Source organism: Melozone crissalis, unplaced genomic scaffold, assembly GCF_028551555.1.
Source record: "Melozone crissalis strain CALT ecotype California unplaced genomic scaffold, PUWL_Pcris_2 ptg000027l_1, whole genome shotgun sequence".
In the NCBI taxonomy this organism is placed as follows: Eukaryota; Metazoa; Chordata; class Aves; order Passeriformes; family Passerellidae; genus Melozone; species Melozone crissalis.
The window spans coordinates 69,898,243-70,007,305 of NW_026535805.1; the positions used below are offsets into that span (position 1 = coordinate 69,898,243).

Genomic DNA, 109,063 nt, shown 5'->3' on the forward strand with positions numbered 1-109,063 from the left:
GATGTTGATTCAACAGAAGTCTCAAGCAATGCTTATTTTGAGATGTTATGAATATCACCAAGATTTTATGAATTTCACCAAGAAAATTATCTGAACCTTATATCTGTGAGACTGAGATGTGATGAATATGCTTGGCAATTTAAGAGTCAAGTTAGTTTTGTATTTTGAAATGGTTAATGAGCAGATACTATTACTGTTTGTTCTTGTGCAGCTATTAAAATAGCACCTGCTTCAGCAAAGAATTGGTGACTAGTTGCTTTTCCTTCATTCCGTATAGTGTTTTTCAGTAGTCCAGGGCTCTAATTACTAGAGGCTCTATGTTTTTATAATTTAGTTTTATTGTCCTTGTAATTATAATATAATGACATTAGTTGGTATAACTAGTTTACTGCTGTGAAATTGTTCTTTACTAATTGAATTAGTAACTTGACTAAAAGAATAAGGTGTGCACCTATACAGTCCTTTTTCCCTAGAGTTTACTGAAGGCGTTGAGACAAGTTAACTTATAAACATCAAAGGGAGACTACAAAAGGTGACAGAAACATAATTCTTGGAGCTGTAGATCTCTTGTATACATTGAATTAAAGACAGCAGGGTGCACTGTTTCATGTAGAGAAGATGCTCAGGTGATCAAGTGTTAAACTGATTTGTCTCAGTCTGATCGGAGATTAGCATCAGTTAAACCTTCTGTGTAAGGAGACTCTGTAATTCAGTGCCCTGGGCAAGGGACCAGCAAGTAGACATTGTCCAGCTGCTAGTTCAGCTCCTCAGTCACTCGATAGCCCTGAGCCAAGGTGGTCAGGATATAAAAAACATGTGGTGTTTACATGAGGTTCTTTAATGGAAGAGAACAATAGAATCTGTTTTGTTTGTTGTTTGTTTTTTTTTTAAATTCAGAATTCACTTGGAATGTGTGCCAGGGTATTTGGAAACTTGTGTTGGCTTTAAAATGCCTGAAGTACTCAGGTGCATCACCATTTTTTCTACGGTCCAATACGAGAAAAACATAAAAGCTGCCATACATTTGTGGAATTTGGATTTCAGAAATTACTGTTACCTATGCTACTTAGTATTACTAACACCTGTGGAGAAATCAAAGATTTCCATTTAATTGTTGCTCAGTCTGGATTCAAGCTTTGTCCTTTATGCTAAGACTAGCAGCTTGCTTATTAAAATAATTTGTATAATTTCATGCTTAAAAGGAACAGTCAACACCTTTGCCTTGCCTCTGGCCTGGTCAGAGTCTAGTTTCTGAGTCCTTAAAATAACTGTTAAGAGCCAGAAGTCCTATCTAAAACTGACTGAAAAAAAGGATGGGGAGGAGAAACAAGACTCTTATCAAATGGACCTTCTGAGGATATATATAAAAGTGTCATTCTCTTTTAGCTAGGACTGCTTTCAGCTCTGGTAGTGTAGCCCATTTGAAAGGTGTGAACCTCTCATTCAAGGCAGTAAAAGACATATGTTAACTTTACAGTACAGAGCAGCTCCATGGAACACATGTTCAGAGTATGAATAGGAGAAAAATCATGGAGCATGACTGCTTCTGAAGACAGTGTTCCTGCATCTTTGGCAATTGGCATCCTTCCTTGGCAACTGCAAGTTTTTTGACATCTTTTGAAGATACTTGTAGGATGTTTATTAATTTAGCCTCAGAATGCTCTATGAGGAACAGCTGGATATGATGTAAAGGTAAGGAAACTAGGACTATTAAATGCTGCCAAATTAAATACTTCTTTAATGTGAAAGGCCAAGATGAATAGACATTTTTTCCACTCATTTTATTTCTGAAGGAATGAATTTCCCTTTACATACAAGCACCGTGACCCCTATGTTTCCATACTAAATTTATGCACTAAGTAAACAACTTTTAATTAATTCTACTTCCATGAGGGTAAGAGATTGCTGAAGTTGCTAAAACAAATTTTCTGCCCAGATTTAGTTTGCAAACTTTTTTTTTTTTTTGGCAAAGGAATTTGCCAGCTTGATTTTTTTCCTCTTTTTAAATTTAATTTCTGAGGTAGTGCTGCCCCTGCAGGTTGTTGCAGCTTAGTAGTAAACAAGAGCTTTAGATGCAGCTTCCTGTGTTTCCCAGGGCAGTACGCACTGTTGCTGTTGTGCTGTGACGTGGCTTGCCACAGTGTGAAGCTTTCCTTTGTACTTCAAAAACTAAGTATATTTATTTTCCCATACAATTTAAAGTTTGAGAACATTCCAGGAAAAACAGAGGAAATGGACCAAGCAATCAGTACACATTACATTTAGCCTGGCAAGCCTTCATCTCCTGATGTTTCTGCACTAGGAAGACATTCACAATAACACAGCTTCGCCCACAGAATGGGAATAAACAGAAAAGCCAGTTCTTAGAAGGGATTTTAATAATCTGAATCTCAGAATCATGGCTTCCAAATGGGATCTGAGGCAGCCAGTATGAAAAGTTACATGAGGAAGGAAGATGCACTGAAATGAAGTGCCACTTGGAGAGTGTACAGTCCCAAAGCAGGAGTCATCATTTCAGTCCCTGCCCTGCTCTGAACATTTCTGTCCAGTCTAAGTTTGCTGGGGCAAGGTTGGTGGTCCCAGCCAGGGCCAAGCAGACATGTTTTTGGGGGTTTTGGACATCCTGCCCTGCAGTATGTGCGAGTAATCTATTTGTTGTAGAACAGCTTTAATGAGGAATAACAAATATCTCCCCAGAAACCCTGTAAATCTGGTAAACATGGATGTGAATGGGGTGCCTCGGTGAGAGCAGAGAGGTAAACCCATGAGCTTAAGATGTGTATCTCCACCAAAGTTTGATGCTGCATCACCTGCTGTCTTTGGGGAGCAAAAAGGAGTAATCCTTTCTCATATTTTTAAGAGGATACTGTAGGGATTTCTTACTGCAAGGAGCATTGAGGCAGCTCCTTTTTATCTACGCTGATAAGAGATTTGGTTTAGGTCTGGTATTTCACACTTCAGAGCATTAACCTGGGATGGCCAGTTAAGATATTTTATAGGGGCATCACATTTTATTAGCTCTCAGTTTCATATTTCAAGAAAAAAACCTACAAACATAACATTTTTTCTCCTTTTTCAGTAGAACCCTTTTGCTGTTGCCTCCTGACTCAGTGTTCACACAAAGAGCTGACTTGCTTTCAAGACAACTTGAGGAGCAGACATCTCAGGGTTGGGGAATACAATGCAGTGGCTTAGTGTAGAGTAAAATACACAAATGTCTTCATATAAAGGAAAACTGACAAAATGTGTGTGAAAGTGATACAGTTATTATCTGTAATAATAGGTTATTATTACAGTTATCATTAAGAGCATATCTATCAGGGGCTTTAAGGGTTTTTTACTAGCTGACTTATCCAAATGGGTATGGCCTTCCTACCCCTCACTGATTTTTTGGGGAGTAGAGGGGATATTCAAGGAAAATATTGCTCCTATTATACAAACTTCAAGAAGACCTTTGAGGTTCAGAGTACTTATCACAACTTCTGTACTTTGAATCAATGTAAAGGTCTTCAATTTCTTTTGGACAATTTGGCATCTGCCTTAAATGACAAACATGAATATAGTGGGTTAGATCTGTTCTCCCTGTAAATTTAATCATAAAAATATTTAGAAAGAAAATGCTGAGTACCCTTACACTTGCCTTGAGTACACATATTAGTAATTGACAGTGTCTAGACAGATGGTGATCTGGCACGTAAGGTCTGAGAAAAATAAACGTACAGATAGTAAATTAGTCAGACACATTTCCCAGTGGTAATATAGGGAGAAGATTGTGGGGGGCTAACACAATTGCCAGCAACTTTGTTTGAAACCTACTCCCTCTTTAAAAAGTGTGCCTTTTTAAACATTTCACATAACAGCTCCCCAAAGTCTGTAGAACCTGAAAAACTACCACAAAAAGTAGTCTAATGACAAGATGAATATTTGTCTGAGTTTGTGCAACACAGTGAATCAAGTTTTTCTTCTTTCTTCTTGAAGGACTCAGAGTCTTTTATGAAACCATAATCATATAGTGTATTGTAAGCATGTCATAACTAATGTCCACAGGAATTTTAAAAAATAACAATGAGGCACACTGTTATCAACGGGTGATCACTGAGCTGCAGTACAGCAGCATTCCTGATCATCTTGTCTTAAAATTGCAGTTCAGCTTCTCATCAACTTGAGGATGGTTTGCTATAGAAAAATTGTAACCTAAACCAAGTTTAAACTTATGGCACCTGAACAGAGAAGAGGTTACACCCCAGTTTCCAGTAAGCCTAAGTTCCCCAAAAGACCCAACAGAACCAGCCACTCTGCCCCCAGCCTGTAGCTCTGCACGGGGTGGTTGTGACCCCAGTGCAGGACCCAGCACTTGGCCTTGTTGAGCCTCAGACAATTAGCCTTGGGCCATCAATTCAGCCTGTCCAGATGCCTCTGTAGAGCCTTTTATAGAGTTCTCTAACAAAATAAATGTTAACCCGTCATCTTGTCATGCCTGACAGATTCCACCAAAAGCTTTTGAACTTGCTGACCAGTTTTGAACAGATGGACCAAAGATTCAGTTGCACCAAGTTTCCGATGATGAAAGTATGAAAGTACACAATGGGGGAAAGAGACATATTTCTGGTATCTGCATGGGAAGAAAGCCTGTTATACAACATCTATTTTCAGATTTTATTTATATAATCACAAGTTATCTTTATAATACTTTAATACAGTTCCATTACTAGAACTCGAAGAATTCACAAGGGAGAGTTTGGCAGAGGAAGCCAAGCCCAGCTTCACAATTTCTGCCATGTAAGATCAAGATTTTAGTCAAGTAGGTAAAATTTTGCATGGGCTTCTACAAGTGAAATTAATCTTCGAGAATAAATGTAGAAAACTGTAAGTCCACTCTGTGCAATGACAGGAGAGAGGGAGAAGGCTGTCTGGAGTTCAGGACACTGGCTTTCTAGTATAAAGGAGTGATCTAGCTTGGAGAAGAGTAGCTATATGTTGTTTGAGGGGGTGGCCAAGAAAAACCCACTGACAAGATAAAAAGATCTGCTTAGAAAAACTTTACGCTTCTTTCTGAATAATGAGATTTTTTTTTCTCTTACAAGAATAGGGCTCTCAAGAGACCAACTTTTTAAAAACACTGAAGCACTCCCTTGTAGGCATCCAGAAAAGAACCTTCTGAGAAAGCATTAGTTTTACAGGAAAGAGCAAACCAGACCTTTTTCGTGGGGTCAGGCAAGATCTGCTGTGTGGAGAGGCAGAACCTCACCAAGCTGCCGAGGCCACCCCAGCCTTCTGTCTGTCTTCAGAAGAACAAATAGATTGGACAACCCTTGGAAACAAAATATTTAAGCCACATCACTGATGACACAATTGCCAAAAGATGTGAAGTTTAAATCTGATTTGGAGAAGTGAAAAACACTCATCTGAGACATGCCCCCCAAGACAGTTTTGCTTCCTCACTTACTAACTGGAAACAGCAGAAAGGAGCTCAGAGTGAAAAGCTGGCCAAAGATCTTCCTCACTTGTCCTGTCCCCTAAGACATCATCTGTGCTGTAGAGAAGATCATCTCATGTTGCTCACAGAAATCAAATAATCCAATAAGGAGAGCAAAGCATGCTTGTGGCAATCACATTGCTGATGCTGCTGTCTTCAGGGCCACAAAGGCTGTGTCCTGCTGCCCCAGGGTGTCTTTCATATGCCACATTTCAGATAACTTTCTGCATACGCCCCACTGCACATGGCTAATTCAAACAAACATCTGGAGACTGCAGCTCTCCAGTATAAGAAGAGCTATGGCTGATCCCAGGTGTTACCAGAATCACAAAAAGTTTCAGTCCACTCACCATCCACTTAACAATCCCATATTTCATCAGCTTGTCTCTGAGGATGATTTAGAAGACTGTGCTGAAAGTCAGGCTAATGACAAGATAAAAAATACCCACTGCTTTCTCCTCATCCACCAAGCCAGCCCTCTCACTGTAGACTGCTCTGAGGTTGGTTAAGCACAATTTCCCTTTCATAAATGCAGGCTGACTGGCCTTAATTACTTTTTAGTCTTCCATGTGGTTTGCAAAGTAATGAAGAGGATTTTTTTCATTACCTTTGCACATTTCAAGGTGTAGCTGGGCAGTGTGTAGTTTCCCAGATCCTCCTTCTTGTTTTCCTTGAAGACAAAAGTTGCATTGATTTCTTCCAGTCTTCATACCCTCCCAATCACCATGACTTTTCAATGATTATTGAGAGTAACCTCACAATAACACCTGCCAGCTTCCTCTGTGCTCATGGGTGCATCCCATCAGGGCCCACGGACTTACATATGTTGAGCTTGTTTAAGTGTTCCCTAACCTGTTTCCCCTGCATTGATGGTGAGTCCTCCTCGTTCAGGAGATGAGCAATGCTGGGAAAGTTCACCTTGTGAATGACAAAAACCTCCTAGTGCCTGGGGACTGCAGCATCTCAGGGAGGAAGAGGATTTACACGGCATGGGGACCCAGGAGAGGCAGAGGAGGATGGGAAAATGATACAGTTCGTTTAAAAAGAAAAATTAAGGAAGTCAGCTGGTGTCAGGCTAAAATAGATGCAATCAGTAATCAAAGCAGAGCATGAATAGGAATTGAAATTGCACATCTAAACACCTAAAGAAGTTGAACCTGACTCGTGCAATCTATGCTGACTGATCCTGATTCAGTACAGAGCCTTTTCCCAGCCATGTCCCTGCTGAGATCCACCGCAGGGGTCACTTCTACATATTGCTTGCAATGAAGTAAAACACTGACTTCTGAACCATAGTTATTAAAAATCCCCAAATTAATACCCTGAGGGAAATCAGAGCAAAATTGCCAGGAATACCAGACACATAGATTACTAATTACCCCAAAGACCACAAGGAAAGAAAAGCTCTCTACAATGAATGGAGATGTATCCCCTAAAGCTTCCTCAGCTGGAGATTTTTCTAGCACCAGAAGTTTGGCAACCTTGTTTCATTTAAAAATATAGAAAATACATTTAGGACCATATTGTGGAAAATAGTCCATAGCCTCACTGTTGCAGTTTGAATTGCTGCTAGTAAAGTCCAGGGTAAAGAAGCAAAAAGGTTTTGTATAATATCCACAGAGGTTTAATTCAGCCGCGCAGTGAGATGTTCTCCTCTCTGACACACACTCCCCACCAGGGTCCTGCTCTCTCCCCCAGGAGCCTCCTGGCTGACCTTGGTCTCCAGGCAGTATCAAGGTGAGGCCCAATCAGGGAAAAGGGAGGGAGAGCCCCAGGAGCACCTACGTTCAGGCATAGGAACAGGGGAAGGAGCCAATGGGGTGTAACTTAGGAGAAGCCCCTCCAGGGCCTCCACACCTCACCAATCTTCCCAGGGGCAGGAGCTTTGTACGAGGGGTTGAAAAGAAAAATATGTCTTTGCTCAGTCTGACCTGCAATTTTTTCACATGCAAAGGCAGAGGTCCTGGGGAGAGGAAAGCCAGAAGAAACACAGTGTATGTTTCCAGGGCTGGAGAGATGTGGGTCAAATCCCTGTTTTGTTTTCTCATTTTCCCTTTGCTGTGACTGATCCAAAAACATTACCCTTTCTCAATCTGATGTTCTCAGGATAAATGCACTAATAAATTCAGGTGTGCAGTTGCTGCCTTGTAGGGAGTTCCTTGTTATAGTAGCCTCCTCGAGCTAAGTCTCATAAGGTCTTGGAGGCCTATAACACACCCAAGATAGCTCAGCTACCCTTGGAGGCATAAAAACCAGCAGGAGGGCTTCTTTTGCAGGGTTGGAAACAAAAAGGTTTATTAAAAGGCAAAATAACGAACAGAGAAAAACTGAGCCAGGTGCAGGAGATCCTTGCTCCTGGTATAACACCTTACAAAAGTAATTAGTTTCTTTGTTCTCTTCTTCTTCTTCTAGTAAATTGCCCAGGTGGGACTTTTTTGCTCCAGTCCAATTGGCTATCCTTAAGTTTGAGGTGAAGTCCTCTAGGCCTATGAGGTGGCTTTTTCACCTAATTGAGGAGAGAAAGTTCTGGGCTTCCTTCCTTTTTGAGGGGACAAAGGATAGTTTTGTCACTGTCAACAGGGGGCACAGTCCTATAGTTCCTTATCATTATGTGTCTATTTCACCTTTAAATGCTGCATGAGTCAAAATCCTCCAAACATCGAAGTTAGGTTTTTGTAAAACACAGCCTGGCTAATGTAGGACTCTGAGGAACATTGTAATTCTCTGAGGGGCTCAAAAGAGCCCTTATATATAAAAAGACTTGCTTCAGAGCAAGCACAGAGGTTGCTCCCAAAGAATTAGCCCTTAGATACTAAGCCCAGTGCTTTCAGAGCTAAGAGCTCAGGAATGTAGTATCATCATCCCTGCCATGTATGGGGATTTGTGTTAGCTTTGCCAGTAGCTACAGCCATCAGAAACAGCAATAAGCCAGAATAAACCATTTTGCCTGTGTAATCATCTACACCCTGACCTCCTTGCATCTCTGCTGGCTCCCTAATCCTTTGCTGCACATGGGCCTTGCAGAAAACCATTTTCAGCAGGAGAGAGCAAGGTCACAGGGTTACCTAGGGGTGGATCCTCACAGATCAATTGGTGTTTCTTAATGAAGTTAATCTGAATAACCTGAGTGTTCATCATATATTCTTAAGTATAGGATCAGAGGATCATGTATCCAATGCTCTTTCAGCTCTGATTCTCCCTCTCCACTATGCTCTCGTGAGACTCCACCTAGACTGGAGTGCTGCATCGAGGTCTGGGGCTCCCAACACAAGAAAAATGGACCTGTCCATCTTGGAATGAGTCCACAGGAGACCACTAAGTTGATCACAGGGCTCAAAACCCTTTTCCATGAAGACAGGCTCAGAGAGCTGAGGCTGTTCAGCCTGGAAGAGAGGAAGCTCTGGGATGACATTATAGCACCTTCCAGTACCTAGAGGGGCTCTACGTAATCTGCTCTAGTGGGAAGGTGTCCTGGCCCATGGCAGTGGGGTTTGGAGCTAAATAGTCTTTAAGGTCTCTTCCAACACAAGCCATCCTATAATTCTACTATTTTTATCACTGCCCAGCTGGGCACAGTACCTTAGAATTGGTAAAAGAGGCTTAAAGCAATGATACATATATGTTTTTATTCACATATCCCAAACTGAAAAATTAATTTCAATCCCCTTTGAAAAATTAATTTTTGTGAAGGTCAGAGATGGGGTTGGTATCTTTGTAAATAGAAATAAATTTGGTTCTATATTGACCCATCGTGCTGAATGTATCTGAAGTGGAAGGAGCTGCTGCCAGTATAGAAGTTGCTTCAAGAGCTTGGAAATGACCCTGGTTATAAATCTGGAAAGACTTTCTGTGCCTAACCTTAGAAAAATCATAAAGGTTTAGTTCCTCCTTTTTAAAAATTAATAACCTGTCCTCCTTGAGCCTGAAATGTGTTTCTGTTGGAAACAGGCTGGGTGTGATGAACGCTGCATGAACACTGCATGAATTTTGGGTCCCCCCAAACTGCAGGTCAGTCCTGCTTTTGCAGGATTACAAGCATGGAAACTGCAAGAAGGCATGGCTCTTCTAGGGCAGGGAGCTACTCAGGGGAGCTGAGATCACTGGAATAGGTTTCGTTTTGAAAACCTTTTGATTCAGACTCAAAGGCAAACCAACAAAAAGGCTCTTCCTTCTCAGGCAGGGACAAAGGTTGGTAGTAATTATCTTTTAGGGAAGTTTGATTGTAATAGACCTTTAGGAAGCCTGTGAAACTTAGTAACTGGATTCTACCCATCTTAAAAGAGTTGAAGAAATGGCTGATTTGCAGGAAAGAAAATCAGATAAGTGATAAAATCCTAACAGCTGGGATTAGAACAGAGAAGCCATGGAACAGGACTGGTTATCAAATCCCCTTTACTAGAAGTTTCTAAAAATAGAGGAAGTGTTTGGTGAGTGTAAGGGGAACTGATAGAACTTTGGTGTGGAAACAATTACCAAGGAGCCTCCCAGCCACACATCTGAAGGGCACTACTGCTCAGGGGTGATGCTGGCAGCACTGCAGTGGACTAGAGGCAAGGAATTCAGAGGAGAGACAAGGTGAGACAGAGCCAGATGGCCATGGCAGGGCCATGCCCTGTGCGGTCCCTCACCTCTGTGACTGGACTGAGGAATCCCAGCTATGGGACACCAGCCCCAGCAGCCTTGCCTGTCCCTAATCCTGCTACTCACCTCCTGAAGCACAAGTGTTCATGGCTCCTATTAATTTCTCTTTTTGTGTCTTAGAGGTTATTACAAAAGTTGATCAAAGTTTCCTTCTTTGAGTTAATGACCTGAAAAATCATAAAACATGCCAAGTTTGGAATTAGTGTGGGAGTAACTCAATGACTAAAAAAAAGTTTGGTGAGTTGACCTTCATGTATAATAGTACACTGTTATTTTGTGATCTACATTTAGATTTTTTTCCACTTAAATCACTGTGCATCCCGTTTCACAAATTCCAATAAACATTTTGAAACACTCTATAAATACAATTCATTCTTGTCTTGTAAATGTCTCTGAACTACACCCATCACTAGGAGAGTGGTTTCCCTAGCAACTAATATAAAAACTAGAGGAAAAAAAAAAAGCTAAGACTGAAACTATCTGATGTACACGTTATACACCCCATTCTGAGGTACTATGAAGTTTTTATTGCCACTTGTTCTGTAATACTGTCCTCCCAGACAATGTGTCCCCATACGTTGTACATGACATCCCTCAGCTCTTTCTTGCAGAGGTGGCAGCAGGGCTGTGTGTCAGTGCCTGCCTCTGCAGGGGAGGTTGGTGGTCCCTGGAACCCAGTCCAGAGAGCAGCAGAGGCCAGTCATGCAGCAAAGCCATGCAGATGTCAGTTATGGGAAAACATAAAGGAATCTTTGCCAAATTGTCTGAGCTGTTAAGTTCAGGCAAGAAAATTCCTATTTGGCTCCCTAGTTTTTTAAACAAATGTAGAGAACTGATGGGTCCTGCTGAAATACAGCTTATGGTAGTGGTCAGCAAAGGGGATGATGAATGGAATGGATGCTGAAGGATTCTTTACAGCCTGCAATGAAAGAAATGAAAAGTGCCTGGAAAAAGCAGCAAGGCACCTTGAATATATACATACATGAAAGTGGGTCCACCCCTGCAGGTAAGGACTTAGGGCAGTTGGTGTATTGGACACAATGTGCATATGCAGCTCAGAAGCCCAAATATATCCTGGGCTGCATCAAAAGAAATGTGGCCACAGGTGGAGGAGGAGGATTCTCCCCATCTACTCCACTCTCATGAGATCCCATATGAAGTCCTGGATCCAGCTATATACAACGTGTGTCCAAGGCTCTGCAGTGCAGGCACTTAGGTCTGAAGAGGGACTGCCTGAAGAAGCTGGAAGAGTGCAGAAGGTTGCACGTGATAGTTGTGGTCCTTGAGATCATCCATCCACACCTTCCACAGTCCCACAGGAATGAACAAGCTTGAAATGCTACCAAACCAGAATGGCAGCGAGGCAGTCTGTAAGAAGAGCTGATAGCTTTTATTAGATCCAGGAAACAGTGGGAAATAAGACTGTTAAATAAAAAGGAACAAAGACAAGCCTGCAGGAATGAAAGCCCCTTCTGGGGCTTGCAAGAGGAGCTAAAGTGAGACCTGTTGTGATAGCACTTTGACATCTGTGTTGCCAGAGGGGTGGAGAATTGGACCTATTGCCAAAGGAGGGTCGAGCAGGGCCTTTTGAACAAAGTCACCGTAATGGGTACAGGTTAAAAACCATGTCGTTGTTGCAGTAGTTGAGACAGACTTGGTGCCCTCCCCCGCCCCTGTGTCCTTCCCTTCCCCGTGGAGGCAGCGGGAGCTGTGGCTGAGGCCGTGCCCCCCTCGCCATGGGGCAGGGCCCTGCCTGAGGCGCGGCGGGAGGCGGCACACAGGGGCCGTAGGCCAGAGGGGATTCCGTCCCACAGGATCCATCTCCCAAAGGGCCCACGTCACACCTGAAGGGATCATGGCCACCCTCAGCCATGGGCAGGACGTGTTGGGTGCTGAGGTGGGCGCACTGCTGGGGAGAAAGGGCTGTGCTGGGCACGGCAGGGACACCGTTCAGCCTCTTGGCTCTGGGGGTGCCCCTGAGGGACAGGCCTCGGCTCCAGGTGGGTGCCTCTCTGGAGGCCCCATCCTCTCCAACTCTCCTCGGGAATGGAAACTGCCCAGAGCAGCTGCTCAGCGTTGGCTCCTGGGAGCTTTTGCTCAAATGTCCCCTGAAATTAGCAGGTGGCATGTGAGCATCCGGGTCGGAAAGAAGCAAAGGCAAAGGCTCCTGTGTCGGCACTGCACCTGTCAGAGACTTGGGAAAGCAAGGCATGGGTTAGTAAAACATGGTGTGGTGTAGCACCTCTCCTCTGTGAGCTGCTTGCAAAGGCACTCAACTAACACGATGGTTTGGTTTGATGGCCTTGGATGTCTCTTTGACCATCCTGTGGTTCTGTGAACACAGGTAACAAAGCAGACGGCATAGCAGAGCCTCTCCCACCACAGTGAGGGTGCCCATGGGCTGTGGGGGCAAACGAAACAGCTCCCAGCTCTTCGCTCAGCTTTTGTTTCACCAGTTTTTGCCCAAAACCTGTTTTACACTGAAAGCGTTGCTTAGACCTTTGGGTGCATTGCCAGCATATACTGAAGAAGGACCTACAAATGAAATTATGCTAATACATCTGACACCACAGATTTCTCTTTCTGTGCAGACTGGAAAAGCTAAGTATGATTTTTTTATGCTGATTGTTCTGAAGTGATCTTTTCACTACAAAAATATTCTTCAGCTTTACTAGAGTCTATTTCTAATTAATAAATTTTCCTATCTTTACATTTTTTTACCCCACAAACAGAAATTTTATTCAGGTAGGGATCAGCACACAAGAATTATTCTTCTGGGTCTTCTGTTCTGGATATTTCACAACTTCTTTAATTGCTCCAATTATTGGATTATAATTATGCAAACTTTAATTCCTTTCAGACCATTCATTTCTAATGAGTGCTTGCAGGTCTTTATAATTCTGCTTTTTCATCCATTTAATTATAGTGGTTTTGCAGACTGCTGGAGCAGCAAAGTGCCTTTCAGTTGTTCTCCACTCACCATGAGAAAAAATTCCAACAATCTGGTGTAGGACCCAACCCACCTTCAGCTACAGACCTGCCATAGATGCCATAGAGAGACCATTCTATAAATCACTTGCTCTATTTTGGGCTCATACCTTTTTCTGAAGTTCTCCTCCCTGATTTCTTGTGAGCACATTAAAACTGACTCTTTTCAGAATACGTTTTCCAGATTGAACACATTAAAACTGAATCTTTTTGGATTATATTTTTGCAGATTGAACAACATCGGTTCTGTGTGACAAATCAGACTCCTGGGTTAGTTGTACCACAGCTAGTTTGGCAAAACATGAGTATGACGGGTTACTCCCATGGAAAACCTGCTGGAGAGCCATGAACTGGAAAACCAACAAGGATAAATTGTTTAGGTCTGAGTGTAGAGTCAGAACAGCTGAAAAGCAGGCTCTACTATTATACTTTTGTGACATCTTTAGTCTGTTTCTAATCACACACAATTGAAAGTGAAAGCCTCAGGAAGATATTTGAGGAAGGGAAAGATGAAGGCACGTCTACAGGAAACTTAACCTAAGCAAGTAGGCTAACCAGCAGGCTCAGCTATAAAAGAAAGCCACGTGGCTCAGTCATATTTCCTGGGTGGAAACTATTTCAGTGTTCATGCAGACAGAACTAAACCAGTGATAGGAAAAGCATTGTTTTTGTATTTTTTAGGCAGTTAGACAGATCAGCTAGTTTTTCTTATGCTTTTGTTCCCAGGCACTTGTGTCAAAAGGTTCTGGTTTTTAGTGTCCTCCTGAGTATTTCCAGTAGAAATAGCTGCAGCTTCTACATTCACATTCTATTCAAATGGGTTTAACTTCCTGTGTGCACATTTTATCTGCTTCTTGGGTTCCCAGATCCCCTTCCTTCTCCATGTCATCCATTTAAGAAATCTGTCCCCACTCAGAGCAACTATCCTTTTTGTCTGTGGCTGAAAGGGCATGGATTATTATCTCCAATACCAGGATGGGGGAATGCACCACCCCTAATATATCAAAAGACAAACTGCATATGAATACTGGTGATGACAACCGAGTTTAACACAGCCTGTGCAGGAAAGTCACTGGGATTCCCTCCATCAGTCATGAGGCAGTCCCAAGGATCTCTGGAGATACTTTCACAAGTGTTTGCACACCCATCAGAGCAGATGTTTTAACATCAGTGCTTCACAAAGTCCTTCAAAGCACTCTTCTGCCTTCAAAGCAGGCGAACCAGGTACAGGTTATGAACCTTCCCCCTTTCTTGCAGAAACTCAAGGGGAGCAAGCAGAGGTGGAACATGCCTTCACCCTTCTCGGTAGTGCCAAGAAATAGGACAAGAGGCACTGAGCAGAAACTTATGCACAGGAAGCTCCATGTGAATGGTGATGAAACTTAGCCTGCCCTGCAGCCCTGCTTTGTTTACCAGTGTAGATGCAATCTCCTGCTGCCATCAGGTGCAAATTTCCTCTGGAGAGGAGGTGCTGGCAGTGCATGACAGCACTAAGGAGAGCAGGATGCTCAGGACAGCCCTGGTCCTCCTTGGCCTGATCATGGGCATGCAGAATGTGGAGATATAAAGCCTGCTCCCACCCAGACCCAAAGCCCAGATAGCCTCCACCATGCCTTGAACCACAGACTGCCTGACCAAAATTTCATTGACCAACATTACCTCAATCTCCTGGATTCCTTTTAGTCTTAGAGAAGATGAAGAAAAAGCTGTCTTTGCTTTTTGGATTGATCTTCTTGCTTCTGCTTCTAGTTTTGTTTCTGGACGTGGGTGGTCATGAGCTCCTTTGCACTTTAGGAAGTAATTATGGTACATTAAAGGTAGAAGCAATCTTGTTAATAATGTTAAGGGAACAGAATTTATACCACAGGCCAAAATCACATATTATGGCCTAATTTAATGCTCTGTATTTAATAGGATTTAGTTCCTGTGAGCTCAAATAATAAGCATATCCCAGACGAAGTGGGATGGGTAGGGTAGAAACCCTTTGAAATAATAAAATCAGTGCACCACATTTATTTGTAGAAGACAGTTCCCCCAACAGAGCCCCAGCTGAACCCCCTGCAGTCACTTTAATTCTTCCTACAATTTAGACATATGTATCTGAACATTAATTTTCATTAGCTTCCACAGAGAATTAATTTTATTTAGCCTGCACATAAGTGAAAGAGTGGAAAGCAGGCAAGTGGTAATGTTTCTAAACCAGGACTACAGCTTCCAGAAATAGTGCCCATTATTTAAACACTTGCATACACCGTGTTCCAGATATAAGTTACATATAATACATAGATGGCATTTTCCATAGACAGTCCCTTGGGTACAACCCTTTCTTCTTCCAAGATTCCCTCAGGATTAAGTGTAGTGTCTTGGATAAGGAGAAGACATAATATGGTACTTCTGAGGATTTGTTGGTTCCTATGCACCTGAGGCAAAACACTTCAAAATCAACAAGTTTTCACAGAAGCCTAAATAAAAAATACACTGTGCTGTAAAATCATAGTAGCATAGGCTAATTTAGGCTGGAAGAGCCCTCTAGCTCAACCTCCTGCTTAGGCAGGACTAACTTCAGAGTTAGATCAGGTTGCTTAGGACCTTGTGATATTTTCTTCTCCTTACAGTCATTTGACCTTGTCATATTCAATAACCCCTATCTGTTGGAACAAAAAAAATTTGCAAAATAAAACTTAAAATACCAGTCTTTAAAATTAACTTGCATAATGTTAAGTAATTTTATACCAACCTGGAAAAAAATGAATTGGCCTTCATGCCTCCAGAAGTTGGTGACTGGGTAACCGCCGTGGCCTCGGCAGGAAAGGAGCCGCAGTGGTCCATTGCAGTTTGGACAGCATTTCCCTGGAGCAAGGGGAGGGGGAAGCATTTTCTATGCAACACCAGTTAGATGAATCCCATGTGATACAATGGTTCATTGCTGGCAGATTGCCACTTCTGGTTTGGTGCTCAGAAATTACACTGAGAGAAACTATGTGAAAAACTTCCAAACATAAGCAAAAATCAATATAAACAAACTAATAATGGAAGGGATTTTGTTCTGTCCATTATTAAATATAACCTTCAAAAATTATTTCTATTACAATGTTATTACAGTCTTATAATTTATTGTCATGGTCAGTTTTTTTAGTTTTTCTCTTGTCAGTGTTTGGAATGTCATATGTGTTTCTAGAGAACACTGTTCTGGCCCCAGTGAGCACCTGAGTAATACCTTTCTTTAGCTAAAATGTACATCAGATCCAGAAATCAGTATGTGCTAGCTCTGCTGAGCAATCACAATTGTTTGGAATGGTCTTGTTTAAAATGTGTGTGCAGCTCATGTTCTCTGTTTGCATTGTCTGGCTCCAGTGACGTGACTGTGGGGCCTATTTTCCAGTCATCACAGTTTATGAGCAACTTCTTTCCTGCAAGACTTGCCTCCTGGGCCAGTGCAATAATGAAGCCAACACTCTGGTGGGCAGGAACAGCAGGGCAGTGCAGGAACTGCCTGCACTGTGCAGCTTTCTCAGTACCATCACTAAAGGGCCTGAGAAGGCCGGGAAGCAATCCCTAACCAGCAAAAATAGAGATTTAAAAATGTTTAGGGAAAAAAAGAAAATGAACAAGCAGATGACTACTCTCCAACAATAAGAAGTGTAAAATGCATTGTTCCAAATCAAGAGTTGCATTGGAATATAAGGAATGGCAGAAGGAAGGCTGGGTAATCCAAAGGGTATCCCATACTTTGATTTCTATGATGTGTTCATTTATGAGCTGCAATGAACTGCCATGTTCGTACTTACGCTGTTGTTTTTGCCTGGCTTTATCACATATGGCTGGTCTTAGGTAGATCTTCCTCCCATCCAAGGTAGAGCAGTTGTTACCACAAACCACCACCCCAAGGCAGGACTTTTTTAAGATGCGAGAGTTGTGGTTGTTGGTGTTTCTCATTGCCCAGCTGCTGTGGTGCCTCTGAGCATTTTTATCCTCTGAGCTATAGATATGTTTTACATAGGAATCTGGCCATTCTTGAAACCAGTCTGTCTGGCTCACATGCTGTGGAAAAAGAAAAGCAAGCCACATTTTAGGCTGAGGAAGAGAAAAGCTTGTCCAGGAGCACAGCAGAGTTGGACCTCTGCTGGGTTTCCTGTAGCCTAGGTGACTCCAGCACCCCAGCAGGTGATGCAGGTTGTCAGGAGGGAGCAGTGGAGATAAGGCAGGAAAAACACAGATCTTTGTGGCTCCCTGCAGGCCCCAGAGCATTGGGAAGGCCTGGCCAGGAGCTTGTTCTCATTCACCCAACCAACCAACCAAAAAGAAGAAAAAACACAAAAAAACCACCCCAGAACAAACACCATGCCTCAAGGACAACAGAGTAAGGAGCAATAAAAATAAAACTGGGGAAAAAACTCCAAAGACCCAAATCAAATGTGATGTGATGTGATCAAACACCATCACAAATGTGATGTGATGTACACATCACATCAGTGTACATCAGTGAGTACAGTCAATATAGTAAAATGCAGTAAGCTGTAAAGCATCTACCATACCTGATGATGATTTTGAGGGAAAAGTTCTTGTAAGGGATACAAAAGCTTAGTAGAAATTTCCTTTAAATTGCTAATCCCAGAACTGAGAGCCATGGCAGCAGTAAGAATATCAACCAAGAAAAGAAAAATTCCCATGCTCCCCTGGTAGCCACTGGATAGTGTAGGGAAGGGTGTCCATGATGCCTCTGGACTGAAGTGCAGGTGAAGGTGACCTTGGGCTGAAGGGCAGGGAAGGGGATATTCTGGAACATGGAGGCTTTGAGCAAACAGCACTGTTATAGCAGGGAGGAGGCTGGAATCCAGTAAGAAGGCAGGGCTGGGAGCTGAAAGGCAGAGCTGGATGCTGAAGGATTGCAGCAAGAGGAATCTGGCAGAAATATGCAGAGCTGAGGGACAGGGAGGTGACATTAGTGTGCAGTGTGTGTGGGCTTTCACTGGAGAGCATGGTTGAAACTTTTAGCTAAGAGAACTAGAAAAGGACAGAGGGAGGGGAAGATCACTCTTGTGTCTCTCAGCAAACCTCTGCAAACATGAAGGAAGGTTTCTCTAGGTGCTCATGAAAAGCTTTGCCTCCATATGGGAGGCAAGAGACTTGCCTCCCTGTGAGCTCTGGAGCTGGAGCCCAATGTGCAATGACACTGAACACCCACAGTAGCAAGGCAGTGGTGCGTGCTGTGCTCCCTTCTCAAAAGGCACAACCCAGGGCAAAAAGCAAGTCCTGGACAGCTCTAATTAAGTGCCCACAGGAGGAGGCACCTTTTTCCCCTCTGCTTTCTCTGCACCTAACCCACCAGTGAAAACAATGCCTTTGCAGCGTTGCTATATTTCATGCAGCAACAGTTCTTTCAATGATACATTTAAGGAGAAATGCATGGAAATGTCAATATTTTCTCAATATTTTCTAGCAAAATTCCCCCATACCTCAAGGTGACAGAATAAAGGCAATGAGTCATAGATGACTGAGAAAGCATTTAAGATCAGTGGTGGAGATGACTGGTCAGAACTAAATAAATTTCTACGACACAGGCACGTACCTGGGGAAGTTTGATGTCATTGATATCCCAACTCATCATTTCTCCATGTTGGGAAGCAGAGTCCTCCTGCTCCATAACAGAATCATCTGCACCTTTCAGCATTTTTGAATTCCTTCCCAAAGTTAGCAAGAAAGTTGCTCCTGGCTGCTTTTGAAGTTGCCTGGCTGTCAGCAGTTTCAAGCAGTTTACAACCAGGAAGCTGTTTCCTGAAGCTAAATGATAGAGAGGCTGCTCATTAAAGATAAAAATCAGTGTTCTTATGCCAGAAAAACTTGTTCCATTAAAAGTTTTGCAAGCCAGCAAGGCAGTGGAAAATATAGCTTAGAGATAGCCTGTGATGTTACAGAGACATCATTAGCAGCAAGCAAATCGTGCTTGTGGCATCTGATTTGCTTGCTCAATCTCCTCTCATGCCAGGTTTATAGCCATGTAACTCTGCTCACAGGCTCTTCATACATCTGATCCAGCCCTGGCTCTGTTCTCCCAGAGCCAAACTGACTGAACAGCTCAGCAGCTGTGGAGGGATCTTTGAGTCGCTCCTTACCTGTTACATATTTCTCACTCTGCATGTGACAAAGGTGGCAAAAGAGGGGTCTGCTCCACCCCTTCAGAAGAAATGATGCTCCACCATTTCAAATATTGCTGGTATCTCTGAGGGCTTACCAGTTGCACCAGGGAAGTATAGAAAAGGAGACTGGGTTATCTGCATTTTCCTATTTCAATGGCACACTGGAAAAAATCCCACCAACGCATGTTTGTTAAAACCAACAGGTTTTCCCTGAAATTTTTAAAAGTATGTGGCTGCATTGTGTTGGTTTTGTCTGGGGTAGAGTTCATTTTCTTCACAGTGATTTGCTCTGAACACAGTGTTGATAATGTAGAGATGTGTTTGAGTTTGATCCTCAGGGATCCCATGCATGAAAAACTTTGTTTCCTTTGCTAAGGAGAGAAAAGGTGAATCAGTTTTCTCTTTCTGGAAACTGGGAAGTTTCCGTGTTTTTAGAAAGGTCACTATAGTTATGCCAATTAAGGATTTATTAAAGACTACTGAGTAGTGAGAGAAGTAAAATCTACCTGATAGTCTAGTATACAGACTTTCAAAAGGATAATGTATTTCATTATTATTTCTAGCTCTTCATATATGTATGGCTCTCAGAAAGTGAACTGGCCTCTATGCCCTTAGTTTACTTATTTATAAAATACCTGTGATCTTACTTTCTCATGTTATATTATCACATCTAAAGGAAGACTCTGGGTTTTTGCAGAGCACTTGAGATGTTTGGCTGTGTGGTTCTCTGGCAGCATAGTCAGAGCACCATTGCCCCATGTTGAGGCTCAGACTGTGGGGGAAAAAGAAGCAAAACCTCCTCCACGGGAACAGACTCCCACAGAGGGGGCCTGGGAGTCACCACCAGACTGAGGGATCTGAACTGAGGGCTCTGTACTGGGAGGGCAACCAACAGGTTCAAATGAGATGTTAGTACAGAGGAAAAGGGAACATAATAAATCAGAAATAAAAACCTCTGTGAGAAACATTAGGTCTTCATGTATTTTCCTACTGTGCTACAATGAAATGGAGATAGTAAGATCAGGACAAACAAAATACAAGGTGCATTAGAAAACTGAGTTGAACTTGCTAAACGAATCACCCTTGACTACTGTGTGCTCTAAAACACAAATTGATTTGTTACACAATTCAAAATTACAGTCTTATTGCTTTTTAAATTACTTTTCTAAATGAGATGGCTTGGAAATTGATTTTTAATTTGCTTCATTACAGAAAATAGAATATTTCTTCTTTATGCTATATTAATAGGGCTAAAAAAATAATGAAATACTACCTTAAAGATTAACAAAAGACACAGATAATTTCATCATAATGCACACAAAAAATGAAGTTCAAGAGAATCGTACATATTTAACTACTTGCAGGCAAAGCCTTCCACTACTTATTTCTCTAGACTCTTGTGCTACAGCATTGCTACTAGTGTTGCTGTGATATGTCATGGAAGTTGAACACTAGGGAAGACAAAGTCAAAAACATAGGAAAGAAATAATATCTGAAGATCTGCTATTTAATTCTTATTTTTATATAATATCTGAGATGGGTTACAATACATTTAGAAAGATATTTAAGCCATATATTTTATAACTTAACTAGCAAGGATTTGGAAAATTTCCTCTATTTTCCTTACAAGTACTTGGTGTTGACCACTTAGGAAAAGGATTATGAATTTTTAAAATAAATTATGTATATGACCAATTTACATGAGCCTATAGGTTAAATTAATTCAATATAATCTACAAAATCTTATTTGGAAGGACAGTCTGGCAGACCATAAGCACAGATGGATTTCAGCAGTTCTTCAGCAACCATCTACAGCAAGAGACTGAGGACTGAAAAAGCCCTGGAGCTGTAAAAGGCTTCTTGCACTCAGGCTCCTGCTCTGGAGAGGGCTGTGCAAACCCTGCAGAGCAGCCCCCGAGGAAAGCAGCTGTCCCTGCAGGGGCTGCCCACAGCTGTCCAGCTGCCAGCTCTGCAGTCCTGCTGGCATGTCACCTGTCACAGGGCACTCCCCAGGTCAGGCTCCTTCCTTGCATCGTTTCACCAGCACACAAAGAGGGTTCTTTAGTCAGTGCTTCCATCAGCTCCTTTTGCTCTTTGGTGTCATCTTTCAGTGATGACAACCTTTAAGTGACGTCAGCTGCAGTCAGTGGAGCTTTACCTGGGCTGAGTGACCTGTCCCACCAACAGCCTGTGTTGCACTAGCTTCCATGGCTGCCTTTGTGCCTTGCCTCAAGTTCATGATTTTCTCTGACATTGAAAGTTTCGCCCAGCTGTGGGAGCTCTCCTGCTTCACTGCTGCTGTTTGCCTTTGCAAGCTCCCCATCCCACTTCTATTACTGCAGAGTTTCATGGTGCTGCTCCACAGGAACCAAGGAACGTGCATGTTTATACCAAGATGTTACTGATACTCCTTGAGGAATATTGCTCTAGACTGGACTGACTTTTTTTCTTTTTTTCAAATACATTCTGTAAACTTAAAAATAACAAGTTTTATCTTTCTGTTTGATAACTGTGGCAGCAGGATGAAGCAATACGATTATCTCCAGATGTGGAGTACAAACTCACTGCAAATAGACATGCCATTTATAATGAGAAAGTTTCTGCCTGTGGAAAAATGCACTCACTGGGGATGCTGTGTATTTTCAATAAGCAAGGAGACAAACTTTGTTTTCAGATTGTCCTGACATATCCTCAAGTTAGCTGCCTCTATATTCAACATCATTTGAAATGCTTATGCTATCTTCACCATTCAGTATCCAAAAGTGGAAGCTTCTCCCCTGTGATCTGGGTCTTAGAAGGAAGATGGATGTATTTTGAGACAGAAATACTTTTAAATCCTTGGTTGATTTTGTTTATACTTTGTTTCTCTTTAATTCTTTTCTCAAAACCATTATTTTAATGGCCCCTGAGATCTGTAAGAGCTGATGAGCTCATATTTTTGTTCAGTTACCATACTTCTGAATTCTGGACTGCTCTGGATAAGAAGTCAGTTGTAGGTGGTATAGTTCTCCTGGCTTTGCTGCTTCATCCACATTCAGTGAACAATTTTTAAAAAATGCTTTTTAAAACAAGTTTTGGTTTCCTACCTTTTCCAAACATCCTCTTTCTAGAGCACTGTCTCAGGTGACATAGTCTGCAGGCTTCTCTGGTTGTCACATCACGTAACACAGACATATCTACACCACAGATTGTGAACCAGACAGATTAGCACAGAGTTCATCTCAAAGCTCAAACATTGATTCATGTCTTGGCCTCCTTTTTCTTACATCACTCCTGCCCTCATGGGCTCAGGCCACTGCTCAGACACTCAGGGTGTCTCTGCCAGAGCGCTTGGGAGGTGCTGTGTGTTCCTGCCTGTGCTGCACAGACCAAGCATGGACACATGGACCATCTATTGAGGGGATATTCAAATCCTGCTCTTGGGACGGTCATTTCTTGAACAGCTCTTACTCAACTGCCTGCAACCATCTTAGTTTTTCCTCTGTGTCAATTGAACAGTCATTTGGCTGCCATATTCTCATTTTTCATTTTCTATTTTACTTTTCTGGCTATTTCCAGAAGAGAGATGCAGCTGGGGGCATGATTTTTCAGAGGCTCTGCCACATGAGGTTCATGTCCACACACTTGTACTGCATAGGGTAAACTTTTTGCCAGGCCTCTCAGTCCGTCTTCTTGAGGAAACTGATATCCATCCACATCTGAGTTAGCTTCCAAGCTGTGTTCTTGGCTGAGAGCCTGGTAGTTTAATAACTTACTATTGAACAGAATAGTATCAATACTCTGTTAATATTTTTTTTTCTTTTTCTCCAGGACAGTGTTTTACTATCAAATTCTAGGAATGTGTCTTTTTCTGCCATGTGAAGAACATAGTTCCAAGTGAAAGGTTTGAGGCCTGAGCTCATTTTAATCATTGTTTGTAATGCTTGAGTATATAAAAATACATATTTCACTTTATTTCTTGATATCTCGTTATTAAAGCTGTGGTCTATAATTCCTTGGCAGCGAAGTCTAGGTTTTTATTTACTTTATTCACCTCTTTAATTTTTCTGTATTAACATATCAGACACTCTGCAAAATGTGTGATGCTCTAGACATCATATTACCTTACTGGGGTAAAATTAATGATAGCTGTTCCACAGATGCAAAATCACCAGGGCAATATATCAGAATTCATGTTTTGATGCTGCAAAAAATGTAGGTCTGGGTAAAATTTTGGGTTAACTTGTTCATCTTTCTGACCAGATAAACTATCTGTCCTCTTTTGTGGAGTTTGTTTGTTTGTTTTTGTGAGGTTTTTTTCACTAAGATCATAAATTCACATGCTTTAGCTGGAATAGCTGGTTTCTATGGATCTAAAATTTTAGTTGGAATGCTTTTTGCAGGTCATGTTTAAAAATTACAATGTCTTAGTGACAGTATTATGATGCAATTTAAAAATTACCTTAGTTTATGGACATTCTGCTTTCTTATTTTGCTAGTTTCAAAGAATAAGGCATTCAGTCCTTTTGTCTCTTTATCTGATATTCCATTTCTTATCTTGCCTTTGCATCTGGTATAAATACATTTAATTTTGCAGTTCTGCCTGGCATGAACATCACGTGCATGCAAAAATCTCATTTCATGGATTGACACTCACTTACTGAATGCAGTGCTTTTCCTTACAATTCTGTGATTTTCCCTTTTGTGATTTAAAGAATGTGTAATTGCTAAATGAGTTGTCTTTCACGTCCCTCTGCTTCAGAACAGGAATGTGATATGTCACTGTGATTGCTGTTTTCCTTGTTCCCACTCTGTTGCTGCAATATGGATTCTAATTTTGAGTTGTTGGAGCTGACTAATTTCTGATATCTCTGACAGCATGCTCTGCTTTTCTCCATGGTCAAGTGGTGGAGTATCACAGCTACCAAATCCATCCTCAGCTGCAGGTAATTCCAAAATAAATTCCTATCAGTTAACCATGCCCTAGCTTCAAACAACCAGATTCTGGTATAATCAGCTGCTGTGGAGATCCTGTGTTTGTTCCTCTTTCTACTGACCATGTTATCTCACAGATTCAACTGTTCAGGCAGAACTGTAAAAGTTTAACTAATTTGGTCTGCCATACCTTCAAGAATGAGAGGAGCTTTTCCACAGCCTGAGCACTGGAAGGCGCACTGTGTGGGGAAACTGAGTTTTGTTCTGGTCACTTGCTTTGCAACAGAGCACAGCTTTCTTTACTCCCGAGAAATCACAACCACTCTTCCTATCGGGCTGGGCTCAGTGTGCAGCAGGCTGGTGGAAATGTTAACAGAGACACAAGATCAGATCTTTTACAATTTGAGGAGTGCCAGATTACACTTGATTATCTATTTGGTTCCAGGTCCCCTCTCTGTTGGCTTTAGGAAAAAAGAATCCTAGCTATAGGCCTAGGTTTGCCAGTCTGGTGTAGCTTCCTGACATTGTCACACCCTGAAATTTCTCAGCTCCCTCCATGCCATTGGTCTCATCTGCTGCAACCCAATACCCTCTATTCAAAAATTTTCCAAGCTCCTCCAACATCCTCCATTCAAAAATTTTCTTCTTGGCCTTCATGGCAGTCCCCAGCAACTATTTCTGTAGATCCTTCACAAAATTGTAAAGGCCAGCTGCACTTCTGCCTTATGGAAACTGGTAACAAGCCAAATCCAGACAGATCTGTCCACTCACATGGGCAGTCCATGCTTGTACTGATCAGGTAATAATTATTGCATCTTTCTTTGTCAATATTATGGCCAGCATGCCCTTTTCTCATTTGGTGCTTATCTATCACACTAGTGCACATCTAAACTATTTCTTTCTCGAGATTGGCTTAAGAAAAATCTGTCTTATAGGTTTTGCCTGTCTCTGCTATTGTATCTCCTCCAGGAGAAAGAACACAACTGAGTTTCTCAGGCTCGTGGGCTGGTCTGACACCTACAATATCCCTGTGGGTGGGACTTCACCCCCACATTTGCCTGTGCACTCTCCCTGTATTTTCTACTGGTTCTATCTGTGGTAGCCACATTGCAGACCTCGTTTCACTGGCAGCATGGATTTATATTAGGATACCTGTAACTCCAGTAATACAATCCAATGGCACAAGACAACACCTTTTTCTCTGAAAATACAATAGACTCTCTACTGCAGCTAAGGTCCTCACATGCTAACAGATTCATTTCCTAGAAGCGATGACAGCAGCATTGTTCCCCATGTCATGTTCCTTTCCTCACTTTCTTCCTCCATTCACGCTCACCTATTCCCCACCTATCTGGAGAGTGCACAGTAAAGTGCACTACGATGATCTACAATACCTACACATTTTCCAAGTAGTTTTTTTTTAGTATAGAATAGTAGGCAGCAAAATTAGTAGCCCAGGATGCCTGGTTTGTTCTTTAGCTCTGAGGCTGACCTCTGCTCTTCCCTTGACTGAATCATGTTTGCAGAATGACTGACTGACTTGTCAGGTACTCCTGCAACCTGATCCCCCACTCCACCAAGAGTGGGTATGCCTCCATAAAGCAAGGTAGCTGGTCAGGCACTGGGAGCTGTGCAGCTGCATTACCAGGCTGCTCTGCCGAGGCTACTCAGCTCTGCTGGCTCTAGTTTGTACAGCCTTGCTGTAAAAGCCTAACCACATGAGTGGCATGGTATTGCAGGTTGTTCTGAGACTGCTCCAAAGAAACCACTGCCCTGTCAGGAGATGGACTGTGCATTTGGAACTAGATCCAGTACAGTTTTCAGCAGATCTAATAACAAGGAGCAGCAATGTTCAGGTAATCTGATGACACACTCCAGTGACTGCCTACGTATCTGCTGTCGTGCTGTGGCACAAACTGCAGCAGGAGTCTGTAGGCACCACTGGGTTTCCTTACACCTCCTGTTCCTCTCAGCACAGAAGGACAAGCCTGGCTTTCCTTTTCTCTTCATTCTGCTAGTCCATTTGTCCTTCGTGAAGAAGAAGGCAAGCAGCTTCTTCTGCACTGCACTAAACTGAAGTCTCTGGACTCGGATCTGTCACAGCAGCGAGGGAGGGCACTGTGCAATGTGGTGCTGGTGCCACAGACCAGGGACCTTGTTACTGGCATCAGCATGGGAAAGCAGAGACCAAGGACAGAAATTACAGCACAGTGTCCATTAACCAGAAGCAAGTTGTCATTGACTGTCCTGAAAACCCAGACCTTGTTTTCGTGGGGCCACCAGAAACAGGAAGGCAACAAATGAGAGGCAGCAGCAGACAGGGAACTTGTGTGTTTGGGCAGAGTCCTGCAGGGACAACCACAACCTGTGGCAGGAACTCCTACTTATTTTATGGTGTTATTTGTGCATCTTAACCTTATGGAAACAATGCACCCCTGGTGCTGTACCACTCACTTCAAAGCACTGAGAACGGAATAATTTTACTGCAGTTTTCTGAATTACCTTTTTGCTTGCTGCCTTTTAGCTCCTTCCTTCTCTGGGGATCATCTAATTTTGTGGCAAAAAGTGCATGTTTTTAATTGTTGTTGATAAATAAGTGAAAATTGCTTTTTACACCCTTTCCAATTACCTTCAAAGATGCTAAACAGAAGTTCTTGCAAAGTGAGAAAGACAAAGAAAGTTGGAATGTTCTTGTCCATTCCTTCCACAGTGTGTGCATGACTCCACCTTGACAAAGGAGCAAATTGGTCTGGAAAGGTCCATATGAAGAACTGCAACTTGAAAAGAGCTGCTGAAATAGTGTCCTAGTGCTCTAACTGGCAGCAGTTTTCATGCCTTCTTCAAAAGCTCACTGCCTGCACCCTGCTCAGAAACAAATTTCCACTATTCCCTCCTCATCTGGTGAGCTTTCTCTCCTTTCCACATATATTGACTACAGTTTAGTCCTCTGGCTTTGCAAATGATGACTTCCATTCATAGCTGTTGTTTAATTTTGCTGTTTAATTTTCTCTTCCTCATTTAAAATGTAAAATATTTGAACTATGGAAGTTGTAAGGAAGTACAAACAAGAGATGCTCTTATAAATGACCTTGGAGATAAAAATGGTATCTTCTACCTTTGCTGCATATTGTGCATATTTGGGTACACAGAATTACTATTATCTCTTGATTCCTTAAGGGATCCCTTAAGTCAAATCACAGAAATGAATCCCTAGAAGATTCTGTACAGGAAACTAGAGAAAAGCAACATCAACAAAAGGGGCAATACTGGCTACTGGCATTAAGACTTGGTCATGCAGCTTTTCTTGAGGCACATGTGGAAAAGTGAGGATTGAGTACCACTTTTATGAGTGACCATCCCAGAGGTGGAGATTGCTGCTGACAGCAATAGCTGAACTCACTAGGGCTTTTTTTTTTTTTTTTAAGCCATAAAATTCACTTATCTATATACAAAGAATTTTTGCAAAGGGACTTTTCAGCCATGACTATAGCAACAATTACAACATCTATTAGTCATGTAACAGCAGAAAGAAAAAGTAGAAACATGAAACTACTTGGAATGCAAAGTTTAAGCTGCTTCTTTCACTCCTATTCAACAAACTGTTCAAAAGAAAAAAATCCCCTTGAATTAGTCATCTTACTCAGAACAAACAACTTCTTAGGGAAAATCATTAAAAAATTGGCTGGATTTGTGATAAACATCTACTGTTAATATCATACCCCCATGTAATGAAACACAGAGAGAAAACAGAGGACAAGATGGGAAAGGGCTTTGTGCAGGTCCAGGATGCACAATGCCTTTACACATTGCTCTCATCCATTTTCTGTCCCTGTCTTTGACAAACTGTGGAAATAATTCACAAAGTGAAGAGACTTCCAGCCACCTTCAAACCCTGCTTTGGTTGAACAGCCCCCAAGTATCCCCAGGTGAAAGGCTGTGGGGCAGTCAGCTGTGTCAGTTTTCCAGCATTCGTTTCCTGCCTCTGGCTCTTCATTGGTATGAAACCAGAGCTTTGCTGTAGTCTACAGGCAGCAGAAGACTTGGCCTGACTTTCAGGATGTTGAGAAATCAGCAGTTTCTACAGAGATGGAACAGAGAACCATCACCACTCTGCTCCAGCATAACTCCAGGAATCACTGTGTCACCCGAGCTGCTCAAAGGGCATGTTCCCATTTGAATTGTGTGGGAACTTGAGCAACCATTCCTAAGCACAGGTTTGAAAGGGACATGTATAAGGTGCTGAAATTGTTCTCTGGACAGACACTGTCTGTTTGTCCTGGATGTTACTAGCTCCTGTTTCATGTGCTGTGCCTTCATATTTAGCACAGTTGCATGAAATTTAAAAAATGTTCCAGAATTGTAAAGTTGGGAGTAACAAACTTCAAAAGTCACCTGAACCTACTGCTTGTCTGAATTGCTTCCTTCTGCTCCAAGCTGTGTGCAGTTTGCACCCAAATTGTGCTTTAGTTTTGCCTTAGGGTGGTTTTAAAATTTTTATTTTGTTAGAAGAAAGTGCTCTGTAGTGACCTTAATAAGTAAGAGATGGACACCTATGTTACAAAAGGTCTCAAAAATCACTTTGGGAAGCTAACACTACACAGCCAAAAGATCTCTTATCATCTTCAGCGGTAACTGAATACCAGCCCTAAAATGAGTGGAAAATCTCAGGAACAACTTGCCAGCTATTTTCAGAGCACTGAAATGAGCTGTGCATGCTGAGATCATTAACAAGACCAAGAAAAAATGTATTCAGTGCAGTTTCCCATCTATTAGATTATTCTTCCTCTCCAGCAGTCTCCAGAGAAAGCCTCTGGCTGCTTCTTAAGGTCACTGAATCATTTCGCTGCAATAAATGCTCGGGCTAGCTGGAAACGCTGGCGGGGCTGCCCGTGCTCGGCGCTGCCGTGTCAGTGAACCGCGGCCCGCCCGTGTCAGTGTCAGTGTCAGTGTCAGTGTCAGTGTCAGTGTCAGTGTCAGTGTCAGTGTCAGTGAGTCACGGCCCGCCCGGCTCACGGGTGAGCGCGCACCGCGCCCTGCCCGCCCTCGCCGGCTTCTCTTCTCCTTCTCCTTCTCCTTCTCCTTCTCCTTCTCCTTCTCCTTCTCCTTCTCCTCCTCCTCCTTCATGTGCTTTTACTTTCCTAACAGTATCGAGCTGATTGAGATCTGTGTCTTTTACTGTCTGTGGACGAAATGAGAACACAGACCATAAAGGGGGGGGGGGGGGGGGGGAAATAAGCAAAACCCCACAAAACATGATTTGGGCTCCCTAATCTTGGGAGCCTTTGCCTTTGCCACGTGTAGGCAATTAGAGGAAGGAGTCAGCGATGTTGCTGGGGGCTCTGGCAGAGCAGGAGAACAAAGCGTCCCAGGGCAGGAACAAAGCTGCCTTCCGAACCACTGATAGCCTGGAGCCAGCGAGCACTGACAGTCAGGACACTGAGGCGTGCCAGGGTAAGGGTGGCTGACATGCATGCTTTAGCACTCCGTGTAATCAGTAACAGAGGGAATTGTAGGTGCCGTCAGCCGCCATTCTGTCACAGAGAACAGCACCATCTCCCAGATGCAATCCAAGAGAACACTGATTGAAGAAGGCCAATGTATCTTTGATAAATGTCTTTATTTCTGTCAGTAGGGGACAGAAGGCTGTTCCCTTGGTGAAACAAATTCCAAAAAACATCACCTTGGCGATATTTTCTCTCCTTATCCCCAAATGCGCAACACATTTCTCTTCCAGCTTTGCTCTTTTATCTTTATAACTTTCCTTTCTTTAAGGCTTGTTCTTCTATTTGACTGAATCCTTGCAGGAGAGAGGAATAAATAGGCACCACTGCTTACTAATGGGTAGCTCAGCAGTGCTGGTTACAAACCAGGCTCTCTCAGTCACTCTGAGTTCATCTATGCAAAGTTCACGTGCTACAAAGCTGTCACCAGCCTTCCCCTCCTGTTCAGGCATGCTTGGTTTGGGCTGAGTCCAAGGCATTGTGTTTCCACTTTTTCAGAGTAGTGATTATATCACAGTTGCTTCCCCCTGTAAAATAAATCTCAGATGTCTGTCTCTGTCTCTCTGCACAGACACAATCACAGAATAATTTGGGATAAAAGGTCCCTCTGGAGAGCACCCACCTCACAGCAAAGCTAATTTCAAAGTTATAGTAGGATGCTCAGGGCCTGATCCATTGAACATCTCCAAGGATGGAGATTAGCCTCCCTGGAAAGCCTGTGCCAGTCTTTGCTCTCATTGTGAAAGATTTTTTTTTTTCATACATTTAATCATAATTTCCTTTGCTGCAACTTATGCATTTGTCCTTCCATTGCACTTATTTGTCCTTTTCTGGCCCTGCCAAGAAGACTCTGCCCATCCTCCTCCCTGGTCCACTTCTTGGTCCCCTCCTTCTCTCTTGGTCCTCTTCTGGCCCTGCCAGGAAGACTCTGCACATCCTCCTCCTTATAACCCTCAGGCAGCTGAGAACAGCAGTGAGGTTTCCCCCTCTTTACTCTGCAGCTCCCTGAATCTCAGTGCTCTCTGGCAGACAGAGGACCCAGAAACACAGGTGCTTTGCCAATAGGCATCCTCAAAAAGTGAGGACAACAGAAGTCTTCAGACATCTTAGGTATAGACAAGCCACTTCGAAATATCTCATTTTGCATAAAAGTCCAGTGGAGTTGGTTAAAAAGGTCATCCTTACTGAACATTGGTGGGCAGGATACACAGCCTCACTCAAAAGTTAAACCTGGGATGCTTCCTTTACATATTCAGTTCTTATACTCCTAAAGACCCAGTCAGGATTTGATCTGGGATCTTCAAGTTTCAAAGGACAAAAGAGTGAAGTCAGAGTGTCCTCTAGTTTTGCATCTTGCAGGCTTCTTCATTTCTCCACCAGATTATTTTTAGAACTTGTTCAGTCTCCTTATGACCTCGTTTCTTCATGTTATACCTTAAATGATTAATGTGTAACCTTTCCCTTGAGAGGATCCTGCATCTCAATAGTCAGAAAAGTTTATTACAATTCTGCAACAAAAGTTCACTTCTGGTCCAATCATAAATATGTTTCTGATCATTATTCTGAGAAGAAGTTGCTCCATGGAAGTGAATTGCTATTTCAGCAGCTGCTGGACAAGGCTTGCTTTTATAGATGGCTGCTTTAGTATGACAAATATCAAGCAGACTTCTGGACACTGAAGGCTGTGTGTTCCCTTTCAAGTTATGTTTCAGTGCTGCTTGTGGAGAGTATTTTTTGTGTTGTGTTTGTCTATAAATCACTTTGACAGAAATGGAGTAATGTATTTTTTCCATAAGGAAAAAAAAAACCATGATATTTTCAACAAAATAACTGAAAAATACCGTCTGAAATAAAAAGCAAGGAAATGTTACCTTAGGGCCTCAGTGACACCTGGTGTTCAGGCAATGGATGTGATATTCCCTGGGGGAGGTTTCCCAGGGAAGTTGTCACTAGGAGCAGCTGAAGGGACAGTATGCTACTGGAGGAGCTTCAGCGAGGAGACAGACTGAAAACTCACTCCCAGATGCTGGCCATCCTCACTTCCTCACTTCCTCAGGGGATAATCCAGCCCAGCCATAGTGCAGGGGATGGGCCCAGGAAGATCAGATCAGAGGGAATGAGGGGAGGAGGAAGCCCAGTAACCATTTTCTTACCTCTTCCACTGCTCCCATACTGCACTGTATTTTGATTTTCCTGCTGGATTGGTCTCAGCTTTTGCTGAGCTCCCATTGCCCAGGACAGAGGCCAAGTGCCAGGAGAGAGGTGTTCCCACACAACCCACAAAGCTGCACTGCTCAAGGCATCAAGGGTTAACATGGCCACAAAGATCTGTGGCACTTATTTCAACACCGGTATTGGGATGCTATTCATGCCTCTCTGATGTCAACCTATTTCTCCCTCTACAGGTGCTTTAAATGATTCTGCTTAGCAAGAGCCATCAAGTCTGGAGAAAAGGCTTATGAAATGCAGAGGAGCTCCTGCTCAACAAAACACGACCAGGTAGCCTAGTGCAGAAGATGCTTGCAGCAAACAGCAACATCCCCATGTGTGTGGAAGTGCAGCCCCAGGTTTCTGTGCAGAGAGGAGGAGGCTCAGTGGGGTGGCAGCAGACCCAGCGATCGTCAGACCCACACTGAGGTCACAGAAGCCAATCCATGCCTGGATGGGGACCTGGTCTTCTGAGGTAAGGCCAAAAGAAGAAAGGAGTAAAGACAGGAACACATTTCTTAATGCTGCTTGAGGGAAACTTACCTCTGTATCAAGCTGAGCTGTGGCTGCTCTGCAGAGAGCAGGGATGGTTTTGGGTGTTCCTCAAACACCTACTGCTGAGAGAGACAGTAACTGCAGCCAGTCAGAAAACTGATCTGGTGTCACATTCTCATCTCTGCACAATCTCCCTTGCCTTGCTGAAAATGAGAGCAATTCAGTTCATATTCTCCAGTTTCTCTTCCTGTCCCTCTTCTTCTCAAAACTGCCATGAGGGCATTCTTCTTTCTTGCCTGCTAGAGCCTCTCTCCCCATTAGCTTTCTTTCCTACCATTTTGTGTGTTTTCTGCTTGCTGTATATGTTTTCCTTTGGACTGTTTCCTCATTTTTCCCAAACTAGCCTTCTGTTACTGAGGTGTCAGAGCAGGGAGGATGCTGTCTTCTGTAACGCAGAGGAGCTGCCGTCCTAGCACCAGCCTTCATGGTCTTCTTACAAGGCCAGACATTTTGGGGTTTGCTGGCCTAAATTTGTCTACTCTAAAGCATGGTGAATACTGAGTGCTCTTAAATAACTACCAGTCACTTGTATGTGCAGGACAGCTGATGATGTATTATGTTAATAACAATTACAGGCTAAGCTTTAATGAGAAAATACATTTGATTTGAGATTTGGCCTGAGTTTAATGAATTTGTTCTTTTTTTTTCTTTCCTGCTTAAATGCATAAATTGACCTCTACCTATAAAATGCTCTGAAATATTCCTGGGTATGAGGATGCATGGATCAGTATTCTGATAATTCAAAACAAAACAGTTCCTGCTTTTCCGTGAAAGCCAAAGTTCCCAAGGTTATTTGTGCAATCAAGGTCAGGTGCATTATAAAAGCCATTATGTAGGATATGCTTGCTTTTAATCTCCTCTCCCTTTATGATCCCTATTTCCACAATAGGAAATGCTCTTGATTACAAAGTCTTTGCAAGAGTGAAATGAAAGACAACCCAGTGGTTTATTCTTGTATGTGATATTCAAAAGCAATCTGATAATCCGTACTACTACCAGGAACTACTGTGCAGATGTTTCCAATACAGGTCAGGAGCTCTGTTTATCTAACACCTCTCTGCCCAGTCCTCCTTTTTAAGAAGGGGCTAAACATGATCTTCAAAGAACACACTACAGTGCAATCGCCAGGGAAAAGTCTCTGCCTGTGAAATCTCTATCTCTATATACAGATACTGATCTGCCATCCTTGCCTGTGCTAAATGCTGGCCTATTTGTCACTGGTGTCAGCTACATCTTGCTATGAAATTCTCCTGGTTTAGAGTGCAGGAGCAGCATTGTGTCCCCGGCTGTCCCCTCTCAGGTGCTGCCAGGAGAGGGCATCGGCTCACAGCGCATCCCCGGGGTGCGCAACCCCCCCCGCCCTTCTGGCCCGGGATGCTCCCGTACTCACCCGGCCCCGCCGCCTCCTCCTCCACTCCCCCTCTCAGCCAGCCAGGCTGAAATCAGCCCTGGGTTTATTTAACCAGTCCTGACTATTGGAGGATTAGGTTTAAAAACCCAGTGCTTACTTACACCATTCTTGAACCTCCTTAAAATCATCTGCCTAAGAGACAAAACACCTCTGCAGATGCTGTTTAGATCGACTCTCTCCAATTTTGAGGCCAGAAGGCAAAACTGAACATAGTTGTGTTTGGGTTTTTTGTTTGTTAGTTTAGTTTTAGTATTATCCTTGCAAGGTGAGGTGAATGGGGTTTGGTTGTGAGCAGCTGGGGGTGGGTATTTGTCTACTTAGTTTTGGGACGTTTTTTACTTTTACTTCAAAAAGTAAAATCTCACATTGACTATAATTTTTTTTCCAAGTGCTCTGGATGGATGGAGCCAGGTAGCTGGCCCCATAGTTTTGGAGGTTTCTGAAACCTTGTATGTTGCTCCTTTCTGAGCAGGAGAGAGTTAGTTGTTAATTATTCCTACTTTCCTATGTCGCAAGGAAACTTTTGGCAAATACTGCATATTGCAAAAATACCAGGAAACCAAGCAGAACATCCACCACCAAACTGCCTGGTCTGGTTTCATGAGTTCCCATTCATTTAAAAATCTACTTGTACAGCTTTATACAGTAGGACTGGGCAGCAATTCTTCACATCTACTTAGCATGGAAACCAGAGTCAGATGTAAAGACTACTTCTTACCTTATTATTAAAACTCCTGAGAACATAAGAGTCTTTTTCATGATGATTTGAAAAAATCTGTGCAAACAATTTTAAAAGGAAGCACAGCTGATAATAGTTAGATTATAATAGTTATGCCATCTATATGCATGGGATGCATTTCCTGGTCTTTCTCACAAACTCATCACTATTCTACTGAGCAGAAGTGCATTTGCATCAAAGATGTCTCAAGTCCCTAACAGCCCAGCACACCAAGAGCTGGTCTCACACTCCTTTCCAACCCCAAGTGCTGTGGGAAACAAAGCAACTTAATAAATTAACAGAAGATCTTTCAGAGAGGCAATCCTTTCTAAATATACAGAAAGGTGTTAGACTTAGAAAGGCACTGAAGCATTGAGATGCCATTGATTTTAAAGGAAGAAAGGCATTTAAATAACTACAAAGCTACAGATTAATTTTTTAAATTTTATTTTCATAAAGCTCTTACTTCTGGTAGGTGAGCTGAGATTCTGATTTCCTACAACAGCTGGTAAAATTGAATTAGCATTTAGTAAACATTTGGCCTCCAGCAGCAGACAGAACAGCTGATAAAGACATGCTTCCTGCTTGCTAAATGGGATGACACACCATATGTCTAATCAATTACACAAATAGCACAATACCTTGCTTCAGTATGTGTGAAAAAAATTTCACTTCATTTCCCTGTAAGTATTTTTACCAAGTAGTTTATCACCACATAAAATTACCTCTGGTGCTGGCTGATCCTGGTGGAAATGCTGTGAATATCCACTTAGGCAAGTCTCAGGCAGTAAAAGTGCAATGGTGCCCCAGGGGTTGTGCATTCCCCATTACACCAGCGCAGGAGCAGCAAATGCACAGGAGTAAACAACTCTGTGGGATTGCATTTTTATGGCAACACATTCAGTTAACTTGAAGTCTCACCTGCTCCCAAATGAAATGTGACAATGAGTATGGTTTTGCATTTTTTCTTGTCACATGGACCATCCCTGTTTGAGCTGGAGCTCCAGCTGCCTCTGAAGGGTGTGAGGCAACAACTCCTCTCATGAGGGAATTAAGGATCTTCTGAACACAGGCTTCCTTCACACAGTGTGCCACTGCAGTACCTTCCATTAGCACACAGGTGGTTCCTACACTGCCTTTAAAAACTTTCCAAGAATTATGGGACAGATTCCTGGAAAATTTGTTGCTTTAATATGTGTTAGATCTGGGGAAAAAAAAAAGAAAAAATTTTAAAAACCCAAAACAAACAAACACACAAAACCCCACAAAACAAAAAACCCAAATAAACTACCAAAAAAAACCCAAAATAACAAAAAAAAAAAACCAAAACCAAAGCAGCTGGTTCACTCCAGGGAGCATATCTTCCCAGACTACAAGTCTGCCAGCTGTACCACGATGGCCTTCAGGTGTTCTGGTGCCTGGTACATCGTGGCCTTTGGCAGATCTTTCTTCTGATCAAGGAAGCTGCCTTCTGCCTGACTGCTGATTTGTAAGAGAACAAAGTGTCCATGTGGCGTGGAGTGACCTTGGCCACCTGCCACACACCCACCCAGCTGCTCTCTCCCCATCCTCAACAGGACTGGGGGTGGAAATAAGATGAAAAGGTTGAGGTTTGAGATAAAGACAGGAAGGTTACTCAGCAATAATTGTCATGGCCCAAATGGATTCTGGGAAAAATAATTTATTTCCAGTTAAAATAGAACTGAATGTGAGACACAAAGACAAAAACTAAAACACTTACTCCTTAGCCCCTTCTTCCAAGGCTGTTTCACTCCTTCATTCCCACCTCCTCTACCTCCTCCATGCTCCAAGTGCTGTGGGGCTGGTTCTGATCAGTCCATAGCAGCTCCTCTCTCCTCCTTCCTACTCATGTTCCAGTGTGGGCCTTTCCCATGTGCTGAAGTCCCTGAGGCAAAACTTGCAGCATGGACTCTCCACAGGCTGCTGTTCCTTCAGGGCGCTCCACCTGCTCCACCATGGGCTGCACTGTGGGTACCTGCTGTGCCATAGGCTTCTCCACAGGCTGCAGGGCAATCTGCTCCAGCAACACCTCCTCCCCCACCTTGCTGTCTGCAGGGCTGTTTCTCACCCTTTTGTCATCACCTCTCTCTCTGTTTTGCCCTTAGATATACTTTCACAGAGGTACCAACAGCTGCTTTTTGCCAGAATGCAGAGCAGCACACCAGGGGTCCCATGCCTGGTTTTACCAGCTTTAGAAGTGGTCACTGACCCATCCTCAAGCAATCCCCCAGACCTCCACACTACTCTTATGGGAAAATTGCTCCAGAGCCATATTTCACCAAAAAAAAGCACTCACCCTATTTCTAGCCTAGGAAGACTCTTGGGTAGCTTATACCAATTTGATTTGTGTCATACCCTTAAAATAGCTCATTTTCCTTCACAAAAATTTGAATCTACTGATGTGATACGTGTGTTGGCTGAGGTTACATGCCTTCTCAACACTGTTCTTGTTAAACATCTGTTTTGCAGAACTTCTCCATTTCTTTGCCCATCCCAGTACCTCTTCTGTACAGCAGATCTTTTAAAATCAGTTTTCTTGAGAGCTGATGTATTCATCAAAAGGAAGTCCTGCTAGAGCCTCATCCTCCCATGCTAGCACTTTACTCCTACTGAAAATGGACCAATTAGCAAATAAGAGATTTTTTCTTTTTTTTCCCCCCCCACAGTTGCAGCTTTAAGTTGTTGAAGAGATGATTTGAAATATATCTTCCTTCTCTTCAGTCGTGTCCAACTAGAACTCCCATGGAAACAGCTGTTACTGGTGCCTAAGGGGGATTTACAGTAATTCCATTCCTTACTCCAGTCAGCAAGGTAGTTGCTGTAGGAGATGTAATCTTTCCTGGCACTGATAGTACTTTCTGATGTTGTCATCTCCAAACACTGTTGCAAATAGTCCTGGTTTTTACAGCAGGGTTTCTCCTAAAACATTATTAATGGGCTCTGTTCTGGCTGAAAGCATTGAGACAAAGCATCTGCTCATCAGTGCGACCTTGCTCGTCCATGGATCCTGTTGCTGGTCACCACACCCTCTAGTTTACATAATAATTTCCATGATTAAAAATACTACCTATTCCAGAGGGATGGAAGATACATTTTCTTTGTCTACACAGTATTTTTTTAATTAAAATCCAATATGGGTCAATCAGATGTGATTACTTCCAGAAAAGCACTGTTACATTTTTTCCCATTTTCTTTTTACTTCCTGTTACTCGTTCTTCACATTTATTCTGAAATCAGACTATCAAGTCTGCCATCTACCAGAGACTTTTTACATTCCTCCTATAGAAAACATAGTATCTATATTATATATCATTGATACACAAGACATGTGAGTCTCTCCACATCCCGGTTTGACTGATTTAAACATAATACACTTTTCCCCTCCTTTCTGTTGGAGATAATTTTAATACCTTTGACATAAAAACGAATGCCTCTGCTACTGTCATGTCATGGGAGGCCCTGGGAACTCCAGGTTCCCCTGCTCGTACAAATGCATTCTACTGAAACTGAGAAACATATGGACCTTGTTTTGTATATCCATCTATTTAAAGTAAATGAATTAAAAATCAAAAATGGAACAAAAGTTTGCTCTATAAATCAGTTTGTGAAACATCCTGATCATCACAACTAATCACTTTTGCTGGTGCAGGAATTCTTGGCAAGAGGATGACAGTGACAATGTAAGTTAATCCTCTTTACCACGACAACTTGGAGCATCATTTCTCTAACAGATCTCTACTGTATTTCATCATTCCCTGCATTGCCTCAAAGGGATTCCCTGCAGAACCCACACAGCTCAAGTAATTTGGCCTCTGATTTTATTTATACTTCTCTTTGGCATCCATCTTAATTTTACATCTCTTTTTTTGAATAAATGTATATGTTTTAGCACATATTCCAGTCTCATACAAGGAACACATTTTATCAACTTAAACACAAGACAGCTACCAAATATCAAAGGCAGAGGCAACCCCCAGAACAGCTCTCTATGAGGTTTGTGGCTGTAAGTCCTATCATAAGCTCCAACGCTTAGTATCTCTCTTGCATCAAGTAAAATACATGGTCAACCACAAAGATTTCCGTAACTGTTCTCTGCTTCTCCTCTTCCTGCCAAGCTAAGAATCTCAGTTCCTGAGTGATCCCAGTCCCACAGGTGGCTTGCACATCCAGAACACAGCACTCAGTGTCAATAGTAGGATCACCACAAAAAAGCTGCTTTCTGGCATTTGAGCTTATCTATCCCACTCACAGCTGAACAAAAGCTTAACATTTCATCACTGAGGCTGTAGAGCCTGAGTGCAGGGAGGGATTGGGTCAGCTCATGAACTGCACAAGATCTCAACCCAATGGTTTGTAGCTTGGTCATTCTCTCTGCAAATAACTGAAGTGTGTCCTTCTCCTCAGCCACCTTTACATGAAACCTCTCCATCCTGTTGGCAGCAGTTCATCTCTTTTCAGCTCTCCTGCCTTACAACACAAGAAGTCCTTTCTGAGGACTCTCTCATGGTCCCAGGCACCAATCCCAGCTATTAGGAAAACTGCAAGTGATCAGGAATTGAGGCAACCCAAAGGCTGTTACTTGCCCCAGGTCAGATGATGCACTGGAAGCTGAGCCAGGTGGGCCAACCCAAGGCTCGTGCTTGGGTCCATCAATTACGGCAAGATGATGTCTGATCTAAGCCATCCAGCTCTCACTTTTCAGTTGCTGCTGAGACTGTAGAAGAGCATCCAGGAGCCACAGTTTTTGCCACACAGGTGTAGACACTGCTGGTGTTCCCAAGGTCACACATCTCCTGCCAGTTCCGGACAAAGTCACTGGGTTTTGTCACCACGTGCCATTAACCTTGAAGGTGAGGTTGGCAGCAGAGCCCCATCTCTGCTGGCTCACACAGGGAGCCCAGGTTGGTGCTTCTGCCTTTCAGGTAACTTCCTGGAGATTTGGCCTAACAGCCAAAGAACTGCATCTTACTGAGCCTTGCTTAGAAACACAACAGTTTCATAGTTGAATTGGCATGTGAAGGAGAGGAACCTGTCTTAGTAACTACCTCAGGCACTCAGAGAAGCCTCCCAGAGGAGACCAACAGAGCATGAAGCCTCTGAGCCTTTCACACAATGTGTAAACCCACTTCACTGGTCTATGTTTTTTGTTTGAAGAGCTTGCAAGGGAGAAGACAACCAGCCATGTAAGTAGCTCTCTTTTACCAAGTCCATCACCAGGCTATCTGGGGTTGTTGCAATGTTAAACACTGAAATCAGAGAGAGTTCTAAAACAACCACCTAGGGGCAAAGGGAGCTAAAAAGAAATTGCAAAGATGCTGTCATTCTGGAGAGAGGTATTATCCCCATTCTACAGACAGGACAGCTGAGGCAGGAAGCCCCTCTCAGTCACACTAAGCTTTGCTCCTGGCACTCATCATCTCAGGCTATTGGGGCTGCTCTGCATTCAGTGAGTCAGTAATCCCAGCGGGAGTGAAATCCATCACACAGGCCAGTATTTCTACAGCCAGGCAAGGGAATTGTGTTCCCTGTAACTGCCAAAGGTTTCTGTAAAGATTGTGTTGCCAAATCTCTGGTACACTAAATGTCCCTGAATATCTGCAGCTGTTCTTCCATCATGGCTCCTCCTTGGCCTGACACAGGATGGGGCAATGCATTGAATCTGTAGAGACCCACAGAATTCAGGCAGAGATCATCAAAAGTGTTTTAATGATTAAACCATGTCAAACATTAACAATGAAGTATATTCAGATGAGCCAAGAGTTTATTTCTAGCACATTTAGACAGCCTATTTTGAACATTATAGCTGCTGTACTGAGCTATGTAAAGACTCTGCAAACCAGTACCTAGAAATGAAGACACACGCACAAGCTTTGATAATGTAAACATAACAGACACTGTCTCCTTCAAAACGAGGAATGAAAACCCACAAGGCTAGTAAGAGAACTTATTAATTCCTTAAGAGATGTGCAAAAATTTTTAAAAAGATTTAAAAACAATTAAATGTGTTAAAACTGGCATTTATATAAATATCAAAAAACCAAATAGTTAAACTTGAGCAATGACCAGCAGAATGTCTTGCACAATTCAATTTTTCAGAGCTTAATGGACTCCATCATGGAAGATACCAGAATACCAGCAACAGATATTGGCCCTGCAACTGACTCCTCATATGGGCAAGACAGGATTTTACAAGAAGGAGTCACTTTAACCAGCACTCAAACCAAACCCTTAGATAACAAGCCAAAACATTACCAGTGATATACACAACTCACATTACAGAAACAGACATTTCCAGCACATTTCAGTAACATTTAAAAAACATTAGCTATGACTTTAACTGTTTAAACTTGCTTATTTGGGAAAAAAAAAATCTTTGTGTTAGGCACATTTTGAAAGTGAATGCTACATGAAGAACAGTTCAGATACCAACTTACACACAGACAATTCCATCAGAAAAGCATCCTTCTGGCTCCACTTTTAAATATACTTTTGGATATGTCACGGACTTAAAACAGGAGCTCCTAAAATATGGATATGGCTATGGTAATAACACTTGCAACTGCCAGTTTCATATTAAAAACCACTCTTCATTTAGCATTTAAGAATTCTCAGAAATAAGAAAGAAAAAAAAAAAAAAAGTAAAAAGAATAGATGGGTCCACCCTGTATATGCTCTAAACTTTAGAGACAATATTTAAATCTTACTCGACTGTGTAAGCGCCAATTACTTTTATGTTAGTGATGTACTTCAAATAAAAAAATAACATCTATTAAAAAGGTAAAATAACTTTTCCATCTGTTTTGTGACTGCTGAGTCAATTAAAGCCAAATATACAAAACTAAATGCGCCATTTCCAATTTCACTGCATCGAGTAAGAGATACGTAGCATCGTGTATCACACACAGAACAGTAAAATGATCAATGGATTCTTCTAAGTGACTTTGATAAAAAGTCAATCAACTGAAAAGTTGAAACATACCCTAATTTTTAAACCAGTAATAAGCTTTGGGCCCTGCTTTTTAATTTAAGGCATGTGTGTTTATCTACTGAAACCAGCATCATACAAATTACCTCTACAATCACATGCATGATCTATAGTTAAAAAATGGAGGTTTAGATTACAGTGTTTTCAAATTGTGAATCATAATTCAGCACCTATCATATTGACTAGTAAGGCAACAGCAGTGTTGGATAATATGATAATACTCCCTTCCATAGTCTATAGCAGGGTGAGTGACAGCCCAGAATTATTTTTAAACTTTAACCTACTTTAATGTTCTGTATACAGTTTCTAGGGTGTTTGCACTGGTTAAGTCCTACATAAATCACACTATTCTAGGCAGGAATAGTTACAGTAGCCATTAGAGTATTAGTGCACAACTCTCATTGTGCTTACAATCAGATGATTTTGTTGTTGGGGTTATCAAAATGGTTTTTCAGTTTGGTCTTCAATCCTTCCTTTGTTTCCTTTGTTTCACATTGTTCTCAAGGGAAGAAAAGCTGTTTGTGTACCCGTTTGCAATGGCCGTGGAGCCATTCTGATACTCTTTCCTCCTCGAGGATGCCTTCTTGTTGTAAGTCTAAAATACATGGAAAGACACATGGTTTTGTTTAATTGGATATAAATAACCACTTTTTCACAGTAATTCTAGAAACACAAAAGTAAACTTGCATTCATCATTTCTAAAGACCTTGTGCCGGTGGAAAGAGTCTAAGAAGCTCAACCACTTTTTGTGTATGAGACTACACTACGCCTTTCATTCATCACAGTGAGAGGAGTAGTTCACTTGAAAAGAAAAAGGCTTGGCAGTATGATGGCAGTGTTATACTAATAGTAAATCAGAAACAAGGGAAGCAATTTTATGAGCAGACTATGGAATAAGAATATACTCAAAATGACATGTGAGGAAGGAGGTTTGAGGCACTGCAGGTGACAGTACCTTGAACAAAGCCAGAACAAGAGATAGGTAAACAATAAAAGCGAGGGAAGTTCAGAGATAGAAATGTGATGGGAATTTCCACTGGCTAAGACAAGAATCAAAAACTAACAGGACTGGGGACTGTTTAAAAAATTATAGACAGTAAAATATACATTTTTTTTTTCAAAAGAGCTCAGCTGCCTGACAAAAGCAGATTTCCCCAAATCTCTGTGTGAAAGAAATTTAAACAATTAAAAGTTAAAATATGAGCAAAATTGACAAAGAAAATCAAGTAACATCTGGAATATACTATAATGCTTAATTAGCATGTTCATATGCAGCAAGTGATAGAAATCATGGGACTGATTTGAAGAAGTACCAGAAGAACAGACAGAGAAGCCTGCTGGTTTTTTCCCCCCATGAATCATTCTCACAGGAGCCAAAATGCCCAAATCTCTCAAATGACATTTGAAACATATAACAGAGTTTGCTTGTTTGGGGGCAGCAGGCTGTTGGTTTGATTTTCTGCAGACAGAAGTACATGATTTTCTGTAGACAGTAGTTGCACATCTTTGTAAAGAGCCCAGTTATGAACTGCTCAGAATAACACACACCAAGTCTGGATCTGTTCAAACATGAAATCAGATTTGTAGAAACACAATTAAACACACTTATTTTCTGTATGAAAATACAAAAAAAGTGCCTGTAGAAGTGAACAAAATCCGTATTTCTGCATGTTGTGAGTTTAGGAAGTTTCCCTGGATAAAAACCAAGCATCTCCCCTTGTAAAAGCAGAAATGAACAATTCCTTCGGGTGCTTCACAGGTTCACATGCTGCTGGTTTATTTCAGACTGGAAAGCTTTGTCTTACATAAAGCTCCTCCTCTCCCTTACCTGCAGTTAAAATTGCAATGAGCCATTTTTTTGTATAACTGGTTTACTGAAATTACCAAGCATTCTGAATGATGGGTACAACTCATCAGAAGATTTTAAAGTAGAGGGTGGATCAACAAGTGTAGTACTTCAAGAACATATGCATGTTAGTGAAGGACAGCAAAAGGACATTTCCAGCATATCTTTCTGTCACAGCTTTCCAGTGAGATACAGCCAGCAGAATGCTAGAAAGAGTTGATGAATGTTACTTTTACCTGAATATAGAAATTTGTGAAGAGGATAATCAAAGAAATCATGTAAGAAATCTGAAAATACAGCCAGCCCTGAGGAAATGCACATGGCCAAACAACACCACAGCTGGTCTGGAAGATTGTCAAGACAAACTGAATCTGGGGAGAGAAAACAAAAATAAGAGAAATGGAGCACATTAATGGAAGGAGGAAAAAAACCATGAGTGACCAAAACCTCAACAGTTATTTCCAAAACAAGTAAATAGTATGTAATATTGTGTGTTTGGCAAGTGTTTTCTCTGTAAACCTGAGTTAGCAGACATTCAGATTGTGGAATCCTGTTAAGTGTGTTTATTTCTATTTTTCCATTTTAGAACATCAGAGTAACTTAGGCAGAACTGATATATAAGTGTCCCAAGGAAGAAAGACCACCTTCTTCCTAGTGAGGAGTTCAATGGGTTTTGACTTTACCATCCTAATGGAGTAGATCTGCATCTCACTGCTTCAGCTGCAAAAGACCTGGGGTCACTTGGTCTACACACAGACCCCTGCAATGCCTTCCCACAGACAGGAACTGACATATGGCTCCAGTGGAAGAATGTTTGGGGTAAAGGCTGCAGGGAAGCTGGGGAGCCAGGGAGGAGGATAAGGGTTCAATTATCTTTAATTATCTCTTTTGGAAAAACAGAGTTTGGGCTTATGCGATGCAGAGGGCCTTAAGCAAAATTCATCCTCACATAAAGGCTACCAGATTAGGGAATGTTTATTTTAAAAGGGAAAGACTGTTTGTTCTGCTTTGCTATTTTGCTGCCCTAACAGCTATGCATGCAGAGCAGGCAAGGAAGTGAAAGCAGCTATGACAATAGCCAGGGGAGCACCAAGACACTGCACTCTGTAGCACTTGAACAACCAGGATGAAGAACAGAGCTTTTTTTCTGGAAAGAAAAACAGAAACAAACCTCAAACCAAAGCAACCCCATGCCTCCCATGACAATAATGAGCCCTTAACTACAATACTTAGCCATCCTTTAGGAAGAACAGTGCTAAAAAAAACCATGTTGAGAATCAACACTGTGAATTGCTGGCAGTAAATGTTATTAATCATCACCAGCAAATGTTATTAAAACTATTCACAGTTCTGAGAAGGGGTGGGGTAGGGTAGGGGGGAAGAAGGGAAGAATATAACAAAATAATTTAGGTTTCAGTTTCCCCCCCCCACAAAATGGGGAAGAGAGAACACTCATGCACATTTCCTTGTGGTGTTCTGCACACATTGAAACCTGGTTCTTGTGCAGTATCACTACAGCATGTGCTGTATTACTGAATTCCACTGCTCTTACCACCTCCAGCATACAGTGGTCAGGCTTCAGCACCACACACACTAGAAACAATGCAAGCTGATACAAGGAGTCCAACACAGAATTACAAGAGAAAAATCTGCCCATTTAAAGTGCAGAAAGAGAGCAGAAATATTGAATAGTTTTTAATAAACCATTTGCAACTGCATGCAAAAGTAGGACAGAAAAGGCATTGTCCCTCAGGACTAGAATGGCCCTTGTTAGCTGTGGATGGCATTGCACTGGCTTTCTGGTCTGTCCCAGCCTGACCAACCAAGCACAGGGAACAGCAGGCTAGCTCAAGAGGGCTTGTAAGAAAAGCCTCCTCCCTGGCTACTGAGTCCCAGAAATCCCAGCACTGCAATTCCCAAATGCATCTAGCCACACAACATGGGGTGGGGGAGAAAGATCCCACAGACCTCAGCACTGATTCATGTACATCCCCAGTCCCCATGGTCCTGGGAACAGAGCAAACACACAAGCAGAAATTGGATTTCTAAGGTGATGTAGGCACTACAAGGTGTCGAAGGTACCAGCTCTCATTCTCTCTTCTTCTTCTATCCCCTGCCAAAATCTCCTGACTTGGTAAAGACAAGAGGACCTCATCACGAATAAAGAGCCTGCTGAAGCACTGAAGAGCAAGTCACTCACCAGCTGCCCCTGAGTGATGTACTTCTTCCACCACAGATAAGGACGCATTGCTGGAACAGCAGACAGTCCGTAGTAGGAGTACATGAGGACATGGATAAAGCTGTTCAGTGTGGCACCAAAGTAAGCTAAAAAAAGGGCAAGGGAAAAAGCAAGTACACTGCATTACCAGGAAGGAACATGCTGTTTCATGGAACCTACAAAAATAACAAGTTCAAAATGTTACTATTTAAAATATTATTTCTCTTAGAAGAAAAGCAAGAGGGTTCTTTTTTTACCCTGTTTTTTATTCTGCCTACCCAATGGAGTAGCTGAGCTGCTTTGCAGCTTTGTGCTTTACACCAGCCTTCTGGTTTTGTTTCCTCAAGTTACTATGTTTTACATCTACATTATGGTTTCTCACGGGAACTGAGGAAACTGATAAAAAGGAGGAATGCTCACATACCAAACAATCAATAGCTTCACCCATCTACTTTTAGGTTGATTTCACTTCCTTCCAGGCAGGAGCCAATTTTGCCATTTATAACCAAAAAGCTTCAGATACCTTCAGAAACTGCAAGCTACCTATTTTATTTGTCCTTGTTTACAGCACCTTTAGTCATTAAAGAAACTTCTAGCTTAACACCAAACTGCATCGAGCCGTGATTACGTAACAGAACATAAAGCTTGGAAGAAGAAAAACACGACTAGAAATAGCACAAAAGTGTTTTCAAACCACATGAGCACAAGATAGATTCCATGTACACGCAGTTTTGATTGCTGTATGAACAAGGACTGACTTCCTTGGAGGAGAACGTGTTTCCAGATGCAGACTTTTTATAAGTTCAGTATTACTCACTGTTGTGCTGACAACACAAAACAAATACAAGTTTCTATGCTCTTTGGCTCAGAGACCAGACTCCTGAGGAATGCAGCCTGCATTGCCAGTAGCTCACATCCATGAGGTTTGAAAAGGTTTCCTCTTGAATGGAGTGTTCAACAAAGCCAGTATCTATAAGCTGCACATCTTAACCACAGATAAGCCATGATAATGCATTTAAGAAACTAGATGCCAGCTAAATGCAGTAGAAGAACTGAAGTCAGATTGCCAAAGGTTAGCAGGATTTAGACAAGAGAGACATGGATATTTTCCACTTAAGATTCATTTGCTCATGTTCATTAGTGGTCAGGGGACAAGATTTTAATTGAAATCATTTGTTATGGCCAGTGGTATAATGAGATTAAATTAAGAAAGTCATATCTCAAGTGAATTTTACAGATACAAGGACTTAGAGTCAGTCTTAGCTGTTTTACAACTGAAACAAGCTTCTGGCTCGACCTGGAAAGAGGGCATTGTTTCATCAAAGGGTCTGTAACTACAGCAAAAATAGAGAAAAGCAAGGTTGGTGGGTATCTGACATGGGCTAATGCACCTGATAAATGTCACACTGCCACACAAATTCTTCAATCTACACAGACATTCCTTTCCTAGAGCCTGTGCTGTCAGCTTAATTCCTACAACCATCTACAACAGTTGCAATTCAGCAAAGCAGCTTAACATGGTACAGAACAAATCCTGCAGCTGAAGGTACCAGAGATGTTTGGTTTGATCAAAAGACCACCAGAATAAGGCCCCTGATGCAGATGTTCCCCCACCATAACCCAGTACTTACAGTGACCACAAGGCACCCAGTTCATAACAAACCACCAGATGTTCAGCATTGTTGCATGGTGGTAGACATGCAGAACAGTGATCTGATGATTATTTTTCCTCAAAATGAAGAAGAAGGTATCCATGAACTCAATGAGTTTGGAGAAATAGTACCACCAGAGGACACGTATGATCTGGAAGGAGGAAACAAGTTTTAGAAGCATTGCACATTGTGGGGGTTTTCAACTCTTATGTTATCTAAGTGATTAAAATCCAGATTCTGTCCTGCACTACTAGGACTGAAGACACTGCTGGGATCTTTGGAAATACTTCTGCCTCAGGTTTTTCCATAGGAGATCGAGGTACAAATCTACAGCTACAGCTGAAAACAGGATGACAAAGGCTGCTTCAGGAGGCTACTGCTGTGCACCTGGGTTGTCCTGGGAGAAACAGGAAAATATTTAACCAGAGCTGGTGCTGCAGTGCTCTCTGTAAAGGAGAGGTCAGAAGTGTGACCAGAAGAAATCATCACCACATCTCAGAAAGAGAAGAGTAGTCTTAACACAGAGTGGTTGGATACAGTCTGAACACCAGGTCCTTATTTTTTGATCTGGGGACTCTTGAAAATTTGCACATAATTACTCAAAAAAATACCAACCATGAATATATCATAGATGAACTATTATGTCTGACAGTGCATTGTCTATTGTACTGCAAAAGAAGGAAAAAAGCTTATAGTTTAACCAAAATGTGCATAATCAATACTGTTCTGCTCTCCACTTACACTCAAGTGCACAATTTGAAACATTTCCAGCTCTAAGTCTCCATTACAGTACCTTCATATCAGCCTCTCCTCCACTGTGTGTATCCTGACAGAAGAAATTGTATCCTCCTTCCAATACTCCCGTCACCAGCTGAGCAAATAAAAAAAATAAAGTGTTATTGGGGAGAAGGCTGAGCTCCATGGCACCTGCAAAGCTCCACAGTGGCTCTGCCCAGACATCTGGTGTCAAGAAAATCCTGGGCATCTGAGGGTGGCATTAGGTTGAATTCAAGTTTCAAGCAGTGACTGAATCATAGTGAAGGATGAATTAATAAATTCTCCCAACTGGGGTATACCAGAATAAAAACAGGAGAAACATTTTATCCCCACTTATCCCACAGTGTGAGCATTTGCAGAGCGAAGTCTCCTTCTTTGCTGATGATCTCATTGTTAAAGAAAGTACATAACCAAAGTTCAGTAAATATATTTTTTTTCTGATTACTTTTGATGATGATGAGCTCTTACTTTTGGAAAGAGCTACATCTTTAAAACATTTTATACTCAAGAGATATGCCTATAATTTTTTCAGCCATGTGACAAAGCACATTTTCAGCTTTGTTCTCCTTAATAGCTAACAACACATGCTTCACTGCATTGCCATTCTTCAGGATCTTTTTAAGCAATTCACTCATGCTAAGCACATTACACCCTTCCCACCATAAGTGACTTCCTCTGCAGGATATGCCACTGCCTTCCTGACTTCCTGGCATAACAAGTAACACCTCAAACATAACAGAGTCACAATAAAGAGTAATGACCAGCTATTAGCCATGACAGATGACAGGGTGTCTGCTGTGGAGGGGCTGGCTGTAATCTCTAGAGAAACAAGGTCCATGTTGGATGTTCTCACTCTTTCACAGGTGGTAGGAGATGGTAGGACAGGTTGACTTGAATGGGAGAAGGGAGCATGTGCAAAGACATGAACAAGATCCCCTTTAGTATCTCAACAGAAGGGATCATTGAACATTGTTTATAAAGATGTTCTTCCTCTTGGGAATAGCATGAGGAGAGGAGTAATAACTTGAGGCAACTTCCAAGTGAAAAAAAAATTGTTTGGTATCTCATAAAACATCTGAAAGGCAGAAGCAAGTTGTATGTTTTTGGCCTTATCTACCTGCAGGATAAGAAATAGCTTTGCAAAGCCACAGTAGAAATTCCTAATACTAAAAGTAATTTTAAAAGATCACTTGATTAAAGGACTCCAACAACAGGTATGACTAAATGCTGCTCAGAACTGTGAAAAGGAAGCTAATTTTAAAAGGTTCAATAAAGATTATAACTTAAATGATCTACTTTTCCCCAATGTTATTTCCTTCATGCCTCATTTTCTTACTAAATTAGCTTTTAAAATACTCAGCCAGCCTAGGTCATTATTTTTGACCTTCTGAGATAGTATTATTGCTGTGATTTAGGGGAAAAAAACGTACATCTAGTTATATAATAATATACAGACCTGAGAGTATCGCTTGTATTAGAGATAAATCAATAGCAGCCTGCCACAGCAAGGGCAGGGCAGCGTGCACATCAGCAGCAGAGCCAGGCACTTCCCTGCCCAAGCAACAGAGGGAAGGCAGCCATGCAAGGGCTCCTCTCCTGGCTGCAGGGCTCTGCAGAGGACACCATTTGGAAGTGGTACCTTGCTCAAGGCCCAGCTGTGCCCCAGAGCAAGCTCTGCACCAAGGCACCACCAGGCCACTGAGGGAAAGCCTGCACGCCTTCAAGCGCCCACCAGTCCCTCAGACAGAACACCACATTGTGCTGTGGCCATGTTAAGAGCTTACAGATGTTCTCATACACTTCTCATGGTTCAAGGAAGTGTAAGAAATAGAAGGATAATCACATTGTTTACATTGTAATTAATCCAAACAACATCCATCATTAATGCTGCACTCCCTAAAGCTCTTCCCAGTAAAGGCTGGCATAGTGAATCCACAGCTCTTTTCCTGCAAGCAGTACAGGTTCACCATCTAAAGGGTAATGTAACCAAAGGTGTCTCCATGGATCCCACCTCTCTAAGGGACAATGGCATCAGTGTGCCTATGAGCAGTGGCCTCACCTCAACCTGAGTGCTCCCTTCTTTACAAAAGAATGTATTATTGTATGCTAGGAACTGTAATACTCTCACAGCCACAAATGACATAAGAAAAGCAACATTTGTAGGAAATGTCAGCATGTTTTATCATATACATAGCTAGTGTAGCTACAAAAATAATTTCCTTCCCCCACTTTCCAGAAGGAACTAATTGGTTAAAAGCTGCTACAGCGGCCCACAAACTGCTGCTGCTGCCCACAAACCTTACTCACTGCAACATACAACATGTAAATAATCTTCCTCATTTAGCCAGCTGCTCCTTTGCCTGGCATCATTATTTCTTGCACCCACAATGCTTTCATCCCATGCTGGAAGGCTTCAGAAAACAAAACCAAGAGATCACTCTGAAACATGACCACAAATGGCTCCATTATGCACGGGTGTAGAGTCCCAGGAAGCTGCTTCCCTGCCACCCCAAAAGCAATAAGGAGAGGTGGGAAATTTCCAGCAGTGCATTTAAGTCCTTGCTCACACTTGTGGGCTGCTCCCTGGATGCCAGAGTTTCCAAGATCTCCTTACACCACTGTCCAGGAGGTGTGAAACCTGCCCAGAAACAGAGCAGTGTCTGCTGTGCCCACACAGCCTTGGACTGCCTTTCCTTCCTTGCCCGCTCTCTCCAGAAGTCCTTCATCTTCAGGCTGGCAGGAGTCCAGGGTGCTGATGGCACTGCTGATGGACAACCACAGGAAAATCTTCTCTTGAGAAATTAACATGTCCAGAAAAGGCCAATTATAGCCATTTGCACTCAAGCAAATCACTTCACATGGTTTCTAAGCAGCACAAAAAGACAGTCCATAAGCCAATTTAAATGGTACTCAAACTCAATGTTAAGCCCCTCAGCTCAGGGGAAAACCTGCAGCTCAAGAATCCATTTGTGCTGAAATAACCCACACTTTCTTCCCTTGCAATGAAGTTTTCTTTTTTCCTATTGCTTTCATTTTGTAATTCTGTTGTTGAATTCTTTGAAATGCTGTGGCACATGCTTTTTTATCACCTCTGCTACCAAAATAGGCCAGGACACTTATGCCAGTCTGACTGGGTGGAGGAGAGGTGTTACTGTGGAGGACTTTGTTTTTTTCTCATGATAAAACTGAAGTCTGAGACTCACAGGAGAGGGGCAGATAAGGGACCTAGCACTGCATCACACTGTCAAGGCTGATGGGTTTACAAGGCTCAAAACACAGCTAGATTAGAATGAAGAGAAACAGAAGTTGAGGTTGATCAAAGCAAGCAAATGCCTGCACAGATACAGAATTTTATCTTTACATGAATGCAGTTACCCCAGGGCAGAGATAAGAGCTTCAGGAGGGTGGAGAAAGAAAGGGGAGAGGAAAGAGCAGCCTAGCTGCCACCCATGGCTCTTGTGACACAGCACCTCTGCACAGAGTCCCCTGCTTCCTACACTTTTCCTACAGCCTATGCAACACCACACTCATCAGGAAAATCTAAGACTTTTCTCAGGCAGATTCAGTAGGGAATTTTTCAGATGAAGAAAAGAGACAGTAAAGAGATCACTTTAAAAAGTGAGCCTTCACCATTGACCAGTTTTCTCTAATGTAAGCCCAGGTGCTCCAGATCACTTGGCCAGTTTTGCTAACAAACCCCCAAAATTACACAGGTCTGTGTGCAGTGTAACTGGGTACCTGGCACTCCCCCCTAGCTAAGTTCCCCAGCTGAGACTCAAGCACAGAGGCAGGGGCCCTTGCATGGGCAGGGGTCACAGCCTTGTGATGCCAGCACAGAGCAGCAGCACGGGCAAGCAGTGCTGCCTCTGCTCCTGCAGCTCCCCCAGACACAGCCATGCCAGCCCATACCCTGTAACCCCACTGCCAGCCCCTGCCAGGCACCTTCACCACGCAGGAAGCCATTCCTTTATGCCCCAGCCTGAGACATAAGAGTGTTATTTCTCCTTAAAGTCCAAGCACTGTAGATTTTTACAGAATAAAGCATTGTTTGTCCCTAAAGAACATCCTGTCCTCCTGAAGTATGTGACAAATTAGCCTGGAAAAACCTCTCCAGCTCCCCTAGATCTGCCTTGTCTGTTATATTGTCTGGGACAACAGCAGTCCTCTTCTCTGCGAGTACCAAAACCCAGCCAAGTCATTAAATATCCTAACAAAAAAGGTATAGCAAGCACAGACAGAAACTATTAGGAATTCCACATAACAAGTCTAAAATTTCTAGTGATTTTAGACCAAAGTACACAACACCTAGAGTTACACAAATCCTATGATGCCAAATTTCCCCATGTTACTGCTTACAATCATTCAGACATAAAAGTCAGAAAACCAAGCAGGTCATTCTTTTCATCCCAGTTGGGAGGATACCTCACTTTAACATCTTGTTTTGGTCACATAATATGCAAACTGAGCTGTGATGCTATGAATCATGACCTGAATCACCATAGCTGTAGCTCAGGAAAAACTTCAAAGTAGGGTTTCAGGTGTACTGTACACAAGCTATTAAAGCAACTTCTTTTCAGACACGCTACTAAACAAGTTCATAAATGGTGACATTTTTGATTTTTCCTCACAGTAGGATTGAAAAATTTTAATCCAACTGAAACTCAAAATGGAGTTTTGAGAGTTCCTTACAACAAGGAGGAGAACAGGGAGTTACTCAAGTTTTCTGAATGCTGTTCCTCATCATTCTGTCTTAAAAAAAAGTAAGCGCACTATAAAGTACTGATATATGGCTAATCCTTCAAAGGAAAATTTCCAAGACTGATGAGATATGAGCAAGGGTATCACATGCTGTGCAGGTACTTCAGATAGAGAACATACCTAGAGGTGCAAGAACCCATTTTCCCCTATGTCCTTTGGTTCTCTCCCTGCAAACACCAAGCACTGTGGTGCTATGTCAGCATGGCTCTCTGCTTTGCAGCATTTTTATGGGATCAGTCCCTTGTTGCAGGGCATCACTTGCCCTCAAATTCAGCTTGTAAGTGCTGCCAACCACATTTTATTGCCACTATAATGTGTTTAATCATCTTCATAATGCTCTAGGCTTTGTGTATGCCCATTTACAAGGAGAAGGCATATTTACAATACTAATGAACAGTTCCATATGGATAATACTAGATTAAGAGCAACACTCAATTTCACATGAAGTATTTCATTATATAGGAAGGAGGGGTCAATATTCACTGCATTTTAGTTCTGTCATTGCTCCACAATATAAAATAATATTTATCTGGTTACAAGTATGAGGACTTCTTCAGCATATAATGAACAGTCCTCCCTTGGAAACCAGTTTATTGTTAGCAAGAAAAAGACATTTATAAGATCAACAGTTTGGGTATTTTCTCTTGTTTAAATTTACCAGCAGGTTTTGTAACAGAGCAGAATGTTACAGTAATTTAGAAACTATGAGTATTATTCCAAGTATTCACACTTGGTACAACTGAAGAAAAGTCTGCACTTCTAAACTCTCAATAACATTACTGGAGGTTAAAACAACAGATCATTATATAACTGTAAATAATACTTGCATCAAATAATGCAGATGGACATTGAAGTCAACATCAACACTACATTTAGACAAATGAAACTGATCAACACACATATTTGCTGGATTAGAACACCCTGACAAGGAGTTTAGAAATGTAAGCACATCAAGAACACAAGTACTTCCAAGTACCTACTGAATCCAAAATTGCTCCCAACTGAACAATTAAGTATCAAATTTCTTAATAAACCAACCCAATAAATTTTGAGTAGACAATTCACTACACAAGAGAAATAACTTTGAATCTTTGAATTTAAATCATGTCATCTCTAAACACTCACCTTGTAAAACACTATAGAATTAACTACAAACTTAAAGGAGATTTGCAGCTTATATACACTTCTAAGCTCATGCAAAAAAAAAAAAAATATTAGTAGTTTTAGTCCTAGGCTCCTAGGCTGCATTTGAAAAGACTGTAGTGAAAGAATTGAAAAGAGGATGTTGAAAATGAAATATCTCCTTACAGAAAGAAGAAATACTTTGGTTAAAAGTGTGCCACAATATTCTGTACATTAAAGCAAAAGAGTAATTTTCTGACCACATCATTATTTACACTACCATAGTTCTTCATTTTCACTTGAACAAAAACAGGCAGTTCTGAGTAAAAGCAGCTAAAGAGCTCTTTGGGAAAGTGGAGACTTAACACTGCCCAAATATTTGGGTTTTTATGAAAGGAAATAAGTCCACAGAAAGGTCAATTCAGTCTGAAATCTATTTGTATGTTTAGATTTTTAAGCTCAAAGAAACAGATGAATCACAATGGCATTGTTTCAGCAACATTTTTTTCCCAGCAAAACTTTGTCCACCAGCACAATCACATGGAACAAGGCGACATTACTGAAGGAGTAGCCAAGTTCATGCTGAAAGATCAAGACTTCACTTCCACTGACTGAGCAAAGTGCATTTCAAACATTGCTACCCAAGGTCAGCAGAGATATTTAAGGCAAGGTTTGTTTCACACATCCTTAGAGGTAACATTACAATTAGGGTTTTCTCCCCAGACAAGTGACATTGAAAATGGTTGCACCATTTCTGCAGATGCTTCCTGAATTCAGAGGCACTGCTCTACTTTCAACATGAGCCAACGTAATGAAAACAGATACTGCAAAATAAGCCTGAGCAACCCTCTCTCTCTTACCTCATAAAACATATACAGAGAAAGCAGTGTGAGTCCAAGGTTGTAGATCACTAGAATACCCCTGCATGAGAACGGCTGCTTATTCCGCATGTACTTTGGTCCTAGCCATACAATTAGTAAGTACAAGGCTGAGAAGATAAAGGTAGGTGTATAGTTCTCCAGAAGCAGCCATCCTTTTACTCTGGGGTCTGAAACAAACAAACAAAAACATACAAACACTTAGATTTTGTAAGGAGAGAATTCAATACAACTAAAAATAGTTGTACCCAAAATTATTCCAGTGCTGGAACACCAAAGAAAGACAAAGGAAGTATAGCAAGCCCTTTTACTAATGGCCACGTTGCTAATTACAAACAACATTTTATTTACGCATTTAAGAAAGCAGAAATAATTCTTTTCCTAAGGCAAAACTATTCTTAAGTTATTACCACTATTATTTTTAAATACTCATTACCATTCAGAACTGTCACGCACTTGAATACCACAGATAATTATAAAGAAAAGTTTCAACAAATCTCTCCCCTTTATTTTCTCAAACCAACCCTTCCTGATGGTACACATCTTATTTCCTAGTCAGCAAACCTAGGAGTGAAGCAGACACCTCTGTAGTTATAGGTGGATGATCCTGATAATTATTTTCCAGTCAATCCTAACACAATTAGACTTATGTTTGTGCTATTAGAAAGAATTAAATTCTGGAGTCCTTGTATGAGCAATGGAACACAGAGCAGTCAGTCCTGCCTGAGAAACCAGTCTGGCTGGCAATGCAGCAGCTTCTCAGGGAAAGCACTTAAACAACCCTCAATCAGAGAATTTTAGGGAACTCCTCGGAACATGAGTGTGATCCTTTTGAACCACATCTGTGTTGTCCACACCCAGCAACAGCCCAGTACCTCACTCCTCTCACTAAAGTCAGCCTGAAGTACTGAAACCAAGTTAACCAAACTATGAATGAACAATTCAAGTATTGCTGTCATTCACAGTCTTGACTTAATTTTACAGGAGTCATACATGGATCCTGAATGTATGAAAGGAGGCCTTAAAGCTGTAGGTTGGAAAGTAGGTAGGCAAGGCAGGGAATTGTTTGGATTTGCCACCTTTATGGTTCATGATTTTTCTCATACAGCAAACAGAGACCATATGCCAGCACATGCAGTATGTTAAATTAGCCTGGATGTTCTGATGTAAACAGGCCTAGTATGGAGAGAGAGACAACAAGGGCACTGAGATACTAATAAAGGAAACAGAAAACACACTTAGAAGAATCAGAGGCTTGTTCCATCTCCTGTGGACTTTCTCCTGAGAAGAAGGGGCACCATCACTGGATCTTGAGTGGGACAGAGAAAAGGTATTACTGCAGCAGTCAGAAGAAGAAAGCACATGCCACTGAGCAGCACTGCTCTGCACACTCTGTGCAGGATGCAGCCATTTAATCCCCCTGGCCAGAACCAGGTGGAACTGGACCATCCTACCCAAGCCTGCAGCATGAGGCCACTGCTTGTCCTGGTACCACAGTCTCTGGCTTCCTCACACTGACCAGGACTGCAGTTCTCCACCTGCAGAGATTTTCCCTGGGTAAAACCTACCAAACCTTTAGCTTCTTCAAAAAAGAATGGTTTCAAAGAAGCAGTGTTTCCCAAAAACTACAGATATTTTTAGTGAAAAATTTCAGAGAAGATCTAGTTATGAAGGCAAGAGTATTTTTTATTTCATTAAATGCAAATTAAAGTGGCTTTTTAGAATAAAAGCTATTAAATTAAAAAAAAAAAGCAGCAAAGATCTGAGTGAGGTAAGTCACCCACTAAGACAAACAACATGAGCTTAACTGACAGTAAGAATGACCTCTTCAGGTCAAAAGATCAGGAGAATTGAATACATTCTTATTAATTACAGTGTCAGACATTTTGATGCTTTGCAGATCCTAAAGAAAGTAGTCACCTGTCAATGTCAAGTTAGAGGAAAAATGTTTCTTATGTTCTAATAAGATCAGTTTAATTTATGCATTTATTATATTATTTTTATTTATGCATTTATTTATTAGCTTTTGAGAAATCTTACCTCTGGGTCCAAGCCAAACATCAAAGTAACTATTGATTGTTTTATCCACAAGTTCCATTATACAACCTACTGAAATGGAAAGAAAAGGAGAAAGTTAGTATTTCTGCTCAGGAAAATAGTTTACTGTTCAGCATCTGAACACATACTGTTAGGGTTAACAAAGAAAATACTAGTATGCAAAAATTCTAGCAAACACAATGGACTTTCTCAGGATATATTAAGTACATAAAGCTTATTCTAGTCTCAGAGAGTCATTGGTGTACAAGCTACATTTCCCACTGAAGTAATTAATCACAGAAGCTTAAAATAATGAGCTCAGATTAACCTGAAGTTCTTTCTAGTTCTGTATTTTGTACACGTAAATAAAAACCAGTATCTTGAAAGATCCCTCAATGAGGAGGAGGACTGGACTTTGAGAAAGCCAGCAACATTGAAATTTTCAGATAAAGACTATGAAGCTATTTTAACAAAGAGTCTCAAACAACTAGCAAGGCTAGCTAGGGAAGAGGAGAGAAGGAGGAATAAAATAAAGAGTGGCTCTGCTATCACCTGCAGATAGGTGACTGATTACAGCTCTGATTAACAGCCCGTAAAACCAAGAGATCAACAGTCACCAGTGAGAGAGGGCTACAGAGTCCAGGGAGAAATTACAGCATCTCCTGACATGAGCATCTCCAGTTCCAGAAACTGCTTGCTGCTACGACATTACCAGGTAAAATTCATCCAACATCAGTAGAGTGATTCAAATGTCACCTGTCAGGCCCTCACACAGCCACTGTTTGTGGGTAGCACCTGGTCTGTACATGGAGGCACCCACGTTGTGGTACCTCACTATGGCTAAAGCAGGAGAGAAGCAGCAACACTGGCCACAAGCAGGGACAACTGTGCACAAAGCTGTTCTCAAGAGGAAGTAATTTTCTTTTTGATTAAGAAAAAACAAACAAAAAATAACCACCAAAACACCAAACCAAAAAACCAAACCCCCAATTCTCACAATTTCTTCTTTTCTATCCAGAACTGTACTGTACCTTCACTAATAAAATTTTATCCACTTCTAATAGAATGGTATTCGCTTTGTGGTGTTTCTATACTAATACTAATATTAAGAACAATTTTTAGCTATGAGAAAATAACATCAGCAACACAAGCTGTCAGTATACCACAGCACCAACCAAAACAATTACACAAGCTTATATGTACTTGTTAAGAAAAAAAAGTTGGTATATTATTTTTTTTTTAGTTCCACCAAAATAAATATCTCCCTTCTACCTGTGCAAATCCCATCTCTAGGGGATTTCTGATTTATGCAAATTAAATGAATCATATATCCTCTGGTTTTAGTCAGCTGGAACTGAAACCTCAATTTCATCCAAGTCCAACAAGAAAAGCCAAGCAGGATCCAAATTATGCTTTCTCCCCAGTCCCAAATGGAACGGGGAGCCAGTGCTGGAAGGCCTGCAGGGGCTTTGATTTCCCATGGGACCAAGCAAATGCAAGGGGCTTGGGTCATGCATTTCCACTCTGTGGTCTTCTCCCCCTCCACTGAGGGCGCCAGTCAGGAGGCCAGCACCTCCCTGAGCTCCCTGGGCACTCCTGCCTGCACCTCCACCCACCGTGCCCTGCAGGGCCCACAGAGACACACTGAAGAGACTTTCACTTCCATGTCACAGTGCTTGGGACTACAGAAAGCCACGGGAACATTACTGGAATCTGGTCAGCAGGCACAAACAAAAGGGCTTGATTGAAATTCCCACAAGTGTTAAAAGTGTTTTGCAGCCCTAATTCGTACTGGTTTTATTTTCTGACTTAGCAAGCCCAGCCCAAGAAAGCAAACACTTCAGAATAAAGTGCATTTTTGGGATTATGTCACGTCACCAGCTATGGTACTATGAGCACTTGTGTGAATGGCCACACCACTGGCACACTGGTGTCCCACGAATAAGGAAACATAACTTGTGTCACCAGAAGCACAAACATCAGGAAGACTGTGAGAAATGAATATATAATTACAAGGAGAACAAAAGATATTTAGAGAAAGCACCTTTTTTATCATCCCATCATTTTTTTTCATTTGTCAGCTATTAAATATTGCCACGAACCCACTCCCTGCTGGATGATTCATTTTGTTGTTTGAGATCCCCACTTAAACAATTTGTTGCTCTTTTGATCCAGTACTAATTGGCTTAGTTATGCAGCACTGCATCAGCCAATAATCTGCATCTGACTTTAACCTTGCTTCTCACAGGCAAAGGTTTCAGATGGCAGAGACTAGTACAAAACCAAAGGTTTGTTATACTAAAAAATACAAAAAAGCTCATGCCAGAAGTGACTTGCTACATACATAGCTACATTTATGTACACTAAAAATGCATACATGTAAATCAAACAAGTTAGAAACCAGAAACAAACTCTGCCTAGCTATAGTAAAGACAGCAAGAAATGAAAGTCCACATTGAAGTCCTCCATAAAACTGAAAGAAAAACTCATTGCCCAAGAGGAGGAGGCTCCCTGCAGAGGTCTCAGCTTTTTTGGGCTGGTACCCCAAAGCAGCTTTTTGTGCCAGCATTATCCGATAGCAGATTGTAAAAGACACAGCAAAGGAAAAACTACTCCTGGTGTCGATTTCCAGAATTTGCAGAAAAAGAAATTGTTTCAAAAGGAACTCATTTGTGTAACAGAAAAACAGAAGGAAACAATCTGCTTTTGTTCGAGAGGGGGTCATGTGAAAATGCATCAAGTCTCCTGCCAACAGCCACACAACATTAAACACTGCTTCAACAGCAGCAACTACAAGGGTTCTTTTTAAATTAGAATAGTTTCCCAATTCAGAGAAACATCGACTCCCAGAAAAATTAAACCAGTGGCCATTTGAAACACTGTGATTGGCCTATTTCCTAATACTGACAGTAAGGTAAGCAAATTCTGCAGCTGACCGCACACATGAGAACATCAGCAGCTCCTTTACCTACAAGTCATCCCACAACAAGGCACACTATTCGCAGAATCATGGAATGGTTTGGTTTGGAAGAGACCTCTGAAGCTTATCTAGTCCAACCACCTCACCATCTTCCACTCAAGGTGCTCAGAGCCCCATCCAATCTTGGAAGTTTTTGTGCATGGGGCATCTACCACCTCCATGACCAACTTGTTCCAGTGCTCCAATGTCCTCACTGAAAAAACTTCTTCCTTACATCTAGTCTAAATCTGCCTTCTAGTTCAAAACCATTGTCCCTTGTCCTAACCCTACAGTCCCCATTAAAAAGTTTGTACCCATTTTCCTTGTAGGCCCTTTAGGTACTGGAAGGCCACAATAAGATCTCCCTGGAGCCTTCTCTTTTCCAGGCTGAGCAGCTTCACCTTGCTCAGCTTGTCTCCACAGGGAGAGATGCTCCAGCTCTCTAACCTCCTCTGGATCTATTTTAACATGTCCATGTCTTTCCTGTGCTGAGGACCCCAGAGCTGGATACAGCACTGCAGGTAGGGTCTCACCAGAGCAGAAGGGCAGAATCTCTCCCTCATCCTACTGGCCACGCTGCTTTGGATGCAGCCCAGGACACAGCTGGCTTTCTGGGCTGCAAGCACATGTTGCCAGCTCTCCTCTACCAGTTCCCCCAAGACCTTCTCAGCAGGGCTGCTCTCAATCCCTCCATCTCCAAACCATGCTGATGGCTGTGGACTTCCCCAGCCCAGGAACAGAACCTCACACTTGGCCTTGCTGAACCTCATGTGGCTCCCAAGACTCACTTCTTGAGCCTGTCCAGGTCCCTTTGGATGGCACCTCAGGCAGGTCAACCACACCCCTCACCTTGGTGTTGCCAAACTTGCTGAGGGCGCACTCAATCCCACTGTCCATGTCACTGATGGGGACACTGAACAGTACTGGTCCCTCCATGGACCCCTGAGGGACACCACTCTGGCCATCAGAGTCGCTGACCACTCCTCTCTGGAGGTGGTCATCCAACCAATTGCTTTTCCAGTGAACAATCCACCCATCAAATCCATATGTCTCCAATTTATAGAGAAGGATGTTGTGGGGCACTGTGTCAAAGGCCTTGTAGAAAATGACTGATTACATCCACAGCCCTATTCAGTACCTACAGTCAGGGAAAAAACACCCAGTTGGGCCACACAATGCTTTTTAAAACACGTACCTCTATATACATCAGTTATTTTTTCCTAACCTGCCTTTCTACAATGGAAAAATAAATCATCCTCTCTGCCACCAATTTCTACCAGCGCAATAAGGCACTTGACCAGGGCAAATTGGATCAGAGTCTGGAAGACATTTCACTCCTTCAAGTCCAAGTATCTAATCCAGAAAAAAACCCTATCTGATGCTTTAACAAACAAAATTACTGGACTTTAATTCTGCAACACAAACATAACAAAGGGTAAACTTGTACCTTGCCCCAACAAATTAAGCAACATCATTATAATACTACATTTTCAATAATCCTCTGGATTTTGACAGGTTTTTTTGGATCTTTTGTTATCCTGGGTTCATTTCTGGCACTATGAGCTGAGACAGCCACCATGCTCCAGCAACCACACAAATATTTGGGCAGAAGATGTGAAGCTCTGCCCTACTGCTCAGTCCAGGCATTGATAGCCCTGGTGCTTCTTGGTGTAACAATCAAAAATACAGTTTAAAGCCTACACAGAAACATGCTTTTCTTGTAGAATACATTTCAAAAATTTATTTATAGAAAGTGTTTCATACAGGCTACCAGCAATGACAGCCTGCTCTTCAAATGCATGTAAACTACTCTCTGAGGAAATGGCTACTACATACTGGAGGATTTCAACCAGCTTCTGCCCTTCAAAGGAAATTCTCCCCTATGCTTTCCACAAAAATGCATTCTAGAGGGTTTATGCTATGAAGTAATTTAAGAATTCTTCATCACATTTTGATGGTGTTTCTTTAGTTTCTTCTTGGAGTAATTTTCCAGGTGTAAAGATGACGCATAAAAGTATAAAGGTTTGCTTTCTATCTCATGGCACCCTTTTTAAGCAAATCAAACAGCAGCAGCAAAAAAAAAAAAAAAAAAATAAAAATTAAGCTGAAAGCTCAAAGCACTGGGAGCCTGCTCCCTTTCAGAAGCATCCTCCAGCTCTCACCCGGCTGCTCAAGAACTCCCTGAAACAGATCCCAGTTTTCACAGCTAAGTGCCTGAACTTGAGTTCTAATAAAATCCCCAAAATAGGCATCTAAATAATTGTTCTGGCTTCTGAGAGAAATGTGCTGTCAGGCCTGGCTGCTCAGCCTTTTTGGAAAACAGCCACTTTCTGTTCTTAAATTAGGACTTCGAAGCCTAAATTTAGGCACTTGCTTTTGCTTTTGGAAATCTTGATTTGTGTTTTCTCTTTAAAGTAATGTTTCCCAGCCCCTGCCACTGCAGAGGTGACTCCTCTTGTTCCTCCAAAAGTACAAACTATCCCTCCTCCAAAAACCCAGTGATCACACTGCTGTTTGCTTTTGTAGACGTACTGGAATTGAAAATGTTGGGCTGCTTGAGAACTGGAAGACAACACTGCTAATCAAAGCTGTCACCGTTTTCTGTCCATTGCCAAAGCTGCCCAGTTTCTCCTTTCAATTCCCCAAGCCCTAACCACCCCCTGAATGTGTTCCCTTTGCCTTTCAGCTTCCTGCCAACTCCAGATTACCCTTTTCTTCCTTTTCTGAACACCCTCGTAGGGCCCAACCACGCTCAGTGTTAGCAATAGAAAGGACTTCAGAATAAGCTATAGTCCATATTGATCTGAAAGTGGAGGTGTATTATTTTATGGCAAACCAGGTGAAGCATGGGTGCTGCAGATTTTGCACTTAAGTTTTGTTAAAATACAAGAAGATATTTTTAAACTTTATTTTGAATCTCTGTCTTTAGCAATGTGATTCAGATTTTTGGCCCCCTGGCATCAGCAGCAAACCCTCCAGGACCCACAGTGCTGAGCTTTCACACTCACCAGCAGCACCAGCACAAGAAAGTTTAGAAATCATTAATTTGTATACAATTCAGAGAAGTGTAACAAATGTGGGACAAAGGAGAGAAGTTAGTTTCAAACAGTTTAACCTCAGTGGGATTTCAAACCATTTGAAAATACACGGTTTAAAGAAAGACTTTGGGAAGGGGTGTATATAGGGGGTAATATATAGGAGAAATTATATCATGAAATTACATGTATATATATTACATATATATATATATTTTATATATATATATATGTGATTTCATGACATTACTTCTCCTGTCATTCCATTCCCTCAAATCCTTCAGTAATAGTTACCTTATTACATAAAGAGAGATGTGGTAAGAAAGTATTTTACAGAACAGAAAGAAATACAAGAAAGAATACTGCAAAACAGAATAACTAATTGCACTCAGTACACAATACCTGATGAAATCAGAATCTAATGATCTTCAGATAGGCAAGTTAATAGAAATTATAGGTTCTTGCAATTTTATTTACACCTTCAGCAGATCTAAAATAGCTCAAATTAGGATTTGACTGTCCTAGGATTAGAACACATGAAATTCATCCCCTTGCACCCAACAGCTCTTGATGTGGCATGGGATGACTTCAGACAGAGGGAAAACACCAAGGGTGATGGTCAATCAGGAAGAGCAAGTTAGAAACAAGCACCCAAACACACTCATGGAAGTGTTAAGAATCAGAGAAAAATGGTTCATGACTGCCTCTACATGCCAGAAGGATGTATCCAGCATCCTTCTACAAACAAGGACGTTTCGTGCTGCAGAGCCCCCTGAGCAGCAGCAGATCTGGCATCACTCAGCACTGTGGTTTTCACAAGAGGATGCATTTTCCTGCTATGAAGTGTCCAGGGGGTAAATCCTGTCCCTGCACCCTGTGCCCATACCCCAGCACTGGGATCCTGGAAACCTCCTCACTGCTGCCAGCTTACAGCCCGTGCTGTGACAGCAACACAGCCAGGACTGAAGGAGCATCTACAGAAATAAAATGTGGAGGAAGGAAAGGCAAAGCATGCAGGTTTATTTCAACTGCTGGAATTGTAATATACAGCAATGACACTGCAGAGAACTTCTGCCTAGGGTTTAAGAACTGCTTCCTTTTTATGTAAAAAAAAGGAAAGTGAAAACAGAAGAGTTAAACAGAAGAGAGTGTCTGTAACAAACTAGGTTAGATGAAATAGGGGGAATATGTACATGGCACAAGAGCAGCAAGGTTGACTTTTTGTAAGAAAAGCCAAAGCACAGCATCTGCTAGATAGCTGAGCTCAAAGCCCCCCTCCCAAAGCACTATGGGCAGTGTTTATTAGCAGCTACTTTTTGAACCTGAAGCTCCATCTTTTTACAAAAGCTGTGCTTGCATTGTAATTGAGAACTTGGAGGTCCTGGCTGATGACCAGTTGAGTCTGAGTGAGCAGTGCCCTGGCAGCCAGGAGGGCCAATCCTGTCCTGGGGGGCATCAGGGACAGCACCACCAGCCAGGCAAGGGAGGGGATTGTCCTGCTCTGCTCTGCATTGGGCAGCCTCACCTTGAGCCCTGGGGGCAGTTTTGAGTGCCACACTATATAAAAGATATTTTAACTATTTGAGAGCTTCCAAAGGAGGGCAACCAAGATGGTGAAGGGCCTTGAGAAGAGGCTGTATGAGGAGCAGCTGAGGCACTGGGTCTGTTCAGCCTGGAGGAGACTGAGGGGAGACCTCACTGCAGTTACAGCTCCTTGTGAGGGGAGGAGGAGGGGCAGGCACTGATCTCTGCTCTGTGGTGACAGTGACAGGAACAGAGGGAATGGCCTGAAGCTGTGCCACGGGAGATGTAGGTTGGATATTAGGAAAAGGTTCCTCACCCAGAGGGTGGGTGGGCACTGGAACAGCTCCCCAGGGCAGTGGGCACAGCACAGCCTGACAGAGTTTGAGAAGTGTCTGGACAATGCTCTCGGGTACTGGGTGTGACTCCTGGGGATGGTGCTGTGCAGGGCCAGGAGTTGGACTTCATGATCCTTGTGGGTCAGTTTCACCTCAGCTTATTCTGTGATAACTGCAACTCACAATTGAAAATTAGCCTCAGGAGGCCTGGGAAGCTAAAGAGAGCTGAGAAGATGAAGGGAAAAAAGCTAAGTCCAGCCTGCCATAAGGATTTTACCTTTCATTTCTGGCTTCATATCTTTCATTCAAAAGCCACCTGCAAGAAAGCCTGAACATTTTTTTCTCTCCTTTAATAATGGGATTCCTGTAATCTCTGTGATTACAGAGGAGAAAAGGTTACATTCCCCAAAGCCTATTTTAATGAGCCTTCTTGGTCAAAACAATGCATTTTCTAACAACAGAACCAAAGAGACTACAGTCAGTAAGACCAAAAATGGAGAAGCCCAGCCTTGCAGGACCATTGCATTCAAGAGCACTGTGTACTCAAGACAGTAAGCTTCAACTTAACTTTTCTTTAAATGCCCATGCCTCATAATTGCATAATAAAATTTAAAAACAAGTAGGAAAAAAGAGTGACAAGTGGGACTTTCCATGCACATGTCCCTCATTTCCTCCAACACCTGCAGCTGCACTACCAAATCTGAACACCAAGAACATTTGTCATCCACCTGCCACTTCCTCCTGCCAAAATCCTGCACTGAGCTCTGAACCCAGGGGACATCTCAAGAATGAAACTCAAAGCATGGAGATATGTAACTCTTGGTTACCTCCTTTGCATTTAGTAGCTTGACACATGAAAGTTTGCCATCTAATTTAAAAAAGTACTTAAAATTCTCCTGCACATGTGAAATACTGTACAAAGCAAAAAATGGCTGTGTGCAGTTATTCTGTAAACAAAGCTTAGCTATAAAAAGGTTATCTAAGGTTCACATGCTGACTAGATACAGCAATCCAATGAAAAGTGGAGGAATTAGAAGACCATGAAAGCTGAGCATGACAGTCACAAAGGTAATGCTACACCATGCAAATCTGACTTGTACAGGGATAAGAGTGCACATAAAACCTGAATTAAGATGCCCTGCTAAGATGTGAAACTACAACCCCTGTGTTCAGGTGGGTAACTGACACCTTTCAGAGGACCACTTGTGTTTTGGAAACCAGATCACACTGAAAAAGCACACAAACAAGTCACCCTTAGGCAAGCTACACTATGTTAAGTATTTATTTATGTGCTTACTCTATTTCCAATGCTTGTGGGGTCGTACCTGGAGTGCTGTGGGAGAAGTGAAATTCTCTGGAGAGCCCCAGCACACAAAATTGCGTGCAATACACTGAAGTAGTTTCACTCCTCAAATTAATTTCTGCAACTTTACCTAAAATTAGAAAGTATGCATACTGGCAATATAAATACACCCCATTTCTTTATACAGTCACCCATGCTATGAGAAGTCAATCTTAAAACTTTCCTATGTTCTGGCTGCACACCTGTGAGACCCTGTGTGGCTACAGCTGTACCAATACTTGGTGCCTTCGTTTTAAGATGCTGAACAATCATGCCAGACTGCACCATCATACATAAGTAAACAGTACTAACAGAGGTCAGGCAGGTATGAATGACAGCTAACTTTAAATAAAAGGAACCAAAAAAAAAATCCTCCTTTACCCATCATTCTGAGAAGTAAAAAAAGAAAAAAATTACTTTAGGTACAAGTGTTGTGCCATGGTATTGTACTGCTCAGAACAGAATCCTCACCATTATATGCCCTGTTAAACCCCTTGCTTTCAAAACAGTAAATAAAAAGGAAAAAAGCTCATTATTCAGAAAATCAACTACCTTTAAGATCTAACTGCCTTTCTAAAGGAAAAAGGTGCTAACACTATAGAAAGCAAGTTTTTGACCTTGTTCCTGCCGAGGTTGCAGAAGGAGTACTGAAAGTGATGACATGTCCCAGCATAGGGACAGAAAGCAAAGAGTCAGGAGATTTCTTGCAGGTGCATTTGTCAGATCGTTCCCCCATACCTTTCCCTTGTGGTACAACACTTCACACATCTGTAAATTGCTATTGTTGCCAAAGCCATGCAGCCAGCTGATGGCATTTCGGTTATAGAAGCTCAGGACTGCAAAGCCTGGTGAGTCCTGAGGAGCTGAACATCCTTGCCTGTACCAGACCCATGTCAAACCAAGTTCTGCTGAGAATTTTTGGGGTACCAAATCATTGCTGTAACAAAGGGCCACATGAAACTGACTCCTGGAGTAGTTAGAAAATAAAGCACTGGTACCTGCACATTTCCTTTGTTTGATTTTGGCAGCACTTTCTGAAATGTTACCTCATCAAAAGACCCTGCTCCAGGAGGCAAGTACTGCGGTTTCTTATATTTTATTATTTGTTTTAAGGGTAGAAAGACCAGCCAACCAATTAAAAGGAAATTCTGTAATGGTACAGCTGTGTGTGATCTTATCACTTGCTCTTTCTATGAACTTTAAATAGACTATTGGAGGAAAAAAACTCCACATATCTGACAACTTCCAAAATGTTTTCTGCAAACTCATAATATAAAGGCTTCAGTTACTTGCAGAAGTCAGGCAGGGAATTCTAGGAAAAGGTACCTTTCCTCCAAAGTTTAGCCACTCTTTTCTTTCAATAAGAGGTATCAAATTCTTGGTGCAGTGAAACCCTGCTGCCATTAAAGTCTGTTCCAAGGAAGAACACAGCTAAACTGAGCCCCCAGCTCCAGCACCAAGATGCAGAAGGTTTTGCTTAATTTGCTTCCTACTTTCACAAGCACTGGTACAACAGCAGGGTCAGCACTGTAACTTGATGTAATGTATCTGCTTTAAATACAGGGACAAAGCAATATCCAGCCAAACAGCAGGTGACAGGTTTCCTTCCCAACCCTGCAGCTATCCCATTCTCTGCAGGGCAGCAATCCCCTGGAAAAGGGGGCCCCAGACGTGCCTCCTCTGCCTCACAATGTGTGCAAAGCCTCTTAAACACCATCTTCAGCAACTCACTCTCCTAAAGATAAGCATCTCCATCCATCCACTTGTGATGCCAGCTCATGCCCATCAGCAGCCCTCAGGCCCAGAGTGATCACATCACCTGATCCTTGCTCTGCCTTCTCCATTCAGCCTGGTCCATCTATAACCAACCATAACCACATAACCATCCACACTGCCATACCCAGGGCGTGTGCAGGAACAAGGAACACACAAGAACAGATGTGACACAGCTGCAAGGCTGCTTTCATTCCTTCCCTACTCTCTACCAGGTCTTGGTGGAAGGAACCTGAAAAACTGAAGTAGCCCCAAAGAAACCAACCAAGCAAGAAGATCAGCTCCCAGCTGGGTCCATCCCACTGCAGATTTACTGCAGGAGAAGCAGCAGCATGGTGAGAACATGTGGGTGATGAAGAGGTCTTACATGGCTGAAGATGAGCACAGCCAACACACTGCACCCAGCAAGGAACCACAGCAGCAAGAAAGACAAATGAAACAGACAATGCAAGATGTAGAACATCTAATGCAGAACTCTAAAATGCTATTAAGAGGAGGCCAAAATAAAATGCATTGCACAACCAACATTTTACATAGAGGAATGGTTCTAGCGGAAAGTACAAAATTTGCAGAAAAAAGAAAGCACAAAGTAACAAAAGGATATGTCAGGCAGAGCTAGCTTAGAAGATTTCTTAATTATAATTGTAGCAGCATGAACTGACAGATTATTGCACTGTAAAAAGCAAACACCAAAAAAAATCCCAACCTTGATATGTTCAAACTATGAAAGAGACAGATTTTAGGATGTGTTAGCCTGTTTCTGTCTTGATAACTGTAGGGCTAAGGATGGTCTCAAGGCAGGCTGGGCAAGGGAAGGGGGAACAAGGTAACCATCAAGAGAGCAAACACATGAAGAACCAACTTGAATGTTTTATTCAATCACAGCTAAAGTATTCCAACAGAAATGGTGCTAATGAAAATAAATACACAGAAAAAGACTGAAATAAAAAGCTAAGCAGACCGTGGATATGACGAAAACCTCTTGCTACACCCTGGCCTGAGGGGCTTGAGGACAGAGGGGAAGAATCTCCCCTATTTCGCAGCTTTGTGTGTTATACCCTAAGAAACATGTTGTGCTGTAAGAAACAGCAAACCACAACCCTACCAATGATTTCAGACACATCTTGAACACAGGAACCCAAGACTAAATTTCAGTTGGAAGTTTAACTTTCTGATAATACCAAGTGTTTTTCACTTGATGCCCAAAGCTTATTATTAAATTTGTTAGATGACAAAAACACATTGCTGTGCAATTGGTGATTTACACATAGGAAACAATGCTGACTGCAGCAAAGTGAAAACCTAACTTACAGTGTGTAAGTGCTCATGTTCTGCCAGGAGCGAAAGGACAGAATCAAGTAGTGTTTCATCACCAACACTTGTAAAGCAACTCTTTAAACTGTGGGCAAAAGACGTGCTTTTTAGCCTCTATATTAAGACTCTACACATTAATTATAAAAATGTCAACATATTAGAAGTTGCTCAGCAAGTAAACCCTGAATACACTCTGAGTACTATTCTGAGTGTACCTATTTCATACATGTTTTGTACAGACTGTGTAGGATACACAATAATGTTTCAGGCAATTAAATTGCTTACTCATGTCAGCAGCTCTCTCAAAGTCTTCCCCTCTGGAATCTCACCACAACCACATCTCTATTTTTACTGTGTGCTAACAGGAAAACATGTTTTTGTGCAAAAACCTCTTTCATTAAGCAATTTTTCAAGTGCCAAAACACCATTCCTATAGTTGCAGGTTATTTTTCCACAATGTTCTTATCTCTGTGTAATACAAGCCCTCCACACAGATGTGTCATCTCTAAACCAAACAGCAGCGAAAGGACCCTTCAATTAAACAGACCTGTTATTCTTGACCAGGGAGTTTTAAATGCTCAAGTTCATATTCCCACACTGGAACTGGTATGTGGTGGAGGAATAAGGGTAGGGTAAAAAACAAAAATTAACAACTACCAAAAAACCTTCATTAATATTCTACTCTCATGTTAATGATTGACATTAATTTGGTAAGAATCTTAGAAGAGCAGTGATGCTGTACAGTGAGGATGTGCCAGAACCACCAATGGCTGATTAAGCTTCATTGGTTCAGTGCAAAACCCAGCCTTGCTCCTCCGTTCTGCAAATCAACCCTTCAGGGTGTTGGGTGAGTCAGAGTTTAAAACCAAAGACTGAAAAAGAGATACAGACAGACATACAAAAGTGTGAAAAGGTGCAGCAACAAAAAATTAAGTAAAGAGAGGGGTGCAAAACCACATCACTTCTCTGCTAGACTTCTTCACACGTGCAGCTGGCCACTTAGTCACTGCAGGTTCAAAGATGGTCATCTCCTCCCAAGGCCATGCATCTCTCCTTTGAAAGCAACACAACACTAAAAGATGTAAATAAAACACTCCAAGAGGTTTGTTTTTCATACACTGTAAAGTGTAGTTAAAATTTGGCAACATTACTGTGTTCTCACAGAGAAACATCTCCGTTTCTCACCCTTCAGGATGCAAAATTGTACTTTAACAGCTTCCTAAATGTATATTTTAAGACCCAAAGTTAATCCCGCAGATGCTTAGAAAAGTGCACTGTGCTATATGCAACCAATACCTGAGCTGATGCATTGTTTGAGCCTGACGTGTTTTGTGAAACCAAGAAGCATTCAGTCTGCACAACTGGAAATTCATCATAGCTCTGCAATTGTTCAATGAGAGTTTAGATTTGAGTCTCTGATCTAAACAAGTGCAGAACTGAATTTAGAAAGTATGAGCCAATTAAGACAGACTTTTAAAAAAAAGAGAAGCATTTGAAAACAACATTAGCAGTCCCTTCCTGCACCATAATGCAGCCACTTAGCAGTGGTGATGGAACAAGAAATCAATACAAAGAAGTACCAAAGGATATTATTTTTATTCTGCAAGGCATGACCAGACTTGCAGCCTGCTTTTGTGTGCTTCAAAGGGAGATGATGACGGTTTTGAAAGGGCTAAAAAAAGAATAAAGAAGTTAGAGGTTCTGGGAACCTGTCAAGTAAAAGTGGAGAATTGGGTATGGCCTCTAGAAAAAATTACTGGGAACCTAATGAAGGCTGCAAAACCAGAGGACAGAGTGTCATGGTTTGACTCTACCTGGTAAATTACACCCCACAGCTGCTTGCTCACCCCTCTGCAGACCTGATGGAATGGGGGAAACAATCAGAAAAAGGTAAAGCCTGTGTGTTAAGAACAGTTTAATAAATTAACTAAAATTAACAATTACAGTAACAACAACAATAATAAAAATGAAAAAGGAGATAAAGAGAGAGAGGGAGGAATAAAACCTAAGACAGACAAGTGATGCACATTACAGCTGCTCACTACTCACTGACTGATGCCCAGCCCATCCTTGAACAGCAATTGGAGCCTCCCAGCTAACTCCCCTCAGTTTACACTCTGACCATGACATTCTGCAGTGTGGAATATCCCTTTGGCCAGTTTGGGTCAGCTGTTCTAATTGTGCTTCCTCCTGGTTTCTTATGCACCTGCTCACTGGTAGACCACGGAACACTGATAAGTCCTTGATTTAGAGTACACTCTGCTCAGCAACAATTGAAACATCAGTGTGTCATCAACATTATTCTCATACTGAACCCAAAACACAGCACTGTACCAGCTACTAAGAAGAAAATTATTCCAGATGAAACTAGGACACGCAGCTTTTACTATTTAAATTCACATGACAAGTGGTCCGACACCGTCAACTCTAAAAATGACTTACAGCCATGCACAATTTTTACTTATAAGAAAGTAGAAAATGAAAATTGCAGCAACAATTCATGCATTAGCAGGGCAACGATCTACACTGAAACACAGTGGCCTTTCTGTGATTACCTGTATTACTATTATTTTACTCCTCCTTTTCAGCTGAACAAACAAATGCAGTACTCCTTCCTGACCTGCACAGTGCCATCTCTCTCAATCTCTGTGCAAGGATCTGCCACCCTGTACTGCTGGTGTTCCCTCGTACTTGTGTTCTCCTCTAATCCTTACACTGTGTTTTAAGCTCTTGCAGATGGTGATGGAGACACTCACATAAACCTTGCCAGCCCATGGCTGAGTCCAGTGGCTGAGGCCTGGCAAACCCACCCACCCCTCCTACAGCCAGAGCAAACAAGAGGCTGCAGAGGCAGCCATGGTCTAAGCTGCACCTTCTGGGTGGCAAACATGTCAGAATTCAAAAAAATATTAAAAAACCTGCTCAAATCTTTTGAAAGAGGTTTTTCTGCTTAGGCATGCTACAGACCCAGAGAAAAAAATCTATAAGTAACCAGGCCTACTGGACTGGCAGCTTACTTTCTGTCACTATATCACATATGTTGATTAAAAAAGAACATTCTGCACCATGCTGTACAAACACAGGTATTTTCCCCATTAATGAGGCTTTATGCATGCACAAAGTCATGCTCACAAGATTAATACAAACCTTAACAACATGCCAAAATGCCACTGCACACCAAGTGAATCAAGGGATAAATGTAAGATGTAAGGGTTAAATGCATGACCCTAATTTAGGACAACCAGATGAGTTTGCACCAGTTCACAGGGTCTGTGATCCGCTAAGAGCAAACTCTCCACATCAATACTGCAAAACAAAAATGAACCACCAAACCACAATCAGACATTCACCATAAGCTTCTGCTGTTCTGCAACCCACAGAAGCACGTACATAAAATGCAAACACAACTTTCATTGTGTCCTGCAAAGCCAAATCCAGATTGATGTGCCTTCCCCAACAGCGGCCCTTCCTCACCAGCATGTGAGCAGCCATGTGAATGAACTGGCCCCACAGAGCATTTCCAGCAAGCACACAGGCCATGCCCCTGAAGTAACATGACATTTGAACTTCAGCATGCAGAAAGTTTTCTCAAGTTTCTTTTTCTAAAGGGCAGCATGATGATAAACATTGAAGAATGTCATCCTCCTAACCGGTTAAACATTTAATTATTGTTTTTTAAGTCAAAGGTTCTCCCTACTGTTTGGCAAGGAGATGATTCTCAAAATGATGATTTGAAACAGTAGTATTTTTAAAAGTAACCCAAGGGCAAGAAATATTCCTTCAGGAAAAGGTTAACTGAAGGTTTCTGATTCAATTATGTGCATATATCTAAAGGGAAGCCTACATAGATTAAGGTATAAAAGCTTATAGTTTCCCAAATCTTCAATGACTCAAGTGAACCCAAACCTGAGGACACAGGATCAGCTCAAGGACTAGACCTCTACTTTCAGATCACTATGGGGACAATGATACAGTAGTGGCAAATGTAAATTTCTTTTATTAATTTCCAAGAGCTGATTTTAACTCAGCAGAGGAGCTGCTTCTCCACAAAGTTGTGGTCTGCTCCAAACCTTAACCATATGGCATCTAAGGGGAGAAGGTGTTTTCCCACAACTAGCACTTGCCAAGGGCTCTGTAGGCAACACAGGCACAGCAGAAATACTGCTTTAACCCAAAATGCTTCCCAGCAAACTTTTAACAGCAAAAAGTGAGGGAGGAAAAAAAACAACAAACTGGTAAACTTGCTTGCTTATGAATTAACTAGCTAAACATATGAGGTGTATTTGGTTTAATAAACTAAACTACATTATTCTGCAAAATAATACTTGTTAGTTATTGTCTAACCCTGCTAACATCCTTAAGGTGACACAAACAAAAACTCCCAATGGCATACAGAAAAGCTGGGGTGTTACCTGAAACCAAGACTACCTCCTTTTGGAAATCAAGTAGATGTTTTAAAGCAGAGAGCCTGAACATGCGCACAGGAAGAAAGCAATTACCCTCCAGTCACTGCAAAGACAGCTGGCAAGAGGAAAAACAGTTTTCTCAAGGTCAAGAGGGAGAGGAGTGCTTCCAAGTGATAACAGAAGAGCAGTCACTTTGCTCAAATCACTGACCCAGAGTCTCAAAGAGGAGGGTTATGCAGGGATCAAAGTGCAGGGCACAATGTGAAAATGCAGGAAGAAAGGTTTATTCCACATTTGCTGTATTGCACAAGCAAATTTTATCTCCTGAAATTCTAGGGCAAGTCAGCATATTTAGCCACTGCCCACAGCGTATCAGTTGGCAGGCATATGTTTGATACAAAGTTTTGACATAGAGGTCAATTAAACACAGACAACTTTAGCTTAAATATAAGCTCATGAAATGTCTGTATATTTCTACCTGCACAGTATGCCATTGGTCATTAACAAAGCTATCATTAATGAAGCACGAACTCTACAGTTAATAAAGTTTTAATAAGGGCATGAAAAATACCCAGTTGCAATGGGATGTCAAGGCCAGCTCAACTCACAGCACTGAGCTCATCATAAGTAGGATGATTCATTTCTTCATGGAGAAGTGACAATTGCACTTAGCAGCACACATCTTTTGTAAAATCTCTACACTTGGTAAGAAGGTTTATTCCTGTTTCACACAAGTCTACTATTTCACCAAGAAAATAATTCTCCAATGCATCCAATACAGCAGGAAAGTATTTACCAACCACATACTTCAGACAAGTTTGCTCTTGTGCTCTTATTTGCCCTGTAAGATAATATGTTCTAAATGCCAAAACACAAACAGAGAAACCAAGGCAATAAATTTCAGGAGATTAATTTCATTAAATAGATATAAGGAGACCCAATGCATACACAGTCAACAGCCACTTTACAAGTTATTTCCATAATAAGACTGAAGGCAGCATTTATTTGATTTGTCAATCAAAAAATCAATTCATGTCACTGTTTGCATTACCCTCATCAAACAAAGACCTAACTGCTGTTCTGTTGGATGATGGGAACAGGCTTTGGTGCCCTCAGAAACCCAGCCATAAATCACTTTTACCAATCAGCACTCAGGAACTGCAGGGATGTCAGCCCAAGCAATGCTGTCTTAACTGTACTGCTGCAATACCAAATTTAAACAGCCTTAGGAAAGGTCATAGCAAAGCAATCTGACCTGGAAAAAAGTTTTTAAACAGACCAGCTTCTGTGTAATTCATTGATTATCCTTTGCATTTGTCCTTGTATGTTCTTCCATTTAAGGGAAAAAGCATTTTCAATGCTAGTGTGCATAAACTGCAGGAATCTCTGCATTTTTACCACATTTAAGAATCACAAAACAAATTAGCAACCATATTACAAAGATTATTGTCAGTTTTTTGAAGTGTCTGGATGCACAAGGAGAAGTGTGCTCTGACTATCATGCAGAAAGAATTAATTTCTTCAGTCTATTATACAGCAAAACAGCTTTGCAAAGCTTATGCTGCAGCCTGGAAGAATGTCATTTTGTACACTGAAAAAGGAGAAAAACAAAAACTGCAAGAGCTGAGGCCAACAGCCACCATGGTACTCCTGTCTAAACAGTTTTATAGATCTCATCCCCACACAACCAATTCAGGACATGGTAATGACAGAAGGTAACAAAAGAGGATTGACATTAAGAAGACAAAATGAATGAGTTGTTATGCAGGGGAGGTTACAGTAAACAGCATAATTACCTATACATGCCTTCTCACCCTAAAGGAAGAGCTGCCAAATCTAAGTGGAGCTTTTGTAGCTGTGAAGAGCCAACATTTTGCTCGTGATCCACTTTAAGACAGCAGGAATAAAACAACATGCCAGGAAGGAACAGGTAGAGATATTTGTGGCTCTTCTCTTCAGCAAGGAAAGAGCACCCCTGCCTCTCCTAGTTCAAAGCCAGAAAACAAAACCTCCATGGCCTGAACAAAAAAAACCAAAACAAACCCAAAAAACCAAAACAACACCACCAAGAGCCCATTCACTCCAAAGGACCTTCTCAGTCCTAAAGAGCCTTCCTGGCATGAGCTGTCACAGGGAGCAGCGCACAGGCACTCTGGCTTCCTGCCCTTGTGGGGGAACCCAGACCCAGAGAGCCAAGTCCCCTGCCATGTGGGCATCAGGGGGACACCTGAGATGGCTCTGAGCCCACCCTGCCATCCAGCCACTGCTCCTCACCAGCACAGCCAGCACACTGCTCCTGCCCTGCACGGGGCAGGCAGCAGCACGACTGAGTGCTCACTGGTGACATCCTTTCAGCCCCAGGTCCAAGAGGGCCACAGGGGACAACAGTACAGAGGCACGACACTGTTTTAACAGGGCACTCTAGGCAACTGCTCTTTCTCTCCCAAAATTTTTCTCAGGTGGGATGCAGACAGCATTAACTGGGAGATCTGTTTTGTCTGCCACCGAGCGAGGGTTGCTGAGACCACCAGAAGAAGGCAGAAGACAAGTATTTTAACCTTGTGCTTTGGCTGGGTATCTTTTTTTTCCACCGAGCTCAGCAGAAACAGAAGCTTTTGATGTTGCAATGTTTACTGCCCCAAAAATGAGGAAGGTAAAGGAATGAGGTCAACTCAGTACTTGAGAGCATTTAACCAATTAGCAACTGAATGTCCCTTAGAAGGAATATGCTTGCAAAGGGGCAGCTGTGGATCACTTAGGCTGGGATCTCCATCTGTGGCTGCTGGACTTGAGCACCAGATCAGTTTGAAATCCTAAGATATTATCAATTTCACCATCATTCCCAAAAATCTGAATCTTCAAACATATTTTCAAAAATCTGCTCCTAGCAAGTTGCAAAAAAAAAATGCAAATAAAGGAACTGTCCAGAGGCCTGATGGATCTACAGTACTATTTCAAATTTTCTTTTTTTTTTGTTCTGTTATCTTTCAGTTAATTCCTCTTATAAACAATACAAAATGAAAGTCAGCATGGAAAGAAGAGATTACACTAAAGAATTCAAAATATTTTATTTCAATTCTGGCTATACTAAAGACAAAGAATGTAACAAGAAGAATTCATGCTGAGAAATTTAAGAACAAGATCAACTTACTAAAAATACTGCAATAAGTAAACCCAGAGACTGGTCAGACAGCACATAAAGTATCATTAATGATGCTATATTTCAGTACCAAATATGCATGAGTTTTAATCAAAGATAGTCCATCTGATCAGCTGCTGCTACGTAAAGGCTAACTTAACTCACATAGTGCATCTGCTTTTTAAAAAGCAGCATGAGGCACAGAGACCATCAGGCAGACCTTTGCCAGCTTGCAAGACAAAGCCACATTGCATATTCATTTCACTGCTGCTCTCCCTAGTTGCATTTGAATGCTAAAATACAGGAGACTTAAGTCAGAACACATGACACATTCATTTAGCTACTTATGAATAAAAAACACAAAGAGATTCCAGCATGCATTACATATGCAACGTGTGCTTTGTACAAAATTCAGTAAAGTCAAGCAAAATTCTGGCATCTCTTCTAGTGCTCTTGACCAATATCAGCTGGCACAAGCATCCCTGAGAGCAAATCCAAGCTTAATTTCAGCAAACTCAGCACAGTGGTCCTTTTCACTTGCTCCTAAATTCACATTAAGTTAGGAAGGGATCTCCACCCAGGTGACCCCAGCTATCCGCAGATACAAGTTTCAGGTAAAATCCTCCCTCTGTGCAAGAACAGCTGCCTCCCGCCAGAGTACATGCGTTGCCTACTTGCTGCTCTGAAAGCAGACTATTCTAGTGCACGACAAATACATGAATACTCATACTAAAAATTCCAGCTTTTATTGCTACAGAGCATCAGACGGTCACGTGTGCCACAGGCTGACTCTCCCCGACACAGCTTCAGCGGCTGTTAGCAGCGGTGAGCCTGCACCAGGACTTATCTCTAGCTATGGAGTATTTCAACAGCAGAGGAAAACCTCGGGCTGTGACTGCACCAAAGGAGCAAGGACTTAGAGTGAAATACATCGCAAAACTCCTCAGCGTTGTTCACAAGTTCTTACTTAAACCAAATAAATCCCCTCCCTCTATGCTAGCAGCTTAATACTGATGCAGCAGCACCACTAGCCCCATCTACAAAACCTTGGCAGCCGCCAGCCCTCCACCCAGCCGCGGCCGGCGGCGATAGCTCCAGCCGCGGCTGCCAGTCCTGGCAGGAGCTGCTCTGGCAGAGATAACCTCGCCCTGGAAGCAACCTGGCCCAAAACTCCGGCGAAAGGCTGTGCCGCCCCGGGAGACGCCTGCACGCTCATCCTGCTCTAGTTTCAGCTGCAGGGCGTGTTTCCATTTGCACAGAGCGGTTATAGAGACTTCCTGATGGGAAGCATCCCAAGCGCAGCCATGCCCCTGCCTTGTTTTCCCTCGCCACGGCTAGGAGCCGGCTGAGCTCTTTGCTGGAGTTTTCTGTCACAGTCGCGAGAACTCGGCCATGGCACAGAATCCCACGGCCTCAGAGAGCACCAGAAGCACTGAGCATACAAATGAGCCGTGCAGGGCACTGCCGTTCAGCGGCGGCTGGGGCACGGAGCGGGCAGCGCACCCGGCTGCCGGAGGGAGGGAGCGAGAAACGCCTCTCGTGTGCCAGGAGCCCCCGTGCTGAGCAAGCCGAGGTGCTACCGCTCCTGCCCAGGTCTGCAGAACTGACCTTTCGTCTGCAGACTCACAGCACAGACCGATAGCGGAAAGCTCTCTGGAGCGGGATCCTCAGATGCTGCATCCCTGGGAATCAGGGGAAAGGAATGAGGGCAGAAAAGCAACAAACGGGGCAGAGAAGGAGAAAACACACTGCCCAAGAGAATTCCTCACATAACCCCAGGCACTGCTTCTAATGCTGCTGGTGCCCAAGGGCTTCCAGGAGATGAAGAGATAAAAGCAAAGTCATAAAGTTTTTAAGAAAGTCCCTGCACAGGCATCTGACATACTGACACATTTCTGTCGGCTGTCCTTCCTTTTCTGCTCACTTCCTAAGGCAGGTACGCTTTAAACACACAGGTTTCTAAATGGGCCGGCCCCTTTCAGAAGCACTGCACATCTCCAGGGCCGAGCTCTTTGCTGGTTTAACGCGGCGTGTGCCCTGTCCCACACTCAGACCCGCGAACTACCGTTCCAGCGGCTCCAGTTCTAACCCAGCAAGGCGGTTAGGGGCGCTGGGCAAGAACTCAGGGAAGAAGAAGTAACAGCCTTCCTTCCGAGGCCGACGAGCCCTTCCGCTGACACCGTGCCGCTCCACCGGGCTGCTCCCCCGGCCGCCAGCGGCCGCCTCAGCGGGCCGAGCCGGCGGGATGCACTCCGGCACACCCCGCACACCCGGCACAGCGGAACAGGACGGATCAGAGGTTCTGTCCGGAGCCGTGGCAGCGCCGAGCCCTCCGCGAGCTCCCCGGAAAGGCAGCTACGGCCGAGGACGGGGCTGAGGTGCGGGGTCTCCTCCCTTCCTGCCTCTGTTATTTCACCCCACCCCGTGCCCCGCACGGCGGAAAGGGCTGCCGCCGCCGCCGCCCGGGATGCAGTATCCATGGCAATGCGGGATTGCATCATGCTTTTGACAAAACCGGCGAAAAGACGCTCCCGGCGAGAGCCCCGTCCCTTCCGCCGCCCCGTCCCCTCCCTTCCCCGGCCGGCTGGCCTGCCCGCCACTGCCGGCCCCGTCCCCGGCCGCAGCCCCGCCGGGCACCAAGCCCCCCCCTCCGCTCCGCGCACAGCCAGCGCTGCCGCCACACTTGTTGCGCGCCCCGCGGAGCGGCGCCCCCCGCCCGCCGTGCCCCCTGCCCCCCTCGTCCTCCGCATCCCCCTCCGGACCCGGGCGGCCGCGCCACATCCCGTCTCCGGGCGGGGAGCCCCGGCGCTGCGCTCCCTCCCGGCCGGGGACGCGGCCCTACCTGGCGGCGGCGGCGGCGCTGGGGGCGGCGGGCGGCACCGGCCGGTCTGTCCCGCTGCGAGCCGCGGGGCGGGGCCGGGGGGCGGGCGCGGGGCGGCGGGCCCCGCCCCCCCGCCGGCCGTGGGCTGACGGTGACGTCAGAGTGGTGCGGGGGGCTCACGGGCGGCGGCCGAGGGGCGCTATGACGTCACGGCGGCAGAGAGCCAATCGGGCGGTGGGGGCGGCTCGTGAGCGGCTCGTGCCGCCCGGGGATCGGGGCCGGAGCGTCCAACAGGTCCCGGGCGGGACGGGAGCGCGGAGCGGGAAGAGCGGGGAGCGGGGCCCTGAGGGCTCTCGGGCCGGCCATGGCAGCGGGGGGCCCTGTGAAAAACAATATCGGACCATGTAATTAAAGACTCTCATAATGAGGTGAGCCGCGGGCCTACATTAACGGTCCCGGGCAGATGGTAGTTGGTGTTTCTTGTGTTTTGAAGTAACGGGCTTCGCAACGTGACAGCATTTTTGAATGTAAGCTCTGGCTGCAATTAAGTAGACAGTATTTTTAACTCAATCATAAAATAACCCGCTGGTTTTGCCGTGTAATTTACATGCATATGCTGAGCTGGTCCCCGCAGTGTCAGATGTCTGAGGAAGGAATCTCAAAGCACCCTCTTTGGCTCCTTTCCAGTGGCAGGGATGCTCAACAGAGGAAGAAAAGTTCTGTCCATGCTCTCCAGACACTTCATTGCCCCCCCCGAGGTCCTAACGGGGCAACAGTGAGGGTGCTCGATGTTCCTATGGCCAACAGGAAGAAACCAGTTTGTTTCTTTCCCTCTCTCATGTATTCCCTCGTGATGGAAGATGACCTTTTAATTTTTTCCCCTCCGTAAGAGTTTGTTCCATCTCTTTGTTAATTAAATGAAAATGCTACGTAAATAAAGAGGCTTTGCTTTGCAAAGTAGAGGAGTCAAGCAGCAATTTGCATGGAGTTAATTCAAGATCAAGTATCTCCACTCTATGGGAAGCAGTTAGCAATTACCACATTTGGTCACCACAATATAAAAAGGACATCAAGCTATTTGAGAGTATCAAAAGGAGGGCCACGAGGATGTGAAGGGCCTTGAGAGGAAGCCTTTTGAGGAGTGGCTGAGGTCGCTTGGTCTCTTCAGCCTGGAGGAGATTGAGGGGAGACCCCACTGCTCTTTTCAACATCCTCATGAGGGATAGTGGAGGAGCAGGCACTCATCTCTTCACTCTTGTGATCAGAGGCAGGACTTGAGGAAATGTCATGGAGCCAAGCCAGAGGAGATGTAGGGTGGATATCAGAAAAAGGTTCTTCACCCAGAGGGTGGTTGGGCACTGGAACAGCTGTGCAGTGGTCACAGCACAGCTTGACAGAGTTCAGAGGGCATTTGGACAATGTCCTTGGGCACATGGTGTGACTCTTGGGATGCCCTGTGCAGGCTCAGGAGTTGGACTCAATGATCCTGGGGAGTCCCTCTGACCCAGGATATACTATGATCCTATGAGTACAATAATGCAGAGTGTTTCCCAGTGGGATCAGAAATTATGTTCCTTAAGCTCTTTGGGGATAAGACAAAATATCTCACTAAAGTAAGCATTGAGGCTATGTCACTTGTTATGAGTAGAAAAGTTGTCCATTTTTTTAAAGGTTGCAGAGCTAACAGATTAAACCAATTGCTGCTAAATTGGAGTTTTAACTATTTGTTGTTAATAATTTGATGTCGTAATCACCCATTGTTAATAGTTTTTCTTTAATTACCTGTTGTTGATGGTAAGAAATCCCTCTTCGTCAAGTATCACCCTGCTGCTTCCTGGAAAATGGCACCCAGGACTGTGAGGGGGAGGTGACATCGGGGCTGGTGTACAAGTGTAGAAACACCTCACCAAATTTAGCAGGAAAAAACCCTAAAACAACGAGCCACCATGGAATTAAGAGATCTAAGTGATGTCTAGAGGTGAGGAACTGAATTCAGTGTCTGCTGAGATCCTTTTTACCTTTCACCCTAACCTAAAAGGATGTCGGCTAGAAAGAGGACCTCGAATGTCAAACTGAGAAAGGGGGAATCTCCTGGTGGTCTCGTGAGGACAGAAGCCCCAGCTCTGCCTGCAGACCGGTGGACACAGCTGCACTCTTCCTCCTCCTCCATGCCACTCCTGGGAGCAGTGGTGGTGTGTGCACGACCTGTCGGTTCTCCCCGCCCGAGCTGATTTTTAATAAAAGCATTAAAAAGGAGAAAGATCTCCTGCCCTATTTATTTCACCACTGTTCTTTAATCTTACTTCTTTTATTAGAGTAAGATGTTAGGAATGCTTTTTGATTGATGTTGCAGGTATTTTTTCCTCTTCTTTGTTTTAAAGCTCAAATCATTATTTCCCTGAAGGACCAAACCCTTGCCTATGTGTTTTAACACTTTGGAAAAAAAACCCAAACCCTACAAAAACCAGCACAACTGTCAGGTGAGTGTGCCTTTCTGAAGGCCCTTTGCTCAAGTTTGTGTTTTGGATGTTTCTGAGGCATCCTTTCCTATTTGTGAGAAGTCAAGCCATCTTAATTGTAAAAGGCACAGATCCCATTTTTTCTCACTGGAGCTAAAATGTGCTGAGCTCACTGAAACATGACCAGCATTAGGTCTTTTCACATCTTCCACACTTTATTTAAAGCCCTTTTCAGTGTGCTTTAAATAAAATTCCTTCCCAACAGGCATACACATTTGTTTCCATGGTTTATTGATGAGAGATGATTGCAGTGAGTGTTACTTTCACAGCCAAAACAGCTTTCTAAATCTGGAAGGTGCTTAAATAATTAAGACTCAATCTGGCTGTTTAAAAATAAAAAATCAGAACTTGAGATGCAGAAAGGGATGGAGTGGGACACAGAGAGTATAGCTGGGCAGTGAGCAGCACCCTGTGCAGGAAGGGGATGTGCTGATTCCTGGTCCCCACTCTGCATCCCACAGGCAGGGAAGAGTGCCCCAGGCCCACCAGAGGCTGGCACATTCCTGCTGTGCCTCCCTTCACTGTGGAGTTTGCCTTTCAAGTTTGGTGGTGGGGTTTTAATGAGACTCTGTGTGCCCAGGGTGCCTAGTAAGTGGCACTGGAGAGGGACCACACAACAGCTGATGGAGGAAACGATGAGGCTGGGGGGTGAGATTTCGGGTTTGCCAGCCCAGCTCCAGTGTGAGACTCCCAGACTGCCAGCTGGTCTGCTGGTTCATCCCTCTCCAGGTTTCTCCAAAGTGCTCATGCTGTTACCAGTCAGAGAACAAGAGCAATGTTCAAGCATGGGAAATGTCATTCCAGAATTTCCCATTTGGGAGAACTAAGCAAACAATGCCAAATGTTTTGAGACTAATGTTTGGCATTTAATAAGGATAGGAGCTGGCCAGTGTCATTCTGGGCTGCAGATGTACTGAGGCCCAGCATCATCCTCGTCTTCTTGCAGAATCTGCAGGTTTGTCAGGAGTGAAGACATTACCATTGACCTCTCCACTGGGCACTGATGGAATTGCTGCTGGTATGTTTGCTCAGGGAGGGCTTCAGGGCTCAAAGAAGGGCAAATGAAACACTATTCAGGACTTAGACAGAAGGATTGCTAGGGCTTATGTAAAATAAATTATACCTTGCATATAATTTTAACCTGCATCTCATTGTATTGTACTCCTGCTTTTTGAGAGAGAAGAGGCAGAATCTGAGCACTGTGGAAAGGCAAGTCCTAGGTGAGCCAGCCTAGGCAGCAGCGGCAGCAGAGGTGACAAAGAGGCCTCAGCAGATAGGGCTATCCTCACTTAATCAATGCTACACAAAGGGACAAGGTTAAATAGATACTACTGTTTGAGAGTATGGGTAGGAAGAAAACAGCTGGAACATTTGGAAATAGAGTGAAAAGTCAGTGACAACTGCAGCACTGAGAGGACAAAAGAGCTTGGAATGGAAGGCCCACCAGCATGGTGTTTGAAATTAGCCTGGATATAGGGTTAGAAATGTTTGCTCCAGGGAAACAAGCCCACGTGGTCTGCTTTTGGGGGGTGAGTTACCAAATTTGTCTTCTTTTTTCAAAAATAAAGATTGTTAGAAGTCCTAGCTATGCCTATGTAGTAGTGGTTCATCATACACACTGTAATGAATAGGTCCTTGTTTTGATTAGAAACAAATTAATCTAGATTTTCCAGAAGTAAATTAACAAATTGATTAGAATAAATAACCATCATTTGCCACTCAGTCATCCTAACGGGATTTTTCAGTTCTGCCTGAGTTTGCCTTGGCGTCCATCCAAACTGACTGTGGCAGCTCCATGTTCTTTATCAGCTCAGTAAATGGGATGTGATTACTGTTCCTAGATCAAACACTGGACTAAAGAGTCAGGCTTAAACTGCAACATCTATTTCTTCTGAATATGATGTTTTCTTCTGTTGTGCAGATGACAAATGCCTCATGCTGTGTGTACAGCTTTGTCTAACTTGTAAGTACTTGACTGTTGTAGAAAAAGCTTCCAAGCAAGTCTTTCTTCACAATTTTGTATTTTCAGGACTCATAAGCAAGTGACTGGATGAAGCTGCTGCTTTGAGACTCTAACACAGAACTGGGGTGAACACGTTCACTTTCTGTTCTGAGGCACGATCACGTTACAAACTGCTCTTAGCTTTTCGCAAAATCCGTATGGGCTACAGTGGAAGAAAATTCTTGGTCGTGTGTTTGAATCCATTTTCGTGCATTTTACATTAACAGTAGTTACTATTCTGCATTTCCACTTCCTCTTATGTCTCCCTGCAGTGTGCAGTACTGTAGGCAAATGACTGAATAGGATTGAAGACCTGCACCAACTCACCAAACTTACAGTGTATTTTAAGAGCCAGATTTACCCCAAATAGTGTCCCACAAGACGCAAATATTTTGTTTCTTGTAAAATAGGTCAAATAATTATGGATTTTTCTCTGTCATTGTTGCTAGTATGTTCTTCTTTCTCATGTTCATCATTTCAGAGGGAGAAAATGTGATTGAGGTCCACCCTTGTCAATGCTGACACAGCTTTAACTACGCCAAGTTCAGAAAATAATGAGTCCCAAGAAACTTGCCACTATATAATAGCTAGTTTGCTCCTCTGGCACTTCTGGGGCTGCTAATAGGAGACACAGAAAGGATGACAAGTGCTTCCAACATGGGCAGGAAGAAAGAGGTCACTTAAGGCAGAGTTCCGCAGCGATTAACAGAGCTAACGTGGCCAGTGCCGTCTGTCCGCAACCTGCTGCCTCTTTCAGCGGCTGCAGGAGAGGTGGAAGTTGGTACTGGCTTGTTTATAACCCTGCCCACAGGTTTTTGAGTGGTTTATAACTCAACCCACATCTCTGTCTCCGGGGCAGAGCGAGGCTGTGGCAGGGCATGGCCACCTTGGCCTACCCAGGGGCTGGCTGGTGGCTGCAGTGTGCCAGGGAGGAGCAGCAGGGACAGTCACCCCGGTGTGCCCCTGTCCCACCGCTCTGCTCCGACCCCAGAGCCCCATGAGCCCGGCCCAGTTCTCTCCTTCCCTGCCTGCTTTGGGTATGCCCCTCAAAATCTGGGCACATCTGCAGGGAAGAGTAGAAGCTCTTCAGGGGGAAAGTTTATTTTCACTTCATATAGCAAGCAGCTTCTGCTGGAGGAGAGTGATTTTACATGAGCTAATGCTAATAACAGTAGGGTAAACAAAGTATAAGCTGCATTGTTTTGCATTAGTAATTGGATGCCTTGCTCCTTGCCTCTTCCTGCTATGGTGTATTTCTGTTGACTTGCTGAACAGATTACAACATCTAATCCTTCAAAACAATGTGTGGTTTTCCAAAAAATCATAAATCCATCATTGTCCATTGCAGCCTGACAACAATTTTCTTCTTAATCTCCAAACTGGGACTGGGATTTGGACCTATCATATAACTGAATATAAGAGAGCTGATAAGAGAGCAACACTGTATTTCCATAAAGAGTCTTAGGTGTTCTGATTTAGAGAATCAGTTAAGGGCAGCATTTGCAATCCCTCTTCATGCTCCATGCTGCCTATCCCTTTCTCTTTAATCACAACCAGTGTAAACTGTTTGAGATAATCCTGTTGTTGAGAAAAAACACTGTCTTACTGCTTAGAGCAAACAGTGAATCATGTTTCAAAAAAAGAGAGGAGGGAAAGTATTTTTGTAAATGCTCTGGTTTGTCTGAAAATATGTAATGAATCTGAATGGTTGTCATTACATGTTGGAATTTTTAAAGTATTAAATCTATTCAAACTGCTTTGTTGGTGGACCTCACGGTGCCAACTCCTGATAGTCAGGATAGTTATTAAGTGATCACTGTCATCGTGTTTTTGAGGAGACTGTTCCCTACAGAGCACTCTGATCCTGATATAAGTCCTTTCCTCTTTCAGCTTTAAGTGTGCATAGAAAGTCTATTGTGCATTTTGAGAAAACCATTATACCTAGACATTTGTCCTGAGTTAAAACTATTGTATACAGTTTCAATAGTGTGTTTTATTGAAGTATCACTGTCTGTGCAGACCAGCCTGCAGCCTGCCTTCCTGGCTGCAGGATACCAAAGCCTCAGTACCCAGCTCTGAGCCCTCCCCTGCCCATCTTCCCAGCAGAACTTGCAAATCCAAGGTGCTGTCTCTGCTGCTTGCTCAGCTAAAGTGTTCAGACATCCTTTCCCACTTTTAAGGATTATTCCAGCTCTCACCTGGGAAGGCAGAACCTGCCTTTGCTCTGTGGTCTTTGCAGCCTTCTTGGGACCTCCACTCACAAGGCCTGGGAAAAATGGAGGTTGAGAATGTATTTTACAGGCAGTTGGGGGAAAAAAAAAGTCAAGTTAAAAATTAAACATATAAAATAACTGGTGTTTGGGAGTTTTTCCCATTCTCACTGACCATCTTCAGAGAGCCCTCTGGAGATGTGCAGCTGAAGATTGAGTCACTCAAAGCAGTGACTGCTGTTGACCTCAGGAGAACTGTGATGGGGCCCTGGGGGGCTCCTCAGCTGAAAGCTACCAGCAGCAACCTGCCAGCTATTGGGAGTAATCTTTGGTGAGTGATACAGCAACCAATCTTGGTCAGGCTTTGTGTGGGAGGTATTTTAACATAACCCTGCTTCTTGTCAGATGAAAAGTATTTTGGCTTTCCCTGGGAAGGATGGGTGGTTTGGTTTTTATTCTCCTAGGAATGCAGTTTTTTTTTTTTTCCCAGCTGTGAACAATACGAGATATGGGTAGATAAAAAATGGTGGATATTCCTCTCTTCCTCCCTCACTCTTATCTTGTTTTGACCACTCCCACTGTAAACTTAGGGCAGGCTCTCTTTCCCACTATGTGCATGCATAGTTCACTTCAAATACTTAGGTGGGAGAAGGGTGTAGAAATGTCACATCCCCTGGAGCAATTTTGATAATGATCCAAGGAGCTCTAGGGAAAGACTGGGTACACTCCTGGTCACTATCCAGAGCAGCCTCATGGGTCATCATGAGGTTGTAAGTAAGCAAAAGTCTTAGAGATGGCTGAATCCATTCCCTCACCCTTAGGCAGACTGAGATTTTCCTCTGCATATCCAAAGATACTGAACTGTTCCTGCTGTGCAAGGTCAGCAGCCAAAAAGAACATCCCAGCCCCACAGATCCTCTGTCCCAAGTGTGTAGGTTGGGACTGTGCCTGCCAACCAAAGCCATGTTAGAGACCACAGAAGGTCATGATGGGGTCCTGGGAAAGAAGAGTTCTTGCTTTAAGCAGAGGCTGCAGTCTCTGGGGACTGGTCTTCAAAGAAGCAAGCCTGATTGACACTTTTGAAAATAAATTTTATTTAAAACAATGCTCTGGTCAGTTTCATTAGTTTCTTGTGTCTTGCCTTCCTCGCAACTCTTTTTAAACAAAGTGTCTACTTACTTCAGCATGACAATAGTATTTAAAATACTTGGGTTTGCTTCTGAAACATTTTTTTTAATGCTGCTGATGTGATATTTCTCCAGACTTGCCTTTTATGTATAAATACATTTGAACTTACAGCCCTGTCTTTTAGTTTTATGCTTTTTTTCATTAGGCCTTACACCTATTCTGCTGACACCTAACATTTTTTCTGTGCTTCTGATACATACAAGACTACATTGGTCTGTACTCTTCTTTACAACTTCCTGCCTTCATAATTTATTGCATTTTTAGCATTTTCAAGCTGCAGACTGCTAAAACCTATTTATTTGTCTGCTGCAATTTTTGTTTCCAATCCTTTGACACAAATTTTCATTTCAGTACTTGAGCAGCAATATCTGACAAACAATTATTAGGGTTTCTTTAGTTTGTTGGTCTGTTTTAAAAGGAGGATGGCATGATTACACTATTGTCAGAATCTACATAGTGACCTTTCACATCCATATCCATCCTACTTAGCTTCATGGCACTGATGTGATGGATAGGTCATGTTGACTGCTTCCCTGAGTAGAAGGTTAATGCACCCACACCTCTAAGCAGCCACATTTATGAAAGTATTGGAATGATGAGAACCGGTCCTTGTTTTTTGTCTGTCCTTATTTCTCCCACATAACTCCATTTTAAATGAGGCAAGTCTTGCTTTTTGAGTCCTACCACAATTTTGTCTCTTGCATTTAAGGTTTATCTTTTCCATGATTTCTGTGACAAAGTATTTTGTTTCTGAACTTGATCTCATTTTCTGCTTCGGCTGTATCACTGTCTAATTGCTGTACTCTTATGATTTGATACCTTTAAATACCAAATTTTTATCTAATCGAATTTAGAGGCATTCTGTGTTCTTGTAATTGTGTTTTTCTCATTTAAAAGGAAGTGCTTTAGTATAGTTGGACTAGAGGCTGCTTTTATTTTATTGTTGGAGTAATTTTATTCACTAAATTATTGTAAAATTGAAAATTGCTGTGGCTTGTTCACTGCTGCCTCCAGCCTCTGCATGAGAATGGCTGTTGTGGGATGTCCCTGGACCCTTTCATCTCCAGGATGGCTTCTCTGTGTCAGGATCAAACAGCTGGAAGTCAAAAATGCCAAATTACTGGTCTTTAATGAATTACCACATCAAGCCACAGAATTGTTTGTGCTCTTACTTTCTGTTGGAAATGAGAAGTGCATGAGTCTAAACCTTCGCAGATCAAAGGTACCATGCTATGCTTTTGCTGGGGACTGAGAGCTTTTAATTCCTGCTTCTGCACAGGCACTTGGTCAGCTGCAGGCACCTGAGCCCTCAGGTATATTTTAACAAGAGCTAAAGTAGTGCAGTGTATGCTGAGGACACTTACTACTGCTACCAGCTCTGCTCAGCACCAGCAACTCTTCTAGGCATGTATATGAGAGTGCCTCTGTTCTCATAATTATAGTATCATTACCAACATGTTAAAATTAGACAAGTTAAAAATTGTCTGAGCTGAAATGCACTCAACTCCAGATGCAGTTATCACTGAGAAAAACTGCTTTGAAGCTTTAGCTCCAGATAGCTGACACCCTCCTCACCTTTCACTTGAATGAAGCTTTTTGCACAGACTTAACACACATGGATAGTCTTTATAAACAGCTCTTCTTGTCTTTTTATTGTATACCAGTAAAGCATTAGAGGCTCAATGGAGTGTATTTTTTACATAATTCCTTTATGCCACCTGCCAGCCAGGGAGTTGTTATTTTATTACAGTAGTTTCTCATTAACCATGCGCATTTTCAGTGTAGGGGGCTGCATAAAACATCCTCTGAAACTTGGAAGAATAATCAGTTCACTCCTTTATTCTGTGTGAGGTGTCCATACTCCTTGTTTCTTACCTCTTGCAGATAGTGGGTGTGAGCCCTGCACAGTATGGACAAGACATTCTACCTTTGAACTGCTGCCAAATTCAATGAACTGTCAGCTTTGATGTATCCTGGTTTTTTCAACCTACTTTTATGAGGAAAAAAAAGCATCACTGAGTCTGTTTGCTTTTTTGCTATAGCCGCTCCTCATATCATTTTGACAAGGTAGTTGCCTTGTTATATCCCTTGTATGGATCATTGATCGTGTCACTTTTTATAATCATTGCAGTTTTGTTCCAGCCCTGCAGTGAGAGCACTGTCAGCAGAGCAAAGGTAGTGCAGAGCTCAGACTTCTGCCCTGTTCTCACAAATGCAGTAGCAGGAGATTCATCATCAGAAGCTCTTATCAGAAACCCCCATTCTTCACATAGTTTTGGAGCTCTTGGCAGACTTTCTGCTTCAACCCACACTGTAAAGACTTGTCTAATAATGCCAACAGCGTGAAGCCCATTAAAATCAGAATGGCAGAATAACTGAGTCCAGCTTTGCCTTTTAATAGTGGAGAGTTGTCTTTTTTAAAGGAAGGCAGATAAGTGTGTTTCAGCTCATAAAGCTGGCAGATTTCTGACACTGAAGCAGCGCTGTATGTTTGCCCCATGAGTGCCTGGATGCCAGGGTGGGTTGAGGCAGCAGATCTCTTCCTCAACTGTGTTTGTATTGTGCCTGCTTTAGAGAGGTCCTGCCCCATCCACAAGGAGCTCCATGGGATGTGACCTGTGGGCAAGACTACTTACCACCCCTCCTGCTTCCAACACATAGCTTTGTTATACTTGGATCCCGTGTTTTATTTCAAGGTGCTTGCTGTTCCCTTGCCCTTTCCTCAACCCCAGCCTCTGCCAGACTGACTTTAAAAGCTGCATTCATCTGATTTGTTCTGGAACATTGCTCTGACAAGGAGGCTTAGCGTTCCCAGTGCTGCAGCTTTAAAGGATGACTGTCCCCAGGGGTGGCAGAATGGGACACACAGGCACTGAGGGGCTTTGAACTCCACTTGGTGTATTGGCACCATAGACTAGTGCCTCTGTTTAATACAGTTATCAGTGTTTCTTACTGCACCATTGTACTCTACAGTATGTAGAATTGATTTGACATGAATCAGCAAGGGAAGCTTGCAAATCCCAAATGAATGATGTGCAATGTTGGCTTTGTAAAATACTTATCCCTCGTTGGTGCTTGCAGCACAATTGCCCACATGTAGAACTGTGTCAGCAACCTGCCTGGGTAGGATGCAGTTAACTAACATAGCTAAGGTGTGATGGGTTTCTTTTTTTAAAAAGATCATGGCAAAGAGGGAAAGATCTGGTTTACATTTTTACAGAAGCAGGATCCATCTTCTTCTTAAACTCAAATTGCCATTGATTCTAACAGTAGAAAGAATGAGCCTCATATTGATTTTAGACAACAACTAAAGATTGGATTTTGTGTGGAAAACTGTTCTTGCATTATGACTAATTACATCACTTTGGGCAAAAGCTATTTTAAACCCCCATAGTTATCATATTTCCTTTTAAATGCTGTTTTATCTGAAAAAAAATCCCCATGTCTTGTGAAGGGGAAAAACCCCAAATTCTGTACTCAGTTCAGTTTTATCTACCAGACAACATTCTGCATTCTGTAAAAACTGTAACCGGAGGAGTGCACTTGCAGATTCTAGGGGGGAGGGCTGGGAGCAGGGTCCCCCGGCTCTGTGGGGAGCAGCGCTACCGTGGCTGGGAGCAGGGTGCTCATGGCGGGGAGCAGGGTGCCCCCGGTTCTGTGGGGAGCAGAGCTCCCATGGCGGGGAGCAGAGTGCCCCGGCTCTGTGGGGAGCAGGGTGCCCATGGCGGGGAGCAGGGTACGCCAGCTCTGTGGGGAGCAGCGCTCTCATGGTGGGGAGCAGGGTGCCCTGACTCTGTGGGAAGCAGCGCTCCCATGGCGGGGAGCAGAGTGCCCATGGTGAGGAGCAGGGTGCCCCGGTTCTGTGGGGAGCAGAGCTCTCATGGCTGGGAGCAGAGTGCCCATGGTGAGGAGCAGGGTGCCCTGGCTCTGTGGGGAGCAGCGCTCCCATGGCGGGGAGCAGGGTGCCCTGGCTCTGTGGGGAGCAGGGTGCCTATGGCGGGGAGCAGAGTGCCCATGGCGGGGAGCAGGGTGCCCTGGCTCTGTGGGGAGCAGGGTGCCTATGGCGGGGAGCAGAGTGCCCATGGCGGGGAGCAGGGTGCCCTGGCTCTGGGGGGAGCAGGGTGCCCATGGCGGGGAGCAGGGTGCCCTGGCTCTGTGGGGAGCAGGGTGCCCTGGCTCTGTGGGGAGCAGCGCTCCCATGGCGGGGGGCAGAGTCCCCCCCCGGCTCTGTGGCTCCCCGTGCTGAGGGGAGCAGGCTCCCATGGCGGCACCCCAGGGCAGCCGCGGTGACTCAGGTGCCGGCAGTGGCCCAGCCCTTGCCGGGAAGCTCGTGTTTTATTTTCCACAGTCAGTTCTGCCTCAGGATGTGCTGCTGCGGGCCACTCCCTGAGGTACTTCAAGGCGTGGGGATTTTTTGTTGCTGGCAAGGCCAAGGAGCTTTGGCTAAAGGCATGAACAGGTTGTGCTGGGCTTTCATGCTCGCTCCTCTTCTGGGAGTGCCTGGGGAGGTGCCTGAGGGGCAGCTTGAGGTGCTGATAACATCCCAGAAGATATGTAGGGACTAATTATTTATGCTATGCCCTCTTCACATTGCTTTAGCCTTAGCTGAAGTGCAAATGTGCCCTGCCCTGGCCAGGGGCAAGGGGCCTAGGCTGCAGCAAAGCATCTCTGGTGTGCATGAGACGGGAAAGGAGCGCAGGGCTCCCAGAACCGACAGGACGGGTGAAGTCCTGAGCATGGCCTTGAAAAGGAAAATAAGGACTGTAGAGGAGGTGTCCTGTGTCTTAGGAGACTTCTTCAGCAGATCTGCTGGACCTTAAGGGAGAAAATCAGTTGGCAGTATTTGGAGCCCTCTTTCTGGGCATGGTATTTGTACAGTAGCATTGCTTGGTGAGACACCTACAAGTATCTTTTTATGTTTAGATGGTTCAGATTTTTGTTAAAATTTGAATTTAATTATTTAAAATTCTTTAAAATAATATTTAATTATTTAAATTCTAGTGAGAGATTTGGCTGTCATGATGCCAACCACAGCATCTCAGCTTGTACCACTATGGAGACTTGTGCTTACCTGGCAGGAAGGGTAGTGGCTGAGGCTGAATGGACATGAGCTGAACAGAAGTTTAGGACCCAAATTGCTTCCAGCCTCATCCAGTACCTTTATCTGTTGGTCTTGCCTACTTGCAGGTCAGTTTTGTGTTAGTAACACGAACCTCATCTTGGCATTTTCTCCCCCCACTGACTGTCCACTGGCTGATTTCTCTTCCAGTCTGTCAGTCTGTGCTCTTCTAACCCTGAATATTGAGTGCCCCCTTACAGCCCAGTGTGGGGATGTTTGGGCCTTGTTCACCAGAGGAACACAGACGTCTCTTTCTTCACACTATATTTGCATGGTCACGTTGTCATCTTAAATTCTGTGGTTAGGACCAAAGTTCCTCCATCAGACCATATTTCATCCCTCAGATAAATTCAGATCAGAAAAACATTCACCCATTGCATATGCTATTTTTTTTCAATACCAGCATTGCTGGCATCTGTCTTCAGGTACTTTCAGAACATCCTCCTTTTCTTCTAAAAATATATACTTCCTTCCTGTACCTCGCTCCTTTTTACATGATATAGCATCACCAGAGTCACAAATATTTATGGGGTTGGTTATTCAGTTTAGTTAGATGAGAAAAAGAATCAAAAGAGAAGGTCATAGAGTAAAACTGAAAGCTAGTAGAACATTGGTGAGAAAACAAAAGGAAGTTATCCTAAGGGCAGAGCTGAGGAGCAGAGAGAAATCATATGAAGTCTGAAGAAATGGTAATGAGGAAACGCTGCCTGGAAAAAAGATGGCAATTTGAGCAGCCTAAATAAACTGTAGAACTATAAAGAATACATCTATTCATATAAAATCTATTGTAACATTCTCTTTTTTGAAATACCAGTGGCAAAACCCAGAACCATATCTTATTTTAAAATGGCAAAGAAGCTGTAAACTTCACTTTCTTAGAAATATTTGCTAGCACCAGCAGTCCAGCCAGCTGAAGGTAAACCATCTCCCTGGCTTTGCCAAGTACCTGAACCTTCCCCCTGCTAAAGAAAGGCAGAATACCAGAAGGGAAGGATGCCAGGGGCTGCCAGCACTTGTGCACAGCTCTCCAGCTGGTCATTGTGCAAAGGGCAAATGGCAGGAGAACTGCTCAGCACGGTGGGAAACGCAGCGCCCTGTGCTCCCAGGCCAGCAGCAGCTCATCAGATAGCCCTCATCATTACTGATCCCTGGTGCCTTTTTCTGTCCAGTGCTAATCATCACCTTGGCTGTTTTCTGCCTTCTGCCTGTTGAAATTATGTTCAACAGTGTGAGCTAGGTTTGGAATCTCTCTGCATGTCCTAGGAGTGCTGTGGAGGTGTGTCTGCACCATGTCCTTACTGCAGCTCCTGCCTGAAGGCATGGAGGTGATGCCCTCCTCTCTCTAGCTCTGCCACTTTTTCATGTCTTAGAGCAAGGTGCTTAATAATTTTGCTGGGTTTCAGATCACACAACTGGAAATTACTCTCAAGGTCTGAAATATGGCCCTAGCCTTATTAACAGCTGTGTGCTTCCAGACATCAGAGACCCTGCATATAAGTGCCATCTACTACTTAAGGAAGTGTATGTCCAGGGAATTGAACAGAAGTGCCCTATCAGCTTCCCAAGTGATAGCTGGCCTCCACTGCCTGTTTGCTGTCAGCCCACAGGATGATCATGTAAAACCTGTTGGCTGCAGGAATGAAAATAGCAAGTCCTCTTTCACAACTGCCCCAGGCTGAGAAAGGCAGAGCAGAACTTGTCAATGTTACGAGCAAGGCTGGGCAGCTGCCTGTGGCAGCAAGACAGGGGAGCTGTGGGCTGCCTACCTTGGCTGCACTTACTCCCAAAATCCTGGCACCTGGTGGCTCTGATCCCACTTTGCTCTTTCACCTCTCCCCAGAACCATAAGCAGAGTCTCTTCACACTTGAATTTTGCTTATTCTGCTGAGAAATTTGGAGCTGCTGTCATATATATACCAAATTACTGCACTTCAACTGACAAACATAAATCTTTAATCACAGTAATTTACCCTCAGCATACCACTGAAGAAAACAGATCAAATTATTCTCCCAGCTCTGTTTGGGCAGTTGCACAATTCCCAGGAGCTTAAGTGAGGGGAGGATATGGCCCCTAATCTCCCAGGAGAGTCACAGTTGCTGCTCAGAGTACCTCCTCCCAAATCCTCTGAGCTCTTGGGCAGTTTTCCTTTCAAATTGCCTTGAAAGTATTAAAAAAAAAAATAGAGTAATCTGTTGAGTCAAGCTTGGCTGAATGTTTCATTGTTCCTTTGTTTCTCAACATGTGGAAGCTGAATTACTTCTGCTGCTATCCAGTTAGAGAGGAACAACTGCTTTATAAAAATAACACTTGGGAAACACAAGGGAAAACAATTGGAGTTTGAACATGCATGGCCATAAGCCCAAAGAGAGTCATATCTGACAATGAAGAAAAACTACACAATTTATTCTTTCTATATATAAAGCAAACTATGTTTTTAAATCCATAAGAACAGATGCCCTTTGTTTTCAATGCATGGTCAAAAGCAGTGGCATTGGTAGCAGGGGGAAACAGTTTTAATGCTTTGCTGGGGAAAATGGCATTGGCACTTCCCATCTTTGTCAGTGAACTATTCCCCAGCTGTGGCAAACAGCCAGCCATGGCTGGGGCACACTTGAACTCCTCCTGAAAGCCATGTTTTCCCCTTTTCCCTCCCAGCTGTAGAGTTCAGTGCTTGCTCCAAGGTCACTGAGTAAGCCTGTTAAACAAGCTCAAGGTATTATTAACTTTGAAATATTCCTGAGCTGCTCTTGTGATTTTTTTGCAATACTACCACACATGCTAGTGCAATATTTATTTCCAGGCAGCAACTGAAGAAGCTGAACATATGATGATAGGTACAAATGTATTTTTGTCATCCACAGAGGGCCTTACTGAAAGCACAAGAATGAGCTCTAATGTCTGCACAATCCTGTTCTTGATTTCCTACTCTCTCTTCCAGGATCCACAAGAAATTTAGCTTGCAGCAAGAGGAGATTTTGGTTTTGCTATGAAAAGAGGACAAAATAATAGTTTTTACATAAAATCTTAAATTGTGTGGTAATCCTAACTGCCAGAAGATGAGAATAATTTGAGAAACCACTTAAAGCACTTTGCAACACTTTTGTGTCTTTTGGTAGTAGGAAGAGGCTTTAAAATGTGGATACACTGCAGGCTATTTTATCTTGCCAGAAAGATGTGTGTAAGTACACGTGTCAGTAGAGCAATAACCACTTTCCTCTCTTGCAGTAATTTGAAATTTTATGCCATTTTTTACACCTCCTGCAAAAAAGACTATTAAGGACAAGGCCTAAATGCAGCAGTCACCTACTGCTTTTGTAAAGGATGAACCTTTTATCAAAATGACCTTTATTGTGATTTTTGTGTTGCTTTCCTTGTTCTTGTAATTGCACAGTTCAAATGCAATATTCAAAAGGGGTAAATTCTCCTCAGAAACAGCTTTCTCTCTCTACCCATTGGATACTAATAACTGCTGTAGTGGACAGCAGTTGATCTGTCTTCCTCTTTTAAAAATGTTGAACAAAACTTTACCCAAAATATGTTCAACATACTAGCAAAGGACTCTAAGGGTATTGCCTTCATACATTTAAACAAACCCTGAGTGCAGATGTGGGCTATACAACATCACCAGTGAGTGGATAAACAGACAAGAAAAATGAAAGATAATCTGTTTGCCCATTCCAATTGCAAAACCCCCCTGCTGGATGGCTCTCTGCTGTCACTTACTGTCTGTGCAGTGCCAAGGGGACCTCAGTGCTGTAACTGAGGGAACCTCAGTGCTGTAACTCTGCATCCACAGCATCACAGGGGAGGGAACCCCATCTAGCAGCCTATCTCGTTGATTTTAAATGCTCTGGACATGCTCTTCTGCCAGGCAGGGGTTTGCATGGCTCTGCATAGTCTTCATAAGTAACACATCTCTGCTCTGAGGTGTGATACCTCTTAAACAAATGCCATATGGGGATGAGGAGGAGTGAAATATGAGGTCAGTAGCATTGGAAATATGGAATATTGGTCTTGCACTGGGAATCTGTGAAGAATAGCATGTGAATTTGTGCTTAGAAGATCAGGAAAGTTTCTCCAATGGTCTATGAAAAGGGCACCAAGCTAGAAGATGAAGGCAGGCATCAGCAGAGGTAAGGATATGAGGACATCATTCATCACAAATTGGAGATGTGAGGAGATGCACATGCTGTCAGCTAAAACCAAGTTCTTGATGTGACTTCCTGTGTCATCTGTTACCTGACACAGGTAATGACATCATAAAACATTCATGGATACAATCAGGCTTTGTGGTACAAATTTGAGGAAGCATAACACCCATTAAAACTCCTTTGGTGCTGTGTTTTTCCATGGATCCTGGGTATGTCCCAAAACGTGAGAGTGGATTGGGGAGTAGCAGGGAATCCTTCCTGGTGGTGTCTGCCTTCAGAACATCAGGACATGCTCCTTATGTCCTGCCCAAACTTCCTGATGCAGTATTTAGGGCCCAAAATACTTCTTCTTGGAGAAGATCCCTTTCTGCTTTTAGTGTTCAACTCTCTTAGTCTGAGATATTCACAGCAGACCTATGATGCTCCATCACACACAGCAGCGTTCTGACTGCTTAATCTCAAAAAGCAACATCACACTCTGGACCAACCATTATACATTTTCTGATCTTTTCCTTTTCCTGTGTTTGTGTGTGTCTCTGCCACAACTCAGTCGTTGTCCATTGGACTACATTAGAAACCTGCCTGCAGCTGAATGGTTATTCATTTTGTACTAGTGAACACACCAGCTTGGGTTATGTAGTTGTGTGCATCTTGTACAGATTACTGGATTGGAAATAAGTAATAGCTGAGGTCTTTTTCAGGCAAGCGGAAGAAGCCTTGTTTGATCAAAGTGATTTGGAATAGTCAGCATGGATTTATGAAAGGGAAATTCTACCTATCCAAACTCATGACCTTCTACGATGAGAAGAGTGGCTTGGTGGATAAGTGAATGTTCTCTTTCTTGGCATTAGCCAAAAAACTGTCACCTGCAACATCCTCATAGACAAGCAGAGAAATGTGTGCATGATAAGTGGACAATGAGGTGGACTGATAACTGTGTGACTTGAGAGGCTTAAAGGGTTGTGATCAGTGGCACAAAGTCCATCTAGAGGCCTGTCACTAGGAGTGTACCCAAAGGTGGATACTGAGACTGCTATTACTTAACATCATCATTAATAACTTTGGTGATGGGAGATGGGACAAGCTCAGCAAATTTGTTGATGGCTCAAAATTGTGATGAGTAGCTGATTCCATTCAGAGGGACTTGGACAGCCTGGGGAAAGGGGCAGAGAGGAATCTCATTGAGCTCAGTAAAGAAAAATACAAGTCCTCCACCTGGGGAGGAATAGCTCCTTGCAAGGAGCCAACCAACTGGAAAATAGCATGGGAGAAAAAGGCCCTGAGTATCCTGGTGCACAAGCTGACCACGAGCAGCAATTCTCCCTCATGGCAAAAAAGGCTAATAGTACCCTGGGCTGCATCAGGCAAAGTGTTGCCAGCATGTTGAGGGAAATGACACTGGCATGTCAGCCCTGGCATGCTATTCCAGTGCTGGGCTCTCCTGGACAAGAAAGGTATGACCTCAATGGATTGGGTCCCATGAAGTATCTGAGAGCTGGTGGAGGGACAGGAGCAAATGTTGCATGAGGAAAGGCAGAGAAAGCTGGGAATGTTTGGACTGGCGAAGAGAAAGCTCGGGGGAATCTTTTTATTGGATATAAATACCTGATGGGACAATATGAAGAAAGCAGAGCCTCTTCTCAGATATCAGCAGGATGAGAGGCAATGGGCACATACTGTAGCATAGGAAATTCTATCTGAAATAAGAAAACACTTTTTTATTGTGAGGCTGGCCAAACACTGGCACAGGTTCCCCAGAGAGGCTGTGGATTCTCCAGGAGAATCTCTGTGGAGATATTAAAAAGTCATGAGGACATGGTGTTGGGTGAAGTGTTCTAGCTGACCCTGCCTCAAAAAGGGTGGTAGGGAGTAGACTAAATGATCTCTAGAGCTCCCTTCCAACCTCAACTGTTATGTGCTTCTGTTCCCTAATTTCCAAATTGCTATGCACTTGAACTGCACTTTGCTTTATCAGGAAAGGATCCTGTCCACATTGCAGGTAACAGGCTCCCTCATTACAGATATTAGACCCCCTCCATGCATGAGAACCTCTCTTTCCTATTTCAGACACAAAGTGAGGATGTAGCTTTTAGATGTTTTAGAAAAAGTTGGATGTAAAGACAGTGTATATAAAAAGCCATTTGCTATATGAGACTCAAATGCTGCTTGATTTACACAAGGTTGAATCATAAATTTCTGAGGCTTTGCTATTGCCTGGAGCTATGGTGCTTGACCAGCCTCCTCATCTGTGAAGGGCTCCTTTGATCCTGTGTAGTACATGATATGTCATCAAGTAGTGCTGGATGTAACCCCAAAGGCATAACATTCCTCTAGTTCTGTAGAGAGTCAGGTGACTAAACAAAGAAAATATTTGGGTACATGAAATTTAAGATGTCATTGTGTGAAATTTATAGATATAACCTGGTTTTGCCAATCAAAGTTGATGGGAGGCACATAAGCTACATCTGTATTAGTAAATGAAGTGGTCAGCAGGGCTGATTCACCTGCCAGCTTTACTTGTGTCCATGTGCTGACTTTGGCTAGGGTAATTTTCTTTACCCTGGCTGGTATGGGCCTGTGTTTTGGATTTGTGCTGAACACAGGTTTGATAATCCAGAGATGGTTTTGTTACTGCTGAGCAGGGCTTACACAGAGCCAAGGCCTTTCCTGCTGTTTGCACTGCCATGCTGGCAAGGAGGCTGGAGGTGCATGGGAAGCTGGGAGGTGGCACAGGTGACCCAAAGTGACCAAAGAGGTATTCCAGACCAAAAGGCATCATGCTCAGTATATAAAGTGGGGGGAAGAAAAAGGATGGGGGGGCATTTGGAGGGATGGCATCTGTTTTCCCAAGTCACTGTCACATGTGATGGGGCCCTGCTCTCCTGAAGATGGCTGAGCATCTGCCATGGATAGCAGTGAATGAATTCCTTGTTTTGTTTTGCTTGCATGTGTGGCTTTTGCTTTTTCCATTAAACTGTCTTTATCTCAACCCACAGATTTTCTAGCTTCTACTTTTCTGATTCTCTCCCTGATCCCACTGGTGGGGGACTGAGTGAGCAGCTCTGTGGGGTTTGGCTGCTGGGTTGCGGTTAGACCACAGCATCGTAGAACTAAATTCTACCTGCCTCTGAACAGTGTGGTTGCATCCTGCCTGGGTGACTCGTGAGCTGTGCCTGCAGAGTGCAGGGGAGCTTGAGCTAGCACCATGCAGGGAATAAACTAACCATATGTTTTTGTACAAATACTTGACCAGACAGGTCGTTTATGCATTCCTTAGACTGTATCTGAGCCCCAAATATTTTCTGCCTGATGGGTAGGGCTGGGTATCCATTCCATGATTCCAAGTAACAAGTAATGCCATCAAAGTGTCCAGTTAATATTAACAGGCTGTTAGAACAGTGTTGCCCAAGATGCGTCCTGTACCCATTATTCAGGTTATAAAACATTGGGAAAGTAGTCACGGCATGAGCAAGAGCAACTAGAGGTAGATTAATACATTACTTAAGTAGTTAGGGAGATGATGTGAATCACTCCTGTTCACCTAGAACAGGAGCATGGAGCAGAACAGCTGAAAATGCTGCTGCATGGCAAAGTCAGTGGGGAACAGCAGGCTTTCTTTACATTCTGCATAGTCAAGGTGCCTGCTAGACAGGGCTGGTAGCCCTATGAGCGGCCTCAGTCATCTCAGGAGAGGCACCTGCCTGCTCTGTGTGACTGCTGAGAGGGCTGGGCAAGCTTTACCCTGCTGTCAAGGAACACAGTAACAGGGCTGCAGCTGGTCTGGCTGTCTCCTGTGCGATGCTCCTGTGTTTGGTGGGCCCACCCAGAGAGCTGGGGACTTTAATTCAGTTGCATGCTCAGCCTCTAACTGAGCTCAGCCATCGCCAAGGAGGAGCCCCCGGGCATGACAAGGCTCTCCCTGGAGTAGGGAATGTGCATGCTGGTGACTGGGAGTTTACCTGCTAGGGGCCCTCTTCTCAGCTGTCGATTCTCTTCTCTGCCCTACTCTACTAGTGACTGCTTGAATTCCATCCAGCTTCCAATGCCTGACAGGCTGAAGTCTGTCCTTTCTACTATGCCTGCTTCTCAATTAACATTGAATTTTGTAAGAACATAATTGAATCAGACCAGAAAGCCAATGTTCTCTCCCTGGTAGATGTGGATGCTCAGGGAAAGAGCACAAGGAGTAGCTGGTACAAAATGATCTTTCCCTGGCTTATTTACCCCATTCCAACATGCCATGAGCTTGGATTTCCTTGGCAATGGTAACCATAACACTGAATATTAAGCCAGATAATAGCAGTAATAGCAATGACCATGATGATGATGCCATTATTGAAGTACTAGCCACATCTTCCCATTCATCTTGCTGATCACCTGGAAAACCCTTCCATATTTTCACCTCTTGCAGTGATCAGTTCCACAATTTACTTAAGTGATTCAATCATGTTTATCCCCCAGACACCTATTTTCAGGAGAAAATTTTCTAAATTATTTTGTCTGCATCATTATGATAGACCTTCTATTTTTCTGAAAATTCCCCTTTGGCCTTGACCATCTCTTGCTCTGTTTATGTGTTTTGAGATTAGGCAGGGAGAACACACACACCACACAATGTGTATTGCACAGAGGTTTACAAATATGCACTCTTTTGTTCTCTGTGGTAGCAAAGTCCAGTAAAAAGGCTGGAGAATTTCCATCCTTTCCTCTCTCTCCACCAGAGACTCTTTGAAAACTATGTCAAGGAATTGGTTTAGGTGCTCTGAGTGGAGATTGTGTGTATGCTAACCCTCAGAGGCAGCAGCATATCTCTGTTGGGTCTGACTGAGACAGTTCCCTTGTCCCTCACTGTGATGTGCTGGGCATCGGTAGCTGGAATGGCGTTGATAACACAGCAGTGTTTTGGCTACTGCTGAGCAGCACTGTCCCTGTAACATTCCTTCCCTCCACCAAGGGGCTTCACCTGGAGCCTGTGGCAAAGGACCTCAGGAGAAACCCGAGGCCATCCGTTAGGGATTTGGAGCTGGAGTTATGGAGGATCAGAGGCTTGCTATACTCCAGCTGAAAGAGCAATGTTAGTGGGACCCTATTAGAGGGGTTTGAGCTGCCTCAGAAGTTGTTGGGACAGAAGCTTGTCACCTCTTGGCACCATGATTGCCATCCTACACTGGATGTTTAATGGAAACATTCCTTCAACACCTCACCCAACCAGTGCTACATGGAGTAAGTGGGTAGCATTGATTACACAACACACCCCATTTCCCAGGAATCCTAGAAGAGCTTAGGACTGGCCAGAAGCCAGACATTTTGGAGCATTGCCTGACAAAGTGACTCATGCCCAAGAAGAACCACCATATAACTTCCACTTTCTGAGAATGCCCTAACCACAAGGGTCTCATAATAGCTTTGAAGCTAAGCCCCTCTTGAAAAACAGAAAGTGCACTTGGTGAAATGCCTGTTGCTTTCATTCCAGACTGAGTCCCTCAGTCTGGAATGGGACTTGAGCATCGCTGGTTTGGTCAGTGACTGGACCTACACAGGTCTCTCCCCTCTCTTTGCAGAGATGTGTGCTGAGATGCCTGGGAAACTTGGGAGGTCAAAACTGGGAGGAGTCTGGAGGTCAGACCCTTGTAGAGGACAATAAATGAGCAAAGGTCTGATGCCTCAACTCATCTTGGAAAAAAATGTCACCATAAATGGACTTTTATCACTCCCAATCTACACAAAACATTGCTGTAAGTCTGCAAAAACCTCAGTTCATGTTAGGATCGGTGGCACAAGCAATGTGCCACTTGCCAAAAGCTTCACCTGCTGTCCCACGGCTGACAGCCATCAGCACAGTGAGCATTTGTCATGTGGGACCCAGCTGCTTTCCAGCCTCACCCTCTCTTCAGCACCAAGTCCTGACATTTTGACTGTTTTACCTCAGTGATGCTTCACTCTTTTTTGGTTTCTATCTGCTGCACAGAAAGAAGCAGAAGGAGGACAGGACTCCCAGCTTTTCTTGGGGAAAAGGAATTGCTCGGCTTTCTTAGCCTAGCAAAGGGCTGCCAGCTGCGTGTCCAAAACTGCTTCCACTGGAGTCAGACACAGAGCAGTTCCTGCCTGCCTTGCTGTGTGCCAAAGCTAATGAGGTAAGAATATTAAAGCATTCCTTGGCAATCGCTTTATGGAAGGAGAGGCTCAAAATTAGAGAAGTTTTTTTTAATATTTTTTTTTTTAAGACAAAATTCTAAAACACGAAAAGGTCTTCCATCCTAAATTACATGCCAGATTTATCTTGCCTGGACCATCAGGTTTCACAGACACTACTAAACTCCCCCTGCTGTATAAATCTTAGATCTTCTCTGACTTTTTCCTGTTATGCCCACTCTTAGGTTGCCTCTTGACTACCACCTCACTTTATTAGGTGTGTTAACCCTTTGGTGGGGTCTTCTCAGCTTCACACCACCCCTGTATGTCCTGCTGGTCTCCATTTCAGCTGTCTATTCTCCTGTCTCTGAATAAATGCAGAATTTTCTTTGTCTCCTTGCAGACAATTTACAACTCGCTCTCTACAGCAGACCTGTCTTCTTGTGCCCACACTGAAATCTGAGCTGCCAGATAAACTGAATTTGGACAAACTGGAGCTCCTTAACACCTCCCTCTTTTCCTTCTTCCTTTTTTTTCCTGTTAACCAGAGACAAAAAAAGCCAGACACAAGCTTGTAACTTGTGCACTCTGTCCTCAAGTCTAGGCTGCATAAGCCTTGCAGTCTTCCTTCACGGTGTTAAGTAATGAGGCATTTTAAGAGGACTCTCGTGTGGCTCATGCCCATGTCTGGCTTCCCAGGTTTTTTGTGTCTCTTCCACCACCTGGGTAGTGGAAGCAGGCACAGCCTCCCATTTTGCATCCCATGGGTGTGGGGCTGCTGACATGGAGCTGCAGAGGGGCAGACAGGCTAAAATCAGGAGGCAGAACTTAGGAGCAAAAGAAGCAGTCAGTCAGACAAGAGACTCAACCAGGGAGATATGCTATCTGGGGAGAGGAGAGGGCAGGAAGGGGGTGGTCCTGAAGGAGAAGGTAGGGCTGGCAGAGAGGGAAGTAATGATGAAGCTAGCCTTTTCCCCTGGAAAACATCTTTTGCAGTTTCTCTTGACTAGGTTTGTTTCTTGGAGCAGGCAGAGCTCCTGGGAACACTCGGACGGAGAAGCTGGGATATGCTGGGTACTTGTGATTCAGATTTTTTTTCCCTTTCCTATCTCCACAGAAAACATCAGGCAAGTTTCAAAACTGGGAACTTGGTGTTCCGTCAGTGCTTCCTGCTCCATTGAAAGAGTTTTTGAAAGTAGCTGTTAGATCACCGGTTTCTGTTGTAGGGCCTGTCATAGCTGCTGATCTCCAACTGGAGGTGTGCCATGAAGACACAGCACTAGTGTTCAGTGATTTCTGAAGTGTCCATAACGCCCTCTTGGAGGCACATGCCACCTGCAGTGTCCCAGGCCACAGCCCAGAGGTGTTTTTTCATGACAGGTATTGGAGAATCTCCAGTCTTGCTGGTTTTGAGCCTATGGGCTCCACCAGTAAAAGTTGTTTACAAGGAAGTAGCTAAGACAAACCAAGTTTATACATGCTCTGCATTTATTGATGATAAAAGATAGAAAATGCGTGGGCAAGGCTGTCACTATGTCATCTCTCTCAAACTCTAGGCACAGCCAAAGAAGAGTTGTAAAGACAGTGCAGTTTGATGATAAAATTTATCATAATGCTTTACACATTAGTTGCAATTACAGCATCAGACTCACCACCTCACATCATCCAGTGGGCACTTCTAGACCCGCACTGAGCCTTTGGTTGCCATATGCCAGCTGTGAGGTGCTGCAGCGTGGCATTGTAACAGTAAGTGTGCTTGGCACCAAAGTTTTGACACACTACAAAACTCTGTTGGCTGCATCAGGACAAAAGGAGATAAACCTCTCGCTTTCAGGATGAAAGCAGAGCTGGAAACAGTTAACCATTTGGTGATGTCCTGACAACAGGTGTGCCTAACACATGATCCCCTCTGGCCAGTGTGGTCCTGGAGGAAGTGTTCCTCTTCCCAGAGAGCAGCTTGCTGTGGTATATCTTGAAAACTAACACAGAGCTTTGTACAAACATATGAGTACAGAAGGCACACAGTGAGAAACACAGCAGCCTGCGGGGATTTTCCCTGGATACTCTTGTTGTACAGTTGTAATCCTCTAAGTTTCCTTTCTGTTCTGTGGATTTTGATTTTCTGAGGCAGGATGAGAAATGTTTTGTCTTAGCACTGTGCTGGGGTTCAGGGCAAGCAAGCATCACACTTTATCAATTAGAACCAAGGCCAAACATGCCATGAGTCACAGCTGGAGGGACTTAAGTGGGATGCCTTCTCCCTTCCTAACTGTGCCACCTCTCTGAGTCCCTGTGGCCTGGGTGGGAATGGCCAGACACTGATGACACCACATGTGCTGTGATGAGTGGGAAGTGGAAAGCCAGAATGAATTTCCAGGGATATGTGGGCACTCCCTTCTGGAGCTCTACTTTTCATATTCATCTCTAAAAATGGCTGCATCCCTCCCCCACAAGAAGCTGTGGGATGTGTGCCAATTGGGCTGCACTGGAAGTAAAGGGAAAAAGACAAAAATCTGAAATATGTTGTTTTATGCCATTCTCTAAAGAGTCCCAGGCAGATTTTTTTAAAGACTGAATGAAGTTTGTTGTCTAGAAATGATTATTTTAAGAGCAAGAGCAAACTGCATTTAAAAAGGGCATTCACCTCTTCACCTCACACGGTTGTTCAGGATGTGTCATGTCCGGAAGTACTGGAATGTTACATGTCTTAATTTGGACCATGGCAGTTTTGCTGCCAGCAATTGTGTGGGTAAATTTTGGAAAGGGACACGTTGGTCTGGATTGCTCTTTAAACACACACAGAGGTCTGCCCTGCTTATAGGGCATCTAGAAAGCACAGCTGCCTGGAGGGCTCCCAGCTGGGCTGTCCCCAGGCAGCCCCACCACCGGCTTCATCTGTCATTTGCCCCTTCCCAGAGGGGAGGCAGCAGGGATGGAGAGGAGTAACCACTGCTCTGCTGTGCGACCCCACTGGGCAGAGTGCATGGGTGAACTCGTGAGTAGCACCTGGGGCACAAATCCACAGAGGATTTGGACCTGGAATTCCGCTGTGGCTCTGGCTCCTTTTCCCCTTTATTTGGCTGAGAACAGCTGTTTTCCTCCCAGCTCACTGCAGTGACTCTCACCTTAGGAGGACACCTAGGGCTGGCTCTGGCCTTAGCAATGAGCTCCGTTCAGCCTCATCCCCGTGCCTTGAGCACACCCCAGTGAGGACTCTGCCTGGTTCCTGCTCTCTGTGCCCAGGTTATTTCATTTTGCTGGCAATGGTCACACTGCCAAAGCCCAGGGATCCCATCAGAGATTGCATTGCTCTGGTTCACCCTGCCAGGGCGAGAAGTTACAGGCAGAAGTGGTTTGTGCTCAGTGGTCCAGTTTGTGTCTGAGACAGAGTACAACAGCCCCATCTCCTGCTCTCCAGTCTGGGGGGTCTGGAGAGCTGGCTGCCAGCTTGGCCTGCCCCCACTAACATCCCATGCCATCCTCTGTCCTACTGCTCTTTAGAATCAGATGCCTGTAGCTGATGCCAGTGGGATGAATAACACACAGAAATGCTGCAGAGTGGGATGAAAGGTAGGAAATGTGGGTGATGCCAAGTCTTGCTTCCCCTCAGCAGAGGTATTTTTTTTGCTGGAAGGCTTTCCTGTTTTTCATTAGGCAGCTGTGTGACGGTCTCTGGGCAAGGAGTCTCAGTCCCTTGTGGTGCCAAGAAAAACACTCCAAGTTCTTGGTCTCTGAATGCCCATGTGGTGAGTAAGCTGGCAAGGATTAGATGTCCAGCTCTGCCTGTGCATGCACAGATGGGAACAGACGGGAAGGAATATAGTCCAAGCTAGAAAATGGCTGAAGGGAAAGAAGAAACCTAACTGAAGAATGCTGGGGAACTTGAGGTCGTCTTGGCACAGATGCTTCCCCAGCACAAATCAAAGAGTAGAGAGAAAAGTGGAACCCCTCAGGATGGCAATAGGCTTCTTTCTTTCATTCTTTCCTCTTCCCTGTCCCCAGTCACCTCTTCTGAACATGACCTGCCAGAGCAACACATAGCAAGCAACTCCTCACTGCCACACAGACTGGCTGTAGTCAAGGCACTCCTTAAGATCTTTCATCAAAATCTATACCATCACCCTGTACCATCAGATAAAAATCTGCTTACTTTTGATCTAATTGCATTTAATACGAGCTTGGACTTTTTCCAGAGTAGGAACAATTGTTGTTGCTTAAATATTTTATAAACTAGCATTTTTTCTGACCAGAACACAAACTCTTAGAAGTCAATGATGAGGAGCCATCATGTACCAACATTTTTTTTTTGGGCACAATGTGGCTCTGGGTATTATTTTAACTTTCCTTCACTGGGAAGTGAAGGAAAATTTACTTTTTACTTTCTCACTGTCAGCATGACTTTAGTTTTCCCTTTGTGTCATGTCACAGGGATGTAACTTTGGGGTAAATTTGTGATACATAACTAAATTCAATGGCTAAATTAACATCATTTTCAAAGACTGAGAGAAGAGTTTACAGCCATTTCTTGCTTAACATAAGCCATAGCATCTTGCCTAGTTGTTCAATTCTTAAGGCAGCATTTACAGTTACACTATTCTTCAGGAAAGACATTGCTTTGTTCAGAGGGAGACACAATGCTGCCACACAAGCTGCAGAAACCTGCATTTACTACTCCCACTGCTGTAGAGTGAATCCTCATGCTTGAGAGGGAATGGGCAGAAAGTGTTGTAGCGTGCAAAGCCTTCCTGACTTTACCTGTCTAGGAGAACCTTACCAGGAGATTCCCATTTCTAAGGGAATCTTATTCCAGGGAACACTGTATTTGGTCTGCATGGCCCTATTTTGGTATTGGGTAGGCTATAGGGGTGGCTTGGGCGAGAAGCTGCTGGAAGCTTCCCCCATGTGCAACAGAGTCAATGACAGATGGCTCCAACATGGACCTGCTGCTGGCCCAGGCTGAGCCCATCATCAACAGCAGTGGTGCTTCTGGAATAGTATTTTTAAGAAACAGGGAAAAAACTGCGGATCAGCACTCAGCTGGAAGAGGGGATGTTGGAACCCAGGACATCCCTCTGGCTGTCCTGAGCAGCTAAGACCCCTGCCAGGGGGCTCAGAGATGCTGGCACAGAGCCCAAGATCCCTGTGGTTTTGATTATGACCCGTGGAGCAAGTTACCAACCTTAGATGAAGATCTGCAAGCCACGACAGTTTAAGTTGAATGATAGTGAATTTATCACGGGGTAAAAAAGGAGATTTTGGGGATTTTAGAATGGGGGTTCAAAGGGCAAGATAGAGGAATCTGGATGTGTCCAGCCTTTCTCCTTCTTCTTCTTGGCCTCCATCTTCTGCTGTGGTCTTGGCACTTTTAGATTGGTTTAGAGTAGAAGCTCACTGTCTAACATGGGTGATAGGTATTGGAAAGTAATTGTAAACATTGTACACGTAGTTTTTACTACAAAGACATAACACCGCCCTGGGGGCAGGAAGAATGCCTCTGACTGTCTTGCTGAACAGACCTCAGCTGGACAGGAGAAAATATTTTGTAGATAAGGAACAATAAACAACCTTGAGACCGAGAACTGCAGAGCTCTGACTCCTTCTTTGAGCACCGGGCTGGGAAAAGAGACTTTCTAACTTTTCACTGAGTTACTCTGACCAGAGAGAGATCCCGAGAAGGGGAGTGAGAATATGTGTGAGAAACAGCTCTGCAGACACCAAGGTCAGAGAAGGAAGAGGGGAAGGTGGTTGGCTCTCCAGCTGACAGAGCAGAGATTCCCTGTAGCCCATGAAGGCCTGTGGTGATGCAGAGATCCACCTGCAGCTCCTAGAACCCCCAGCAAAACAGATGGATGCCCAAAGGAGGCTGTGATCCTGTGGGAAATCCACAATGGCACGGGCTCCTGGCAGGACCTGTGGCCCAGTGGAGGGAGGAACCCAGGCTGAAGCAGGCTTGCACCACTGTGAGAAAGGCAAGCTGCTTGCAGAGCTCTGTGCACACACAAAAGGAGACATTTTAAGGATGCAGGCCATGATAAAAGTATGGCTGTCATAACCCAGAAACAAAGACACTTGAACATAAATAGTCTGATACAAGAGAAAACTGGAATCAGATTTCATAGCATCCAGACCTCTGAAGATCACAATGGAAGCTCTTAGCTGAAAATGGAGTGTAGACATGAAGGGCGCTACTGGGGCTGAACTGAGACCAACACAACGATCACTGAAAGTGCCATGACTGATGCATAGTCAG

At 43.3% G+C, this 109,063-nt stretch overlaps 2 protein-coding genes across 3 annotated transcripts; both read right to left on the minus strand.

The window, feature by feature from the left end:
* Positions 1-11,714: 11,714 nt before the first annotated feature.
* GCM1 (glial cells missing transcription factor 1) lies at positions 11,715-18,776 on the minus strand. Its single transcript, XM_054279052.1, has 5 exons — positions 18,675-18,776; positions 16,894-17,146; positions 15,843-15,955; positions 14,765-14,893; positions 11,715-12,311 (listed from the first exon to the last, which is right to left on the minus strand). Exons 1-5 carry the CDS (start codon positions 18,774-18,776, stop codon positions 11,715-11,717), a joined length of 1,194 nt encoding a protein of 397 aa, XP_054135027.1.
* Positions 18,777-40,247: 21,471 nt separating this feature from the next.
* On the minus strand, positions 40,248-79,575 carry ELOVL5 (ELOVL fatty acid elongase 5). Of its 2 annotated transcripts, none has more exons than XM_054279635.1 (8): positions 79,513-79,575; positions 56,847-56,915; positions 54,789-54,976; positions 48,065-48,142; positions 47,251-47,422; positions 45,602-45,726; positions 43,638-43,772; positions 40,248-42,150 (listed from the first exon to the last, which is right to left on the minus strand). In XM_054279635.1, the coding sequence occupies exons 2-8, from the start codon at positions 56,902-56,904 to the stop codon at positions 42,019-42,021; spliced, it is 888 nt and encodes a 295-aa protein (XP_054135610.1). In that variant the 5' UTR covers positions 56,905-56,915; positions 79,513-79,575; the 3' UTR covers positions 40,248-42,018. The 2 variants fall into 2 exon arrangements, with proteins under 2 accessions (XP_054135610.1, XP_054135611.1); XM_054279636.1 differs by having other exon boundaries at positions 56,847-56,912; positions 79,513-79,555.
* Positions 79,576-109,063: the final 29,488 nt, after the last annotated feature.

Excerpts from the sequence above, each read along its gene's own strand:
- GCM1 (XM_054279052.1), bottom strand. The coding sequence starts at position 18,776 with ATGCTGAAAGGTGCAGATGATTCTGTTATGGAGCAGGAGGACTCTGCT. Across the intron at positions 17,147-18,674 it reads ATGACATCAAACTTCCCCAG|CATGTGAGCCAGACAGACTG; the intron begins GTACGTGCCTGT and ends CTTTTTCCACAG. Across the intron at positions 15,956-16,893 it reads AGCCAGGCAAAAACAACAGC|GGAAATGCTGTCCAAACTGC; the intron begins GTAAGTACGAAC and ends CCCTTGCTCCAG.
- ELOVL5 (XM_054279635.1), bottom strand. The coding sequence starts at position 56,904 with ATGGAACTTGTGGATAAAACAATCAATAGTTACTTTGATGTTTGGCTT. Across the intron at positions 54,977-56,846 it reads TGTTTGGCTTGGACCCAGAG|ACCCCAGAGTAAAAGGATGG; the intron begins GTAAGATTTCTC and ends TGTTTGTTTCAG. Across the intron at positions 43,773-45,601 it reads ACATCACTCAGGGGCAGCTG|ATTCAGTTTGTCTTGACAAT; the intron begins GTGAGTGACTTG and ends TTCTCTCCCCAG.